The sequence below is a fragment of the Capra hircus genome, chromosome 10 (genome assembly GCF_001704415.2).
Source record: "Capra hircus breed San Clemente chromosome 10, ASM170441v1, whole genome shotgun sequence".
Classification (NCBI taxonomy): domain Eukaryota; kingdom Metazoa; phylum Chordata; class Mammalia; order Artiodactyla; family Bovidae; genus Capra; species Capra hircus.
The window spans coordinates 21,664,414-21,806,522 of record NC_030817.1 but is presented as its reverse complement, the minus strand read 5'-3'; the positions used below and the strand labels follow the sequence as shown (position 1 = coordinate 21,806,522).

General features: G+C 48.3%; 2 protein-coding genes across 4 annotated transcripts; one reads left to right on the top strand and one right to left on the bottom strand.

Moving 5' to 3' along the window:
- CCDC177 (coiled-coil domain containing 177) lies at positions 7,132–11,879 on the bottom strand. Its single transcript, XM_018054038.1, has one exon. It carries the CDS (start codon positions 11,863–11,865, stop codon positions 9,769–9,771), a length of 2,097 nt encoding a protein of 698 aa, XP_017909527.1. The 5' UTR covers positions 11,866–11,879; the 3' UTR covers positions 7,132–9,768.
- Positions 43,003–140,778, top strand: SUSD6 (sushi domain containing 6). 3 transcript variants are annotated; one of them, XM_018054037.1, is made up of 8 exons: positions 43,003–43,280; positions 82,039–82,130; positions 89,482–89,641; positions 89,919–90,123; positions 130,972–131,169; positions 132,156–132,294; positions 134,521–134,939; positions 136,951–140,778. In XM_018054037.1, the coding sequence occupies exons 4-8, from the start codon at positions 90,003–90,005 to the stop codon at positions 136,974–136,976; spliced, it is 903 nt and encodes a 300-aa protein (XP_017909526.1). In that variant the 5' UTR covers positions 43,003–43,280; positions 82,039–82,130; positions 89,482–89,641; positions 89,919–90,002; the 3' UTR covers positions 136,977–140,778. The 3 variants fall into 3 exon arrangements, with proteins under 3 accessions (XP_017909526.1, XP_017909525.1, XP_017909524.1); XM_018054036.1 differs by lacking the exon at positions 89,482–89,641; XM_018054035.1 differs by lacking the exons at positions 82,039–82,130; positions 89,482–89,641.

The following is a 142,109-nucleotide window of genomic DNA, read 5'->3' as shown; positions in this document are numbered from 1 at the left end:
GGGGTCCTGCCTCTGGTTTAGCCATAAAGAAGCTAGTTTGAAAGGCGGAGTTGGGGAGGAGAATCAGCGCCATCCACTTTGGTTCGTGTCTTCACCCTTCTTTCCAGCTCACAGATAAACCCCAGCTTGCTCTGCTGGCTTTCTCCCTTGTCTAATGCCCACATATTTTTGACGACAAGCTCCGCAAAGCTTCACTGTGGCTGCTGGGTCTGGAGCAGCCATCTCTGCCGTGCCTGGCATTCTGCCCCAAGGTTAATGTCGTTCAATATTAGGGAGGGGAGGTAGAGCTTTTGGTTCTGAGGCTCTGGCCACCGTGGGATCAGCTGGGGCGGGGGGTGATTTGGGTCAGTGAGGGGAGATGACATCTGTGAGACACACCATCTGGACAGCACTTGAGATGTATAAAGAATTTCTACAGTCACAAAACACTGGCAGCCCATTAAAAAACCCAGGTCCTTTCTTTGCTGGATTTCTCTCTTCTTGTTCAGCTGCAAAAGATCATTCAAGGATCTTTTGCAAAAGAAGTCCAAACTGCCCTAACATTAGGGTTTATGAATTATCATTGCTGGGCATCTGGAGGCATGGGCTCGCCCCTTCCTTGGAATCTGAGGAATGTTAACCCCCGACTGCAACACCGCTGAGGCAGATTTTAGCATCCCTGGCTGAGCAGTGCCAGCTCTCTGCCATCCTGCCCCCAGGGCAGTTCTCTGGCTGCTGCAAGCTGGCAGTCTCCTCGAGGCCCTGTGTTGTCATGGAGAAGGTTTTAGAAATATATCGCTGGATTGCAGACATTTTTCTGCCACCTGGAAATGAGTGGGCTTGTAGAAAAGCAACAATGGAGGGAGAGAAAGGGCTCTTGGAGGGCGGAGCTGGCACCAGGGGAGCCGGCTGCAGCAGAGAACCAGGAGTCTGTACTGCTGTTTGCTGTTTGGTATTCTGGGCAGGCAGCAGTGTGCTGATCAACTCGCTCCCTGCGGGACTCCTGGGAGCATACAGTCAGCCACGAGGCTAGAGCCTCTGCAGAAAAGTTTGCAGGTTTTAAGAAAGTGAACCACCCTGCAGCCCAGTCTAATGGAGGGGAGACCAAATGGACACTTACTTAGAAATGCTGATGTAAATGTATGCTTCCTACAGGCAGAAAAGCTGCCTTGGCCCATGCACGCCCGCAAGCTGCCCTTCACCTGTCTGTGCTGGCTCCTTAAGAGACATCTCTCTGCATGAGACCTGGATGTCCCAGCCATCTGGGTTTCCATCAGGAACTTCTACCCCCAGTTCCTGCAGGGGCTTCAGACAGCCCATTTAGGGCACAAGTCACCCCACTGTTTGCTGCTTTGTAGGTCAAAAAACAGTTGAATATAAGTAATTTCCTATTCAGCCAAATTGATAGCTTCAGGGCAAGCTAGCTCTTTCTTTGGAATTAGATGATAAGAACATCAAAGAAAATCGGTACTAGATTTTTCTCTTGCCTAATAAACATCATCAATTACCTTCTACATCGTTCTGAACTCTAGTGCTCTGTGTACACTTCAAGCCTTCACCTTCTAAATGCTGTTACCCACCATGCCCTCAAAGTTACACAGTGTACTGTCTCTTTTCCTTGATTTTTGTTTACTTTTCCTGCTACTTGAGGTAGAAACTAGATCTGTTCTGGAGAAGGTATAACTCAAAAGTACCTTCAAATGGATTCCAAGCATCTGTTAACTGACTTAATCACTAGCACAAGAAATTAGGTACATTCTTTTCTTAGAAGTTTTGGTGACTTTTGGAAAGCCCCTTAGTGACTTCTAGCCTACCCTTTCCTTTGTAAATCTGACAGGTCTAGACTATGAACAAGTTTGAATTGGGACTATGGCTACTATCAGTTCCTAAGGCACCCTAGGTACTTTCTCCTTTCTCCTCCCTGGACCTTCCTTTGCTGCCTTAAGATAGCTCCAGTGGTAGGCCTCTTACTCCTTGATTGAGGCGTTGACTTATTTAGCTATGTTCAGATTCACAAGACATAGATCCCACTTGAATTTTTCTTTTCTTTTTTAAAATGTTTATTTATTTGGCTGTGCTAGGTCTTCATTGGGGCATGCAGATTTAGTTCCCTGACCAGGAACTGAACCTGCCCCCCCACACATATTAGGAGTACAGAGTCTTAGCTGTCAGACCACCAGGGAAGTCCCCAACTTTGAATTTTGCTATCTCTGGCTTCTTCCTAGTATTCTCCAGCCTCTTCTTTTGATTTCCTTCCTTTTTTCTTCCACTCACACTGCATCTTATCTTTTCTCAGACATAATGATGCTCTTACTTATTTTAGTGACCCTTCATAAATCAGCCCTTTCCTTTTCCAAAGAATCCCACTTTCCTCCCTCCCCATCATTTATTTCCACTTCTTTTAGTGGCTGCAGAAAGTGGGAGCCCAGGTAGAATTCTCCACCCACCCATGGCAACAGAAGCAGACCATGAAAGGTAGGGCCAGAGCTTTTGACTGAGCTCAGATCAAACAATTAAACTCTTCCACTCCTATCATTCTTTTCCTGTAAATCTCAAGAGGCAGAAAAGGCTGGTCTAGTAAGGGACATGTGTATCAGTTGAAGTTAAGCCTATTTAAACTGAATTCTCTAAACCAGATTCTGTCCAACTAGCTGTGTGACCTTGGGAAAGTGACTTAAACTCGAGGCCTCAATTTTCTCATTTGTAAAATGGGAATAATAATGTACTTACCAGTTACAGCTTAAGTGAGGATTAAGTGATTAAAATAGTCAGCTGTCCAACAGAAGTGCTTAGCATGTTAGCAAATTGCTCCCGTCGGTTCTGCATTTTTCTTACCCTGAGGGTTCTCTTCAAACAAGCAGACATTCCTAGGAGGCAACTTCCGCCTACTCTAAGGTCCACTGCGGTCTCCCTATAGGATATCCAGGGGCAGAAGAAAGGTGACACTGCAGGGAAGCTCCCAGCAACTTGCCCCACTTGCGGTCCTCACTTCCTGATGCACAGTGTGAGCCAGCATGGGCCAGGTGGCCTGCTCAGCATCTCTGATGTACGTCCAGAGTGGGATGTGGACGTCTACAGATCCAGTCCTTCAGCTAACCTCCATGCAGCTGTGCGCAGGGCCAGGGAGCAGGGAAGGAGACAGGAGCATTTTCTGAGCCTTCTCAGACAATGTCATTTGTTGAGGATGAAGCGATGTTAAGGCACACCCACCTCTCTCCTTCCTGGTCCAGCATTTGTTCCCACAGTGAGTTCATCGGTGCTTTCCCAGGTTGGGCTTGTCCCAGACCCTCTTCTTCATGCCCATGGGGCCACAGCAGAGCTGGCTGCACATCTCAGAATTCCTGCCAGGTACCGCACCTTGCAGAACCAGAGCACCCCAGTCAGAATTCCTGCCAGGTACCGCACCTTGCAGAACCAGAGCACCCCAGAACAGTGGTTCTCCCACACCCTCTTCTACTTGGTTCTGCTAAAGATGCTATCAAAGCACTGGGTCCAACCAGGACAATACACCTTCCTTTATCCCCAGAAAGAGATGCAAATCTTAAAACAGTCTGTCATTTTAGTCATCAAGTCTTAAAGTGAAATATCAAAACTTATCATCATACATCAATTTTATTGCCAAACATTTGGTAAACATGGTAATCCCCCCAACCCTAGACTACAACACATTACTGGGGACCCATTTTTCCAAAGCCCTTTCCCCTGGAATGGTTGGGGGATTGCCACACAGCAAGGGGTCCATACTACTGCAAAGGGCTGCCATCCAAGCCTGGGGTCCACCAGTACCACCAGGCTGAAGTTCAGCCTACCCCATTCCTTCTTTCACTACCTTTCCAAGTTCAAAATAACAGAATCCACAAATTGAGTGCTATCTGCCAGGGACCGTGCCGCTTTCCAAGCATTTAACTCATTTAATAACTAACTCCCTACCAAGTAGGATTTTTTGTCCCCATTTTACAGATGACAGGAGGAGCCTGTGGAATAGTAGGCAATAGTTTGAATAAGTCAACAAAGCTTGTTCCTTTGCCAAACGCTTTGCTTCGAAGTTATGGTAGCCACAATGAACTGCATCTTTAGAAGATATCAGTCATTCTGTCATGCTGAGATGTTCTGGATGTCAGTATTTTGGCATCCAAATTTCATTTCCCAGTCAGCTTCTCACAATAAGTAGGGGGAAGAAGTGTAGTGGCAACATGAAAAGCCTTTGTCATCCACATGGCTCAGTGATGGAATTGGGAACATGGACACCATGCTCACCAGCCAGAGACCGAAGCAGCCTTGGAGCTGGAGGTAGGTGGAATCAGTGGACCCCCACCAAGGGGCATCTCACTGTTCCCAGAGCTTACCCTTCTCTGAAAGAATGAGATGGCTACAGAACCCCTCCCTCTGCAAGAATGCTGATGCTGGGATGGGGAGGAGGATGTGTGTGTGCATGCGCGTGTATACTCCAACACAGGAGTAGAAATGGACCATCTGACAGTCCTGTGAACTGCACAAGTATCTGACACAAGAGCACACCATCAATACTGTACTAGTGGAGAGGAGAGAGGTGTGAACACTTCAACATGGCAGCTAATTTAAAAACCACTTTGGGGGGAAAAATCATTTGGGGCACTTCCCTGGTAGTCTAGTGGGTAAGACACCACGCTCCCAGTGCAGGGGACCTGGGTTTGATCCCTGATCAGGGAACTAGATTCCATATGCCCCAGCAAAGACCTGGCAGAGCCAAATTAATAAGCAAAAATATTTTAAAAAATCACTTCAGACTAGTTTTTTGTGCTCATGTGGGACATGATGGTGTTTGATGGATCAGGAAGTTAACAATACTGTAAACAGTGATTACCAGTGTTCCTCAGAAAGAAACCACCTTCCACTTCTATATCCTAACACCTGCTACTAACCATACCCTCTGTCCTAACCCTGACCTATGTGAAGCCAAAGCAGCACCAGGGAGAATATAAGGGGCTAGGGGCACGTGGGGGTGCATAGGCCTGGGAGGAGGTGCGTGTGGAGAGCACCAGAGCTCCATGGAACAGAGCAAGGACGTGAACAGATGTAGTGCTCTTATGTGGAGTCATGCAGGCAAAGCACGTGACCAGGCATAACGCTGCAGGGCCGCGTAAGATACCCCAGCCGGTGTGTCGCACCTAAGGCCTAAATGACGTTTCCAGAACCGGGAGCTGTCTGCAGCATCTCTGAAAGCCTCTTCCCAGGCTATGTTGAGAAACACCAGATTTCCTTATGCTCCTCTGCCCAATGTTTCCCAGGGACCAGAAGGGTGGAGATGGGCAAGTCTCCATAGCAACCCGGGGGGAAATCTCAATCATCTAGAAGCTTTAAGAGGTGGGATATTCTGGTTCACTGAACGTTCTTAGCAATTGAGTACGAATCAAAAATCTCTTTTTGGGGGGACTTTAAAACTGGAAATGCCTCTGAAATGTTGAGTTTCCTATCTCAGCAAGAAGAGTGGAATGATGGAGCTGGTACCGTTTCGGTGATCTGGGACTCTGCAGGGCCTGAGGCTTGGTTCTCTGCGTCGACGATCATTATTTACACTGCCTCTGTTAAAGGCAACACCAATAATGTCCTTGAAGGTAATTAATCTTTTTTTTAACTGTAGTTTAAAGTTGATTAAGTACATGACCTTAAGAATTTGACCTGAATAATCAGGGCTCCTCTAAGGGAAAGAGAACAAGGGCCAGATGATGGTTGGCTGGAGGATGGCAAGTCCCCAGGAAACTCCAAAGACTTGAAGTTGTGCTTGAAGGACTACCGGGTCTGCCTGTGGTTGGATACCAGGATGGGAAGGCAGTTAAGCCCAACAAGGAGATAAAGGTGTCTGCTCATCTCACGATATTATGTTCTCCAGGGTCAATATCAGAGAGACCTTGTCTTCCCAGCACTAAGAGCAATGCCTGGCCTCCCGGTAGGTGCTTGATACTAATTTGACAGATGAAGGGAGGCCTCCATTCAGTCCATCCTGTACAGATGTCCTCTGGTTACCATTCTCTGACCACCACCCATCCATTGTCTATCCCTCCCTCCATCTAGTATTTATGTGCTTATTATACAAGAGGTGCTAAACCACGGGCAGACTCAATGGTAAATAAGATACAGCCCCTTATGTAGAGTCAAGCACCCCTCTGTTTCCGTGGACTTTTTAAAGGAAGGGGGATGCTAAGTGGTGGGCTTTGCAGAATGGCCTGAGCACAAAGGGCATTCTCATGTGCCTTCACTACCCCCACAGACTCTTTGCCTTTGGAAAATCCTAATTACTGCTCCCACTATAGACTCACAGTCTGTGCGCTTCTGAAAAGAAACTTCCATCTTCCTGTCCAGATGTGGTGTAGGCACTGGTCATTGCTTGAGCAGGACAATGGGCTAGCTCAACTGGTGATTCCATCTGAAATGGTTTGGTCCCTGCTTGTGTCCTGGGTAACGAACCAAACTAAAGTTTTTTCCAACCCTTCCCATTCTTCCTCATCCCATTTCATGCTCTTTCTGCTCTGAGCAAGGGGATATTCCAAGAGGGCAAGTGGGAAGGTCTGGGGTCACGTCTAGTCTGTATTTTCCTGGATGGTAGGAACTTGCAGCCTGGAAGCCAAATTCTGGGCACTTGGTGAGAATGTTCATATCACGAGAAGTAAGACTTTCTCTGTCTATCATCCCCACCATGTCCCACTCCTCCAATTTTCTCTCGCTGCATTTCAGAGTAAGAAACACTACTCCTCCCTACCATCAATTCAAAGAAAAGACTGTAAGTAAAGGGCATACACACACAAAAGGATCCTGGAAATTCTTCCTCCTCAAAGAGTAACATGACTACTTATCCTAGAATACACAGAAGCCCTATACTCTAGAGGATGACCAGGAGGTTGGAAACTTGGAAGAAGCATTCCTTACTATTACTAGGTTTCAGTTCCATTCAGTTCAGTCGCTCAGTCGTGTCCTTTTACTAGGTTTAGCCTCTGTTTTTGCTTGAATTTAGGTTAAAGCGTCTGCCTGGAATGCGGAATACCCGGGTTCAATCCCTGGGTTGGGAAGATCCCCTGGAGAAGGAAATGGCAACCCACTCCAGTATTCTTGCCTAGACAATCCCATGGAGGGAGGAGCCTGGTAGGTCGCAAAGAGTCAGACACGACTGAGTGACTTCACTTTCACTTGAATTTTGTATATATATTTAAAGGATCCCAAAGTCTTGTTTCCTTTACACTGTGCTTTTCGCTAAGCGTAGGTCTCTAATTTGGTGACATTCAGACCTGGACCTTCACATCATATGTGGCATTAGGATCCGCAGTGTGCTTTTCAAGAACATTTCTTTCTGCACTAGGTCACAATGGTACATTACACTCTAGGCATACTGCAGTCACATAATCCTTGATTGCAGTGATCGTACCTGCTGTTCCAAAGCCCTAGAACTGAGAGCACCACTGATTCATAATTCTGATTCATCCCCACAGTGTTTGTGTGAGGAGGGCAGAAGTCACGATCCCCACTTTACAGGTGGGGAAACCAAGGCACACAGAGGTGATCTACCCAAAGTCACTCAGGAAGTCAGAAAACAAACCGACTACAGGGTCAGGGAAGATCACCTTTCAGCGCCTTGTCAAAAAAAAAAAAAAAAAACCCAAACAGATTGTATCCTTCTCAAACAAACGAATATACCTTGGAAGGAAGTGGTTTTAGGTGGAACTTTCTAGTAAGGTCTCAGAGGCTCCTCTGTCAAATCAGGAACCGCCTGTTAAGAACCAGTATCACACTAACATTGTAGTTAAATACCCTTGACTCGCCGACAATGCTGATTATTATAGCTCACTGACAACCTGGTTACCGACATGAAAATGTGAGGAAAACGTCATCTATTCAAGAAATAAGCCTTGGCACAGCTCCTTTCCTGGTTTCACAGCATTTGATGTGTAACAGCTAAGCACTGCTTCCTTCTACACCATACTCCTGTACCTGTTGGCATTTCATGGGGCGGGGGGGGGAGTTGCTAACAGAATGTGTGCATGTGTGTACATGTGAATGTGACACCAGACACTTTAGGGACAATTCTGCCCAACAGAATATACATGAACTATGTCTAATACAATACTTCTCTACCCTGATTCTTCTTCTTTTTTGGTAACTTTTATTTCTTGATCCTGTTCATGTAAAAAGTAATATTTTACTTCCCACCTTTCTTGATGAAGGTAGAGTCCTTGGGTGGACATGCCTGGGGGCTGATTTCAGCTTCGTGGAAGAGAAGCACTTGAAGGGTGAAAGTTGCCGGAAGACAACTGAACGGGACTTTTTGGACCAGAAAGTGTTCTGGTCTTGCACGTATTTCCCCCCAGAGGCTAAATGACCACCTGTCCGTGACACACCGCCAGGAATCCATACTCCTGGAAACAAACTAGGCCAACAGCAGTCCTCCTGCCTCCCAACTCCAGGTCAAGAAAGGCACAAAGAAGACCAGCAAATAATACCGAGGCGGTGCTTTGGATCTGGGAGGCCTTGAGGCACCGAGAGAAAGAAGAGTACTGATGGCCCCATCTGGACGACAGGGAGGTGAGGCACGGAGAAACTGACTTAATACTTTCAGTCCTAGGGGAGAGGGAACCAGGAATGTCGGGTAGGGGTGGATCCTCTTTTTCCTCATTTGGGGAAGGAGAGGAGAGGAAGATACACTGTCAAACCATAGTGAGTACGACCCTCACTGCAAAGAGGCAAATTCCAGCTCTTCTGCCCACACAGTAAAGTAACTGCCTTCAGAGTAGCTGTGATGATCCCTTCACAGAGGGAACTGGACACCCCAGACTCTCTGGGGCCCACTCTTGGGACTGCATCCAGAGCTGGAGATTGAGGCAGAATCGGCCTGGGCAGGCACATAGGTAGCTCTGCTTCTTAAGGCATGGATGCTGTCTGCGAGGAGTGGGCCCCACACTGGGAGGTGTCCATCAGACACTGCCTCCCCTGAAAATACCCTGCAAGAAAGCTCAGTGGGGTGGAACACTGATGCCTAAGGAATCCACATCCCCGGGCTGGGGGCTTCCACTAAAGCTAAACAGCATCACCAAACCTGTGTCAATCGGGGAACATAAGAAAGACAAAAAACCCAAACTGATCATTACTGGCAGATGATTGTCTAACTAGAGAATCTAAGGGAAACAACAGAAAACCTAGCAGAAGTAAGACCACAGTTTGCACAAGTGGCAGGTTAAAAGTCTAGCATACAAAAGTCAATAGCTTTTCAGTCACTTGAGGGTGGCCTGATACCCTTGGAAGAGCTGTGCTTTTCTGCGAGGCCTCCGAGCTTTGTGCAACTTGCCACATTTTAAAAGATGGAGGGGAGCCAAGGAGATGCCTCCTCTCTGCAATCTGTGCAGACGCCTCAGATACCAAGTTTGTGAAGGTGCCTGGGGTGACTGCAGCAGGAGGAGGCAGTCACTTCTGCACTGTCTCCTTGGGGGCCCTCCCCGACTCTCGACCCAGCCCCTTTCTCCCACCTCTTTTCCTTTCCAACTCAACAGACACATTGGGAACCTTGGCAAGGGCCAGGGTGGGAGCCAAGAAGGTGGGATGTGGCGGAAGATTGTGCTATGTCATTTCCAAAGAAAGCCGATTTTTAAAAACAAAGGCGGCGGACTGACGGGTCTCATACATCAGTCCTCTCATCGCCTCATTGGTCAGAAGCCTGGCGACGCCAAGGCGCTGTGCCCCGACTGGCGATTCTCACGGTCCGGACAAAATGGCCAAAAGGGGCGGCGCGGGGCTGAGCGTGGCAGTCTGGCCTGCGCACTGCGGCGGTCATTTACGGTCCAGGCTGGCGTGCAGCTGGGCCTCGCGCACCATGCGGTCGAAGGAGCGCGTGTTGGTCTCCTGGCGCACCTTCTCGCGCACGTGGAAGGAGGCGCGGGCTGTGGAGCGAGCGCTCTCCAGCGCGCTGCGCCGCTCCCGAGACAGCTGCTCGCTGCGCTCCAGCTTGCGACCGATGGCTTGGAGCAGCTCCCGCCGGCGGCAGTCTTCGTCCCTCTCCACCTTCTCCTTGTTGGCGCGCTGGGCCCGCTCCTTCTCCATCCGGCTCTGGCCCACGCGCCGCGCCTTCTGCTGCACCGCCTCCTCGGCCGCCTGCGCCGCGTGCTGCAGCCGCCGCTCGCCTGCCCGGGCCAGCGCCTCCAGGTGCGCCTGATGCTCGCGCTCCTTGCGCTCAGCAGCCTCCTTGGCCCGCCGGCCCTGCAGCTCCTCCCGCCGGGCCCGCTCGCGCAGCTCCCGGGTGCGCTGCTCCACCAACTGCTCGTAGTTCTCCTGCGCGCGGCCCAAGCTGGCCTCCAGGGAGCTCCGCAGGCCCTCGCGCTCCTGGCGTTCCTGCCGGGCCCGACCTTTCAGCAACGCCTCGTGGCGCGCCCGCTCCGCCCGGCTAAGCTCCCGCTTCTCCCGCTGCAACTGGCCCTCCTGCTGCTGCTTGACCTGGGCCGCGCGCTTAGCGCGTTCCCTGCGGACCTGCTCGGCCCGCTCGCGCACCTCCTGCAGACCCTCCTCCCGCTGCTTCAGGTTCTGTTCCTGCTGCAGCTTGCGCTGCCGGTCCTCCCGGGCCGCGCGCTCCGCCCGCTCCCTTCGCAGCAGTCCCTGGCGCTCAGCCAGCTCCCGCCGCCGCTCCTCGCTGCGCTCGCACTGTCGCTGCCGGCGCCGAGCCTCCTCGCGTTCCTCGCGACCCCGGCGGCCGCGCCGCTCCTCCACCTGCGCGGCCCAGGCCCGGCGGCCCTGCTCCAGGGCACGCTGCTTCTCGCGCTCCTCGCGCTCCCGTCGCTGCTCGGCGCGGACGCGCTGCTGCTCCCACTGGCCATGGGCCGCGGCGCGCTGCTCCAGCAGCAGGCGCTCCTCCTGGTGCCGCGCCAACATCAGCGCCGCGATCTTCCGGTCGCGCTCGGGCACCCCGCGCAGACCCCGCTCGGCGCGCACTTGGCGCACGATGCGCTCCACGTGCTGAGCTGTCTGGGGCGAGTGGCTCAGGTCGCCGAGGCTGAAGCTGCGGCCGGTGAGCGGAACCAGGGCCAGGGCGGATGGGCGGCCCAGGGGGTTGGGAGCCGAGGCCGCAGACCCCGCGGCGCAGCTATTCCTGGCCGAGGCCCGCGGCGGCCAGTGCAGTTCCCGCAGGCTCTCTCCGCTGTAGGACGACGACGACGCTCCAGACTCGGAGCTGAGGGCGCCCTCCCGCCGGCGGGACAGGGAGTCCAGGGAGTGGCTCTTCCTACCTGCCCGCGACCCCGGGGGCGGGGGTTGGGGCCGGGCCGGGGACGGGCTGGAGGAGGCTTTGCGAGCGGCGCGCGGGGCGGGCGAGGCCGGGAGGCTGGCGCTGCTGCAGCTGCTGCTGCTGCCCGCGCTGGGGGCCGAGGCCGCGGCGGCCGCGGGGCCCAACGGCGTGAAGAGGCGCCGCTTCTCCTCGCGCACGATGCGCTCGCGCTCGGCCCGGCATTGCTGCAGCTTGGCGCGCCGCTCCGCCTCGTAAGCCTCATACAGGCCAGTGGCCACTCGCATCGAGCGGCCGGGGGCCTCGCGCACCAGGTCCGCCAGGGCCCGGGGCAGCAGCTCCACAGGCTTAACGGCACAGCGGGCGCAGGCCTCTAGCGAGCGGGGGCTGGTCAGCACGTACCGGCTGCCCTCGGCTTCTGGACAGTCGAAGTTGAAGAGATCGAGGTGCAGCAGCGGGGACTGCTCCCGCTGCCCGCCTTCTGCCGCGGGCGGGACTTCAGCCTTGCGGGGCGCCACGGCGGAGGCTGAGGCCGAAGACGCCGTGGGCTGCTGGGCGCCCTGGGAGTCAGGGGGCACCGACGCGGCGGCTTCGTCCCCTCCAGAGCCTCCGGGCTCAGCTCCCAGCTTCTCCTCTTCAGGCACGGGATCCACCATGGCTGAGCCCTGTCCCTTTGTGGAGTCACTGCGGATAACAAGGGAGGGACATCGAGGAATACATTTAAAAGCAGTCCACCCCCCTCCCCAATCCCCCATTCCTGTTCATCCCCTCACCCAACTTAATCCGCTCTGGGATTAGGCTCAAAGGCCCGGTGGAATGTAAGTCATAATACCGATGCCCTGAAAACCCAAGCGGGCGGGAGAGTGCACAGAGCCTCTGCCTCCCTCAGCGTCGGAGTGCCGGGCGGAGGCCCGTGGCCAAGCTCCCCCCGGGCGTCTGGCCCGCTAGATGCATCTCCTCCCTGTTGCAGGTTAAAATGAAAAGATCGAGGTGCGGGAGACAGCCGACCCGAGAGGCTCTGGAGGATTCCCGAGAGGATTAGCGTATTCATTTGTCGCTTAGGCGGGTGACCGGGGAGGCAGCTTTGCAGGAACAAAAAAGGAGGTCTGTGCATCGTCACAGCGCACTGCTGTGAAGACCCCATTTGCCCAGGGAAGAAGTTTATAGTTGATTTCCCTTTTGCCAAAGGAGACTCAGGCATAGGGCCCAGAGGTGACGGCAGAGAGGAGAGAAGTGCCTCTGCCCGAAAAAGACCTCCCCGGGAGGGCTGATCGATCCTTGCTCCTGCCTCTTGGGCAGGGCTTGCAAGGAGCTGTGCCCGCCTTCCCCGCGTCCCCACCACCGGGTGTTCGCCGGGGATGGTGAAGGAGCCTGGGTCTTCCCAGATGCACCCGATTCTCTCTTAAAGCCGTGCTAAAAGCGCCATCCACCCCAGTCTAGGCTCGGACACCTGTCCCCAGACTTGCTCCGAGTGGCCCCACCGTATTCCAGCGAGGTTGGGCTCCTGGAGCTCAGTTAGCCGGTCCGCTTCCCTGGTGCCCTGGCCGGTTCGCTTACCCCACGTCCCGGGCTCGGCCCAGCGCCGAGGCTTTTGTTCGCAGCTTGCCGCTTTCCCTTGTGCCTCTTCAGTCCTTTCGCCGGCGGGGTCGGATTACCGCCGGCTGCAGCCGCGATAGTAGCCCCAGCTGCCGCCGCCGCCACCGCCGCCAGCGTCTCTCCATGGGGCCGCGCACACCCCAGACGCTCCCTACCCGCAGGAGGGGGAGTGCGACAAGGTCTCCCTAAAATAACGCAGCTCTGCTCCCTTCCCTCACGCTGATTCTTAAAAAAGGAAGCAAGCCGGGTTCCATCGCTGCCGCATCCACCGCCGCCTCGCCAATCGTGAAGGGACCGCAGGTCTTTCGACGCCCCCCGGCGCCTCCTGGTGGACGCTCAAGGGTGTTGATTTGCTTGCTTAGAAAGCAAAGAGAAGCTGGGGGGAGGGAGGTGTGTGGAACGTATATAAATGATACATTATACATACATATATAATATATATATATTACATTTTTTATCAAGAAACCCTATTCTATCAGCCCCTTAACTAGGGAGAATGAAGGACTTGCTCAGATTGTTTCTCAGCCTGAGAAGCAAACAATCTTGATGGCAAATAATTTGGTAGCACTATGGCTCCTGATCCGAACCATGACTTTATTTTTTCAAAGAAAAATCAAGGACACTCAAATAGGTTTGAGGCAGGCAGAAGATGTGTCTAGGGTTTAGCGCAACATTTTAGGACTTCCTGGTTCCAGACAATACCGATTAAAACCAGTCAGTGGCAGTTATGAGTGCTCTTTAGGGACACCTCCTCACCACCTCTTTTCCAGTTTGAGCGGCAGTGGCTGCAGCAGACAGATGGAAGGTGTACTTAAGGGGAAGGGTTGGAGGGTCGGGGGGTGGACATAACATTTAGAGAGCATGGTGAACTCTGTCGTTAATAACCATGACCATTCGGACAGGCAGTGAGGAGCAAGTGAAAGGCTTAGTGCAGGGAGATGACATGATTCGGTTTATATTAATACTTTAGGAACATAGCTCTGGCAACGATGGGGTGAAGGCTTTGGGGGGCAAAAGGGAGGCAGGAAACCCAATCACCCAAGGCAGGACAGACTGGGGCCTGAGGAGAAGCAACAGTAGGAGGCCTGGGCCTGATGGGAGGTAGGGGTGTACAGATTCCTGAAATGGAGAGTAAGAGTAGCAGTACCCAAAGGGAGCTTGGCTGTGGGGTGTGAGGAGCAGCGAAGGGGTGAGGATGACTTCCTGGAGCGACAAGCTGGCTGGGTGTGCCACAAACCGGGAGCGTGGGTCCAAGGAGGAGGATTAGGTGGTGTGAAGGGCCAAGGAAGGATGGGTTCCTTTTAGGACCACTTGGGTTTGAGGTGGAGCCACTCAGCTGCGATGGTGAGTGGTAAGCTGGCTAGTAAGTTCTGTCACAGGTCTGGACTAAAGCTAGAGTTTATCGCATCAGTTTTTCCAGTAGTCCTGTATGGATGTGAGAGTTGGACCATAAAGAAAGCTGAGTGCCAAAGAATTGATGCTTTTGAATTGTGGTGTTGGAGAAGACTCTTGAGAGTTCCTTGGACAGCAAGGAGATCAAACCAGTCAATCCTAAAGGAAATCAGTCTTGAATATTCTTTGGAAGGACTGATGCTGAAGCTGAAGCTCCAATACTTGGGCCACCTGAATCGAAGAACCGACTCATGGGAAAAGCCCCTGATGCTGGGAAAGATTCAAGGCAGGAGGAGAAGGGGACAACAGAGGATGAGATGGTTGGATGGCATCATGACTCAGTGGACATGAGTTTGAGAAAGCTCCAGGAGATGGTGATGGACAGTGAAGCCTGGCGTGCTGCAGTCCATGGAGTCACAAAGAGTCGGACATGACTGAGCAGCTGAACTGGACTCAATTGAACCATATTTGAGGTTCTCAAACAGTGTGAGTGAGATCATCCAGGGAGGGCAGGTGAAGCAATCGGGAGGTGGGCAGGGCACTGACAGGGCTGCTGAGGGAAGAGGAGTCCATGAAAGGGACCAATAAGGACAGGCAGAAAAGTTCGGTCTCATGGAATCTAATGGCAGCACGCTTCGGAAGGAGGATGTGCCCCTATTGTTAAGGCTGCAAAGGTTCAGAAAGGTTTTCTCTGAATCAGATACCCACTGAAGCTGGGAGTAAGACAGTCTTTGGTGACATCAGCAGAAATAGCCTCAGTAGTGTCCTGGGGGTGAAGAGGGAGGTGAGAAAGTGAAAGTTACTATTTTTGACATTTGTGTTAAAGACTGTGAAGGGCATGAGATTTCATCCTACTTTCATGCTAATGAGTTATTATTAGCCTGCCACCATTCATAGATGTTCACGGAAGACATGATACTCTGGGTCAGAAACAAAGGGCTTTGTTATTCAGGTACAGCAGACGGCGTGAAGTTTGCGTTTTTGTTGCTCCCTCTTGCTCCCCAAGTCTCGTGGGGCGATAGAGATGTGGGTTCAGATAGAGATTATACATGGGTTTGTGTCACAGCTGAGAGAGACCCTAAGCTTACGAGTGGGCGTGCCTGCTAAGTCGCTTTAGTCCTGTCCGACTCTTTGCAACCCTAGGTGGGCACTGGTGGTAAAGAACCCGCTGCCGGTAAGGAGATGTAAGATGTGCAGGTTGGATCCCTGGGTCGGGAAGATCCCCTGGAGGAGGGCATGGCAACCCACTCCAGGATTCTTGCCTGGAGAATCCCGTGGTCAGAGGAGCCTGGAGGGCTACAGTCCATAGGGTCACAACGAGTCAGACATGACTGAAGCGGCTTAGCACACGTGCTGCAAAGTTTAGGGTCACTCAGCTGTGAGACCATACCCTTTTAAAGGGGGCTGCTAGTAAACCTGTTTAAACTTTGCCCCCGAAGGAGGCATTATTTTTGTTATCCTGGGAGAAAACAAATCTTCCCTCTCACGTTGAGGGAAAAACTACCTCTGTCTTCCAAGGAGGTTTGTTGTACAAACATCCTTGAAAAGTAGTCTATAATAAAAGCCTTTACAAGACATACGGAAATGCCACGAACTGCCCTCAGGAGAGAAAAGGAGTGATTGGTCAGATGGCTAGCAAGAGATAAGGCTGGGCTTTAGACCTGGCTCAGTCTCATGGAATGGGACTGTGCATTGTATTTCCATTCCAAATTAAACCTCTGGAGAGATGTGGACTCAGATGAAGATAAGTGGGGTGGTCAGGTCAACCTCCTCAAACCTCTTTAACTTCGATTTTCCCCTCCTTACATAAGATCCTACCAAATTGCTTACCTCAAGGATTAATAATGTCTGCTATGTAAATGTCATCTTTGTTCTTAAATGGAGACAGTTAACAGCCACCTTTCAGGGTTGTTGTCAGAACTGGAAATTAGGCAAAGTACCTAGACCAACACGTTTCAATGAACAGTAGTAAAATCATTGCTATTTTTTATGAAAAAAAGTTTTAATTTAATTTTGGTTGCTCTGGGTCTTTGTTGCTGCACGCAGGCTTTCTCTAATCGTGGGGATGGGCTTCTGCGTGCGGTGGCTTCTCTTGCTGCAGAGCGAGGGCTCTAGAGTGTAGATTCAGCAGTTGCGGTACACAGGCTTAGTTGCTCTGAGCCATGTGAGATCTTCCTGGACCAGGAATTGAACTGGTGTCCCCTGCATTGCAAGGCAGATTCTTAATCACTGGATCACCAGGGAAGCCCCCTTACTATTTGTTTTGAAAAATCTCATCTAATAGGCGTGATCAGAATAAGGACACGTGTAGTGTCAGCGATATATTAAGGGAAAGCCCAACAAATGTTCCACTCTTGATTAAGAAATGATTCTTTATCTGGGAGGGTTACTGGAGCAGAGGTCGCTAGGACAGTGACCTAGCCAGACAGTTCAGCATCGACTTGGTAATTGATGGGACGCCATTGAGAAGTCAGATAGCACTCACCTCTCATCTCTAAGTGCCTTGGACATTCCAGGAAATGGACTTATCACAGGTTAAGCTTTGATTTCCTCCAGGTTGGGAGTCCCAGCCTGTCAACTATCAGGAGCATTAAATCCAACTTCTTTAGGGTACCTAGCAAAGAAAGCAGCCCAGCTGGGAACACCCACCTGTCCCTTGTGAGAGGGGCAGTGGACATGGCAGCCTTAGGCATCAGTTTGATCACTCAAATTCTGGCTCAGCTGGCCTTTATGAGTTGAGGCAAGTGTCTTAGCCTCTCTCAGTCTCAGCTGCCTGAAAAGAAGGCACAACATGGACTTTGTCTTGCAGAGACCCTTAGAGGTAAAAATGTATTGAGTACCCCACTAGATCCTGTAATATAATAGCTCACTCTCTTAGTCAGTTTGGGTTTGCATAACAAATTACCATAGACTGAGTGGTTTAAAAACAAATTTATTTCTCACTGTTCTGGAGATGGAGAAGATTAAGATACTGGCAGAGCCCGTGCTTGGTAAGGACCCACTTCCTGGTTTCTAGACGGCTGTCTCTGTGTATCTTCACGTGGCGGAGGGTAAACCCTTTCCTGTCATTTCCTGTAAGGACATGAAGCCCATCGTGAGGGCTGTGTCCTCATGCCCTAATTCCATCCCAAAGGCTCCATCTCCCAACACCATTACAGTGAGCATTAGGGTTTCAACAGATGAATTTGGGGGGGGGGTAGCCACAAACATTCAGTACATAGCACTCATCTAATTTGGACAAAATAAAATACATTGTTGACATTATCTCCATTTAAATTCCTTTTTCTTAGCCTCCACCACCCACCTCAGCTCTATGCATTCATCCCCCTTCCTCTCTATGTAATCCCCTTAGCAGAACAGGTGATTCAATCTAAAGTTCTAAATCAAGAGTTGGTAAATGATCTGTGGATCAAAACCACTGGCTATTTTTGTAAATCAAGTTTCATTGGAACAGCCATGCTTATTTGTTGACTTGTCTCTGCTGGTTTTCATGCAACAGTGGCAGAATTCAATAGCTTTGACAGAAATTGTATGACTCAGAAAGCTTAAAATATTTACTATCAGGCTCTTTATAGAAAAAGCTTGGCAACCCCTATGCTAATGACTGATAACAGCTCATGCCAGTTATGAATTTATTGCCTTGTACCTCCTAATTTACCAGTCAGTACTTGCTCTGGATAATTCCCAGGTGACACTAGGGGTAAAGAACCTGCCTGCCAGTACAGGAGACATAAGGGATGCGGGTTCGATGCCTGGGTCAGGAAGATCCCTGGAGAAGGGCATGGTAACCCACTCCAGTATTCTCACCTGGAGAATCCCATGGACAGAGGAGCCTGGCGGGCTACAGTTCACAGGGTCACACACAGTTCGGCATGACTGAAGCGACTTAACACACACGCACGATGCTAAGGTTTCCAGTAGGGGGCGCTGCAGGGCCCTTGCGGGGGGAGACAGCGTCTCTCCCTGGTTTCTGTGTGTTGCGCCTTTTGCTTTTTCTTTCTTCTGCTCCGTAGTGAGCAGTTTAGGTGTGTGGGACTGTCCGGTGCGCCCCCCACCCCCAACTCCAGCTACATGCTCAGGACAGCCTCTTGGCAACCTTGCAGCCCCGGCTCGAGCCTGGGGACCACCGTCCATGCCTTCCCGAGGCGGACACCAGCGACAATTGTTTCCCATTCACCCAGCAACTGCAAAGCACCTCTGCCCCAAACTTCTTTGCCCCAAACCAGTGGGCTGCAGCCACACCCTGTCCAGGGCAGTCTGAGCCCCAACCTTGAGGAAGGGGCTCCCCTTCCAAGTTGTCTTTCCTTGAGGATTCCCCTCAGCCTTAGGGAACCTTCAAGCATTTGCTTTATATCTTCATACTTGCTCTCTTTTCATAGCTTAGTACCTCTTCATATTCAGCTTCCCCGTTAAATTACTGTGCGGGCTTCCCTGATAGCTCAGTTGGTCAAGAATCTACCTGCAATGCAGGAGACCCTGGTTCGATTCCTTGATCAGGCAGATCCGCTGGAGAAGGGATAGGCCACCCACTCCAGTATTCTTGGGCTTCCCTTGTGGCTCAGCTGGGAAAGAATCTGCCTGCAATGTGGGAGACCTGGGTTTGATCCCTGGGTTGGGAAGATCCCCTGGAGAAGGGAAAGGGTACCCACTCTAGTATTCTGGCCTGGAGAATTTCATGGACTGTATAGGACATGGAATCACAAAGAGTCGGACATGACTGAGTGACTTTCACTTTCACTTTAAATTACTGTGTAGTTTCTATCTCCTGATTAGACACAGAGCAATATGCAGTTTCAAAAGGAATCATCCCTAGTTCTTGAGACGAAAGCCTTAAGAAGAAATTTATCACACAAACTAGCAGGTAAAGGTTTATGTTTAACATATTGTTAAACATAAGCATGTTTTATTTCATACTCCATTGAAATAATATATGTTTATCAGAATGCGAAATTAGAAATACAGAAAATAGGAAAGAAAAAAAAAATTACCTGAAGATAAACTACCTGGAGCCCGCCAGCTCAGTTACACAGCCTGATGTGTAGGCAGCAGGGACTTAGAAGCTGTGGGAGGACCAGTCCAGGTCTATTTCTGCTCACAACTGCTTAGAGCATGGTGCATAGTAGACCCTCCTGATCAATGCATCAGCAAAAGGGAACAGGGTATAATTGGTGCTACTTTGCCCACCGTGTGTCCCATGAAACTGGCCTTGTCACAGTATTTTGAGCTATTAGGCCACTTGGATGAATCTTTAGATTTAAGTATCTTACTTAAGCAGATGATGCTCATGTTTGAGGACTGTCCTGTGGGACAGGAGAGCCCAAGCTGCCCTAAACCATGGAGGTGTATCAGCAAGGAGATCTAGAGGGAGCCTTACAATTAATCTAGTGGGGTTTTTCCCTTACTCCCAGAAGGGCCACACCTCATTCCATTTTGTATGATACTGGAGAAGTGGCCTCAGTACTCAGTACAGCCAGATCCTGGGGGTCCCCTGGGCATTTTGACTGTGAAACATTTAAGGGTCTGCTCAAAAGAGGGGCTCTTGGGACTTCCCTGGTGGTCCAGTGGCTAAGACTCCACACTTCCAATGCAGAGGGCCCTGGGGTCAGTCCCTGGTGGGGGAATTAGATCCCACATACCACAACTAAGAGTTCACATGCTGCAGCTAAGACCCAGAACAACCAGATAAATACGTAAAAATAATTTTTTTACGAAGAGGAGCTGTTGCTCAGGACCCAGACTTGTCTTCACTCCCTGCCTCTCTTGCTGGGTCATCTGTCTCAAGCCACCTGCCTGCTCAGTGCTTCAGGCCGCTTCTGTTTTCAGAGGGATTACTCTGTGTAGCTCCTGTTCCCACAGACCTTTCCTCCGGCTATCTGGCAACACACACACACTCACACGTACACACACTCCTTTTTTTAAAAAGGGGAAATTCTAACACTGAACATCGTGCATCGTTGTTGTTGTTTAGTCGCTCAGTCGTGTCCAACTCTTTGTAACCCCATGGACTGCAGGGAGCATGCTCTGCCAGGTTTCCCTGCCCTTCACCATCTCCCGGAGCTTGCTTAAACTCATGTCCATTGAGTCGGTGATGCCATCCAACCATTTCATCCTCTGTTATCCCCTTCTCCTCCTGCCTTCAATCTCTCCCAGCATTGGGGTCTTTTCCAATAAGTCATCTCTTCACATTAGGTAGCCAAAGTATTAGAGCTTCAGTTTTAGCATCAGTCCTTCCAATGAATATTCAGGACTGCTTTCCTTTAGAGTTAACTGGTTTGATCCCCTTGCTGTCCAAGGAACTCTCAAGAGTCTTCTCCAACACCACAATTCAAAAGCATCAGTTCTTCAGTGCTCAGCCTTATTTATGGTTCAACTCTCACATCTGTGCATGACTACTGGAAAAACCACAGCTTTGACTATATGGACCTTTGTCAGCAAAGTGATGTCTCTGCTTTCTAACATGCTGTCTAGGTTTGTCATAGCTTTTCTTCCAAGGAGCAAGCATCTTTTAATTTCATGACTGCAATCACCATCTGCAATGATTTTGGAACCCAAGAAAATAAAATCTGCCACTGTTTCCATTTTTTCCCCATATCTATTTGCCATGAAGTGATGGAACCAGATGCCATGATCTTAGTTTTTTGAATGTTGAGTTTTAAGCCAACTTTTTCACTCTCCTCTTTCACCTTCATCAAAAGGCTCTTTAGTTCTTCTTCGCTTTCTGCCATTAGGGTGGTGTCATCTGCATATCTGAAGTTGCTGATATTTCGCCTGGCAAACTTTCTTCCAACTTGAGCTTCATCCAGCCCAGCAGTTTGCATGATATACTCTGCATGTAAGTTAAATAAGCAGGGTGACAACATAGAGCTTTGACATACTCCTTTCCCAATTTTGAACCAGTCTGTTGTCCCATGTCCAGTTTCAACTGTTGCTTCTTGAGCTGCATCCAGGTTTCTCAGGAGGCAGGTCAGGTGGTCTGGTATTCCCATCTCTTTATAGCAGTGGAACCCTATTGTCATGGAGTGAATAATGGGGGAGATTACTGTAAATCAATCACACGCTTGCTGGTGGAAGGAGAGAGACTGCTGGAAGAGCATCCAGTCAGGCAGGAGATGGCCTTGGCCTTGACTAAGGCAGCTGTGAGGGCAGAGAGAATAGAAAAATGATAAAAATATTTATGAGAGAATCACAAATTGGTGAGTGATTAGGTGTGGGATCAAAACTCTTAGGAGGCTGGCTTAGGCAACTGGATGTGCCAGGGTAGTACCATCTGCTGGGATGGAAGTACCATCTGCAGGAGGAAGCGGAAGATTTGGGCACAGATGACGAGTTCCTCTTTGGACCTGTTTAGAGAGTTGGACTGTGAAGAAGGCTGAGCGCCGAAGAACTGATGCTTTTGAACTGTGGTGTTGGAGAAGACTCCTGAGAGTCCCTTGGACTGCTAGGAGATCCAACCAATCCATTCTGAAGGAGATCAGCCCTGGGATTTCTTTGGAGGGAATGATGCTAAAGCTGAAGCTCCAGTACTTTGGCCACCTCATGCAAAGAGTTGACTCATTGGAAAAGACTCTGATGCTGGGAGGGATTGGGGGCAGGAGGAGAAGGGGACGACAGAGGATGAGATGGCTGGATGGCATCACGGACTCGATGGACGTGAGTCTGAGTGAACTCCGGGAGATGGTGATGGACAGGGAGGCCTGGTGTGCTGCGGTTCATGGGGTCGCAAAGAGTCGGACATGACTGAGTGACTGAACTGAACTGAACTGAATGGCCATATCCATCGGGTGTCTAACTCATTGGTTGAGAGCTTGAGCTTCTGAGTCCACAAACCTGGGCTCAAATCCCAGCTTGTCCGTGTCCTGGCTGTGTGATCCTGGGAGAGCTAGACCACCTCTCTGAACTGCCCTTTGTTCACCATAAAGTAAGTATAGTAGTGTCTCTCTTATAAGGTTGTTGCTGAGAATTAAACAAGAGAGAATATGTTCAGCGCATAGCACAGTGTTCCCATGTGGCTGGCACATGGTAAACACTCCATAAATAGAATATCGTTATTATTATTGCTAAATTTGAATGAAATGATGAGCAAGTCCAAGCGTTTTTTGGTTAATGTCCTTTATGTCTGTAAGTCATGTCTTGAGCTTGAATTTCAGTTCCTCTCTCCATTTGGAAATGTTGCCCGCTACTCATTTCGCCTTTTGTTCCTGGAGATTAGGGGCTTTCCCTGATCCTCAGCTCCTTAATAGAGCTGAATGGCCGGCAGCATTATTTTGTTTACTGAAGGCAAATTTTGAGGAGGGAACTCAATGCTCGCTTCACACTGTGGCCTCCAGGTGGCGCCCTTCCTCCGCTCATCTGCTGGTGGTTCTCATGCTATCCTCAAAAGTGAGAAAATCAGGACGGAAAACAGCAAACCCAATCCCTAAAGCCCAGAGGAACGTTAAATTGAGGGACAATCCTACAGAAGAACTTGCAGGAAGCATCTTCCTCCTTTTGGCCGTAGGAATTGACAGTCCGTTCTGTCGCTCAGTAGTGTCCGACTCTTTGCGACCCCTTGGACTGCAGCAGGCCAGGCTTCCCTGTCCATCACCAGCGCCGGAAACTTGCTCAAACTCATGTCCATCCAGCAGTGATGCCATCCAACTATCTCATCCTCTGTCGTCCCCTTCTCTGCCTGCTTTCAGTCTTTCCCAGCATCAGAGTCTGTTCCAGTGAGTCAGTTCTTTGCATCAGGTGGCCAAAGTATTGGAGTTTTAGCTTCAGCATCAGTCCTTCCAATGAATATTCAGGGTTAGTTTCCTTTAGAATTGACTAGTTTGATCTCCTTGCAGTCCAAGGGACTCTCAGTCCAAAGAATTCCTTGCAGTCCAAGAAATTGACATGTACTTACAATTCTCTCAGCAGGCCATGCTGTTTCATACTTCGGCGTTTGCCTCTGCATGTAGCCTTTGCCAGAAATGCTTGTTTCATGCCCCTTTGCCCTACACATTCCTTCTTGTCTAGCAAAACGCAGCTCAGATGGCTCCTCCTCAGTGACACCTTGCATGGTTGGCCCTTCAGTCTGGGTTGGACACCCCTCCTCTGGGCTTTCTTCACACCCTGCGTGCTGTGTTTGAATGGAGCTACATTTTTTTTCTCCAAGGGGGTAAGAATGATTTTCTTTTCAATGGAATATTACTCAGCCATTAAAAAGAATGCATTTGAATCAGTTCTAATGAGGTGGATGAAACTGGAGCCTATTATACAGAGTGAAGTAAGTCAGAAAGAAAGACACCAATACAGTATACTAACGTATATATATGGAATTTAGAAAGATGGTAATGATGACCCTATACGTGAGACAGCAAAAGAGACACAGATGTAAAGAATAGTCTTTTGGACTCTGTGGGAGAAGGCGAGGGTGGGATGATTTGAGAGAATAGCATTGAAACATGTATATTATCATATGTGAAACAGATCTCCAGTCCAGGTTCGATGCATGAGACAGGGTGCTCAAGGGCTGGTGCACTGGGATTACCCTGAGGAATGGGATGGGGTGGGAGGTGGGAGAGGGATTCAGGATGGGGAACACATGTACACCCATGACTGATTCATGTCGATGAATGGCAAAAACCCCTACAATATTGTAAAGTAATTAGCCTCCAATTAAAATAAATAAATTCATTTGTAAAAAAGAAAAAAGTAAGCAAGGTGAAAGAAAAAATATAATTTCTTCTAGATTAAAAAAGAAAGAATGATTTTCTTTTTTCTTTATTTTTAAAATATTTATTTATTTATTGGCTGGGCTGGGCCTTCATTGTTGTGTGCAGGCTGTCTCTAGTTGCAGCAGTCAGGGCCGTTCTTCGTGGTTGTGCACAACCTTCTCATTGCAGTGGCTTCCCTTGTTGTGGTGCATGGGCTCAGTTGCCGGGTTGCTTGTGGGATCTTAGTTCCCAGACCAGGGATCGAACTCGTGCCCTCTGCATTGGCAGGAGGACTCCTAACCAATGGTCCCCCAGGGAAGTCCCTACAATACATATTTTTAAACATTTTATTGTAGAGATCTTCCAACATTTTTAAAAAGTTGAATGGATGAACTAACAGCATCAGTTTTGCTAAACTTAATGTCTGATTTTCTTATTCAGTTTACGCACAGATAAGGATGTCTATGAGGGAAGGACTTGTATTTTATGACATTTTGTCCCCAACCCCTGGGCCTGACACAGATATCCAGAAGGTGTGAGGAATAAATGGACACAAGACATTCTTGGTCTCACCTCTCTATTCATGCTCTCCCCCTTCTTTCCTCCTTTCTGGGGAGGGCCTTCCCATCATTGCCTCATTTTTGACAGTCAAGCGGAGAGGCAGCCACGGGCATTGCCAGCAGGGCTCAGGGCTAAGGCTCACCAGGACGCCGTCCTCCACTGAGACTTGGCTTCGGGACCACACGCACATCCCTGTCTAAACTTCGGATCTTATTTTATGAACACGGCAAATGACTGAACATCTCTGAGCCTCAGTTGCCTTATGGAGAAGGCAATGGCAACCCCACAGCAGTACTCTTGCCTGGAAAATCCCATGGACGGAGGAGGCTGGTGGGCTGCAGTCCATGGGGTCGCAAAGAATTGGACACGACTGAGCAACTTCACTTTGACTTTTCACTTTCATGCATTGGAGAAGGAAATGGCAACCCACTCCAGTGTTCTTGCCTGGAGAATCCCAGGGACGGAGGAGCCTGGTAGGCTGCCATCTATGGGGTCGCACAGAGTCAGACACAACTGAAGCAACTTAGCAGCAGCAGCAGCAGCAGCAGCAGCAGCAGTTGCCTTATCTGTGAAAACAGAAATTGTTTGCTTTGCAGAGCTCTTGTGAGAATTAAGTAAGATACCCAACTGCTTGGCATGTAGTAGGTGTGCAATAAATACTAATTTCCTTCCTATGGGGTTTTATGTTGAATCCAGGGAAATGACTTCATCCTTGGGGAAGAATGGCTGTTATTCATTATGCAGGTGGGGCAGTGACAACAAGGATCTTTGGGAAACACCGGCTTCCCCTGCCTGGCACAGGAAACAGGCCAGCCTGCCCTCTGTCTCCGCCGGGAGGCCAGATGGGCGGAGGCAGATGTGCAGGGCAGCGGGGCCTCTGCAGGCACCCCCCTGCTTTGATTGTCCTTTTTTCCATTCATTTGCTCCTTCAGCTGATACTCTCTGCTCTCGAGGGGCAAGGTGCTGGGGCTGGCGGTGAACAGGCAGACGTGGCCACTGCCCTCACGGAGAGTGTGGTGTTAGTGGCTGGGTGGAAGGAGAGACAGGTGCACGTTGCAAAGAGGGATAGAGTGAGTGTCAGTCGCTCAGTCGTGTCCGACTCATTGCGACTCCATGGACTGTAGCTTGCCAGGCTCCTCTGTCCATGGGATTCTCCAGGCAAGAATACTGGAGTGGGTTGCCGTTTCCTACTCCAGGGGATCTTCCCAACCCAAGGATCAAACCCAGGTCTCCTGCATTGAGGCAGATTCTTTACCATCTGAGCCACCAGGGAATAAGGGCTATGAGAGGGAACAAAGGAGGATCTAACCTAGTCTGAGGGAGGAGAGCTTCCCTGAGGAAGGGACTTGGAAACGGAGACAGAAAGGATGGCTGGGAGTGAGCCAGGCCAAGTGCGGCTCACTCACTCTTCCCCATCAACTTGTGGGGGACTCCAGATGGGTACCCCACCCAGAGCTCCCTGTCACAAAGCTCCACCCGAGCCAAGCCCCCCAGACCACCTAGCCCAGCCCCTGTGGCCATCTTCTCAAGTGGCTGCAGGAACCAGAGGTTCTTTTTCACCAAGGAAATCTCCCTAAGATGACAACTGGGAAATGTGTCCGTCCAGGGAGCACTTGCCTTCTATTCATGGATGCGTAGAGAGGACCTGTCTTTAAAGAACAGATTGCAAATACTGAGCATCTCAGGCACTTTCTGCCCAGTGTTGGGAAGTCATACATGGCTTCCCTCCCTCTTCTCTCCATCACTGTACCCTTAACTTCTCCCCACCAGAGCAACCCACCAGGCCCTGGAACCTTTCCTTGCTTTGGCACAGCAGATGCCAGGGCCCCGGGCAGCCCAGGGGGTTGGGCAGGGGCCTGCTGGTTTTCTGTTGCCAGGCTACATGACCCGGCCCAGCCCAGGGCAAAAAGCGAACGTGACGTCAGCCCAAGGTGGGGTCCGCCAGTGAATGGCCTGTGAGCCTCAAAAGGAAAATAAAGATCACCACGAACAGAGCCCAGCTGCTTTCGTTTCCTTTTCTTCACAAGGTTGGCAGATTAGGGCAATACTGGCAATCCAAGGCAAGATCCTGGACACTCTTTGTGGATGGGATGGTGAAGCGTGGTCCCAGTCAGACTCCTGCCAGTCATTCGGTCTACATTTCCAACTTGGATAGAGTCACAGTGGAATTACTGGGATAAATGATGCTGACTTTTTTTTTTTTCACTTCTTCTTGTATTAAAATTTTTATTTTTAGACAGGAAAATGTATGGTAAAAAAAAAAGTCCAGATGGTACAAGATATACACAGTGAGAAGGAGGTCTTTCTGACAGCGGTTTCCAATTTCCCACTCTGAACCAAAATTGCTTTCTTGTGTATGTTTCCCAGAGATAATTGGTGTAAATAACAGTTATATGTCTGTATAATCCACGTTTCTTTAGAAAACTAAAATTGGTATACTACAAGCACATCTTTCCCTTTTTATTGTTACATTAGTGGCTGAGCACGCAGGCAATATATCTTGGAGATACTTCCTATCCTTATCACCGCACAGTATTTCTTGTTAAGGATGGACAATAATTTAATAATTTAACTAGTGGGGCTTCCCTGGTGGCTCAGATAGTAAAGAATCTGCTTGCAATGCAGGAGACCCGGGTTCTGTCCCTGGGTTGCGAAGGTCCCCTGGAGAAGGGAATGGCTACCCACTCCAGTATTCTTGCCTGGAGAATTCAGTGAACAGAGGAGCCTAGTGGGCTAGAGTCTGTGGGATCGCAAAGAGTCAAACATAAATGAGCGACTAACATTTTCACTTTTCATGGGCATTTTAAAGATGTTTGATGCATATCAATGAATCAGCAGACGTGAGCTCTGGTTTACAACGAGAAGTCCTATAAACCCAGCTAATCAGTGAAACCAGGATTAAAATCCAGATCAGCTCAAAGCCATGCTATTTCTGCAAAGATGTTCAAAGACCAACAGCCCTGGAGAGGGAGTCAGTTGCTGGAGAATACCCTCCTTGTACCTCCCAGAGAAGGCCGGACTTAAAAATATGTATAAGGAATAAGGCCCATCATTTTTAAAAACAATTGTTAGTCTACCAGCCGGATAATTGTATCCTCTATAGCAAGTGCTTGCAATGTAGAGTGGAGGGTCCACCCATGGCAGCAGGAGAACGGGCCTGCTCCACCTAAAGATACTCAAATTCAAGCACATTATTAACCATGCTGAGCAACATCAGCTTGAGACCTTCACGGTGGCAACGAGATCAAACTGTGCAACACAGAGCAGAAAGAGCAAGCCCTGTGCGCACAGCACTTGTGGCTGGATTGCTGGTTAGGTGGACAGGACCTCCATCAGAGCCCTGAGGATCTTTTCTGAGACCTGGGTCTTCTTGCAGATCCTCTCTGACATGGAATGGAGAGGGAGCAACACTGCTGAAGGCCTTCCCAAAGTGGCAGGGAGAGTGGAACGTGGCCCGCAGAGGACCTTCTTGGGGAGACAGAGCTTATCTTTGTCCCGTGTCCCCTGAAGCAGAAGTGAAGAGTCCTAACCACTGGACCACCAAGGAATTCCCCAAACTGCTGTGACTTCTGATTTTTTTGAGTATCTATGTTATCCCTTGTCACAAAAGTTTTATCTTCTTCCAAGATATGTTAGAGAGGAGTACTTTAATCTGCGAAGCTGGGGAACCTGGAGAGCAGAACTGTAGACAGAGCGTCTTTGTTAATATGATTACAAAATATCAAGATGCCTATGACCGGATGAAAAGGCGCATTCAGAGACATCCTTCTTAACTCCAAATTCCCTGATATACTGCTAGAATCGACAGCTATTTCTGCCTGAGGGTTAGTATCAAAGTTGAACTGTGACTATGTAAGTCACATCTGTCAGCTCCTTGGGGTTGTGTGGAGCCTACAGGTGCTGGGCGGAAAGTCCTGAGCAAGTGTGTACAGGCCCTTCTGCCTTCTTGTCTCTGGCCTCCTTTTTCCATCCCCAATACTTCCAGCTCCACGGAGATCAAAGCCGATCCCTCAACCGTACAAAGCCATTGCTGGAAAAGCCGCAGTGATGCGGCAGCTCCATTCTGACTGGGGCTGGGAGTGGTGCCAGGCCAGAGATTTCGGAAGGGAAAGCTTCCAAAGGCTGGATTAAGCCTCTGGAGCAGACGTTGCCTGTGGCTCGCCAGCATTCCGAGAGCTAGACGGGTGGTTGGCATGGATGGGGATTCGGCTAGCTCACAAAACTGTTGAGCAAAGACCTGGAGAGGCCTGTTCTGAAAGGAGAGGCCAAGGAAGGGTCAGGTGTCAGGGGTCTCCCGGGGAGCCCCACTCAGTGCCTTCAGAGACTGGCATCACAGTGACTCACTTCAGGCAGAAAGGGCACAGAACAGACATTCCCATGAGTGCCTCCCCAACACCCCACCCACACGGCACTCCATGGATATCATTCTTTCCTGCAGCTTTATACTCAGCCTCTCCATTTGGAAGCGGGGAACAACTGAATGCCTGAAGTTTGCCAAGGAGTCAGACTTTGATAAACAGTAGGAATAATGTAGGGACATAGCCATAAACCATGGTATAGTTTTGTTTCTTTTTGGCCATGCTGTGCAGCAAGTGGGATCTTAGATACCCGACCAGTGATTGAACCCGTATGCCTATAGTGGAAGTATGGAGTCTTAACCACTAGACCACTGAAGAAGTCCCATAAATGATGGTTTTGTACACAGAACACAGCAGCTCAGACAGAGCTGATCTTGCACTTTGGAATAGGTAATGAGGGGCCAGAGAGGTGTGCCAACCAGAAGACGTCTCTCTCTACTGGCGTGTTCCCATGCCTGAATTTCCGCCACTCTCAGTTGGTAGCACTGGGTGGCCATATCAGGTCAAAGAAGACCCGAAAGGAGAGGCCAGGAGGCTGAAAAAGTTGTGGTGAAAGATATACTTTGCTGACTGCGCTGATCTGCTTAAGGGCAGCTTTGGGACAAAGACATTATCCCATGGTACACACGGCTGAGCGGCTGAACAAAAACAAAAACAACACAGAACAGATACCGGACTTGGAGTCAGGTACACGGCCATTTGAATCCTGCCTCTGACAATTACTGGCTAGATGACTTTGAGCCTGTTACTTGACTTTTCTGAGCCCCCGCTTTTCCATTGCTAAAGCAGGGAATTGACTCCTGCCTTGCAGGATTGCTGTGAACGTGAACATGCACTTTTACTGAGGCCCTGAGCACACATGTAGTTTATCAGTAGTGGCAGCCCAGAACATCAGTGGCACTGTTGTGGTCGGGATGTTCGATTTGCCTAGCAGATTCTCTCTCCTGTGATTGCTCTTCTCAGCCCAAGTCCCCTGCTTATTCTTGGGCAGTTCCTTCCGAAGCTGTGGTGACCTTCCGTGCAAGCTATTGAGAGGCTGGTGTTAAATTTTCACTCAAGTTTTCCAAAGGTATTTGCATTTTGAGGCCAATTTTCCTTTGCCATGTTTCCACCCGCGCCCCCCCCCACCCCGACTTCTGTTCGGCCTTGGGGAGAAGGTTTCCATCTTTCTGAAATTAATCTTTGTCTGGAAGAGTTTCTTACCACCAAGAAAGATCTAGGCCTGCCCTACCCCCAACCCCTGCATACACACATTTGCAAAGGAGGGCAGGATAGAGGAGGAAGAGGCAGAGAAAAGTTGGAGTGAAGTTAGGAAAAGAAATGATGCGAAAGTAGCAAATAGAGAAGGCGCAGGAAGCTAGAGGGCAGAGGAAGAGGGCCTTGAACCTGGAGGGTCTCTCCCTGAGTAACCGTGGGAGCCAGCAGTCCCTGTGAACGGGCTTTCTCCCAGCGCCTCCTGTCCCCACCAGAGTAGCCTGCCTCCACGGAACTGTGCAGGGTCTGCCTGCCTGTAGACTCTAAATTCAACTCCTTGTATGCCCTCAGAGTCTTCTAGCTCTCTCTCTCTCTCTCTCTGTCTTTTTTTTCCCAACTGTAGCACAGGGCATGCCAGACCTTCGTTCCCCGACCAGGGATTGAATCCATGCCCCTCTCAATGGAGGCGCAGAGTCTTAACCATTGGCCCACCAGGGAAGTCCCTGGCTCTCCTTTCCACGGCCTTCCTGCTGCCTCTGAGAGGCCTGTGGGTTCTCCTGGTAACCACTCTCCCACTAAGCCCCATTTCCTGCACTGCTTATCACCACCCAGTGTGGGGTTGGGTTCCTGGGTGTGCAGCTTGGGTGGTTATAACAGGTCTTATGCTCAGAAAGAGCATTAAATCTGCTTTGATTTAATGCTCTTTTTCTGTCTCCATCTTGAAACTTCTAATAATTTAATCTTTGAAATGGGTAAGTGTTTTGTAAGTGAAGTCCAATGACTTGATGGAGCATACATGAGACAAGACCCCAGGTGGGCAAGCTACAGGAACACAAGGCAATAGGCTTAGTGGCCTTGCAAGTATATGCATGCCTGGCAAAGTCTAGGAGACCGCTGGGCCTCAGTGTGGCCCAGTCAGACCTGGACCCATACTGGTGGCAGTGACGGGGCGGCGGCAGAAACCGCAGGAGCGGGGGGAGGGGCTCACAGGAAGGCAGCACCGGCTCCCCCCCCCCCCCCCCGGGAGGCCTGCTTCTGCCCCTGGAGCCCATCCTTGCAGCACCTGGACAACTCTTGGATCTGAGCTCCCAGAAAAGAATTGCTGGCCTTTAGGCAGTAAATTTTGTCAATAAATTATTACAAAATAAGAGCATATGTATAGATATTATAATAGAGCATATCAAGGAATTATTAGAATTCTTCAAGGAGTTTAGAATCTTCAAGAATTATTACAAAGTTGCAAAGCAAATATTAACAGGCTTACAAAGAGAAATTAGATTCAAATTGAATTTTTTCATTCAATGGAAAAGAACGCTATATTCATATGAAGCTTGAATTAAACCAGTTACTAACAAGCAAGGTAACTTCAAAATTAAGTTTTCTTATCATTTAAGATACAATGAAAGAGTGCATAAATAGGTGTTTTAAGTTACATGCCAAAAATAAGGCCACTTTCAGTTTCTTTTATGACCTCAAGGTACAGAAATAGTCAAAGGAAACATTAAAGAGGCGTGGTGTAAATTTACATTTAAAAACAAATTCAAACTTACATGAAACTGATTCGTATGAAGAATTAAATCTGCCTAGAAAGATTGTTCCATGGGAATCATCAGATCTAAATGTACCAAAATTTATATTTTGAAATAATTTATCAAAAATGTATTCACAGGCCATAAAATATTCTTAACAGCTTCAGTAACAGCTGCATCAGCAGAAAACTCCTTCTCAAAATAAAAAATTATTGAAAATATTTACTATCTTACATTTGCAAGAGCAACTAACATCACTCTCCATTATACTGACTGAAAATAAAGTTGAGAAAATTATAAATTTTGATGACCTAATAAATGAACTTGCAGATAAACAAGCCAGAAAATTCTTATGCTCAATCAATATCTAACATTAATGGATTATTATTATATATTGCATTATATCTAAATAGCATATTAAAAAGCAGAGACATTACTTGTCAACAAAGGTCCGTCTAGTCAAGGCTATGTATGTGGTGTTGAACTGTGGTATTGGAGGAGACTCTTGAGAGTCCCTTGGACTGCAAGGAGATCCAACCAGTCCATCCTAAAGAAAAGCAGTCTGGAATATTCATTGGAAGGACTGATGCTGAAGCTGAAACTCCAATACTTTGGCCATCTGATGCAAAGAACTGACTCATTGGAAAAGACCCTGATGCTGGGAGGGATTGGGGGCAGGAGGAGAAGGGGACGACAGAGGATGAGCTGGTTGGATGGCATCACCGACTCAATGGACATGAGTTTGGGTAAACTTTGGGAGTTGGTGATGGACAGGGAGGCCTGGCGTGCTGCAGTCCATAGGGTCGCAAAGAGTCGGACATGACTGAGCAACTGGACTGAATTGAACTGATTGCATTATATAAAATATGACACCAAAAATACTTTTTTTACAATGTGTTAGTTTATTTGTTACTTATGTGTCTTTATTATCCCTGATAGATTCCGTAAGTAATAAAAATATTTGTAAAGGCAAAACTTTTACATTCTAGTACCTTTAAGTTCAGTTCAGTTGCTCAGTCGTGTCCGACTCTTTTCGACCCCATGAATCGCAGCATGCCAGGCCTCCCTGTCCATCACCAACTCCCGGAGTTCACTCAAATTCACATCCATTGAGTCGGTGATGCCATCCAGCCATCTCATCCTCTGTCATCCCCTTCTCCTCCTGCCCCCAATCCCTCCCAGCATCAGAGTCTTTCCCAATGAGTCAACTCTTTGCATGAGATGGCCAAAGTACTGGAGTTTCAGCTTTAGTATCATTCCTTCCAAAGAACACTCAGGACTGAAATCCTTTAGAATGGACTAGCTGGATCTCCTTGCAGTCAAGGGACTCTCAAGAGTCTTCAACACCACAGTTCAAAAGCATCAATTCTTTGGCACTCAGCTTTCTTCACAGTCCAACTCTCACATCCATACATGACTACTGAAAAACCCATAGCCTTGACTAGTAGGACCTTTATTGGCAAAGTAATGTCTCTGCTTTTTGATATGCTGTCTAGGTTAGTCATAACTTTCCTTCCAAGGAGTGACCGTCTTTTAATTTCATGGCTGCAGTCACCATCTGCAGTGATTTTGGAGCCCCCCAAAAAACAAAGTCTGAAACTGTTTCCCCATCCATTTGCCATGAAGTGATGGGACCAGATGCCATGATCTTTGTTTTCTGAATGTTGAGTTTTAAGCCAACTTTTTCACTCTCCTCTTTCACTTTCATCAAGAGGCTTTTGAGTTCCTCTTCACTTTCTGCCATAAGGGTGGTATCATCTGCATATCTGAGGTTATTGATATTTCTCCCGGCAATCTTGATTCCAGCTTGTGCTTCTTCCAGCCCAGCATTTCTCATGGTGTATTCTGCACATAAGTTAAATAAGCAGGGTGACAGTATACAGCCTTGATGTACTTCTTTTCCTACTTGGAACCAGTCTGTTGTTTCATGTCCAGTTCTAACTGTCGCTTCCTGACCTGCATATAGCTTTCTCAAGAGGCAGGTCAGGTGGTCTGGTATTCCCATCTCTTTCAGAATTTTCCACAGTTGATTGTGATCCACACAGTCAAAGGCTTTGGGATAGTCAATAAAGCAGAAATAGATGTTTTTCTGGAACTCTCTTGCTTTTTCGGTGATCCAGTAGATGTTGGCAATTTGATCTCTGGTTCCTCTGTCTTTTCTAAAACCAGCTTGAACATCTGGAAGTTCATGGTTCACGTAATACTGAAGCCTGGCTTGGAGGATTTTGAGCATTACTTTACTAGCATGTGAGATGAGTGCAATTGTGTGGTAGTTTGAGCATTCTTTGGCATTGCCTTTCTTTGGGATTGGAATGAAAACTGACCTTTTCCAGTCCTGTGGCCACTGCTGAGTTTTCCAAATTTGCTTGCATATTGAGTGCAGCACTTTCACAGCATCATCTTTCAGGATTTGAAGTAGCTCAACTGGAATTCCATCACCTCCACTAGCTTTGTTCGTAGTGATGCTTTCTAAGGCCCACTTGACTTCACATTCCAGGATGTCTGGCTCTAGATTAGTGATCACACCATCGTGATTATTACTGGCATGTTTTTCTTGCTTTTTGAACAGGGGCTCCCACATTTTCATTTTGTACTGGGCCCTACAAATTATGCAGTCTTCCCTGTTCAGTACCTTGAAGGCTCTCTGAATTTCAGTAAAGCCCATAGACAACCAAGATCTATTTTGTCCCTCCTTCAAGGGACATGTGGCAGTATCTGAAGACATTTCTTTTATCATCACAACTGGGGGCCTGTGGGCTTCCTAGGTGGTGCTAGTGATAAAGAATCCACCTGCCAGTGCAGGAGACGTGGGTTCAATCCCTGGGTTGGGAAGATCCCCTGGAGAAGGGCATGGCAACCCACACCAGTATTCTTGCCTGGAGAAACCCATGGACAGAGGGGCCTAGCAGGCTACAATCCATAAGGTCACAAAGAGTTGGACACACTGAAGCAACTTAGCACAGAACACTAGGGGACTGCTATCAGCATCTAGTGAGTCTAGGTCAAGGTTGCTGCAATACCCTACAATGTTCAGGACAGCTCCCCACAGCAAAGAATTATCTGGTCCACGATACCAATAGTGGGGCAGTTGAGAAACTCCTATCTGGGATCTCCAAGTGTGATTCTGGACCAGCAGAACAGCATTCCTGGTGGGTTTGAAATGTAAACTCTCAGGCTCCACCCCAGACCTGCTAAGTCAGGATCTACACTTTTAACAAGATGGCCAGGTGATTCGTGTGCACAGAAAAGTTTAAGAAGCACTGAGCTAGAGGATGTGAATGGTGTATTTTAGACATGTGAGAGGAGCTGAGAAGCTGTCTCTGACCCCTTCAGTCATGCCAGGTTAGACCAGCCCTGCAAGGACTCCAAGGACTATGCTGTTCCTGCCACTTTATTCTCTCTTCTTGTTCATCTCCTGAGCCCCAATCCCCAGACATGTGATAGATAATCCCAGGTGCAAGGACATTGTGGTCAGTGTCTGACAGCACCTCAGCCCTGGCACTCACACTGGTTTTGAACTATCTCAAGTCAAGCAAGAATGCAGAGAAAGACAGTAGGCTGATCTCAGACCTGGGAACTTCCAAGTTCTGGCCTGGCTTCCAGCTGGTCCCAGGTCACCCTCTGTTGCAGTGGCCCAAGGACTCTGCCACAGGCCTCTATGTCCTAGCGACTGGTCCTCAGGCACCCCCCTGCTTCAGACCACAGCCGCTAAACACACCGTTTCCTTCTCCAGTGAAATGTCCTTTCTCTCTCTCTTTTTTTTCTAACTTTTATAGTTAGTTATTTATTTTTGGCTGTGCTGGGTCTTCATTGCTGCATGTGGGCTTCCTCTAGCTGCAGCAATTAGGGGCCACTCCACGTTGCAGTGTGCAAGCTTCTCATTGTGGTGGCTTCTCTACTTTGTGGAGCACAGGCTTTATGCTCAAGGGCTTCAGTAATTGTGGTGCATGGGCTTAGCTGCTTCGTGGCATGTGGGATCTTCCCAGACCAGGAATAGAACCTGGGTCCTCCTGCATTGGCAGGCAGATTCTTAGCCACTGGACCACCAGGGAAATCCCTGTCCTTTTCCTCTTAATTTGCCTCCCAACAAGCCTTCAAGCTGGCTTCCCAGGTGGCTCAATGGTAAAGAATCTGCCTGCCAATGCAGGAGATGCAGGACACGTGGGTTCGATCCCTGAGTCTGAAAGATCCCCTGGAGAAGGAAATGGCAACCCACTCTAGTATTCTTGCCTGGAAAATTCCATGGACAAAGGAGCCTGGCAGGCTATAGTCCATGGGGTCACAAAGAGTCAGACATGACTAAGTATGCCTGCAACGAGCATTCAAGCCTCACTCACCTGCTTATCCTGGAGAGTTTTCATTTTCCTTGGGGTTCCCATAGCTACCAGCAGACAGATCTATGACAGTGGCCCCAAGCTCCAGGGTCCTCGAGACAGGGACAGTAAATGCAGGCCAGGTGGAGACTGTGGCACAAGCAGAGCTCTCAACCAGACACACAAACGCAGGCCCAGTGTGCACAACGCTTTGGATTTTAAAAGAGAAGCAGAAAGTCTTGCTTTTTATGTGAAATCTCCTTTTCAAATATTAGTAACTAAATTAAAAAATTAAAACAAACCAAAGGCTGACCACACTCCTGTACAGGAGGCTAGCATCGCCAATAGGCAATTTGCTCGTCTATGCAAACACTTGCTATCTTGTGTTGCCACTACCTGTGGACATCTTTGTCTTCCCGCTCGGCCTGGTAGCACCCTGAGGGTGAGGCCTGAAACAAGTTGTCCTTAACATATGGTTGGTGAGTAAACGAATGAATGAATGCTGCTGCTACTTCTTGTAAGCCGTGGTCATCTGGTGGGTTTAAAACCATGGTTCATTATGGGCAGTGTCATCTCCTAGGAGATGTTTGGACAACTGTGAGAGTATTTTTGGTTGTTATAAGTATTAACAGTACCACTGGCATTTAATGGGTGAGGGTAGTCAGAATGATGTGGATGGATGTATGGATGAGATAACTGAACCATAAAGAAAGCTGAGAGCCAAAGAATTGATGCTTTTGAACTGTGGTGTTGGAGAAGACTCTTGAGAGTCCCTTGGACTGCAAGGAGATCAAACCAGTTCATCCTAAAGGAAATCAGTCCTGAATATTCATTGGAAGGACTGATGCTGAAGCTGAAACTCCAATATTTTGGCCTCCTGATGCGAAGAACTGACTCATTGGAAAACACCCTGATGCTGGGAAAGATAGAAGGCAGGAGGAGAAGGGGGCAACAGAGGATGAGATGGTTGGATGATCACCAACTCAATAGACATGAGTTTAAGCAAGTTCCGGGAGATGGTGGAGGACAGGGAAGCCTGGTGTGCTTCAGTCCATGGGGTCGCAAAGAGTCAGACATGACTGAGGGATTGAATAGCGAGTCAGAATGATAAAAGTAATATTAAGCACTTATTTTGTGCTCACTGTGTGCCAGACTCTCTTCTAGGCATTTTATTGAAAGGAACTTATTTAATCTTTACAACAGTCTTACAAGGTAGATACTGTCCTCATACCCATTTCACAGTTGGTAGGGTGGGTGAGGGGATGCTAGTAGGTCGGCAACGGACAGAGCAGCCTTGCATCGTAAGAAACTGCAGTTTCTTGTATGCTCCGTTGGATGCTTATGCAGAAAAAAAAAAGCCTCTGTTTATAACCATCAGAAATACAACGATCACATAAATGAAGGAAGAGTTTTATTTTTACTAACTGGTGAAAAGAGCTCACCATTTCATAAAAATCAACAGGCAGCAACATTGCTCAAGGCATTTGGGTCTCTAAACCCATATACCTACATCCATCTGTGTTTATAGTTACCAAAGTTATGATGATTCTAGATGCAAGCATTGGATTGATTGATTTTTTTCTATTAGTAAACTTTGTTTTGAATAACTATGAACTTCAAAGAAGTGAATGAAGCATAAGTATACACCTTATGAGCTTTTGCAAAATGAACGCTTGTGTAACCAGGACTCAGATCAAGAAACAGAATGTTCTTAGCACCCCGTAAGTCCCTTCTAGTCACAATGCACCCTAAAGGTAACCAGCTCCCATCCTGACTTCTAACACCTTACATTCATTTTGCCTATATATCTTTGAACTTTATATAAATGAAATCATGTAGTATATGCTTCTTTAGTGTCCGGCTTCTTTTAAAATTGTGAGATTCAGCCACATGGTTGTGTGAACTGAAAGCCTGTTCACTCTTGTCATTGCGTAGTATTCCACTGATGGACATACCACACGGATCTATCCCTTCTGCTGTAGGTGGACTTTTGTGTTGTTTCCAATTTTGAGCTATTGCAAATAATGATGCTGTGAATATTCTTTTGATAGCTGTTTTTGGGTAACATATGTATGCATTTAATTTCTGCAAGTATGTGTGTAGGCAGTTTATGGTATCTGTGATTTTCATCCCATAGTAGGAAGTTGCTGTTGTTCAGTCATTAAGTCTTGTCCGACTCTTTGCGAAACCATGGACTGCAGCACGACAGGCTTCCCTGCCCTTCGCTGTCTCCCGGAGTTTGCTCAAACTCATGTCTATTGTGTTGGTGATGCCATCCAGCCAGCTCATCCTCTGCCACCCCTTTTTCCTGCCTTCAGTCTTTCCCAGCATCAGGGTCTTTTCCAGTGAGTTGGCTCTTTGGATCAGGTGGCCAAAGTATTAGCACTAAGAGGGGGTTACAAAATCCTATCCAAAGGAAGTATAGGTTTGAGGGAACAGTTGAGACTCTGGTTTGAAGCAGAGGCTCTGTCCATGGTCCATTTTCTGCCCCACAGAGACTGTCCCTGCTGTCATGTACTTCCTGCTAGGGAGTGCTGTGGCTGAGCTCTGAGGAGGGAGTTTTGAGAATCTTGCCTTAAGACTAAAGGGCCGGGACTTCCCCGGCAGTCTGGTGGTTAGGACTTTGTGCTCCCAATGCAGGGGGCATGGGTTTGATCCCTTCTGGGGAAATAAGATGCTGTATGCTACTGCTGCTGCTGCTGCTAAGTCGCTTCAGTCGTGTCCGACTCTGATAGACGGCAGCCCACCAGGCTCCCCCGTCCCTGGGATTCTCCAGGCAAGAACACTGGAGTGGGCTGCCATTTCCTTCTCCAATGCATGAAAGTGAAAAGTGAAAGGGAAGTCGCTCAATCGTGTCCGACTCTTCGCGACCCCACGCACTGCAGCCTACCGGGCTCCTCCGTTCATGGGATTTTCCAGGCAAGAGCACTCCCCACCAAAATTAAATCAATAATAAATAAATAAATAAATAAATAAATAAAAGACTGAAGGGTAGAGACCTGCATTCTCACTTCCACCACTAGAGGTCAGGCATTCACAAGGGACAGGGACTGGCCACCCCTCTTCCATTCAACCTTCCTTTTCAGGTTCCTGTCCCTTCTTCCTTGGTAACTGGAGATCCAACTCTGCCAGGGGAATTTAAACAAAATCTTCTTAGTGCACCTCAGAGGAGGCAATGGAACCAACACACTTTTGGGGCATCAAATCTTCTTCACTCAACCTTCCCTGTAAAATGGAGACTCTCTTAGGGTCTGGCTGTCTCTTAGGGGTAACCCATGTTCTCTGTCCTCATTCACTCACTGGCTTTAATGGGGAGTGTATCCAACCCTGGGCCATCTCTGCTGGATTCACTGTTCCTACATGGTGACTTCTATAGACACACACATGCTGGTAAATGTTTACCAACTTGTTCTGGGAGATGGGGGGGGGGTGGATAATTTGTAGTGTTTACTAATTTCTGTGATGTATATACTTTCACTCTGTCTGATTTCAGTTACTAATGAGATGTCACTGAACCTGGAATTGGGAAGAGATGCTAAATAGCACAGTTGTCATTGTGCATATGTGCTCAGTAGTGTCTGACTCTTCGCGACCCCATGGATTGTAGCCTGCCAGGCGTCTCTGTCCATGGGATTCTCCAGGCAAGAATACTGGAGTAGGTTGCCATTTCCTCCTCCAGGGGATCTTACTGACCCAGAGGTCGAACCCCTGACTCCTGCAGCTCCTGCATTGCAGATTCTTTACCTGCAGAGCCATTGGGGAAGCTCAAATAGCATAATATGATATAGGATTTCCAACATACATGCATAATAGATGTAAATAAATGTGAAAGCACAGATAAGAGTACAATGTAGTAAAATTAGGAAGTGTTATGTTTTGAGTGTGTGTTAGTTTAAAACATTTGTTTTCATGTAGTGTAAATGCCATTATTCAGAGAAGGCAATGGCACCCCACTCCAGTACTCTTGCCTGGAGAATCCCATGGACGGAGGAGCCTAGTGGGCTGCAGCCCATGGGGTGGCTAAGAGTTGGATACGACTGAAGCAGTAGCAGCAGCTTTCTTTATAGTCCAACTCTCACATCCATACCCAACTACTGGAAAAATCATAGCTTTGACTAGGCGGATCTTTGTTGGCAAAGAAATGTCTCTGCTTTTTAATATGCTGTCTAGGTTGGTCATAAATTTTCTTCCAAGGAGCAAGAAGCTTTTATTTCACGGCTGCAGCCACCATCTGCAGTGATTTTGGAGCCCCCCAAAATAAAGTCTGTCACTGTTTCCACTGTTTCCCCATTTATTTGCCATGAAGTGATGGGACCGGATGCCATGATCTTAGTTTTCTGAATGTTGAGTTTTAAGCCACCTTTTTCACTCTCCTCTTTCACTTTCATCAAGAGGGTCTTTAGTTCTTCTTTGCTTGGTGATGTCATCTGCATATCTGAGGTTATTGATATTTCTCCTGGCGATCTTGATTCCAGCTTGTGCTTCCTCCAGCCCAGCGTTTCTCATGATGTACTCTGCATAGAAGTTAAATAAGCAGGGTGACAATATACAGCCTTGATGTACTCCTTTCCTTGTTTGGAACCAGTCTGTTGTTCCATGCCCAGTTCTAACTGTTGCTTCCTGACCTGCATACAGATTTCTCAAGAGGCAGGTCAGGTGGTCTGGTACTTTCATCTCCTTAAGAATTTTCCAGTTTGTTTGGTCGACACAGTCAAAGGCTTTGGCAGAGTCAATGAAGCAGATGCTTTTCTAGAACTCTCTTGCTTTTTCCATGATTCCACATATGTTGGCAATTTGATCTCTGGTTTCTCTGCCTTTTCTAACAGGTTTCTCAGGAGGCAGGTAAGGTGGTCCAGTATTCCCATCTCTTTAAGAATTTTCCAGTTTGTTAGAGGAGGAAATTGAGCAGGGAGGGAGGGTGTCCACCTTCTGCAGTGAGTCTGGATCTCGGAAATGTTAAAAAACAAAATTCAACCCAATAACTTTGAAGATTTAGTTGACTTTATTCAATGGTTCAGGAATCAGGGAGAATCCCATCTAGCTATAAGGGCACCTAATCCCAACTATAAGGGCACTCAGAGGGGCTGTACAAATTGGAAGGTTTTTTACAGGAAAAAGGGTGGGGCAAGGGACCTATTGTTAAAGAAAAGAAAGTGGTGGGGAGGGAAGAAGTGCCAAGGGTTTTATTACGCAGATCGTTTCTTTTTCTCTTGGGGAATAGAGAAGGTCCCTGTGACAGGTTATTATGTGACAGCTCCTCATTGGTGCTGACCAGAAAATTCCAAACTCGTTAAGATTACATTTATGGTAAAGATTGAAACTGCAATTGGGCTTGGTATTAAGTCTAGCTTTGGAATCATGGGCTTTAGCACAAATGACGCCATTTTGGGCCTGTGGGTTTTCTCTTTAACAGAACTCAGGGAGGAAAGAAGGCAGAACAAGGACAGGCTTATGGAAAAGGAAGCAGCAGCGGTAATGCAGGGCCCAGAATGGGAGGGTTTCCTTGCTACTGCTGCTAAATCACTTCAGTCGTGTCAGACTCTGTGCGACCCCATAGACGGCAGCCCACCAGGTTCCCCCATCCCTGGGATTGTCCAGGCAAAAACACTAGAGTGGGTTGCCATTTCCTTCTCCAATGCATGAAAGTGAAAAGTGAAAGGGAAGTCGCTCAGTCGTGTCCGACTCTTCACGACCCCATGGACTGCAGCCTACCATTCTCCTCCATCCATGGGATTTTCCAGGCAAGAGTGCTGGAGTGGGGTGCCATTGCCTTCTCCAGGGTTTCCTTGTGATAGGTGTGTATGCTCGGTGGTGGACATTCTGCTTGCTTTATTTGAAGTACCTCAAACATTTGACTTGTTAATCATAGCACTTTTCTAGAGAAGCTAGTAGAATTGGGCTGGGTGAGAGGCCCTGAGAGAGTCTGCCTGACCCAAGCTGCAGCAGAGGCTCTGGGTCCAAGCCCAGACTTTGGCACTGCCTATCAAGTAGGAACGCCTCAACGTTAATTGAGCACCTCTGAGACAAGTATTGTTCAAGACCCTGGGGCGCAAAGATATAAAATCAAAACTTTTTGTCATTAAGGGGTTATTCTCTGGTGGCGCAGTGCTAAAGAATCTGCCTGCGGATAGAGGAGACGCGATTCCATTCCAGGGTTGGGAAGATCTCCTGGAGAAGGAAATGGCAACCCACTTCAGTATTCTTGCCTGGGAAATCCCATGGACAGAGCAGCCTGGTGGGCTCCAGTGCATGGGGTTGCAAGAGTGGGACACGACTTAGCTACTAAAACAGCAATAAAGCCCTGTAAACACAAGCAGAGGACTTTATCTCCTATGGCCGCAGGGGGACCACCTACATATAGAGAGAGATGCTGTAACTATAAAGTGTTCAAACTGCTTGCATACTGTATGTTGGAAAATAGCCCTGGGAGACAAAGCTCAGGCTGGGAAATAAAACCAGGAATGCGGCGAGGTACTAGGGCCGACACTGACAGCCCTCGCGCTGAACTTCAGTTTTCTCAACTTTGAGATCCGTTGCGTGTTTTTAGAGTGCCAAGGAATCCCTTTTAGGAAAGCCTGTTAAAATAGATTTTTAACCGGCTTAAAGACTACAGTCGTAGCCTTTTTGAATCAGAATGGCTGAACGAGGGACCCTTTTACACCCCTACCCCCGGGACAATCTGACGCTGGTAGGCTTCGCAACAACAAAAACAACAGCTTAGCGACGGGCCTGAAGAGGGATTCCTAAGTCCTAAGCTAAGGCAGCAGGAACGAAAGCGCCTAGTCGACCGGAGAGCAAACCGATCCTTTGCAAATAACAGTACTCCAAAAAACCAAACCATAGCCGAATAATACAAATAATAATACAAACAATAAGAGCAGAAGAACTGGAAAGGCTAAGCGCAAAGCCGTCGCAGTCAGTCCGCAACTCCTCCTCCCAGTCTACTCTAGCGGAGTCGGCGTGACGGTCCCTTTAAGAACTCCCTTTCTTCCTCGGTCTCGCCTGCCGAGGGGCTTGCGGGCCGGCCGGCAGCGCGTGCGCGCTGGCAGCAGTCTACCGGCCGGGCCTTTTCCCCAACGGGACGATCGCGGCGGCGCGACGCCGGCGCTCGTTACGTGCGCGCGCGTGGCCCCGCCCCTCTCCCGCGCCTTCCCCTCCCCCCTCCGCCGCCTCCCCCGCCCGCGCCGTACAGCTGGCCCAGTGACGCGAGCACTGCCACTGCTGCCGCCGCCGCCGCCGCCGCCGCGGTGTTCCATTCTCCTCAGCCGGCGACAGTCTCGTCCCCCTGCCACCGGCCTCCTCCTCACGCAGCGCCGGCCAGACGACGGCACGCGCGCGGGGGCTCGCCTAGAGCCGAGAGGGCTGCGGGCGCGCGCGGGCGACGGAGCGGATCCCAGCGCCGCGGAAGCTGCGAGCGCCCCCCTCCCGGAGGTCGCCGCGCCGTCCCCCCGGTGAGTTGTCACCGCGGCCGGGGGAGCGGCGGCGGGGCCGGGCATTGTGTCACAGGAGCGCCCGAGCGGGCCGGCTGTCAGGGGCGCGGGGCCGGCGCGCACCGCCCAGGAGGGGGACGGCTTGGGGAGCCCGGGCGGCCGTCCCGAGTCGGCTGCTGTCCGCGCTTCCTGCCCCGGCGCCCCGGGCTGTCACCCCGACTCCCCGGGCGGCGAGCCCCGGTGCTTGGCGTGGGCCGGGAGGGCTGGCGGGGTGGGCTGTGAGCCGAGGCCGGGAGGAGCACCGACCGGCAGGCTTACGGCCGGGAGCTTTCTGGCCGGGACCGGGGCGCGCTGCCCAGGGGCCTCGCCGACCGTGCGGGGTCGCGTTCCGGGCCGGAGTTCAGGGTGGAGACCGCACTTTGCAGGTCGCAGGAGAGGAGGTAGGCAGAGGCTTGCTTTTCTTTATTACTTGTTAACCGTTTTCGCGTCAGGGCCAACGAAAGCGGCGGGTCCCGAGCTGGGGCAGGGTCAGCTTAGCGATGGTGGACTTCGCAGGACAACCTTGGAGCCCAGTTGTGCAAGCCCCGGAGCTTTCTGGAGCTCCCGCGTCTCGTCTGGTCTTTAATCTCCAAAACTTCATTATTATCCGGGCTGAGACGCACCGAAACCACTTCCTGTTTGTGTATGTAGACTTTTTTTTTTTAATTTCTGGTTTTTAGAAACTCCAAATATTGGTGTCGGTCTGACCCTCCCACAGGGTTGTGACTGTGGGGGCAGCTGAAGTGAGAAAAGTTACCCCGTAAGGGAGGTCAGGAGAAGGAGGTGGTTTGGGGCACCGTGAGACCTAAGAGAAAAGAATCGTGGAAACAAATCTTTATAGCTGGTTCAAGGGAAGTTCAGCAAGGAGGCCTGATGCTGCTGTTCCCATAGAATCTCCTCTGGTGGCAGGTACTTCCTGTGGCTATTTCTCAGATCACTTGCATCCTTATCTCTTTCTCTGGGGTCCACATTGATGGTATGTTTGCACAACATTGGCTTGTTCATACATTCTTTCTTTTCTTTAGTTTCACGAAGTATTGGTGATATAGAATATATGCCAGGCACTGTGTGCTAGGTATTCGGGTTACTGCAGTGAATAAGACAGAACCCAGCCATTCCTTACAGAGTTCACAGTTTTTAAATCAGCTCATTTTGGATTATGTTGGTAATTTTCACTGGTGGCCATTGCTGCTTAAGGAAGTTCTGCTCAGTGTGTTCATAGGGGACAGTACTGGTAACAAGGCCTGATAAACAGAAATCCGTGTCCACAGAGTGGCTTTTTGGATACTGTAGTAGAAGTGTTCTGTGAAACCAAACCTCACCTACAGCTAGATGAGGCAGGTCCCTGATCACAGTAAGACATCCCAGGGCTCCCCCTTCGCCACCACCACCACCCTGCAGTGCTTAAACCCTCTGAGCAAACCCGTTGTCAGATGGCAGAGTTCAGCTTATTTGCTGGAGGCTTGCCTGCTCAAAGGTCAGAATTTGGGCAGATAGAAACAAAAGGGAGAAACGTAGAATGAGCTGTTACAGATGCAGGCTGGCAGACGATGAGCCCTCAGCACTTTGGTCTCCTGGCTGGTCTCCATCATGTGGTGGTTGAACTTGTGCTGTCATGTAATGGTCTCTTCGTAGGGGATTTCCTCCCTTGCGATGGCCAGGGCAGCAATCTCTATAGCTCCCCCCCTCCACCCCCCATAACACACGTATGCCCCCTCCAAAGGGAATTATTCACCTGACTTCTTAAAAGTAAGAACGTATTTCAAGTTTATTGCTACTCAGCATTATGCGTTTCCATCCTCCAGGAAAAAAATTTGCCTTATGTTTTAAATCTTGTTCTCTTTTTCCACATTCCTAGCTCTTTGATAACCAGATAACTACTGGTATCTGTCTGTGGCCCGGAGAATTATAGTACTGTGTCTTTGAAAAAATTCGTGAGTCATGTAATCTTCCTCATTTCTGTACCAGAACAGTTGAACTGGGGAGAATGTCTTTAGCAGAGCCTCTTACAGGCCGAGAAGAAAGGCCAGAGAGCACACGTCCTCATCTTCCTCTGTAGTTCTCCGTTGACCAAGGGGCGATTTGCGGAGAGGGACATGATGCCTGTGTCCAGGCTTGACGTGCCCACTTGGAGGCCTGAATGTCTGCAGACCCACCAGGCCCAGTTGTGTAATTGCCATGCAGGAAGCACTTTACTGAGCTCCTGAACTGACATGTGATCTCCTAGTGAAAGCTGACAAGCAGGATTCCTTTTCCCTCTTCCATCCGCCTGGACAGTAAGGAAGTCTTGTCAAGGGGGTATTCCCTCAGGCAGTAGGAGAAACAGGAGAAGGGACAAGGAGACGGAGAAGCCCAGTGCCTTTTTTGTTTTTAACTTTGAAGGCAGATATTACTGTGGTGTAGACTTGGGTGCAGATTTGCTTCTTGGGCTAAGAGTAAGCATTGGGATAAATGCTTGTATGTCGATAGAGATTCTTTCTCCTGGTCGAGATGGCTTCAGGCTAGGGTCCACCCACATATCCGACTAGGGTGAGGCTTAACTTAATGGAGTGAGTTTTTAAAAACTTAATATTCTTAAGTTACATTGCCACATTGCAGGAAACTTGAAACTAGAGCAGTGAGAAATAAGGCCCGTAATATGCCGATGTTGTTTCCTTATTGGTTGGAATGAAGGATGCAACTGGAGGCTGGGGCTGGGGGTATGTGATGAGTGTTGGAAGCTGCTAACAGCTATGGATCTGAGACCAGTGAAGCAGTCTCAGGACAACATGGGGATGACCATCCTTGAGCATCAAGACACGTTTGCTCCTGCCCTGACTAGGATTCACGGCAGCAGCCGTTGTACCCTTAGATGGCTATGAGTTCCTGTGTCTCTTTGTAAAATCTTTATCTGAAAGAGTAGAGGTTCTGGGGAAAGAGGCACCTCAGACAAGGGCTAGGTTTTAGCAGCAGAGCCTGTGGGCACCTACGGATGTTTCCCTTTTCTTGTGCTCACCTGTGTCTGTGATGCTGGCCTTTTTCTTTCCCTCTTAGTTCCTGGGCCTAGAAACCAGTAGGATTCCTCTGTTTGCTCTCTCATCTTCTGGTTCATGCCTGAGTGCGGAAGTCTCCACTCCTTTGGTAGGCCCTGCAGTGGTGCTGAGCTGGGTCGCTGCAGCCGTGGACGGCCACCTGTGCTGCCGTCAGGGCTGGGGGACGGTCGAGTCTCTGTGAAGGTGCTGGAACAGCAGGAGCGGGAAATGCAGCGGCCATGGTGAAAACTAAGTGGGTTTCACAGACTCCGTTGGTGCCTGTGATGTATTCTGCCTCCCTGACTCTTTCCATCTCAAAAGAGGAAAATAGCCACCCTTGAAACATCAGAAGCTGCATGCCAAGAATTCATGCAGTCCTCCAGAAACAGGATATTATTGAAGCATTTTTCTCAAGCAGAAACAGATGTAGTTCCCTGTTAGTGTCGCCAGTGTTAGTGGATCCTTATAAAATTACCTGATAGCAGTGTGCCCATAAGTGTACTCCCCCCCGACGCATATACAAGTATTATTATTATTAATATTTTTGGCAGAGCCTCATTGCTTAATCTGGGGAAAGTTAGCCTGGGATTCCTGATGAAAGTTAGCCTGGGTTTGTAGACGCAGAGGTGGTGACTGACAGTTCCTTATTACCCAAGAGGATCTTCTGTGGTGAAAAATTTGATGACTCAGGATTCATTCCTCCTATAGTTGGTGATTGAACACAGAACCTCAGCGAAGAGACACAGATAGGGGTTTTTCCCCCAGTTTCCTGTTTCTTTCTTTCTTTTTTTTTAAATGAAACACTTCACGAATTTGCGTGTCATCCTTGCGCAGGGGCCATGCTAATCTTCTCTGTGTCATTTCAGTTTTAGTATATGTGCTGCTAAAGCATTCTTTCTGTCCGTTTTTAAGAAGGGGAAAGTCTAATCTTTCCAAATCCAGCCTCCCGCCAGCAGTGACTTGCCGTCATTCACAGTTGAAGAAGAGAGTGTAAATTGCCCTAGGTGTAGACTCTCCTTGCTGAAATTTTGGCTAGACTAGGCTAATGATGCGAAGAACTGACTCATTGGAAAAGATCCTGATGCTGGAAAAGATTGGCAAGAGGAGAAAGGGACGAGAGAGGATGAGATGGTTGGATGGCATCACTGACTCAGTGGACATGAGTTTGAATAAGCTCTGGGAGTTGGTGATCGACAGGGAAGCCTGGCATGCTGCGATTCATGGGGTCACAAAGAGTCAGACACAGCTGAGCGACTGAGCTGAACTGAGGCCCATGAAACTTGCTTCTGGGAATGGGAAAGAAGGAGTGTTCATCCCTTTCTTCCTTCTTTGGGTTATTCTTAGTTGATCTCAGTAAACTAAGTTGATGGGAGTTTAAAAAAGAGAACTTGAAAAAGAGAACAAGTTGGTTTTGCTTATTTTGCATTTTAAGTTGTAGTCAAGACAAACTGAGGGAAGAAGGGAGACTGAGGTTTGTTTTTTTTTTTTTTTTAATTGTTAATATGCTGGGACAAGATGAAAATAGAGGAGGGGAACCACTGTGATTCTACCATCTTAACACAAACATCATGTCCATGTATTTATTCTGTGGTAGTCCTGTACATTCAATTTTCTATTTCTTTTTATTATCTAACATTACAGCATAAACATTTTCTTGTAATGACACATAACTTTTATAGTTAGTTTTAGTGGCTTTATAAAATTCCGTTAACTAGATCAGCTGTGATTTAAATACCCTTTCTTATACATCTGCTTCCCTGGTGGCTCAGATGGTTAAGCGTCTGCCTACAGTGCGAGAGACCTGGGTTTGATCCCTGGGTCAGGAAAATCCCCTGGAGAAGGAAATGGCAACCCACTCCAGTACTCTTGCCTGGAAAATTCCATGGACAGAGGAGCCTGGTAGGCTACAGTCTATGGGGTTGCAAAGAGTCGGACACGACTGAATGGCTTCACAACAATCACAACCAAGTGATCACTATAATCTAATCTAATCTTAGAACATTTTCATCACCTCCCAAAGCAACTCCGTTAGTAATCACTCCCTGTTTCTCTACAATTCCTCTAGTTCAGGGGTACCAGTAGTCTATGCTCTGTCTATAGTTTACGTATTAGGACATTTCATTTGAATAGAATCATATATTATGCAGTCTTTAATGATTGCTTTCTTTAATTTAGCATAATGTTGCTGACGCTTAACCATGTTGTAACATATGTCACTACTTCATTTTGCTTTATTGCTGAATAATCTGCTGTATAGATATACCATATTTTGTTTATCCATTCATCAGTGGACAGACATTTGGGTTGGTTCTGTGTTTCGGTGATTATGAATAGTGCTGCTGTGAACTCATGGTTTTTGTGTAGGCATAGATTTTTTCATTCCTCAGGGAATTGTTTTTAAAGCTGCATCTGTATTTTTATTTTGGATTTGATGTTCTACTTGGTTATGTTGTTTGTTTGGGTAAGAACAGTATAGTGATATCTCCTGTCGAAAGATGTTGAAAGTATTGCCCTGAATTTAAGAAGAGGTGCCCTATCTCTCTGTCTATATCATATATGTAAGAAGTTTGAACTCTCCAGTAGCATTGTTTCCAGATCTTTGGTGCAGAACTTTATAAACAGTAGTGAGAGCTAATAGATGCAGTAGTGCTTAAATTCAATGCACATGTACTTCTACTTTAAAAAAAGGGGGGGGGAGTGGGAGGGGATGGTTTAGCATGAAGCCTCCCAGATCTAAATTGCATCATCATGTCTTTTGGAGAGAGAGTTACCATGAACCCCACAGAGCCTTCCTTATCAATGTAATTTATAGTTCTCAAAAGTTTTTCCTCTCTGTATGAAAAATTGCATGCAAGGGTTCTATGCACCTGCTTGAGGCTGCTGCTGGGCTGGGGAGTGGCGTGCCTACTGAAGAGAAAGCCAGTCAGTGATGGGGGAGGGTAAGAGTCTATGTAAACACAAGTCTAGAAAAAATATTTTTTAGAACAGCTTTACAGGCAGACCTTAGTTGCACCCAAGGTTTAAAATATAGATCATGCCAGACACAAAGAGGAACAGATGGTGCTGCTGGGAGTGTCATTTCCTCTACAGAATCTGCCCCTGGGTGGCTTTGCATCATAGCAGCCTCAGTACTGAAATATGCCATGCCTACTCTCGCCCTTGTCCTGATTGGAACTCCTCGCGTTTGTGATCAGTAGCTGGTCTTGCTTCTCCTGCTCCTAGATTCCTACCAGAATCTCCTGAAAGTGTGCATGTTTAGGCCACCTGAGGATCCGAGAGTCCAGATAGTTCTGCCTCAGAAATGTGTGGGCCACAGGGCACATGCCCTTTGTCCACAAGCCAGACAAAAACTAGGAAGTTGAGTTATTTTCCCTTGTACCTGTTTCAGGTTCCTGTACCTATAGCTAAGTCCCAGGACCAGTTCTTCCAGAAAGTTCGTGTATGTGTGTGTGTGTGTGTGTGTAAATGTGTATGAGTGCAGCCATAACTTCACAGCCACTGTTCACTGCCGAAAGTTTTAGATTTGGAGTAGGCTTTACCTGTTAATGGCTTCCCTTGTGGCTCAGATGGTAAAGAATCTGCCTGCAATGCGGGGGACCTGGGTTAGATCCCTGGTTTGGGAAGATCCCCTGGAGAAGGGAATGGCAACCTACTCCAGTATTCTTGCCTGAGAAATCCCATGGACAGAGGAGCCTGATGGGCTACAATCCATGGAGTCATTGAGCAACTTACACTTTCACTTTCACTACCTGTTAATTTGAATTCTGTTCCTAAGTACTAGGAGTCTCAAAAGAGTGAGGAGACAGTATCCAGATGTTACTTGCACAGCACGCCAGGCATGTGACCAGAGAGAGCTCGTGAAATGCCGAAGTTGGAAGGATGGGACTTGAGGATGGTCTCATTTCACCACCTCACTTTATAGAGAAAAATGGGATATGGTTGCTCAGAGCTCATTTCCTAGAGTGGTGACGGGGCCAGGGCAGAAGCCAGGGCTTCAGATTCCTAGTCTGGTGCATTTTCTGTCCCAGTGTGATCAGCTTCTTTTCCCTGGGCCTCTTCCAGGAAAGAAGGCTGGAACCCAAAAGGGTGTGTGGTTCATATCGTTAGGAACAAACTCATATCCCTCTGTGATTGTGGCTTCTGAGTCTTTAATAGTGAAATTACAAAAGAGAATGAGCCTCTAAATTCAGTTCTTCGGAAGAAGAACTGTTCTTAAAAGGGGAGTTGTTGTGTTTAGCCTGGCCTGCTTAACTCTTCTATCTCTATAGTGTGCTTCCTTACAATTTAAAAAACACTCTGACTCCAGGCCGACGGGATGTGTTCTCTGAGTCATTTTCCCCTTGCGGTCTGTCTCACCCAGGTGAGACGGTGGCAGGTACTGGTGGCATCCTGGATGTAGGCGGACTGCCGAGTATTTGAGAACATGCTGTCTGGGCGAGCTGACTGCCTCTCCTTCCCACCCTGTTAGCAGACCGAAACCCCTTGCAGCCTGGCTCTGGTTTCCTCAGGTTTATTTATGTGGGTCAGCCACCCGTCCACATGCAGTGCGAACAAGGTCTCTAACTGTGTCTTTAGGCAGCGAGGAAGGGAACAGACTTCTTGGGCTGAGTTGCCACATATACTCTCTTTCTCCAGATAGCCAGTGAGCAGTTTTGTGTTCAGTAGGTGCTGTTCTTTCAGTTGGCATGCTCAAGGCATTTCTAGAGGGTTAACACATGGTGTGTTGGCTGGTCCACACCTTTATCAATCCTTGATTCTCATCCACCCCCAGGTAGAAACTGTGCCATGGGAAGGCCGTCTACCTCCTCGTTTCGGTCCTGTGGGGGATTTTGCTTGTTACACAGCAGGATGGCAAGAAAAACAGGCTCTGGGTTTCATAAGATTTCATTGGTCCGTCTTAGTTTCCCCTTTACGTGCGCCCTCAAGTCCTGATCATTTGTGAGCTGAAAATCTGGTTGGGCTGTGATGTCAGACTGGTGGGAGGTGGGCAGAGGGTTGCTACAGAAACCAAGAGGAAGGAAGGAAGTCAGGTCATTTGTGTGGCAGGTACTTAGTGAATGCCTGTGGTTGTTCAGGCATTGTGAACAGAGAACAAAATGGACACAGCACTTGCCCTCATGAGGTTAACAGTCCGGGGGAATACCCATGGGTTATTTAATATGACAGCAGTGCTGGAGGAATCTGTTGTGTAAAGCAGGCGTTCAGCTTGGCTACTCAAAAGGAGCGGCTCTGGCTTTTTCAGGGACATTTGTGCTCCAAACCCACAATCACCTTGGAAAGGAGGAGGGCTTGAAACATTCTCTTTGAGAATTCTACCTGGCCTCCCTAGCAAGAGAGCAAATTGCCTTTCTCTGTAGAGCAAACTCGATCTAGGAGTTTGGAGTCTGTATGCCCATTTTCTGGCTTTACTTGAGTGCTGCACAGTCTGTGGGATCTTAGTTCCCTGACCAGGTATCGAACCTGTGCCTCTTGAAATGGAAGTATGAAATCTTAACCACTGGGCTGCCAGGAAGTCCCAATCAGTTTTTAATGTGTGAATGTTTTTTGACCTTGAAGTATCTTCCCTCCACCCTGCCCCCTTTCTTTTAGTTTAGAGAGAAAAGCCTGTGTGAGTTTAACAGTGAGAAATTGGGAGGGGAGTAGGATCAGTGGTGTGAATTCCTTAGGGAATCTTTTATTCTCCATTTCCTTTGTCTCAATTTTAAATAATGTTAATTTGCAGTATCTCTTCCTGTTATGGGGCTTTCCTGGTTGCTTAGCTGGTAAAGAATCCACCTGCAGTGCAGGAGACCCTGATTCGATTCCTGGGTCAGGAAGATCTGCTGGAGAAGGGATAGGCTACCCACTCCAGTATTCTTGGGTTTGCCTGGTGGCTCACCTGGTAAAGAATCTGCCTGCAATGTGGGAGACCTGGGTTTGATCCCTGGGTTGGGAAGATCCCTTGGAGAAGGGAAAGTCTACCCACTCTAGTATTCTGGCCTGGAGAATTACATGGACTACAGTCTATGGGGTTGAAAAGAGTTGGACACGACTGAGTGACTTTCACTTTCACTTCCTGTTATATCTGGCTTTATAACCTGCCAGGGGTGGTAAAGGCCCTAGCACACTACTGGCACAGATAAAGGTCCCAATAAGCACACTTCTCGTGTAGGCTCAGGTTCTTGGCTAAGATTGTAAGTTCCCCAAGGTCAGTGCTTGTCTTGTCCACTTCTTTATACTCAGCTCCTGGATTAACTGGTTAAGAATTGACCAGATGTAGAGGAGTAAAGTCAAAAGGGTGAGAGGGCAAGGTGACTTTGAGGCTGTGAGCCTTGATGACAAGGAATGTAAGAGTGGCATTATTGATGAAATTCTAAAAAGAAACATTTTGAGGGAGGCCTGGCTTGAGTGGAAAACAAATATAAACAGGGTGATAAGAAGCTGTTAATGTTCATCAAGTTCATTCCGACTGGTGGCTGGAAAAGAAGAGAGCTCAGGAGCCACGGAGGTGGAGGTCGGGAGGGAAGGAAAGAGAGAGGATATTGGTTGTTGTCCAGAATGTTTCAGTGAGGCCAGTCATAAACAAGTTACAGGACTCCTTATGAATTCTGATCCTAGACCAGAGAGTCACCCCTTCTAATTTTCAGGTGCAGGTCTTTGTTTCTAGAAAACTGTCATTCTTTTAAAAGCCTCAAGAGGTATCAGTCACACCCTTAATCCAGTTTACACGTGTGCCATCTACTTGTTTGGCCTTTTTTTACAGATACATGACATCCGCTGTAAATCTGGCTGCAGGCAAGGAAGTAGTTAACATAAGATGGCTTGTTTTCTGTTTGTTCTCCCGAACTGAGCTCTTCTGGGTGCATGCTCAGTTATGTCCACCTCTTTGTGACCTTGTGGATTGTAGTCCCCCAGACTCCTCTGTCCTGGGATTCTCCAGGCAAGAATACTGGAGTGGGTTATCATTTTCTCCCCCAGGGGATCTTCCCAACCCAGGGATCGAACCTGCGTCTCCTGCATTGCAGGAGGATTCTTTACCACTGAGCCACCAGGGAAACCTGAGCTCTTCTGGGTTGGTGCTTTTGCTCCTGGAATTGTAAAATAGAATTGTGTGGGTCATCTGCTTTGAAGATCTGTGTGTGGTTTGAAAAATCATGTCTTTGAAAGAATGGCTGCTCTCTGCAAATGCTGACTGCTTTTCTTGGGATGTATGTGAAACAGTGTATGAACAGATTTCACAGCCTTTGGTATTGGTAAAACTTCCTGTGGATGGTAACAAGTAGACATTTTTCAAGCAGTGCATCAGAACTCGTTTATTAATTGAACAAGTATTGAATGCTCTTTCCCACATAATCATCTCCCCACAGGGATTCCTTGCAGCACAGTATAACAGAGGTTTTGAATCGTTCGTCAGTATTTTGGTTAGTCTTTTCCTCTCATAGATTTCAAACCCCTAGAGGAGAGAAGGGCTGGTTTAAGTTTCTTCCTCATTTACTTAGGCAGGTTGAATGTTCATATTAATAGCAATAAAGATCTGTTTATTTTACAAAGTACTTTACATAAGGAATCAGATAATTACTGTGAGGAAGATTTCAGTCCCATTTTACAAATGGGACAGCCAAGGCCTTTGGTGACCAGTGGGCATTTAGAATTCACTGTGCTGGTAAATAGGGCCGCTGAGTCAGCTGGGGCTGAGGCTGAATCAAACATTGGTATCCTGCTGGGAAACAAGAAAACTCCTAGAATTGCAGACTTGGTAAATTTTAACTTGTGCATGAAAAGCAATGTAGCAAACCCTTTCCTCGTCCCTACCCCTGTGTTGGTGTGGGTGCTCTGAGATCGGTATGTCAGTATGTTTTTGTGTATCAGTGGGACAGAGATGTGAAAGTATGTGTAATTCAAAAAAGGGCACATTGCATCTCCTAACTAAGGAAAAAGCATTGCTGTATAGTCTGAGAAGATCTCACTTTTATGTTTTCAGAGGAGCAGGGAGACCACAGGGGCAACACCCTGGTATTTAGAAACCTTTGCAGTTTTGGGGTTAATAGAAGGTCCATTTGAGGGTGAGCCAGAGCAGAAATTCCAAGTTCCTAGGACTCTGTGTAGGGATCTTGAGGGCTCTGCAGTTCTATCCTGTATCAGCATTGTTGGAGTCCTATTCTGTCTTTCTGCAGGTGTGTTCTGACTGGGACATCAACTGGGACATCCAACTGTGGGTCCTGAGCCCCCCTGAGATGCCTCCCACTCCTTAGGGGCTCCTGAAGAGTGTCCTTTCTTGCTGACATGGGGATCCAGGGTCTTCTGCAGGCCTGGCCTGACCTCCTCTTCTCTTCCCCGTTGTCCTGCCTCTCTCCCTTTCAGAGGCAGAAGAGGAGCCTGTGTGGACAGTGAGCGGGCTGGGGGGAAGGTCCTGCCTCGCCCAGGACAGCTTGGATTTGAAAAACACGAAGCAGCACTAACGTTGTTGGGGCGGGGTGTGCTCAGACTGCTCTGGCTGTTTTTCCATTTGGTCAGGAAAGTGGAGGAGTGAGACTGGCTGCGGGCCAGGCAGAGTTTCCCCCTTTCCTATGGCGAATGAAAATGGATGATTGTTCGGGGGAGTGGGTATGAGTGGGAGGCGTCGGAGCAGGCCCTGCTCAGCCACTTCCCAGCTTCATGACCTTGAGTGGGTTTAACCTCTCAGACGCGGAGTTCTATCACTTGTGAAGTGAAGGTGAGAATGTTACCACTACCTGTCTCTCGAGGGGTAGCCACCAGAATATTAATAATTACCTGGGATGGGGAGTTCTGGGGTGATAAAGGGTAACAGGAAACTAGAACTTTTTGTTTTATTTTTAAAAAATTGGAGGATAATTGCTTTACAGTGGTTAACTATAACTTCTTAAACTTGCTTTTTGTTTCATTTGAATTTTCACTATTGGCATGCATGACTTAAATTATTTAAATTATGTTGAAAAGTAACCCCTCCTAGGATTGTCACGAAAATCAAATAAAATGGGATAGTTAAAACACTCGGTATGGTGTCTGACAATTAAAAGCTAACTCATGGCAGTTTATTTGGGGAAAGAAGTGATGTTTAGTAGTTAACCCTTGCTTTTTGTAGCGTTAGGTTTTCTGTCTGGCTTATGTATTTTGGGTGAGTCTCTTTGTTAAGCCCCAGTTTGTCAACTGAAAATGGAATTAAAGTCAATATCTACTACATACAGGGGTTTGGAGGAGACACGCAAAGCAGCTAGCCTGGTGCCTGGCTCCTAGTCAGTGCTCAGTAATTATTGCCTGTTAGCCTGTTATCCTCTCAGTCACCCTGGAAGTGAGGAGAGAGTGATGCCCACTTGAAAGCTTCAGAATGTGAGGCGCAGAGTGTAGTTTAGGACAGGTGTCCTGTCTTAAGGCCAGGTGCTGAGTTAGCAGCAGAAATGGTGATACCAATGCTCTTGTGGCCTATTGGCCCCTGTTGCAAACCAGAGAGGTCTCATGAGTGGGCAGATGGGAAGCACCGGCCAGGCCCGTGGATGTGAAGCACGCCGCTGGCCTGACAGCGTGGGTTACTGAAGGTCAGTCTGTCCGAGAAGGGAAGAGGCTGGTTTAGGACCACTTCCTTTCTCACTCTCCGAGGCAGATGGATGGCGACCAGATTGACAGAAGGGAGGGGCGCGTTTCCTCCCGCTTGTCTTTCGCATCCTCCTGGCTTGTCCTGGGGGGGACTCCTGAGCACTGCCCTTGTAGTGGGCTGTTTTCTCAGCTCCTTCAGTCTAGCCTTCTCTGCCAGCCTGCCCTGCTGCTGAGTCCACGCCAGCAGCCTCCCAGGCCTCCTCCCCGTGTCCTGGGAGGCCAGCACAAGGCCTCTCAGCTCCTTCCTCCACACCCCTTTGGGGCTGCCGGTGACTTTGCATCTGCTCCTCAGCCAGCTGCCTGTCTGTGCGGCTGACTGGGTGAGCTGAAACCAGACTTGGTGGGAAATCAGTCTTGAGCTTCCTTTTCTGTGTATTCACATTTTGAGAAGAGAGAAAAACAAACAAACAAACAAAAGACCCTGAGTGATTTCTGCCCAGTCTTGTTTTCAGAGAGTGAGAGAGGTCCTAGTCACCAAACCCACTTGTGGGGCCAGAGCTGATTTTGCCCTGGCTTCTCACCTTGGGTTTGTACAGTACGCTTCTCACCCTCCCCTTTTCAGTTCTCTTTTTACGTAACAGGTGTTACCGCATTTGCTGGCTCCCTTCTTCATAGGGTCACGAAGTCCTTACCCAGCATTGGTGAACAGTGGAGGTGCTGCAGTGTCTGCAGTTCAGCAGCCTAGGTTGGCCCGGTGTACTGGAAGAAAGCATGTGTGTACTTGTGCAGAGTCTCGCGCTTGACAGTTTTTATCCTGTTACCCTGTGTTTCGAACACACCCTTTTCCATTTGCATTTGATGGTGGCTGGTGAGCCTTGTAGTCCATTTTTCCTTGGAGTGTATCCTTGCTATGGGTGTTGAGTTCACATTTTATGCTTAATTTCCCATCAGGATCTGAACAGTGGGCCTGCTGTGGTGCTGCCACCAGCCAAGTCATTGCACCTCGAGACAAGTCTTCTCTGACTCCCAGGCTGCTTTCTTTTCCTTATTTATGGCAGCCTGAAGGCCTCATGAAGTGCATCAAAGTGTTTCCTGTTGGCTTGGTGAAACGAAGACACTTGGAGGACCTTAAAGGCCTCGTGGAGGGGACCCTCTTACTGTTAGCTAATCACAAATTAAGACTCTTGAGTGAAGAAGGAGCCCTCCCACCCACTCTGTAAAAGCCCCTCTGAAGCTCAAGTGGTTCAGGCCGTTTGTCATGTTGCTGTAGTATTTATCTGGTTTTTGAAGACAGACTTGATTAAATTAATCCTGGTTGTAAGGGTAGTGCCTAGAGGTCTTGGAGGAGAAACTTAGGGAAGAATCAAACTCTGGGTTTATTTCAGGCCTAATCGGGAGCTGGCAGCAGCGGCTTTGGGGCTCCAGGGAGGGGGGAATGGCACCCTGCCTTGGAGCTGTCATCTAGGATGCCACCTTTTGGGAACCAGACTGTAGACAGTTCCTGGCCCGTGTGAAGTTGTGCCTGGGCCTTATCAAAAGTGAACCAGATGGTGTTTCTAGCAAAACTGGCAGATGTTCTTGCTGTCAGAATTAATTTGAAAGTTTTACATGTAAATGTGGAATTATGGGAATTTTTCTTTTGGGGTTTTAGTTGTGTGTGGAAGTGCTACCCTTACCTTAACAAGGCCTTTATTTATCTCCTGCCTCAGGCCAGAAGTGACTCCCTACTCTGTGTCCTCCCATCCCCTCTGGTTGCTTTCCTCCCCAGATGGGTCCTTTGTGGTGGGGAGATAGAGGGTGATCAGGCCTGTCTTGAGCGTAATTTGAAGGTTGGTGATGGGACCGGCTGCCCAGATGTGTCTGCTCCACAGATAACATCAGTGACTAAAACGTTCGTCATTTGAGTCACTCCTTTGAGTTGAGACCTTTGGATGTAGCAGGTATGATACCTAGAAAGAGTGACTGTATCAGAGTCACAGAGCCCAGGAAAGAGGCAAGAAGAAAAATCCTGTGGGGTCTGGGACAAGGCAGGAAGTCCTGAGTGCATGCTTTGTGCCAGGCCCTGTGTTTGTGCTGTTGCTAGGTGGGCCTGTATCCACTTTATACATCAGAAAATCAAGCTCTAAAAAAGTTAAGTACTGGGGTTTCCCTGGTGGCTCAGTGGTGAAGAATCCACCTGCCAATGCAGGAGACACGGGTTTGATCCCTGACCTGGGAAGACCCCACCACGTGCCGTGGAGCAGCTAAGCCTGTGTGCAGCAACTGTTGAGCCTGTGCCCTAGAACCTGGAAGTCACAACTGCTGAGCCCACGAGCCCTTAGAGCCCATGCTCTGCAACAAGAGAAGCCACCGCAGTGAGAAGCCCACACACCTCAATTAGAGAATAGCTCCTGCTCGCAGCAACTAGAGGAAGCCCACGGAGCAATAAGACCCGGCACAGTCCCCCCCCCCCGCCCCCCCGCCCGCCAAAAAAGAGTAGTGTAAGTAACTGTGTGTACCTCGAACCAAGGTTAAAATGATTCCAAAGTCTTTGTTGTTTTCATGGCAGGTAAAAATATATACTGATGAGGAAGTTGGGGTGGAGGATGAGGTGGGGAGGGAGACGGGGCAACCTGGAGAGACCAGAGTGCGTGGGGGAGCTGCTGTGGAGGGGTTCTGGGGAGTGGGTGATCCTGGGTGAAGGATGTGGAAAGGAGAGGCTGGCCGAGCTGGAAAAGAAGGAAAAAGAGTTTTGGGTATCACTTTGGAGGGGCTGACCATTGGCCAGTGGCAGCTCTAACCTGAAGGATTCATCTTGGAGTCTCTTTGGGGTCTGGAGAACCAGAGAGCCTTTGTCTTCAGGCTGGTGGCAGTTGGGCCCGGCAGGAAGCCTTTTAATCCCTGGTATTTATAGACTGGCCTGTACTCTACTCTGAAGCAACTCCATTTCGGCTACTGAAGGCGGCATTGCCTTGCCTTTGAAGTGCCACATTTATGGGTCCCCTGTTTGGCCCAGCGGGAGGGGCTGGGTAATGCTGCATCATATTGTGCTGATTCCCGGCTGCCTCAGAGGTTGTGCAGGGACAGTTCTGCCATTTCCGTCAGAGTGACCTCTGGCTGCCCCCGCTCCTGCAGCTGCTGCTTTTCCTCTTGAGGGTGAGGTGGGAGTCAGGACTGGGGAAGTCAGCTCTCTTGTCTCTGTGTTCAGGGTAGCCGGGAATTCCCTACAAGAGTGATTCTGATTTGTTCCCCAGCTCCATGCCATAAGCCTGGGGTTGCTTGGTTTATAGCACAGGCAGCCCTTGCAGTAAATCCTCAGTCCCGCCCAGCCTTGATTTATTGACACCTGCTGGCTGAGTGTGGGGGGTGGTAACCAAAGATGATGGAGACGGGCCTCTGACCCAGTACCTGGAACTGATGAACACGCAGCTCACGAGTAAAGAGCAGGTCAGTTCCTTTTCCTTATAGCAGGACGTGTCCGTACACCTTCAGTCCTGTCTATCGTAAACGATTATTGTGAGGGCTGATAGTAGCAATAATGAATTGAGACTGCTTCAGAAGTATAAAACTCTAGATTCACACAAAACCTTGTTAAAACCTTAATAAAAGATGACATGTCTTGAGTGCCTTCTGGGTACCAGGCACTGATGATCTAAGTGACTTACATAGTTTATATAATCTTCACAGCAGCTTCAAAATAGGTTGCTTATATTATACCCATTTTACAGTTATGAGAATTGATGCCAAAAGAGGATAGAAAACATCTTTCTAGATGAACAACTGGTAAGTAGCAGCAGAAGCAGACACCTCTGAAGTCTTGACTGCACCGTGTGACCTTTTTGAAAACCCCGAGGAATCATAATGGGGGTGGGTGTCGTTCCTCAAAGGGAGGCAGCAGCCAGGACTTACCCTCAGAGACCAGAAAGGATCAGGGAAAGGTCAGCCCAGTGCCCAGAAAAGCATTAGCATTTCTGTACAGCCTAATCACATTACCGAAAGCAGTCCTGAACTTGGAGCCATCTTTCTTGGATAGTAATGCAATTGACATAGATAATTTAAGCCAAAAAGGAAGGGCAGACTTGGTGAGCTCACATATGTGGATGGATACCTATTAACTGTAAAACACTGAGAGGCAAAACCTTACAGCAAGTGCATCTGTCTTCAGTTTACAAATGAGTGCCAAGACCCAGGCAACATGCCCTGTGTTGGGACTTTAAAAAAAACACACATTAAAAATTTTTTTTCTCCTGTCAGCCTTTTTGTGTTGAAGTTTCTATGAAGGATATCTGAATTTGGTCATTAATACTCAGTGTATCCATCTTTGGCAGTTACTTTTCAGAGGAATCAGGCTCATTTTAGGGGGCAGCTTCTAGCCAGGTTATTTCAGTTGTGGAAGGTGTGGGGCAGATGGCTTCCTCAGATGCAGATCTGTAAAGAAAAGAGAGCTTTGGGACTTAAAGTCTCTGAATTCCTGCTTCCCTTCACTCCATTCTGCCAACAGCATTCTTCACATGCAGCGCCTATGACTGAGGTGATGTGTCTCATTCGCAGTTGGGGGGAATTAGCCATCAACATCTAATGACCTAGTTCTCAATCTCTTCAGTGGCTTCAGAAAGTTTCCTAGAATACCTCCAAAGCAGTGTTTCTCAAAGTGTGCTAAGTCACCTGATCCACCTCTAACTGAGGAATTCTTACCTAGAATCAGTCTGCAAGTTAAAACACTTCGCTCTGCTGAGGTTCTGAAGTAGAGCTGGGAATCCAAGTCCAGGTCCACTCAAGAGGGTGTAGAGCTGCAAGCTGCAGTGTGAACAGTTTTCAAAATTTCCTGTTTTTTTTTTTTTCCCCAAAGTGAATGGGAATTTTTCCTCTTATTCCATAATACATCTAGGATAGTTTTAATATTTGAAATGAATTACATAATAAAGGACAGAAATGGTATGGACCTAACAGAAGCAGAAGATATTAAGAAGAGGTGGCAAGAATACACAGAAGAACTGTACAAAAAAGATCTTCACGACCCAGATAATCACAATGGTGAGATCATTCATCAAGAGCCAGACATCCTGGAATGTGAAATCAAGTGGGCCTTAGAAAGCATCACTACGAACAAAGCTAGTGGAGGTGATGGAATTCCAGTTGAGCTATTTCAAATCCTGAAAGATGATGCTGTGAAAATGCTACAGTCAATATGCCAGCAAATTTGGAAAACTCAGCAGTGGCCACAAGACTGGAAAAGGTCAGTTTTCATTCCAATCCCAAAGAAAGGCAATGCCAAAGAATGCTCAGACTATCGCACAATTGCACTCATCTCACATGCTAGTAAAGTAATGCTCAAAATTCTCCAAGCCAGGCTTCAGCAATACATGAGCTGTTGAACTTCCAGATGTTCAGGCTGGTTTTAGAAAAGGCAGAGGAACCAGAGATCAAATTGCCAACATCTGCTGGATCATGGAGAAAGCAAGAGAGTTCCAGAAAAACATCTATTTCTGCTTGATTGACTATGCCAAAGCCTTTGACTGTGTGGATCACAAGAAACTGTGGAAAATTCTGAAAGAGATGGGAATACCAGACCACCTGACCTGCCTCTTGAGAAATCTGTATGCAGGTCAGGAAGCAACAGTTAGAACTGGACATGGAACAACAGACTGGTTCCAAATAGGAAAAGGAGTATGTCAAGGCTATATATTGTCACCCTGCTTATTTAACTTCTATGCAGAGTACATCATGAGAAATGCTGGGCTGGAAGAAGCACAAGCTGGAATCAAGATTGCCGGGAGAAATATCAATAACCTCAGATATGCAGATGACTCCACCCTTATGGCAGAAAATGAAGAGGAACTCAAAAGTCTCTTGATGAAAGTGAAAGAGGAGAGTGGAAAAGTTGGCTTGAAGTTCAACATTCAGAAAACGAACATCATGGCATCCTGTCCCATCACTTCATGGGAAATAGATGGGGAAACAGTGGAAACAGTGTCAGACTTTATTTTTGGGCGCTCCCAAATCACTGCAGATGGTGACTGCAGCCATGAAATTAAAAGACGCTTACTCCTTGGAAGAAAAGTTATGAGCAACCTAGATAGCATATTCAAAAGCAGAGACATTACTTTGCCAATAAAGGTCGGTCTAGTCAAGGCTATGTTTTTTCCAGTAGTCATGTATGGATGTGAGAGTTGGACTGTGAAGAAGGCTGAGCGCCGAAGAATTGATGCTTTTGAACTGTGGTGTTGGAGAAGACTCTTAAGAGTCCCTTGGACTGCAAGGAGATCCAACCAGTCCATTCTGAAGGAGATCAGCCCTGGGATTTCTTTGGAAGGAATGACGCTAAAGCTGAAACTCCAGTACTTTGGCCACCTCATGAGAAGAGTTGACTCATTGGAAAAGACTCTGATGCTGGGAGGGATTGGGGGCAGGAGGAGAAGGGGACGACAGGATGAGATGGCTGGATGGCATCACTGACTCGATGGACGTGAGTCTGAGTGAACTCAAGGAGTTGGTGATGGACAGGGAGGCCTGGCGAGCTGTGATTCATGGGGTCGCGAAGAGTCAGACACGACTGAGCAACTGAACTGAACTGAACATGGAATTGATTTGAACCTCTACCAAGATTATATGCTTTGGTGTCAGGCTGATTCATTTGTAATCTTGCTGTCATGAATTGCTATCTCTGTGGCCTTGGGCAAATTACTTAACTTCTCTATACCTTGTCTGGATAGAGAGTTGCTCTCCAAAGAAAAAGTCACTCGGTCGACTCTGCAATCCCATGGACTGAGAATTCTTCTCCAGGGGATCGGATCTTCCTAACCCAGGGATTAAAGCTGTGTCTCCTATGTTGCAGGCAGATTCTTTATCATCCGAGTAATTGGGGAAGTCTGAAGATAGGAGTAGTACCTTTTAAGGTTCTTATGAGGATTAAGTCAGATATTAGATGGAAAATGCCTAGAGTCAAGTGCAGTGATTAGACAGTTAGATTCTAGGTAATAATAATAATGTGTTATTTTTCTTATCCTGAGGTTCCACGTTACTGGGAGTATGACCACCCCGGTTACAGAGTCGAGTCCTGCAGGGTAACAAAACATCTGTCTTCCACTGGTACAGCCAAGTCACAGATTTCTAAAAGGCCTTTTGCCATCCATAGGAAGCCTAAACCAAGCACTGGGAAAATGTTTTGTGCTAACATATTCTCAGCACCCCAGTTTTAGTTCTCTGAGGCCCTGTGTGGAGGGTGTGGGTGGCTGTTCTCAAACAGTCAGGATATGTCACAGGTCGGAGGGATGCACTTGTTTGGAAAATGTCAGGATCCACCAAGTTGTTTTAACCCGCAGCTGTTTGTTCTTCATTCAGTCGACACAGTCTTTTTCCTCTTATTCTTGTTTAATGGTTAGGAAAGAGGGCTAAACTGCACTTTCACTTTAATGATGTGTGTGTATTTGTGTGTGTGTGTGTGTTAGTCGCTCAGTTGTGTCTGACTCTGTGATCTATGGACTATGCTTTAATGGTACACATGTCAAATTCATTTCCCCCACCAACTTCTTGTTTTTAAAAAATTTAAGAAATCACAAGTTCTACTTCTTTTTTTAAAATGAACTTACTAGTTTTTTTAAAAAATATTTTTATTTATTTATTTGGCTGTGCCGGGTCTTAGTTGTAGCACATGAAATCTTTGATCTTTGTTGCGACACGCGGAGCAAGTGGGATCTAGTTCCTGGACCAGGGATTAAACCCAGGCCCCCTGCATTGGGAGCTTGCAGTCTTAGCCACTGGATCGCCAGGAAAGTCCCTCTACTTATTTCTTAAAGAAAGATTAGGAAATACAGATTACTTGATTCATGGAAGAAGGAAATCACCTGTGATTTCCCTTCCAGAAGTCACCACTGTTCACCTGTTAACTGTCCTACTTCTGTCTAGGATGGCCGGGGACAGCAGTGGCCGCAGGGTGTCAGGGTTCAGAGGAGGGACCGCCCTTCTGAGAGCTGGGATGGCCCTCCTGTGGCTCAGAGCCTCACATTGGGCAGCTCTGCTTTAGGACAAGCACTTGGCAAGTCCTCAGGTGTCCTCCTGCCTTGAGAGCAGTTGCTGTGCAAGGCCAGCTGCTAGTTTCCATTGATGCCTGTACTCAAGCGTTTTTGGCCTTGTTCATGTTGATTCTGCCCTCCTGATTGTGTGTTCAGTTTTCACATAGCCAGGTGGGGTGGGATCTTGGGCCTCTTTGCTCTGTAGGAACTGGTACTGGCTCTTAGGGTTGGTGGTGCTCCATCCCTTGCCTCTGCCTTGCTAAATGTCTCTGGGAAGGCTCTGCCCAGGAGGAGAGCTCAATGGGTAGGGAGAACACTGCCTCACGGCTTTTAAAATGTAATGCCTCCTCCCCCTGTTCTCCTCTTCCCAAATAAGAGCTGCCGGTAGCAGTTTAGTGCTGGACGATTGAGATGTGTTATTACTGCGTGATGGACTGAGGAATTGTTAACTCATCCATCTCCTTCACCCCCTTGCAAATGGGAATTACAGGAAATCACAACTAGCATGAAAAACTGGGCTAGTGGGAAGGATGGAATGTGTAACCCTTATTCCCAAAAATGGGCAGAATGTTGGAGCTGACTGACCTTAGCCTTAGGCTGTCAGTGGGCCAAAGCATGGTCTGAAGCTCCTACCATCTGGGAATTGACACTGAGTCTTGCTGCTTTCTGACTTTGTGTCATCATGACTCCCTTCTTCTGAGCCCCTCCTGTCTGATCAGTAACCAGCTCCTGCCAGTTCTTTCTGCTGGAGGTTTCTGTCACCACCACCCTGGCCCAGACCTTATCATCCTGTCTGGCCTCCCAGGCTGCTTTCGTCTCCCTTGCCAGGTTCCTGTCCCCTGAACGTTGTTCTTATCTCAAGTAAGACTAGGGAAGAGAATGCAGCTCTGTTTGTGCCGGAGGTCATATTACTGTCTCTTCCCCCATGCTCCTTGAGGGCGATGACTGAGTAGCCTGGTGCCTCTTACAAAGTAGGCCTTTAGTAAATACTTGTTGGGTTGGATGAAGTCATGTTTCCTGCTCAAGAACATTCACTGGTTCCCTACTACCTATGGATTCAAAGCTGAATCTCTCTGCTGGTTTTTCATAGATGTACAGTCTGGCCTTATAGTAAGTATTCAGTGGAATACTTAATTTACTTTGTGGAATAACCAGAGTCTGTTAAGTGATAGATACCAGGGAAACCGTTAGAATTGTGCCTTGCCCTGAAGGATCTCAAATGGATTTTTTTTTTTTTTTTCTGTTCTCCCCTGATTCTTGGCTTCTTTCCCCACCCCTGCCTTCCCAATTTATCATGCTTATTTATGCCTTCCAGCCCCAGAAATTCCCTCTTTCTGTCTACATACTAATTCAGCTCTCAAGGCTTTCAGGTCAGATCTCCCTTCGTTCCTTTTTAAGGTCCTCTCTCTCTTTTTAAATGTTTATTTGGCTGTGCTCAGTCTTTGTTGTGGCATACAGGATCTTTAGCATCAGCATGCAGAAACTTTTTAGTTGAGTGTGTGGGATCTGTCTGGGCTTCCAAGGCAGCTCCATGGGAAAGAATCCACCTGTGATGTAGGAGATGCAGGTTCTATCCCTGGGTCGGGAAGATCTTCTGCAGGAGAATATGGCAACCCACTCCAGTATTCTTGCCAGGAAAATCCCGTGGAGAGAGGAGCCTGATTGGCTGCAGTCCATGGGGTTGCAAACAGCTTTACACAACTGAGCATGCATGCATGTGGGATCTAGTTCCTTGACCAGGGATTGAATCTGGACCCTTTGCATTGGGAGCTCAGAGTCTTAGCCACTGGGTTCCCAGGAAAGTCCCTAAGGCCTTCTTTAATTGTCTTGGTTCAGGTCCATTTCTGTCTCTCTCTCTTTTTTTTTTTTTTCATTATCCTGTCCATAACACAAGTAGTGGCTGCTGTTCTTCCTTATTTTCTGAAACGCGTGCCCCACGATTTAGTGTTGTATTGCACCCACATAGACTACTGAAATAGCCACTCTTGCCTTACTGTGTGCCTTGATTGCTTGCCGTCAGGGCAGGCAGCTTCTCCACCTCCACTGAAAGTGGACTGGGGCCTGTGGTCTCTGTGCCTTTTGCAGGCTTCACATAGGACATGATACTGCACAGAGCAGACAGAGGCGGAAGGTCATGTGACCATGCTTGAGAGTGTGGTTCCTGGCAGGATTTTGGGTGGCCTGAGGCTGGAAGACCATCAAGGAGTTTTTTTAGGGCTCTGGAAACCAAGACCTGAGAGAAGATGGAAAGATCAGGGAAGGTCCAGCTTGTCTCCCAAGAGTTTGTCCCACTCAGAGATTCTCTTGAAACCCCAGTTCACATGGAACTGTGTTCATTCTAGAAGTTGGCCAGTGTTCTTGGGAATTGTGGGGAGGCCAGGTGCACGTGTGATGAATCCTCTCTAAAGGAGGATGTGAAAGGTACCTGGCTATAGGGAAACTGGTAGCTTAAGGGAACAGACCGATAGGGGCAGTGGTGAGCAGATGCAGTTTGATTTGTTTGTATTAGTGACAAATTAATTCCTCTGGGAAGTTTAGGGATTTAAATATATTCTATAAATACATGTTTTTCTTTGCTTTGTCACTGATGAGGTTTATGGCTTATGTTACATGTTTCCTTCTAATAATAGAATCTTATGTGAAATTAAAAGCAGTATCTTCCTCTTCTGACTCAGACAGAATTATAAGTGTACTGCTGACTTCCTTCCCAGCTTTTATTTCTTATATTCAACCAGGACTGTGCAAACAGGTTAGTACATCTGTGGGCTGAGACCGGTTTCAGCCAGCTAAATTCCCTGTAATCCAGTCTTCATCTGAGAGGCACATCTAAACTTAACTGGAGTTCTAGGTAGGAAGTGTGGTTACGGAGGCAAAGCCATTTAATTGCAGCTTGTTTGAAAATAAAACCAGCTTGAGTTTTCTTCTCACAAACTTTCTCTGAAACACTTCTTTAGATCTTTTATTTTTGGCAGATGGGTTTTGGGGTGGCAGCCTCATTACTCGTGATGGAGAGGTAAAATAAGCCAGTGGGTGATTTCCCAGAATCCTGAGCCTTTGAACATTGCAGTTCCTTTTGGAAGTGCAGAAGCCAGGCTGCCCGTCTCAGATTTATACCCTCTTCCCATTCCCATCTCAACTAGTAAATACTGTGGCATCAGTCTGCCTAAAATTGTAACGGCTTAAATTTGTTTAAATGTCTGTAGCAGTTTGGTGATGAAGTTTAGGTAGTGATGATAGTAATAGACAAGCAGGCTGACTGAGTTGTGAATTAGTTCTTTTAAGGTTCCCAGGAAGAAAATCACTAACTCACTTTTCATGTCAAGGTCTTAGTGTTGAGTAGAGCAGGGAGCAGCCTAGAGAAACCATCTGCCCAAAGGTTACCTTTCAGACAAGTCCTTTACAGGAAATTGTGTGTTTTCTGTTTGGAATGGGGTGTGTTCATTCTTTTGAGAAGCCTTTTTACAATAGTATAATGGTTCCTCTGGAACTCCTAGCAGTGTTCTTTTTCTGCCCTCTCCTGTATTTACAGCTGCTTTTTCCCTAGGGGAGCATTCATCTGTTTTTAAAAGCTGAGAGAGAAAACAAGAAGTTCTCTCAAACAGAGAGGTTTGGAAATCAAAACCGCATTTGCCCTTCAGGAGGGCAAGTTCTTGCGGGGCTCTTGTTGGGGTTGAAGACACAGAAGTGCGGCTGTAGTGTCCCGATTCCCTGCCCTCACCACACCCCCGCGCCCCTCCACCCGCAGCATGCTTGTGGCAGATGTGAAGGGGTTTGAGCACAGGGCCCATTATGACCCCTTGGTTGTACTAGATCAAACATTGCTTTTCAACCCCTGAGTAAGGCAGTTTTTCTGGCAGGCCACTGTCTGGCCCCACATATCCATGGCCAGGGTCCTGGGCTGATGTTAGCCCTGAGGGGCAGGAGGAGCCTGTGGTGATTGCCCTGGAGTGTGGAGGCAGCAGCAAAGCCACAGGCGTTTAGGAAAGACCTCTTATCATTAGGATGCTTTCATTACCGATGCTTCAAGGCCTTGGAGCTGGGGTTTGCCAGGTCTCTAGATGCAGTTAGTCAATGGACTTCACCCCAGTACTCCTTGGCCTCTTTCCGCCCAGTTTTAACCGCATAGCTGGTTGTGGACGTGCAGCTTTGTTTGATGAGGACGAGAGGATTTCTGCTTTGCAGCTGAGTAACTGTGCCTTCTATTTAGGTTCTGTAGAGGGTTACATTTGAAAAGCTAATGAGTGTTTTCTTCCACTCTGCGCACACAGTGATCCAGAGTGGGCTGCAGCGCAGGTGCTGTTGAAGGCAGATGTTGAGGTGATAGTAAGGGCAGCTGGGCCCTGAAGCTCCAGGCCTGGCCCCCTGGCTGACAGCCTATCCCCCAGGGCCAGGTCACCAGAGAGGGCTTCAGCTTCCCTGAAATGACTGCTTCTTATGGCTAGTGTGACCAGCCAGAGGAGGGGGTGGGTTTCCTGGGGAAGAGGGTGGGAGAGTCTTAATTAAGCCAGTCTGGTTTGGCAGTTAGCTCCGACTCGCCTCCAAGTCTGTGTTGGCTGATAATTCCCTTCAGCGCTCAGAACAAGCCTTTTTCGTTTCCAAACACACACCGCCCCCTACGCCCCCAAAACTACAGCCTTCCTTGAGTGTTAACTGTGTGTACCTTCTGCTTCCTTTCTGGAAGAGGCAGGTAGCTACTCATGAATTCTTTCCCCTGAACTGTTCTGGCTGCATTGGAGTTCCTGGAGACTCAGCGCTACCGGACATTCTCATCTAGCAGAGGCCTGGCCAGGAGCCATTCCTGGAGGGCTCAGGGGACAGAGCAGTGGGAACAGTGCTGGGGCTGGCACTCAGTCTGGGGGGGCTCTGTGGGAGGTGTTTGGGGAACCTTGCTGCGTGAAGAGTTGGGAGAGCTGAGTTTTGGTTCAGCCACTGACAAGCCCTGTGTTCCCGGGGCAAGCCGTGGTCCCCCTCTAGGCCTCAGTTTCCCTCTCTTAACATGGATAGGTTGAACTTTAGGCTGTAATGTGTTAGGATCCCAAGACATACCCCATGAGTCTGCTCCTAATAAAAGAAGGGGACCAGAGGCAGCAAAGGTGGGTGCAGAAGAACCTTGGATGATACTAGAGTTGTTTTCCAGGTTCATCTCATGGTGGCAGAGCACTGGGTGACTTTGCCATCCCACCCCCAGCGTGATCTTTGGAGGTGATGCTTGGGTTGGGCCCTGCTCCTTTCATTTCCAGCCCGCGGAAGGGGTGGGCAGGCACGTGCAGTTGGCTGTCTCTGCCAGCTGCCTGGGGCTGAGCCATCTGCTGCTTAGGCCCGCGGGTAGGGTGGGGGCTGAGCCCCAACCTAATCTTCTCTCCCGCACTAGCCGCTCAGCAGAGTCTACCCCACTTCTCCCCACATTCTGTCCTGTGTTTCAGTGCTCTGTTAGGCTACCCTTCACCATGGTCTTGCTTTGTTCCAGCTGCCCCCACCCCTAGGAGAACCCTTGCTGTGTTTTTGTTTACTCTGTGTGTGTGCTTTGCCCTTTAGCCTGTGCCCCAAGAATTTTTCTGTAATGTAAGGCAGCAGCAGCAGGAAAACAGTGAAACTTTGGACTCTGTTCCGTGTCTGTTCAGATGCAAATGACGAGTCTCTTCCCATCAGAGTTTGTACCCATCCCACCTCCTGAGGAGTTTTTGAACAGCAGGGGTGGGCTGAATCAGTCGCTCAGAAAGGCTCTGATTTAGCCTGTGCTTCAAGGCTTGTGATTAGATTGACTAGTTTTCTGTGAGTATGGTTTCAGTGTGTCTGCCCTCTGATGCCCTCTTGCAACACCTACCATCTTACTTGGGTTTCTCTTATCTTGGATGTGGGGTATCTCTTCACGGCTGCTCCAGCAAAGCGCAGCCACTGCTCCTTACCTTGGACGAGGGGTATCTCCTCACCGCCGCCCTTCCTGACATTCAACGTGGGATAGTTCCTCTAGGCCCTCCTGCGCCCGTGCAGCCACCGCTCCTTGGACGTCGGGTTGCTCCTCCCGGCTGCCGCCCCTGGCCTCGGGCGCGGGGTGGCTGCTCTCGGCTGTTCCTGCGCCGTGGCAGCCTGGCACTCTCGGCCGCTGCCCCTGAAAGTGCTGCACTTGATATGCCAGCAAATTTGGAAAACTCAGCAGTGGCCGCAGGACTTGAAAAGGTCAGTTTTCATTCCAGTCCCAAAGAAAGGCAATGCCAAAGAATGCTCAAACTACCGCACAGTTGCCCTCATCTCACATGCTAGTAAAGTAATGCTCAAAATTCTCCAAGCCAGGCTTCAGCAATACGTGAGCTGTGAACTCCCTGATGTTCAACCGGGTTTTAGAAAAGGCAGAGGAACCAGAGATCAAATTGCCAACATCCGCTGGATCATGGAAAAAAGCAAGAGATTTCCAGAAAAACATCCATTTCTGCTTTATTGACTATGCCAAAGCCTTTGACCGTGTGGATCATAAGAAACTGGAAAATTCTGAAAGAGATGGGAATACCAGACCACCTGACCTGCCTCTTGAGAAATCTGTATGCAGGTCAGGAAGCAACAGTTAGAACTGGACATGGAACAACAGACTGGTTCCAAATAGGAAAAGGAGTATGTCAAGGCTGTATATTGTCACCCTGCTTATTTAACTTCTATGCAGAATACATCATGAGAAACGCTGGACTGGAAGAAACACAAGCTGGAATCAAGATTGCCGGGAGAAATATCAATAACCTCAGATATGCAGATGACACCACCCTTATGGCAGAAAGTGAAGAGGAACTTAAAAGCCTCTTGATGAAAGTGAAAGAGGAGAGTGGAAAAGTTGGCTTGAAGTTCAACATTCAGAAAACGAACATCATGGCATCCTGTCCCATCGCTTCATGGGAAGTAGATGGGGAAACAGTGGAAACAGTGTCAGACTTTATTTTTGGGCGCTCCCAAATCACTGCAGATGGTGACTGCAGCCATGAAATTAAAAGACGCTTACTCCTTGGAAGAAAAGTTATGAGCAACCTAGATAGCATATTCAAAAGCAGAGACATTACTTTGCCGACTAAGGTCCATCTAGTCAAGGCTATGGTTTTTCCTGTGGTCATGTATGGATGTGAGAGTTGGACTGTGAAGAAGGCTGAGCACCGAAGAATTGATGCTTTTGAACTGTGGTGTTGGAGAAGACTTTTGAGAGTCCCTTGGACTGCAAGGAGATCCAACCAGTCCATTCTGAAGGAGATCAGCCCTGGGATTTCTTTGGAAGGAATGATGCTAAAGCTGAAACTCCAGTACTTTGGCCACCTCATGCGAAGAGCTGACTCATTGGAAAAGACTCTGATGCTGGGAGGGATTGGGGGCAGGAGAAGAAGGGGACGACAGAGGGTGAGATGGCTGGATGGCATCACTGACTCGATGGACGTGAGTCTGAGTGAACTCCGGGAGTTGGTGGTGGACAGGGAGGCCTGGCGTGCTGCGATTCATGGGGTTGCAAAGAGTCGGACACGACTGAGCGACTGAACTGAACTGAACTCAAGGCTTGTAGGCAAGAGGCAAAGAGAAAGGAACTTGTCTTCATCTGTAGGTGACTCTAGGTTTGGAAGTTCTGAACTGGTGTGTGTGTGTGTGTGTGTGTGTGTGTGTGTACATGTGCACAAACTGTGCAAGGAGGTGGAGTTAGAATAGAATGTGGACAGTCTTGAAAGTCAATCTTTACAAGTGAGGAAATGACAGAGCAGGGAATACAAGGGCAGTATGCGCTAAACCAGGGCTTCTCAAACTTTTCAAACTTCTCAGACCGGGGGAATCTTATTAAAATGCAGATTTTCATTCTGTGGATCAGGGATGAGGGCGAAAGAAGTGGCAGCCCACTCCAATATTCTTGCCTGGAGAATCCTGTGGATGGAGGAGCTTGGTGGACTGCTGTCCATAGGGTCGCACAGAGTCAGACATGACCGAAGCAACTTAGCATGCATGCATGCATTGGAGAAGGAAATGGCAACCCACTCCAGTGTTCTTGCCTGGAGAATCCCAGGGACAGAGGAGCCTGGTGGGCTGCCATCTGTGGAGTTGCACAGAGTCGGGACACCACTGAAGTGACTTAGGAGCAGACCCTGAGACTCAGTGTCTCTGTTAAGCTCCCAAGTGATTCCAGGGCTGCTCCTCAGTGGCCTGAGCCTCCCCCTCCTCCTCTTAACACTGATGAATAAGATTGACCTGAAAAGGCAGAAGGGAGACTTTCCTATGTATTTTAAACCTGAGAGCCTGGGCTGGGCTTTAAGCCAGTGTTTGCAGAGCCCTTTCTAGATCACTTGTATCTGAGCTCCTGTCTTCTCCAGAGCTCCCCCTTGGCTGGATTCTGTCTCTACAATAGCAGAACCTCTGTCCTTCAGGGGTGGATGTGCATACTAAGCTGGATCCTTTCTCTTTGGCTCATGATAAGGACAGATAGCATTTCAAATAGAATTTGAGAGCTGGAAGAACTCCTCAGTCACCTTTTCCAAGCCTTCTGTTTTACAGAGGAGGAAATGGGCCCAGAAAAGTTTTGTGATATGTAACAGCCAGAATCAACAGCTAGTGGCCGAGATGGGGTGAACACCCAGACATCTAAACTCTTGTTAAATTCCTCTGAGGGACTGTAAGCCTGAGTTAGGGACAACAGCAGGATCAAGAGCAGGATAGGAAGAGGCTTGCCGGTGGCAGCAGGGAGTTTACAATGTGCACAGCTTCTGCTGGTACCTGCTCAGCTCCATGCTGATCCACTCAGGCCAGGGCTGTCAGCTGCAGCCTTTTTGACGTTTGGGGCCAAATTCTTTGTTCTGGGGGGCTGTCCTGTGCATCATGGGATTTTTGCTGGCACCCTGGACCTCTGCCTCTTGGATGCCAGTAGCATCCCCCAGGTTAACACCGTCAAAAAGTCCTCCAAATGTTGCTAGAAACCCTGGCTTGTAAAATTGCCCCCGTTGAAAACCACTTGTTCAGGCAGTAAGGTATTTTGGGAAGGAGAGTCTCTCTTGGGCACCTGTACTAGGGTTTTTTGAGAGAGTGATGGTCTCAAGAGCTTTCCAAAAAAGCACAAAAAAACAGATAGAGCTCCAGCCTTCCCGGGACCTTATAGTTTATTAACTACAGTTTAGTGGAGAGACCAGACCAGCCAATGTCAAAAACAGATAAATTGCCATTTCATTGGTCCCTCCAGGGTAGAGCCCCAGGCTGGACTCTGAAGAATGGGGTGCCTGCCCAGGGTACTTAATGAGAAGAAGATTATGTTACCCTGGGCTGGGTTGCATAGCTAAGGATTGAGTAACTCTGTGTCACTTCTTGAGTTACTTTTACCTGCTTCTTAAGGAATATTTCTTTCGTTCTGAAAAAAACATTTTATCTGAATCTGTAAAGGCCCGTCAGACACATTAACCAACAGATGTGTACACTTGAGGGAGGGGGGCCTCTTGAGGCCTAATGCTGGTGAGGCTGACTCTTTCCATGATGGGGTTTGCTTTTTCTTTCTTCCTTGATTTTCTTCAGCTAAGGGATGGATCCTCTGATAGACCTTGCTTGTCTCTTTTCCAGTGTCTTAAGGAATATGACTGTATAAGAGCTTGAGTTTGTAATGTTGAGTCAAGAGTATAAAATGTATCTCTACGAAAGTAAGAAAGGGTCTTTACCCCTTTTTACTCCTCATAGAATCCTGTACTTCCAAAGAGCTTCCCTGGTGGCTCAGTGTTAAAAGAATCTGCCTGCCAATGTTGGAGGTGCTGGTTCAATCCCTGGGTCAGGAAGATCCCTTGGAGAAGGGAATGGCCACCCACTCCAGTATTCTTTCTGGGAAATCCCATGGACGGGGGAGCCTAGTGGGCTACAGTCCATGGGGGTCACAAAAAGTTGGCCATGACTTAGTGACTAAAGAACAAGTACTTGTAGATGTTTATAAGACCACTGCGTTTACATCTTGTGCTCAGCACAGGCCTCCCTGAAAAATATTACTGCAGATCACAAAAAACCCAGTGATGGGAACTCATAGTTCCTGTCAACTTTCCTTAGGAAATCAGTGTCAAATTGACTTTTTTCCCCAATACTTTGAACATGATGCTCCGTTGCCTCCTGGGTTGCATTGTTTATAACAGGAGACTTGCTGCAATTCTTTTTTTCTCTGGGTGCATTGTCTCTCCTCCTACCCTCTCATGACTGCTTTTAATATTTTCTCTTTAATGATCATCTTCATCATTTTGATTACAGTGTGCCGTGCGGCGTTTTCTTGTTGAAGTACTTCTTCTTGTAGTTTGATGAGTTTCTTGAATCTGTGAGTTCATAGTTTACATCAAAAAATTTTTTTGTGCATAGCTATGTGTTCTTCCCATGCCTCAATTATGCACGTGTTAGGCTGCTTGATACAGTCATACTTCTGACTTATGTTCTGTGTATATCTCTTTGGATAGTTTCTGTTGCTGTGTTTTCAAGTTTATTGAATTTTTTCTTCTGCAGTGTCTAATCTGTTAATCTCATCCTGTATTTTTTCAGGTATTTGTATTTTTCCCTCTAGAAGTTTAAACGTTTGAGTCTTTGTGGTCTCCTGCCTGTGCCTTCCTCTTTTCTCATGAACACACCGAGTATATTTGTAACAGAGATTTGACCATCCTTGTCCACCAGTTCTATCATCTGTGTCATTTCTAGGTCTGTTTCTATTTGTTTATTCTCCTCCTGTGACCACAGGTCATGGTCATAATTTTCTGCCTCTTTGCATGTCTGCTCAGTTTTGATTTGAAACTAGACATAGTGAGTTGTATGTTGTTAGGTGCTGAAACTTTCCGTATTCCTTTAAAAACTTTTTGGCTTTGTTCTCAGAAGCAGTTCAGTTAGTACTTAGAATTGGTTTGATCCTTTCAAGGCTTGGTTCTCAGCCTTTGTTTATTTATTTATTTTTGTCCTTTTTCTTTGTTTTTTTTTTTTTTTGTGTGTGTTTGTTTTTTTTTGCAGACAGCCTTTAGTCTAGGGCTAGGATGGTCTCACTACTGAGGCCAAACACTTGCGAAGATTCCTTCCAGTGCCCTGTGAACCAGGAGACTTTTATTTTTTTCCACTTTGGCCCATGGGAACGTGTAAACTTCTGGCTCTGTGTGAGCGCCAGGGGTTAGTTCTTTCCTTAGCCTTGCTAGTTTCCTCTAACACATGCACGGATCAACACTCAGCCTCTGCAGATGGTTAGTTTTTTCTCTTCGAGCTCCCTCCTCTCAGTTACTTTGCCCTGCACATTCTAGCCTCCTTGACATCCCCCAGTTCCCAGCTGTCTCTTTAACTCAGTGAAATCATTGAACTCTTTCAGGTTTTTATTTGCCTACTCTATGGTCTGAAGACTCCTTTATGGGGTTAGCTGGGGCACCCGCAGGACTCTGCATTTCTTTCCCTTTTTTCAAGGATCACTGCCCTGTGCTACCTATTTTTGAATGTCTGAAAACGATTATTTCATAAATTGTCTCTGATTTTCTAGTTGTTTAAGGAAAAAGTAAATCTAGTCTCTGTTATTCCATTATGACTTCTGTGTCCCTCAGGCTAATTTTTAGGTGTCTTTTCCTCCTGTGTTCACTTGTTGAAAAATTAATCCAGTGAGACAGATTTCATTGGGAATTCAACCAGGTTCAGGTCATGTCACTGCACCAAACATTTACCAAACAGCTGCCATGTCCACAGGAACAGCATGCTGTAGTGTCGTGTAGTATGTGGTGTGTAATCTGGAACCTAGCCTGTATTGTGATGCCCTGCTTCCAGGCAGAACACTGAGTGTGTACTTCAGGTTTATCCTGGCGTGCGCATACACATGCATGCGCTCTGAGCCTCGTTCCTGTGCCTCCTCACCACAGGCCCATTCAGCCTGGGTGGGTGACTGATCTAATAGGCACAATTGATGAGCAAATAGTGGGTGCTCAGCTGTCTGTCGACAAGTGAGGCTCCCGACTGCTCTGTACAGACACAGGAGCTCTAAATTCCTATGTGTAGTGGCCCTTCCATCTTCCCTAGTCTCACTGTGCCAAATATTGTATTAAACTCTTCGGAAATGTGTGAAGCACGGACTCTTCACAATTCTATGAACTAGGTATTGCTACCCCAACTCCGTATATGACGAAACAGAGTCACAGCAGGTAATGCAGGACACCTAAGTACCTCTAAAAGCAAGAGGCAGAATCAGGATTGGACGCCTTATGACTAAAAATCCATGTTGTGATTAATTCTTTAATTGACTGTTTCATTTCCTTCTCCTGGCTCCACCTTACTTCCCTGTTTTCTCTTTGGCACTTTGGCTATATATCTCCCACGGGTTTTCACATTTTACCTCATCGTAGTTATCTGTGTATGTGTCTCACCTCCCCTGTAGACTGTAAACTCTTTAAAGGTATGAGCTTTCCCTCACTTTGGTACCTTTTGTGGAATCCAGTATAAGTAAGTGCTCTTTATATGTGTTGAATGAAGTCAGTAAGATATGTGTTAAGATTGGGGGAGCTATCAGATTCCCTCATCAAATTACGATGCTTCTTTTTCATCTGCTGAGTTTTATTACAGTCTCTCTTAACATCATCTTGGTTGATACATGGACTTTATGAGGTTCTTCATTTGATACCTCTGCCTGAATTTTGACTAATTTGAAATAAACTTTGAGCCTGTATTTAGAGATTTAGGGGACTATTCCTTCCTATGCATTAATCAGATCCTTTCTTCTCAGGTCCTGACTTTGAACACATTGAGAGAACTAGAGGTATGGTTGGAGCTAGACCTAGAGCATGCAGGCCTTGGTGGATGGCTCTGTACTGTGAGAGGGTCGTGTCAGGGCAGAAGTGGTGCTGGGGCGTGGGACTAATCAAAGGGGAAGGAACAGTAGGCAAGTTCCTGCTTCTCCTCCTTGCTTGGGGCCTCACAGTCCAACTTTGACAACTTACAGGAAGTTTGGGTAATTTGTGAGGAGGAGGACGGGAAGAGTCATGGTTTGCTTATGAATTAGGAGGCTTCTTGAAACTTAACAGAAGATGAAGAACATTTGGACTAGAAGACAGTGTCTTGATTGGTCTAAATGTTTACCTCACCAGGTATACATTTAACAGTAAGCTGCTGTCGGTGGAGGTGAAGAGCATGTTCTTGGAATCCTGAACCTGAATCTCAGGGGCAAGTCCTCAGCTGGCATTTGAATGGAAAGGAGGAGAATGGCAGAAACTGAGACCACATTTACAGAGAATCTTAAGGCCTGAGAGACACCAGGAGAGGCCACTTTTCTAGCCCTGCCACTAGATTAACGGTTCCTTCTCACTCATGAATCCTACAGAAGAGGTAGTTTTGGAAGAGGGCTGATGGGCTGGAGAGGCCTCTGTTGTTGAACAGAAGGAAGCAGGCCCGTCTTAAACATTCATCCCCAGCATCTCCCTAGCTTTGGCAGTCACAGTGTGTGGGTGTCATTTCAGAGGGACTCTCGATTGGGGTGGGGGTGGGGGGAGTGTCTCAGAGCTGCAGTTCCAGAAGCTTTAACTGAAAACCTTAGGTTAACTGAGAAGGTACAAGTCGTAGTACACAAATTCTGTCTAGCTGTCATCCCATCTTTCTTCTTCCTTCTTTTCCGGTTCCACCATCCTTCCCCCCAGGAGTTTTGCCCTTATTGTCTGTGCTTTCTCACTTTGAATTCACGATCTTCCCTCACGACTCTAATAAATCCACTCTTGAGGAGATCACTAGTGATAACCTTGTGATCAGATCCAGTGGATGTCTTTTAGGCTTCATTTATGGGACCTTTGTTGGGTCTGCCATTCACCCTCGCATTCTCCTTGAATCACTGTGTCCCTCCGGTGACAGCTCTGATGCATAGGCTCCTGGTTTGTACTTTTGGGAGGGTCTTTCATGATCTCTCTTTCCTTTACATGCTGCTTTAGAAAGTTAGTGTTCCCCCGAGGATCCTGTCTTGACTCTCTTCTCACTCAGCTCTCTCACCAAGATGAGCTCTCATTTTGCATGCTTTCAACCATCACTTTCAGGCCGATCACTCCAGGGCTACATCCTGAGTTCAGAGTACTTTGCAGAGTTTCATAATCATTTCTAATTTGCCTGCTAGACCTTTCTACCTGGATATTCTCTCAGTACCTATAGTTCAGTCCTTCCAGACACGACCTGAGCTGCATTCATCACGTGCTTCACCAGTGCCTGCTTGTCCACATGTATTCTTTCCTCTCGTGGTAGCATCTACCATTCACCCAGTCACAGGCCGGAAACCTCGGTGCCATCTTTTATGGTTCTCATTCATCGCATCCTATGAGTTTTTGGCATCCTCTGTAGTCTTTAGCATGTTATGAATGCTGAGTGAATAAAAGAAAGTGCCTATTAATTTCATCTGAATTTAATTTCAGTCTAGCACTTCGATCTTGTTACTATACTCTGATTACACTCTTAACTTTTGGGGAGGGGCATTAAATTTTTGACCACATTCAAATTATATTAAGGAGAAGGCACTTTTTTGTTTAAATAGACTGCTTTGCAGGGGGGATTAGTCATTACTAGAAGTGGGTTGATTGGCCATGTGCTCTCTTTTAGGGCTCTCCGAGGAGCTGCACACAGGTAGAGATGAGGTGGATGAAGTCGCATTGTGCTGGCCCTGGAGGGCGTTGTGCTTCATGAACAAGGGCGTAAAGGCAGCAGTTGTGCCCTTGTTGTGGCTTCAGTGTGAGTCACAGCTAAGACTCTTCCCCAGGGAGCGGAGCATGCCCCTTTCAGCTCATTGATGAATTTCCTTAATTGTGTTGTAGTGTTTCTAACATAAACGTTGAGGATATATTGGTAACTGTCATGCTTCTCCAAGTTGATCTCCCTTCCTTTCCATCTAACCGCCTGAAAAGAAAAAAAAGAAGGGACTTATCTGGCAGTCCAGTGGTTAAGACTGTGCATTTCAGCGCAGGGGGTGCGGGTTCAATCCCTGGCCCTGGTCGGGGAGCTAGGATCCCACGTGCCTTGAGGCCCAAAGACCAAAACATAAAACAGAAGCAATACTGTGACAAATTCAGTGAAGACTTTAAAAATGGTCCACATCAAAAAAAGAAAAGAAAAAAGGAGAAGGTGACTTAAAGAACCAGAGGATTTTGGAGCCAGAGAAGCTCTTCAGGTGGTGATCATCTAGCTCAGCCTTTTACATTTTCAGATTATGATGACAATAATAGATGGTGAAAACTAGAACACCTATTTTTGACGACTTACTGAATACAGGCAATGTGCTGAGTGCTTTACATGTAATTCCCATGTGATACTTAGACCATATGATATACTTACACCATACTCATACCATATGATAACATGTGTGACATGACATGATGCCTACAAGGTAGCTATTGTTAGTGCTAGTTTAAAGAGAAGGATAATGGAGGTCCAAAAGATTGGATAACTATATTGGGGTTCATGCTGAAGTGGCTGTTGTGCAGAGAGGTGAAACATCATGCTTTTTCAAGGTCAGGTTTTCCAGTTAGAGGCAGAACATGAGTAGAATCCAAATCTCCTGACCTTGAACTCAGTAAGCCTGTATTTTCGTTTTCACCTGAGAATCCATTCTCTATGGTCATTTTAGCCTCATTTCTCTCTCAACCCCTTTTAATTTCAGTGAAATCAAATGAAACAAAGTAAGGAGTGGTTTAGAGTTGGGGGTTTTGGGTGAGTTTTTACAGTTTATTTTTAAATAGGCAGCATTCCCAGACTGACTGGGAATGTAGCAGAAGGCCTGAGAACCAGGCAGTGACACAGACCTGTTTATGCCCTCCCACGTGAGAGCCTTTGGAAAGCGATCCACAGGGATGGTAAAAAGCAAACACGACTGCTTCAGCCAGTTCTCTTGGGTTTGCTATTTTTGACCTGGAGGAGGTGTTTTCCTGCACAGCCGTATGTACTTAGAAGACCAGAATCTAGCACCTAAACATCCCCTGAGTAAAGATATATAGCTACATTTATTTCCTGTTGCCAGACAGCAGCAGTCAGCAGCTCTTGGCAGAAAGAATTGTCACTGTTTATTTTTCCTCTTTCCCTCTGCCATCTTTTCGGTGAATTGTTCTTCCGTTTTTTTTTTTTTTTTCTTTCTTTATAATTAGATCTGTGGATGCAGAACGGGTCAGAGAGCTCACTAAATGTGTGCATGATCGTCAAGGTCCAGCTCAAAGCTTCCTCTTTCACCTCCCCCTGCTCCCAACCAGAATCCTTTGTTCTTATGGCCTCTGTGTTCTCATAGCACTTTTTTTTAATTAAAAAAAAAACAACCCTAGTAACAGTTTCACAGTGCTATATGGATAAACATATAATTCCTCTCATGGAGACTGTGAATTCCTTGAGAGTAAGAACTATGCCCCACGTCATCTCTGTGACCACCCAGGCCTTGCACCGAAGACAGCCAGTAAATATTTGCTGAATTGCAGTATAGTTACTGCAAACATAGAGCCCTAAGAAATCGGATTTAGCAAATCAGCATCCCAGCCTTTATTTGCCAAGTGAGTATTGAAACCTGCTCTGCTCAGCTCTGATGGAAACCAAGCAGAGGGCTGTGATGACGCGTAGATGCATCTTCGGGTCCAGGAACCAATTACAGCCATGTCTGTCAAGCATCTGTTTTCCTGACTGGCAAAACTTCAGGATTTATCTATCCGTCTCCCTTCCTGTTTTATATCTGCTGCTACCTGTGCCATCTTGTGTTTGCTACACACATTATGAGGTTTGGGGTTTATCTTTATTTTCCCCTTCTGTGAACAAATAAATGTTGAACACTCTGGGGCACAGAAAGAGGCAGTTGGTGAGCTCTGCAGAAATTTACCGCCTGCAGTAAATGTAGTATACAACAGTTAAGTAACTGTGAGTGGTCCACAGGAAAGGTTATGATCAGTTCTCCCAGTCTTCATGCAGTGATGCTGTGGCTTCAGAAGAGCTGTCCCATGTTGTGGGCTCAGTTGATGAGTTTTCCCAGAGGAGATGCAAATAAGCTTGACCTTGTATTGGGAAAAAAAGAGCAGGGAGCCCTCTGCAGTATGAAAGCAGGAGGAGGAAAGATTTCTAGGCCCCTTTGATTGCATTTATCTGTAAAATAATGGCACTATGGCACCTATACAATGAGGTAATGAGAGAGAGTGTATGCGGGTGTGTGTATCTCAGTCCTGTAAACTCTGCCCTTATCGTGTCCTACAGCATATTTACGCTGTAGGACATATTTAGGGAAACCTCCTTGGTCCCTCTAGACACATATCACTTCAGGATGCTCACGTACAAGGTTATATAATTTGGAGGGAGGCATGTTCAGTTCCTTAAAAATATATATTTTTAGAACTTCATGGGAGAGACCTCTGGAGGTTTACTTGTTTAACCTCGTGGCTCTTCTTTCTTCTAAACTAACTGTGTTTTGGGCCTTTTCTCAGGACAACAGTGTCCTTTGGGAGTTTCGTGTGGGCTCAGTCACAGCCTGTTAGAGCAGGAAGGGGCCTCCAGTAGTGCTCATGTGAGGGCCCAGTATTCCAGATGCTGTTCTGATCCTTCACGTTGATTCCGTTTCCACCTCCCAACAGCCCAATAAGGTGGGTATTATTTACCCATTTTGTGGATGGGAACTGGAAATAGCTTGCCCTGGACCACCTAATTAGCAATGTCCACGCAGACCAGAGGTTCTTACCCAGTCTGCTGGCATCTTTCCATGGATCCAGCCTCTCTGAGTGAGACGAACATGAAACTGTTTCGGTTTTTCTGATGAGGAAACAGAGGCATCGGGAGGCAAAGTCTCTGTCCTGGTTCAGGCCGTCAGTCCAGAGAAGAGATACTTTCCTGCCTTCAGGGTTGGAAATGGATGGCCTGAGCCAAGGCACTCTGCCATGTCTCTCATTTTCCCTGTGCTGAGTCTGTCTGTGTTTTTTTTCCATCCTTCTCTCTTGCATTTTTCTATTTCTCTCTGGGCCCCTACAGCTCTGTGGTGATCCTTGCCTGTGCGTGTGTGGAGGCTGGGTTTTTTCTTGTTGTTGTTAGTTGTTTGTTATTTTTGGAAAGGGCTTTAGGAACACTGGGTATGGATGGCCTATACAAATGTGGTGATGGATTGATTAAGCCCTAAATGGAAAAGCGGCATCTCCTGAGTTTGTTGCAGTGCAGAGGGAGGTAGGTGCTAGGATATGTCTGCTCTGGGGAATAAAGAAGAAGGATTTAACATTTCTTCCTTCTAGTCAGAACTTTTGTTGACTTCTGTTTCAGAGGAAATACTTCGGGGCTCCTCCTTTTCCTTAGAAGACATTCCAGATTGCTTAAAACTGAAAGGACATTGGGGGATCATCCAGGCCCATGCGGTGAGTGCCAGGAAGAATGAATGACTCATCTGAGGCCCAGCCACTGCTGGTTGGTGGTGCTAGGACTTGAGGGCTGTCTCCTGCCTGTAGGACCAGGCTGCAGTCATCCTGCAGGGTTCTAGAAAAGAGTCATTAGAGATGATTACAGGGAAGAGTCCATGTATCTGCTGATGTTCCTGCTGTCTGAAGCCTGAGGAACAGGGTAGGGAGAACAAAACAGCAAGAGGCTGTAGTGAGCAGTTTGGGCAAGAAAGACAAGAATACGGGGATATCCGAGCAATTCAGAAAAGCCTCCAGTACATGCCTTACCCTGGCTTCAGTGGTTTCTGAGAAAGTGAAAGGGTTAGTTTCTCAGTCTGACTCTTTGCGACCCCATGGACTGTAGCCCGCCAGGCTCCTCTGTCCATGGAATCCTCCAGGCAAGAATACTGGAGTGGGTTGCCATGCCCTCCACCAGGGGATCTTTCCGACCCAGGAGTTGAGCCTGCATTGCAGGTGGACTCTACCATCTGAGCCACCAGGGAAGCACCAGGAAGTTTTTCTGAGAAAAAACTGAGGGTTATTTTTGTGATTTGTAGGAGGTAAATTTTAACAAGACTCTGATGTTTGTGTCCTTTGGACTTTGACCTTGTTTGTGTCCTTGACTGGAGATGAAAAGGAACTGGATAAAGTAACATTATGACTCTCAAGGATCTCAGAGTCCAAAAGACAACTTCGTGCCGATTGAAGTACTCAGCTGTTGGTGGCATAAAATAAAGGGGAAGATACAGAGGTTAGCAAGATAGGAAGGAGCCATTTATCCCCAGGGAGGAAAAAAGTAAACTGAAGACATCTAGAAGTAATGTAATTTTGTCATTTTATGGGGGAGGAATGGGAGGCATTTAGGTATCTTTTGCTGCTTCGGCCCAGCCGAATCAGGATGAGTGAGAGTGAAGCCGGGAGAGAGGGAGAGGCAAGGAGGGCCCCACGGCACACTCGCTGCTCTTAGCACACCCTTTGAGGAGCTCTGAGCTCCACAGAGAGCTAACACTTATTTCCTGTACAATCTGAAATGCAAGGGTTGAATTCTGTTCTGACTTCATGAACTGTTGTCTTCCCCCCATCACACGGTAGTATGGGGGTTGGTGAAGATGGTTAATCAAAGGAACAAACTTATTCTAGATTCTCCATCACCACCATCCCCTTTCCAGACTAGGCGGAAGCAAGGAAAGGATTTCTGTTGGTCTTACCTATTCACTTACCCCTTATAACTAATGGAGAGATGGCCATGACTTAGGAAATATTCTGTCCTGAGTGACTCATGTAAACTGAGTCTGAGCCGTAGAGAAACCCAGGTAGCCTCTGGGAGGCAGGTGGAGCTGAGTCAGGACCCTTAGCCTCCACAGAGGAGGGCTCAGTAGAGTGTGACCTGACCGCGCCTCCAGCAGGACTGTGACATCCTCCACCTGAGGAGCAGGGAGAATGGGGCCGTGCGTGCAGGAATGGGCCCCAGGCACAGGGGCTACTAGGAGCTGGGCCCTGGGTGCCCTGGCTGTTCCAAGGTTCCCCCTTGCTGCTGCTGCTGCCTGTCTAGGCTGTGAGCCATTTTTCAGGGTGACTTAGGATACCTTTAATCTTAGCAGGCTCTTTGGTTCATCTGGAAGCATCTATGGCAACAACAAGTAAGCAAACAATGTGAATTCGGAGCTCGTGTTACAGGCTGTCCTCAGCCCCAGAGGCGTGGCATGCTTATTGTCATCGTTCTCATGAGCAGTCTTCTCAGGTCACCTTCTGCTGTCTTGGCTTAGAGGCTGAGACTGTGAATAGAAGGCCTGAGTCTTACCAGTTCACAGAGCAAGCAGTCCCTTCCATTTTGTCTCTTTTGAGCCTTAACTAGAAACTAGTGAGATAACTCTGGAGAAGGCAGTGGCACCCCACTCCAGTACTCTTGCCTGGAAAATCCCATGGATGGAGGAGCCTGGTGGGCTGCAGTCCATGGGGTTGCAAAGAGTCGGACACGACTGAGCGACTTCACTTTGGCTTTTCACTTTCATGCATGGAGAAGGAAATGGCAACCCACTCCAGTGTTCTTGCCTGGAGAATCCCAGGGACAGGGGAGCCTGGTGGGCTGCCGTCTATGGGGTCACACAGAGTCGGACACGACTGAAGTGACTTAGCAGCAGCAGCAGTGAGATAACTCAAGCTTGGTTCTCACAGCTTCCATTTTACAGATGAGGAAGCAGAGGCAGAGGTGAGGGCAGTGTCCTTCCTCTTGGCTCTGGACAGGAAATGAATGTTTACGACCGTCACATTCAGCAGGGCACAGTCACTGAAGCTTTTGATGTTCTGTGTTCACAGAGATGGGAGGGGCCCGATGGCAGTCCAGATCATGGTGGTCTCCTTTTACCACAGGCTGTTGAGGTGGCAGCAAGAATCCCAAGAAGGAGACTCAGAAGGGTGAATGTAGGTTTTTCCGTAACTCTTCCTCACCTCACGTTTTGGAAGGAAATGCTGGCTGTTGGAGAAAGAAGTGAGTTGTACAAAGAGAAGCGTGGATGTGCTCTGGAGGATTCTGTGGCTGAGAGAGGCTTTAGAGCCGTTTTTAGGTGTGAAAACAGAAGCCAGAGAGCGTTCCTGACCAGCAGGCTGGTTGGTGGCAGTTGGTCCCCCTTGGTCCTTTCCTCTCTCCTCACGTCTGGTTTAGATGCTTGTAAGGATGGGTGTGAGCGCAGGCTTTGGAAGTAAGCATGATTAGTTCCCAGTTCCTCTTAATCATAATTTTTTCCCAGTTATTTTTTTGTTCGTTTTTACTGTGGTAAAACACACATATAATAAAATTGACTATCTAAACCATTTTGAAGAGTGGTATTAAGTATATTCATAATGTCGAACAACCATCACCACTGTCTTGTCTCCATTACTGTCTTCATCTGACAAAACCTTAAATAGTATCTCCCAATTCCTTACTCCCCCCAGCCCATGACAACCACCATTCTACTTTCTTTCTCTAAATCATAATTTTTTAAATCAGGGGAAGTGGTCACTAAAACACCCCCCCCCCAAAAAATACTGAAGTGAAATGAATTTTTTTTCCCCAATTTTTCGCCTATAGGTTTTTTGTAGGGATAGTAATGAATACTCAGTCTTAATTTCTTTTCAGTGTTTTTCTTTTCACTTGGTCTAAAGCCACAATTCAAGGACAGTTTTTTAAAATTCTGCATTCAAAGCGGATCCTTTCTTAAAATGATTAGATGTAGTGTGATCCTTTCTCTGTAATAGCTGAGTTTTCCCATTTTGGGATACTCTGGGGCCGTGGGGACTCACTTTTCTCCAAGTTATTTCTAAAGCACTCCCTTGGCTCAGCCTTGCTTGTGAACGTTTCTTGACTCTCCTCTTTTCATGTTTTCTCTTTGCAGAGCCCGAATTTCCATCACCCAATTTGTTCTGCACTTGATCATGTCTTTGACTCATGGTGGAATTAGTCCCTTGGCCCAGGTGCCTGCTTAACAGTAAGGGAGGAACCAGCTGTTTCTTCAGAACAAAACATGAGCTTATATGTATGCATCTTTTCCCCAGTTCCATACTCACTTCTCCCCGTAGTATTCATGAGTTTGGCAGACATTTGCTGCCTTCCTGTCTGGTGCCAGGCCCTGTGACGGCTTTTGAAAATTCCATGTTGAGTAATTCACGGTCCCTGCCTTCAGGAACTTTGAGCCGGGTGAGGTAAGACAGATAAACAGATGTAGTCACCTGATAGAGGTACCGTCAGAGTAGGGTGCTCAGGGCACTTCGGGAGTAAGAAGAGGGTTATTTCTACTGGAGGTGGGTGTGACATGTCAGAAAAGAACTCCCCTAGGAGATGACCCTTGTGCTGAACCCTGCAACTGACTGTATTCCTGGCAGGGAAAATCAGATTTACTGGCGTGTCCATTCATTTGTTGAGGAAGCAGATGGGTGGCCTATGGGAAGACCTTGCTGCATTAATTTTATTTTGTATTTTATCTATTTGATTAGGTAATACACAAGATACAGCACTCAAGGAGATGAAAAGGGAATACATTCGGTGAACAGTGAGCCTTCTCCCCTCTTCACCCCTAGTTCCCCTCCCTGATAGCACTTGGTAGCTACCAGTTTCTTGTACATCAGTTCCAGAGAGAGACTTTCAGTGCATACAAGAGTGTGTGTATGTATGTGTGTATGCACACACGTGTGTGTGTACACGCATATGCACACATGTTTATCCTTTAAAAACACATGCACACACACACATATAGTTTTCTTTACATACTAACTTTGGAAGGCATTCCATATTAGTACAGAACTGCCCAGTTCTTTTTAAACCACTGCGTGTATTGTGTTACGTAACTTGTTTAACTAGTCCCCTTCAGTTTTGTGCAAATAGAAATAATGCACTGAATATCCTGCATATGTATCATTGCACACAAGTGGTTTCTGAGGACAGAATATAGAAGTAAAATGGATAAGTCAGAGAATATGTGCATTTAGGGGCTAGATATTGTCACATGGTTCTCCAGAGAGCTCTACTTTAATTGTTGTTTAGTTGCTAAGTCGTGTCCAATTCTTTTGCGACCCTATGGACTATAGCCCACCAGGCTCCTCTGTCCATGGGATTTCTTAGGCAAGAGTCCTAGAGTGGATTGCCATTTTCTCCTCAAGGGGATCTTCTTGACCCAGGGATCGAACCCAGGTCTCCCTAGGTCTCCCTCTTGGCAGGCAGATTCTTTACCACTGAGCCAATGGGGAATCCCCTACATTAATCAAAAACGCTAAATGTAGGATTCTTTACCACTTGGTAACCCTCCCTTGTACCAAGTTACCCTCCTACTTGGTAACCAGTCTTCTAAAATCCGTGCCACAGTGATCTTCCTGAAAGAATTTGGAGTTAGAACTTCCTGTGTATAATCCTTGTAAGCTCCACATGGTCTTCAATGATAAAGTTTTTATTCTTTACTTTTTAATTTTTCTTTAATTTATTTGACTGCACCGGGTCTTAGTTGTGGCGTGTGGGATCTAGTTCCCTGGCCAGGGATGGACCCAGGCCCCTGCATGGAAGCACAGAGTCATAGCCGCTGGACCACCAGGGAAGTCCTGGTCTTCAGGCTCGATTTTAAATTTAGCCTAGCCCCTGCCTCTGGCGTCTCCTGGGAGTGTAGGGGTCCGTCGCTCCCAGCCGCTTGTACTCGATGTGCTCCTTCTTCACTGGACACACCGTTCAGTAGTCTGTCTAGCATCCCCTCTCCTGGGTAGTCTTTCCTGACCCCCTCCACTCATGCACAGAACGCTGAGCACAACCCTGATCTGGCCTCGGAAGTACTTGTGCACGTGCTGTCCTGTGGCTCGAGCAGGTGTCATCCTCCATGACCCACTTGTTCTTCCCCTGGGGCGGTGAGTGCCTGCCCAGGCCTTCAGCTGTGGCTGCATGCACAGTGGCAGCACCAGGGATCCATTGCTAACTGGCTGGCGGCCTGGGCATAACCTTTAACTCTCTGAACTTTAGTTCTGGCTTCTTTCAGAAGAGGAGATGAAGCCTGGTGACCTCTAAGGTCTCCTCTGATGCTCAGATCTTATTAATAATTATGACAGCAACAGGTGCCATTGTTTACTGAGGACTAACAAAGTGCCAGGCACTGTTTTGAGCAGTTTGTCTGATCCTAAGGGGTTCATTGGTAGGACTGTTGTTGAAGTTGAAACTCTAATACTTTGGCCACCTGATGCAAAGAGCTGACTCATTTGAAAAGACTCTGATGCTGGGAAAGATTGAGGGCAAGAGGAGAAGGGGACGACAGAGGATGAGATGTTTGGATGGCATCACCGACACAATGGACGTGGGTTTGGGTGGAGTCCAGGAGTTGGTGATGGACAGGGAGGCCTGGCGTGCTGCGATTCATGGGGTTGCAAAGAGTCTGACATGACTGAGGGACTGAACTGAACTGAACTGAATCCTTACATCAGCCCTATGAAGATGATGGTATGGTTACTGTCTCCATTTTACAGATGAAAAAACTGAGGCTCAGAGAGTAAACTGGCCACAAGTGATAGCACAGGAAAGAGATTTGAATTCTGGCATTCTGACTCTACCATTCTTAGCTGCATAACTGTTTTTACACATTGACATGCATGTGGTTTTGTGTACCCTTTTGGGTCATTAGCAGACTCCATCCCTAGACCTCTCCACGAACCATCCCTGTTCTACAGCTGTGAAGGCCCAGGTTGGAGTGTGGGTAAAAGCTGAGGACAGAGGACTCTACAGTCCCAACCATTTAGGGGTGGTGAATGAAGACCCAGGGCTAGCTCTCTCCGTGAGCCCCTTGGTCATGCTCATTGAAGACCCTCATAGCTGCTTTTCCTTTAGACTAAGACAGTTCATATTGCTGTCTGCAGTACCTCTCTTTAGAAGGGCTGTGTAGGCCTGAGCCAAAGGCTTCATACATGGGTTAAAGTCAGGGCTGGGTGATATCCCTCAGGGACATCCTTTGTTGGGATTGAAGATGGCAGGCTTGCTTATCCGGAAAAGGCAATGACGACCCACTCCACGCTTGCCTGGAAAATCCCTTGGGTGGAGGAGCCTGATAGGCTGCAGTCCATGGGGTCGCTAAGAGTCGGACACGACTGAGCGACTTCACTTTCACTCTTCACTTTCATGCATTGGAGGAAGGAAATGGCAACCCTCTCCAGTGTTCTTGCCTGGAGAATCCCAGGGACGGAGGAGCCTGGTGGGCTACCGTCTGTGGGGTCGCACAGAGTCGGACACGACTGAGCGACTTAGCAGCAGCAGCAGCAGCAGCAGGCTTGCTTATCTGTTTACATAAAGCCTTACTGGAGAAAGAGGTGTGTATGGCGTTTAAGGAGGAAGTGTAATCTTATATTTGGAATATCTTTTATAAACTAGGGATCAGTGATATCAAATGAGTTAAGTAGAATATAATAGATTTATATCAAAATGTATGATCAACCCTTCTGCTTTCCTGAAAGCAAGTGGGAAAAAACCCTTAGAAGTCTTGATCCCTGATTTTTTTTGCTTTTTTAAAGATACTGGTGGGAGTCTTTGAGCCAGAGTGGATGGCCGGGCTAGTCAACAGTTATGCCTCATTCTCCCCTCAGTGTTTGTCACGTAAAGCCAACAGGTGCAGCCTCTGGGGTCGCAGGTGTGTTGGGTGAGCCTTGAGTAGTTAGTCCATTTTTGAGACTGGTGGGGAGAGCCAGATCCCCAGGGGCTCCTGCAGCCCCTGGTGGTTGAGCAGGCCGAGCCAGGGGCTCTTGGCACCGGCTGCGGCGTTCCTTCTCTAGGCGGTGCATTTCTCCCTCTTACACACATGTTCTCTTTTTTTCTTTTTCTTTTTTTTCTGGTTAGTTGAACTTGCTCTGAGTCCAGTGGCAAAGGCAGAGGCAAACTCTGGTGCAACACTCTGCACGTGAACAGCCATCTCTTTCCTCCTCTCTGCTGGAGTCCCCAGGGCAGGCAGGCAGCAGGGCAGTTTCTGAAAGCTTTACCCAGCTTGGCGGATCCCCAGGTGAGCCAGCTCTGGTCTCCTTGTCCCGTCACAAGGATCTGGCTCCCAGGTGGTAACCACGCCTGTGGCAGCTTACTATGGGCCTTGGCATTTCCCCAGGGAGGAGTTGAAAAGCCACTTACATGTTTGTCTCTTCTCCTGGCAGTAGAGATTCAGCTGCTAGAATTCTTCCAACTTTGTACGTGACCGTGGCTTCCCTTATCATAAAGGAAGGCCTATTATAACTAACATACGGCTAAAGCTTTCACTTATGTCCTTGTTTTTTTTTTTTTACTAGGTGAATTTACCTGAGGCTGACTTCAGAGTTCTTCCTTGTGGCTTTTACATTTTTCCTTTTAAAAATAACTTGGACGGATAAAAGATGTGCCATGGCAGGATAGCACCAAAGAGCACCTCAGCGTTTGCCGTGGCCTCCGCGGGACATGGAGTATTCCTTCCCCTGGTGATTCTTAGCACCCTCCTTGGAGACGGACTTGCCTCAGGTAAGCCCCTGCCTGCTGCCTGAGTGTGTGAAGGAAGTCTCAGTACCATTGTTTTCCCAAAGGCTGGGAGAGGGGATTCTCCGCTTGTGGAGCAGTTAATGGGAGAGCAGAAGGTGGCGGCTTCGGTGCTGGTGCTGATACAGCCGGGAGTCAGTCCTGGGGGGGGGGGGGTGGGCAGGGGGGCTCCAAGGGACCTAGGGAGCCAGCCGGAAGTGGGGGGTGTAGGATCCTGCCAGGGGTGACTTGACCACCTGCCTCCCCTAGCTGTAGTCACGTTGGGGACCAAGGTGTAGGATTCAGAGTGTGATGTGCAGGTAAGGATGCACGCTTTGGAATCCTCTGTCTGTGTTCAGGGCCCAGTCCTGCTCTCACTAGTTCTGTGACCCAGAGCAAGTCTCTGCTTCTGTAAGCCTCAGGTCCCTCACCTGTGCTGTAATGACAGAGTTGGGTAATAGTGACATAGACCAGGTAGTCCCCAAAGCCTAAAATATTTACCCTTTAAGATATTTGGCCCTTTATGGAGGAGGTTTGCCAGCTTATCCCAGCCCAGAACAAGCGATGCTGACTAAGAATGTGTATGAATGGAGTGGCTGTCAGAGTAAGAAGTAAGAAGGGACTGGGCAGAGCTGGGACGGACCTCAGAGGCTGAGCACTGGCCCAGGGTCGGGCTCACGGCAGCCCTGGGGCCAGAGCCCTGCCCAGTGCCTGGCGCCCCGGCACGCGTGCTCCTGCCGGCTCCGCTGGGGAGGCATCCCAGCGTTCCCTGGCCGTGTGAGTGCAGAGCTTCTGCCTTCGGCCTCTTTAGCTTCATCGGGCCATCTCTTGTACCCCCCCACTTTCTTCTATGGGCTTCCCCCCACCCTCCCATTCCCCACCCCATTTTCCAGCTACCCACACCTTCCCAGCTTTCCATTCAGGGTCTGAAATCAATTATCAGGGACTGATGGTTCCAGACTGGCTGGATAAAGGGATTATTATTCTCCAGTATGGAAAAATATAAGTCTATAGCGTGGGCTCAGACCGGGATGGGAAAATTGGCTCTGTTGTTTTCTTTCCCTCCCCCATCTGCAAAGAATCCTTCCTCCCCTGCCATCCCACCGCCTCCACCCAGTCTTTTTATTCCCCATAAAACCTATGTACTGGCACTGAGCAGGGTGCGGACAGGGGAAGGGGTTTCACCATTGCTTTGTTTGAGTGCATGAAGTTGTGATATTTTTTCCTCTCTGGAGTGGTTTCTGGTGGAAGGAGGTACCCACAGCTTGGCCTGAAACCCAGAGCACACCTGTGTGGCCGAGCCTGCCATGAGCGGTGTGTCGGGCAAGCTTGCCAAGAAACCAAGACTCTCAGATAATCTGAAGTTGTGGAAAGGCATTCAGGGCAGGAAAGGTCAGGAAAGGTCTCTTCCTGCATTTCTTACCTGTTCCTATAGCTGCTCTTAAACACCCGTTCCAGAGGCATTCTAAATGAGATGCTTGTTACCCAGAGAGCTCCAGTAGACATGTTCGTGTGTCCTGGCACAGACATGACTGCGAGACTCTCACTGGGCAGAGGCCAGCAGGCGTCCTCTGGAGGTGGTTGTCTGCATAGTCTCTGGTGGTAAATACCACGAGCATGCCTAGAGTTGGTCGTGACTGCCCAGGTTTAGAAGAAGAGCATCATGAAGAGGCACTTGAGAGTTCTGGGGTAAAGCTCTAGGTAAAGTGACATCTGTCATGTCCCTAGTTCAGTCTTCTGTCCTGGTCTCTCTTATCTGCAGCCATCGATTTGGAGTTAGAATGGAGACAGGGTTACAGAGGATTGGGTTCAGCTTGCCCCTTGCTCATATCTTTAGCAGAGACAGAGTTACTGAAAGTTCCCTTTTTCAGAGTAGCAAAAGGAAGCATGTCTTACTCTTCATACCTGGGCACAATCTGCAGGGGAAGACCAGGTCTAAAAATAAGGCCTGTGCTCATGCTGTCCAACTTGCCTTTTGGGCTGGAGAGGAATTAGGATCCCTGCTGTGTAGCAGCCTCTCCCAGGTCTCTTTGCTTGTGACTTTAAGAAACTTGCTGTATGTATGACTGCAGGTAAATCACTTGACCTCTTGGTGTCACCTATAAAACAGAAATACAACACTTGAGGATGTTAGGTGGGTGTTGTATGGACTAATAAAAATGATTGGAAGGTGCTTGACATATAAAGTGCTCTGTGTAATTTTAAATAATAACAGCAGATTTGGTATGTGACCTCCTGTTGAGTCACTCTGGGCAGGAGACTTAATGTAGATGACGTTCTCTTCTGTCTTTAAAAAACAAAACTGGAGAGACTTCCCAGGTGGTCTAATGGTCATGCTCCCAATGCAGGGGGCCTGGGTTTGACCCTTGGTCAGGGAACTAGATCCCGCATGCCACAGCTAAAGATTCCTCATGCTGCAACGAAGACCTGGAGCAGCCAAATAAAGTAAATAAATATTTAAAAAGCAAAACAAAACTGGAGATGTAGAGTCACTTCTTGGATTGAGGATAAGGGGTTGGGAGGAAATGTCAAACCTGACCAGTTAAGGAAGGATTGATTAAGTCCAGAATTCCTTTCACCTTCCCTGTTTGCATAGTTGGATGGTCCCAAGCCAGCTGCCTTGCTGACTCATATAAAAAGCTTTTAATTTCCATTCGCTCCCTGTTCTGAGCAATTTTATTGAAAAAACTTAGTATTTTTTTTTCCCCTTTAAGATGTTGTTGTGACACTTAAAGGCTGTGTTCAAAATCGCACAAGCACCTAAAGCAAGGAAGGCAGAGTGAGAAAGCTGGGTGCTTAGCGTTCACTGAAGATGGAAAATGTTGAGAGCTCGGCTCTCGGGGGGATGGTGTGGCTTTGGCCCTTAGCATCACTGTGGCAGAGATGTTGGCAGGTGGCCCTGGCTCACCTCGTTGTCTCTGAAGGGACTTGGAGTCAGAGGTAACATACACTGAGCTGGGAAGAGAGGACAGGTAGGGAAGTGATGTGTATGGAGCATCATTTGTGTATCAGGCTCTGTGTTATCACATGAAAGTTCTCAGAATGTCCGTGATCTGTGTGGTCCTGTAACGATTTTACAAATGAGAAACCGAGGCCGAGGGAGTTTAGGTAACTTGCACAGAGGCAGACAGTTGTAGGTGGGGAAGCTGGCTGGGATTTGTACCCAGTCTGTCTGACTCTGTTGCCCATGCTCTTGCTGAGAACCACACTACCTCTGCTGAGTGGCCGGCTTCTCTGAGACCTGTTTCTTGTACTGTTCTCTGTTGGCGCACTCAGATCAGCATCCTTCAGAGGATAACTTTGACAGAGGAAGAGAGACCCCGCCTGTTTTCCTTTCTGGGTGAAAGATGCAGGGGTCATCTCTGGGTTACCCTGTCTGCCTCTGTGGTTGTTTCTGCTCTTCTCTGCAATGACCCTTGGTTGTTTGGGTCCCAGTTCAGGCACAGGTTTTGCCAGGGCAGTTCTATTTTTGGAAAGGAACAATAGGGACCACAGCAAATTGTTTGCTAAATGAAGTTCCCAAAACATCCGCAGAGCATCTTCCTGTCAGCTGCCAACCATGCTGAGGCCATGATGTAATCTCTCCATGGTGTAATTACCTGTGACTATAAAAAGACTTGGGGATTGTGGTAGGAGGCTGAGTGGGTCATTATAGAGCTGGCTGAACCCTGGCGTCACGAAAAGACATTGAGAAATTGTCCTCTGCGTGCTGATTGTTGTGCCGTGATTAGAACACCGCCAGCGCATGGTATGAGCTTTGCACTGTAACTTCCGAACAAAACAAGCCAGAAGTCTACCAGACTGAACACCTCAGTGGCTCTCCTCTGGGTTAAAGCCTCATTAAACACAAATTCCACCTACCAAAACAAAGGTGGCCCACTACCCTGGTCCTTAATTACAAGCTTACAGGTTATCCTTACCCACCTCTTTCTGTAAAAGAGGGTCACAGGTGCTAAAAAAAAAAAAAAAAAACAAGGTGAGTGCTCAGAGTCTTTAATTGTTCTAGGTAGGTTTGTAGATGAATTCTTTCACCACCTCTCACCGACTGGGAGATTCCTTTCTTCCTCGTCACCCCAGCAGCACCTATGAGGGTGTGAGCAGTCCTCCCATTCCAGGTGGCTGATACTGGTGTAGCCAGCTGCCTGGACTGTGGCCAGATCAGGAGTGACCTTGGCTGCCTATGTTCAGCTTTGGGGCCTAGAGGAACGGCAGTGTTTAGTGATGACTCTTCCATGGTGCGGTGTGACTGAGACGGATGCCTGCTGCTGGATCTCCCTGCCCTGTTTACCCACCTCACCTTAAGCCAACCTACAGTTTGAACTCTCCACGAAGAGAATGAATACTGCCTCGGTGCCTCACTGCCTGTATTACCTTGGATAATCTTGCTGACCTCATTGTCTGTATTTCGCTAGAATAGGGAAAACAGTAGATAATCTTACTTCATACGATTGTTGTGAGGATTAAATTAGATAGTTCATATGAAGCACTTAAGGACATTGACTGGCATACAGAGAAATAATTGCCAGGTGTGAGTACCAGACTCTAGCACCAGTTGATTCTACACTTTTGACACCATAGCTGATTAGCTCTGTTGGAAGGTGCTCCTTGTTTCTTCCATCTCTCTTGGATTCTTTCGGATTTAATTCAGTGCAGCATCCTGAGTATATTTAGACACATGCGGACGAGGTCTTCCCAGTTCGCATGCCCCTAATTCTCAAATGCCACATGTTGGCATCTCGCACAGGAAGCCAAGCAGAAAAAAGCAGCAGCGGCCCTTTGCAGTGCTGGGGCTGAGGGTCAGCTGGGCCATCTCAGCCAGTCCTTCCCTTCAGTGAGGCTGTCTTGTTGGCATCTCAGAGCTGGGGTTCCTTCAAAGCTGCTGGTTGTTAGGAATGTCCAGAGGGTTTTTGAAACCTTAACAAAATGAGAATGCCAAAGGTCTGTTCTGCTACCTTTTGGGCTGTGCTGGGTCGCCGTCGTGGTGCGGGGGCTTTCTCTAGCTGTGGCCCACCCTGCTGCTTCTCTTGCTGCAGGGCGCAGGCTCTGCAGAGCACATGGGCTCTCAGCTGTGGCACTCAGGTCCAGTTGTGGCTCATGGGCTTTAGTTGCCCCACAGCATGTGGGAATCTTAGTTCCCTGACGAGGGATCGAACCCATGTCCCTTGCATTGCAAGGTGGATTCTCAGCCACTGGACCGCCAGGGAAGTCCCCCAAGGGTCTGCTCTTTAAAGAGGTATTTCATCAGCACAGTGATGTGAATGAAGGGTTACATTCTACAGAATTTCTAAACACATCTAGGAGAATACAAGAGGGAATGAAAAATGAAGAACTCTCTTCTCGTCTCTCTGTTTTGGTGGTGCTTTTGCCTCCTCCTCCTTTCCTTAGCTGTGTTTGACAGCATTCCTTTTTGTAAGAGCCTTTTTCCTACCTAGGTTCACTTGTTTCCCTAGAGACAAGGTTTTCCCCCTGTTTTAACTGCTTTAACTTGTTAGCTTTGCCAGTAGCCAAATCTTTTAAAAGTACAACTGTTTAATCATTCAGAATTCTGGGAAGTAGTGCAGAGAAGATAAACAGATTCTCTTCAAGGTTTATTCTTTGCATAGCGTTTTTTCTTTTCAAATTCACAAAAAGTATTTTCGCTGTTTAAGCCAAAGAGGGGAAATGTGTTTCAGGAAGTTATCGCTAAGAACTCCTGCAGGATTATAAAATAATTCTGCTCCGGCCTTTGTTACTCTGAGTAGCCAGCGAGTGACACTTTATATAATACAAATGTCCTGACTATCAGTTCTTCACATTCAGTAGATACAGGTCTCCCTGGGAGAAGGCGGGACCTATGTATTTATTATCACTGGCTTGAGTTCCAACAGCTCAGCCTTGTTGACTCTGGCAGTGGGAGGCTTAAGAGAATGTCGTTGGGATTGTCATGCGCCAGACAAGGACAAACGGGGCATGGGGAGCCGCCTGTCAATATTTGCCGAGCACCTATCTCGACACTTTGAGGTGCGGGGCCAACAGGAGAGGAGCCTTGGATGTTTCTGCTTCCCAGTTGGTCTCATTACTTTGGAGGCCAGATTACAGAGGACCCAGTGCAGCCACACTCAGGCTCCTGATGACGATGCATGCTTGCTCCAGATTGCTGACTAATAGCCTGTGAAGTTAGCTGGTGACATCAGTGGATTGTGTGGCCCTCTGATTTGTCCCCATCATGCAGTGGAACTTGATCTTAGTTCATGTTCTTTCTTCTTGGTTTTATAGAAGTTTGCACATAAGCTCCTTGAAGGCAGGGACAGTGCCCTTTGTACTTTGTTATATCCAGGCCAGGAGTCGTCCTGGGGAGGTGGGGGTGGGAGGGGTCACCCCCGGTAGGCCTGTGCAGGATCATGGTCCGTGCTGTGTGTGAGGGCAGGCAGGATGGGTCCCTGGCCCCGTGAGGAGCAGCAGCCTGGTCAGTGGTTCCCTGGAAGACTCTGTGCCCGTCCTTCTTGGGAGTGGAGGAGGATGTCAAGTGTCTTCATGCTTTAATGGGTGAGTGTAGTGGTGGTGGGGGGCATCTTCTGAGAGGAAGGGAGTGGGGCTGGGCAGGCCGCCCAGACGAGTTCATCACCCAGTGTGGTAAATTTCAGCCTGAGCGAGAGTCTGTGAACCCAGTGAGGGTTTCCTTGGGCGATGAGGAGGGAGAAGAGGTAGGCTTTCATTACATGTGGGGAGTGAAGTCCTGTGGAATAATGCATATGCGAACCGTGCTGGCTCTAAACTTAGCCTGACATTGGAGAGGGAGACGGCAGCTGGTCGGGTTTGGCTTCCCTTCCCCATCCACAGCTCCCTCTACCTCTGTCCTTAAAGTCAAGGCTGAAGGGACTCCTTATTCTCCTTTCCCTGAGCACTAGAACCTTCAAGCCTGTCTTTACCCTGTTCTTTCAGTGGCTAGATTTCCTGTAGCTAGAAGCCCGCTGTCTCCCCTCCTTCCCCTTCTCCCTTCACTTCATCCTTTAAGATTTGGTTCAAAGTCAGCTCCTCTGAGACAGCACCCATCCCCTTACCACTAGAATGAATAAGGTCTGAGGGAAGGAGAGTTAGGCTACGTGTGTATTTGCTGAGTGGTATAAGCAGGAGCTCTTGGTCTCAGCCCTTTGTCTTGGGAGGATGTCAGAGAGTTTTCCCTATGAACAGGATTCCGATTCCGAGAGTCTTGACCGTCTTTGATTATTGAAGGGACTGGACAGCTCATTAAGGCTTCTTGGGAATTCTTGCCTTGGGGAACCTGAACCCTTTGTCTGCAGATCACGATACACAAACCCTGTGGACTTGTTCCAGACCCAACACCCAAGGTTGCCGTGGAACAGATTGGGTTTCGTGTTTTCATAAGTGACATCAACTCATTTAGCAAGTGTGTGTTGATGATATAAGGTGGGCCGGGGGTGGGGTGGGGCAGCTGCAGATAGGTAATGTGATGGAGGACTTTCAGGAACTGGGTACTGGACTGGCTCTTGTTGGAAGTTGTCACATGTAGTCGGTCCTCAGGGTCAGCCTGTGAGAGGCGGGTGTCTGCAGCCAGCAACAGGACTCTACACCAGGAGGAATGCAGACGGGGCGGTTTAGACTCTGATATGTCCACTGTTTCTTGTTGAGCTCCTGCCGAGGGTTGCGATGGTGCCAGCTCCAATTCTGTAAGATGCTCCCCGTGGTCGCTATTGCTGCCCTGGAATACCCACCGGCAGGGCTCTGGGCTCAGGTGCAGATGGCTGCGACAGCCCTCTCTGAGGGAGAGGCGTCTACCCGAAGACCTGAGGCAAGCAGGGGAGACAGAATGGCATAGTCAGGTCAAGGATGCTGTCTCTGGGGCCAGGTGGGCCGGTTGGAACCCTAGTTCTGCCGCTCGCGTGTTGTGTGATTTTCCAGGCGTTTCTCAGTGTCCCTCAGTCTCGCTACACGTGAAAGGGCACACATGCCATGTGGGGTTAGGGTGTGGCCGTGATCACTGTTGTTACTGATGCCTCGGCCAGCCCGTCGGGGCCAGTCTGGAGGGAGGAGAGGCAGAGAGAGAGAGAGTTTCGTGTCTGCTGGGCTCACCAGGCTGTTCCTTCCTTTGGAACTTGCAGCATCACTTCTATTGAAACTTTGGAAGTCCAGTATACTCTGTCCTCTAAACTGGTTTGCTGCTTTACCATACTGGTTGAGTGAGTGGTCTCTTCTATTTTGGTGGAGTATGTGTGGAAGCCAGGGTTTCAACAAAGAAAAGAAGCGTAGCCTTAGCCTAAGAGTTCAGAGGTTGGGCTGCATATCACCAGAAGTACAGTTTGGGGGAAGCACCGAGAGGGGTAAGATGCTGCTGGTGGAGGCAGGTAGGTGCTCTTCCTGACTTCCCTGGTGGCTCAGACGGTAAAGCGTCTGTCTGCAATGCGGAGACCTGGGTTCGATCCCTGGGTTGGGAAGATCCCCTGGAGAAGGAAATGGCAATCCACTCGAGGACTGTTGCCTGGAAAATCCCATGGACAGAGGAACCTGGTAGGCTACAGTCCATGAGTTGTCAGAGCAGTGGAGGAGGGAGAGGGAGGAGGAATAAGTTTGGTGTTAAAGGTCAAAAGGTTAGAGAAAAAAACAAACACCAGTTAGTTAATGGATTAAGGGTTGAATGAGTCTAAACAAGGAAATGAGGAGGACTGGAAGAGGGTGTTGGTTGCTTTTGGTACAAGTCTATGGAGAAGATAGGGAGGAGAATGGACTCTTTGCCTGTGGGGACTGGAAGGGACTGGCTGAGTGAGGCCGCCCCTCCAGGCCGGCCCCTCATCCTCTGCGTCTGCCCAGCCAGCCCGTGGGAGCTTTTCAGCCGGTCTGGTGCACTGCACGGGGTCTCACGTCAGGAATTCCATGGGGAAGGTTCCTCATGCTTGAGAAGGGAAGGGAGAAGAGGGGAGGAGCAGCTGGCCATGGGCATGCAAGTGTATCCAGGACTGGTCAGCTGGGGTCAGGCCAGTGCCTGGAGCTGTTGGGGTGAGGACTCTACTGTGATTTGATGTGTGCAGGTACAGAGAACCATTGTGCCTTCTAGTAGAGATGTGTTTCTGGTTCGGCCACCTGGCACTCAGTTCCTTGACCCCGGATTGAACCCCTGCCGTCTGCAGTGGAGGAGCAGAGTCTTAACCCCTGGATCACCAGGGACGTCCCAGTGTCTCAAATTTCTTACGAGGGACCTTTCGTAGAGGGACCCGTTCTCTACGCTGTTGCTCTCAGCACCTCCTTGTCAGGCACTTCAGAAGCTTTGCAGTCCCTCTTGTTCAGAAATTCTGTTACTGGTAACAGAAAGCCCTGGCCCTGCAGGAATAATTAAGATTGTGAATGATAGGATTAGGTGAGTTAGTACATGTAAAAGTTCTGGGTAAGCCATAAAAGTCTATTCCAGTGGAAAGGATTATTGTAATGCTTCTTTTTTCCTTAGAGAGCATCTCTTCTCTGAATTGCTCGAAGCACTTGGTTAACACTAACTGGTTAATCCTTCATCCATCCCTGGGCAGAAGACTGGCTTTTAAATAGCCCACTTTGTATAGATCAAACTAAAGTTTCCAACAGAGCCCCAAATCTTGAATCTAAAGCCCAAATCTGTTTAGTCTAAAGCTTGGATCTCCCAAGTGTGAGACTGCCTCACTCCTGGGAATAAAGAAGGTGAGAGAAGAAATGGAGGGATCCTTTAAAAAAATTTTTTTTTAAATTTCCACTGACATGGTCATGTCAGACAAGGTGGCTGTAGTCAGGATTTTGAGAAGCCTAGAAATCTTCCTCTTGGAAAGACCCATGTTCCTCTTGGAAAGCCCCAGAGTCCTGTTGGGAATGAGGGCCTGGTGTCAGCTATGGAAGCAGAAGGCTAACTCTGGCACAGCTAACGCTGGACACAGAGTTCTCTTTAGGCTGTGGTTGGCGGTACCTGAGGCGCCAGATTCTGCACCATAGTGCCAGCCCCCGTGGAAACCCGCTTGCCACCCCGACGTGCCCCAGGATGTGTCAGGGCACCCGCTGCCTGTGCCTGTTGCCTTCTGCAGGCCCCGTGGCAAGGCCCCAGGGAGGCAGGGTCAGGTACCTCCCTGAGTGTCTGGCCCAGGGCAGTTTTCCTGCAGAACAAATACTGCAGCCTCCACTGGGCAGGATGGCATCTGGGCAGATCAGAGTCATGACAGCTCTCTAGTCAGGAGGAGGCCTGGGCCCTTTGACCCACCGTTGTCCCTTCTGACGTCTGGTCTCAGCAGCGTAGAGCTGGCGAAGGGAGGTTTTGTTTTGTTCTCATTGCTAGGTAAGGCCCTCCAGGACCATCCAGATGTTTCTCCCCAAGTTCGTGCTTTCCAGCCTCTGGTCACAGCTTCAAGGGCAGTTTATGTACTTTCTTGTACAAGGTCTTGAACCTAGAAGTAGGGGAAGACAGGCTGAGTTGGAAAGCTCCTTCCTCCAGTGGCAGCTCCGTGGGCTCCTAGCTTAAAGTTCAGGTCGTTCAGCTGTGCCAGCTAAGAGTCACCTGCTTGTGAGAGAAGCATGCGGCTGACCCTTGTAGATTATATGCACTATTGGGTCTCAAATTTGAGTGTGTGTTCGAATCCTCTGGGGGGCCTGGATTGCTAGGCCTCAGCTCCAGAGTTTCTGATTCGTCAGGTCTAGGGTGAGGCCTGAGAGTCTGTGTTTCTACCAAGTTCTTACGGACTGCTGCTGATGGTCTAGGGACCACACTCTGAGAACCACTGGTTTGCACTTGGGCTGAAAAAGCCCACTTGACCTTTCCAGAGCAAATTTGATAAGATGTGAACAGAGGGTTGGAGAGGTCACGAACTGTTGGGGATAGAGGAAGGTCAGAAATAGGATGCTGCAGGTGGACCAGCCTAACTTGAAAACTGAGAAAAGGTTAAATGATTAAGAAAGGTGCTGGCTGGTCTTTTTACTTCACCAGTCCAGTTCTGGTCCTTTCCAGCTATCCGACAGAGGGAGGGGCTGGGCCTGAGGAGCCCCAGCGGCATCACTTTGGGCATCTCCTTCTTCCACTTCCTATTCTGCCCTCTTAGGCAGTGGTGAGCTCTGAAAGTTTGTGTTTTAAGTCTTTCCACAGCTTGAGGTCCCTGGTACGGAGAGCAGGGTGCTGAGCTGGGTACATTAGCTGGTGTACATTAGCCTGTACACCACTTCTCACAAGCAGTAACTGAAGGCCCCTTACTTTGCTCAGGGGCAAGCGCTCTCCAGGGTCCTTTGCGCTTGGTTACCCAGCATTCTTTTTTCTTTTTCGGTTGCGCTGGGTCTTCGTTGCTTACGAGTGGGCTCTCTCTGTCTGCACTGAGCCGAGGCTGCTCTCCAGCCGCAGTGCGCGGGCTTCTCACTGTGCGGGCTTCTCTGGCCGCAGAGCACAGGCTCCAGGCTTCAGCAGTGGCAGCGCGTGGACTAGCTGCTCTGCTGCATGTGGGTCTTCACGGACCAGGGGTTGAGCCCGTGTTCCCTGCTTTGGCAGGCGGATTCTTACCCACTGTACCACCAGGGAAATCCTACCTGGCATTCTTTAATGCCTTCTCTGATGGCTTCCTCAGCAGGGTCAGGAACTTCCACTTGCTTGTTAACCTTTTTTTTTTATTCTTTAATTTGTGTGAAACCTTCTGTTGATATTGAACCAGAATCCCATTGAGGGACTGACTGTCTGAAAGTGAAACCAGAGAAGTTTGGAAATTAAAGTAACTTTACTTTTTAGAGTCTCTGGCCTCTACAGTTACGCTGTTCCATAAACTGTCCACAGAGGGGTTACTTCACATCATTGTCAGGTGCTGGTCCCGGGACCCCAGATCATCACTGTCATTGCCAGCAGTGTTTCCCGAATGTCTGAGTGAGTTCTCATTTGCAGGTGCCCGGAGATGTTGGCCTCCCTTCTCCACTGCCCGGCACAGGGCTCATGCAGGCCTGTGGAAGTATTGGCTGGTGCGTGGAATAGAGGGATGCGTCCATGCGCCTCCTCCCCTTGGATTTCTCCCTTCTCACTTTGTGTTCATTGCCCTCCTTTGCCCTCCTCTCTCTCCTCCCTCTCTGCTCACTTTACCCACTCTGCGTTCTGGTGCAGCTGGCTGTCAGTGTCTGTACCATGCGTGGAGCGGTTGGGGTATGCCTGGGGAGTTCCCAGGGGTCCTACCCTAGCATCTCATGAGGAGCACATCCAGGCTCCCTAGTCTTTCCCCTGTTCCCTTCTCTCTTATGCCCACTTTGGGGTAGCTGTGAGTTACAGAATGTTTTCACCATCCTAGGGGAGGTTGCCACTCTTCAGATTGAATTGGACCTCCTTTCCTGCCCTCTGTATTGGCAAGCTGAAGGACTCCTGGCCTGGAGAAAATTAGCATGTTCTGCCTCAGAACCATTGTCTGGCCTGTCTCCCCAGCCTCTGTCTGAGCGGGCAAACCAAAGATCTCCCAGCCTTGGCTGACTGTCACTTAGCCACTCTGATCCTGCCTGGGTGGCTTTCAGGCAACTCAAGCAGTGACTAGCCTGAGGTCTCCCTGGAAGCAGGGGAAGATTGAGGCTGATTTAACTCATTTTAAGTGAAATCACCAGCCTTTTGATGATTGCATTAATTTCTTCCCTTCTGAACACACTCATGCTAGCAATAATTGGAAATCCTGACTCTGTTTCTCATTTCCCCCTACTCCTCTGCTTTAATCTGAGGCAGCTGGATACTGCACTCTGCTTTTTCATTTATTGAAAGAGCAGTTTGAGGATGATTTTAATGACCAGCTTTGACAGTACTTCCAGAAGCGGAGACTGTTGCTGTTCTTCAGTTCACACCCGCTTGGGGTCCTCTGGCTCACTCACCTTGCTCCTATAAAACTCTGCTTTGTTCTTGGTGTGCAGGTGGGAAGGGGGCCCTGTGAGAATGCAGTCTTGTCCCAGGTAGTGTGTGCAAGCTTTTCATCACTCAACATTTGCAGACCTACGAGGTGTGCCAGGCACGGTCTAGTTACTGAGCATTTCCCTGCCTCCTCTTCCCTGCCCTGGTAGAAGCAGAGGCCTGAGCCCGTGAGGTTCCAGCAGAGCTTGTGACTAACCACAGACCTTTGGAATTGTCTCTAAGGCTTTCTCTGTGTGTTTGTATGATAGGGATGCCTGTTTCAGTTTTTCCTTTCTCGGCTCTAAAGAGAAATAAATAATATGAATCACCTCCCAAGATCAGAGAAATAATGATTGCTTCCTGCTGTTGGCAGCTGACAAAATGTAAAGCGCTTTCTTGTGTATCATGTCATTCTGGTGTCCTCGCAATGACTTATCACAGCCAGTAGAGGATAAAGCTGGTTTTGAACCCAGGTCCTCCCATTGCAAGTGAAATACGTTTTGTACTACTTGATGTGTGTGTGTTTAACACTGACTTTCCAATGTCATTGTCTTTAGCATATCAACCACTTGAGTGTTAAACTATTATGTATGCACTGGGCCTTCTGCCAGAAGCTGAAGTCCTCACAGTCTAATTGGGGGAAAAGATAAGATAGAATGCATCTTCATTCCCTTGAGTGGTTCAGGTACTGAGTGCTATTAGAAGGAAGAGAATTAAGCCTGACATCATCCAGGAAGGCTTCTGGAGAGCTGAGATTTCACGCTGGGCCTGGTGGGAAGGCAGGATCCAAACCAAGGAGAGCTGGAAAGGGGAGTTTGGCATTTGGCCGCCTGAGATTCTGGGATGCAGAAATGGTGATGGGTTTTAGTCCTTCATCAGACTGAGAAAACTAGCATCTTCTGGGTGATGCTTCCCCAGCTTTCCTGTGCTTTTAAAATCAGGTTCACACACCCCAGCCCGCAAAGAACCATTCAGTTTGTCTGGAGTGCAGCCCAGCAATCTGCATTCTTTAAAAGTTTTAAAAAAATAATATCAAACTGTCTCCCCTCCCTTCAGTTCTCTTTCCTGAACAGAAGAAAACAAGGGTGCAGGTTTCATTTGTTGCAGAGGCGGTGAGGGTAGCCGCACTTTGAGAAACACTGTACCCTAAGCAAGTGCCCTCTCTGCTGCAGGAAGCGTTAGGGGTTAAGAATCTGGGTTTTGACACCATAGAAGCCCCACTCCTGAGGACTAAGTGTTCAGGATAACTAAGGAGGAAAGGGAGGCATAGTATTAACTAATGTAAGTTTAAGGTGGCTCTGATAGCCACTGGGTCAGTTGGGGTGCTTTCTTGAAGGCAGGTAGGTGGTGGGAGCATTGAGGCTGAGGACTTTTAAACAGTTCATGCTCAGGAGTTAACTGCCTGTGCCTCTGACTCTTAAGAAAAGCATTTTTATAGATGCTGTGTGGTAGCTTAGCTTTCAGGTGGATGTCGGGGATAGAAGCAGTCAGGGATCAGTCAGTGGGTGGGTGGAAGCTCGTCTGGGATTCAGGGTCGTTTACATTGAGAGCCTTGGAAAAGGTAACGCTGTGTCTTCCATAGGAGCTGGCAGTCTTGGTGAATCTTAAGATTTTTTCTGTCAGTATTTTGACACCAAATGGGACCTAGGGTGGCTGTGAAGATTAGAAAACTTACCAAGTTACTGAACACCCTGTTAGGAATTAACATGTCTTGGGATTTCCCTGATGGTCCAGTGGTTAAGACTCTGCGCTTCCATTGCAGGGGGCCTGGGTTCCATCTTTGACTGGGGAGCTAAGATCCCACATGCCTAGGGGTATGGCCCAAAAGAATGATATGTCTTAGTTTGGGGGTGTTGTAAAATACCTATAGTAAATGTGTGATATGTTTCAACTAATAGCCACTTTAAATCTGTTATCCCATTCTTAGTCAATGACAAATTTCAAATACTAAAAAAATAGAGATTAATATCCCTGGATACTTGCCCGCCAATTTCATATTTTGCCTCATTTGCTTCACATGTTTTTCTGCAGAGATATAGCCAGTATCCTGAATCAATATGTATCCTTCTAACCATGCCTCTTGTATTTTTACATACTTACCTGTGCATTTACATCTAGTATTTTAAAGGGCCCTCAATCTTTGGATTGAGGATTTCATTTATTTATTTGCGCTTTGTATATTACAAGTTTTACATACTTACTCATGCATTCCTAAGTGATACAGAATATTATTCTGTGTTTTAAAGTGTATGTAATCTTCTGTAGCTTTTTTTTTCACTCAACATTGTTTTTGAGGTTTAGCCATGTTGATAAATTTGTTTTACCTACGGTATAGCATTCCATTTTTAGTTGGAATTCTGGTGTACTGTTAATACACCAGAATATTTGTAACCATTCTCTCATTAATGGACATATAAGTTTTTCATTGTTAAAAACAATACTGCAAGTAACATCCTTGTACATGTGTCCTAGACATGTATATAAGGTTTCTCTGACGTACACACCTAGCGATAGAGTTGCTGGATTGTTAGAAGTGTTCAACTTTCTGTGTATTACCAAGTAGCTTTCCAAAGTAGTTGTTTGAGTTTTCACCACGAGTGATGCATATGAAAATTTATAGTTCTGCCCTGGTGGCTCAGATGATAAAGAATCCACCCACAATGCAGGAGACCTGGGTTCAGTCCCTGGGTTGGCAAGAGCCCCTGGAGGAGGGCATGGCAACCCACTTCAGTATTCTTGTCTGAAGAATCCCATGGACAGAGGAGCCTGGCAGGTTGCAAAGAGTCAGACACAACTGAGTGACTAAGCACAGCACCATATGCTTTGCAACAGCTAGTATTGTTAGATATTAATTTTTGCCAATCTGATGGACATAAAACTCTCTTGAGTTTTGTATTTCTTTGACTATCTTCTAGTTTGCAGATTATTTTAACTTTTATCTATGGCAGTGGTTCTGAAGGGTCACTGGGATCTTTTCAGGCAATTGACAAGGTTAAAACAGTTTTCATATCACTACTAAGATACTGTCTGCCTTTTTTGCACTCATTCTTTCACAGATGTGTAGTGGAGTTTCAGAGACTACGTGACATGTGTTGACACAATCACTGTGATTTTATTATTTTTAAATGAATTTATAAACTAGTAATAAAAATTACTTTTATTTTCAACAATGGTATGTGTTGATAGTGTAACACAGAGACAACTTTGAGGATTCTCAATAATTTTTGATAGTGTAAGGGAGAACAAAGAGTTGAGAACCACTGCTCCTTTACTCATACTTTTTTTTTTTTCCTGAAATGTGTTTTCTTTGACTTTCTTAAGAAACCCTCTTCAAATTTCATAAAAGATGGGCTCATATTTCCTTCTAGAAGTTTTTTTTAAAAATTTCTTTCTTTCTTTACGGCTGCTCTAGGTCTTCCTTGCTGAGCGCAGGCCTTCTCTAGTTGCGGTGCACGGCTTCTCTTGCTGTGGAGCAGGGGCTCTAGGGTGGGGCCTCGGTAGTTGTGGCGCATGGGCTTAGTTGCCCCGCAGCTTGTGAACTGTTCTGAGACCCCAGGGATTAAGCTGGCGTCTGCTTCTTCGGCAGGTGGACTCGCCACTGGACCACCACGGAAGTCTCTCTTGCAGAAGTTTACTAGTGTGCTTTTGTGGATGCTGTCTGCCGTTTCCCAGGCTCTTCAGCCACTTAATTTTATACCTTCTCAGAACATTTGTAGAGCCTTAGTAGAACATTTTCCATGCCTTTTTTTAATAGCAGAATTTTTTGGAGCTTTTTGGGGTGAGGGGAGCAGGGTGATGGAAGGATAGGCAGGGATTTAGTCACCTTTCCCAGATCCTTTGTTTAAGAGAGGGTCCTAGCATTCTGCCGGTTATTGCCGTGTCTCCTTGAGATGCTGGTGCACTCTGATTTTGGATCCTTGTGTTCATTAGTTCATCACAACTTGGCTGTCCAGGGACCAGAACTCACCAGTGACAGGGATTCTGGAAGTGCCTCCACTCTCTAAAGCCCCCATTTTCCACTGGATGCCCATTTTCCACTGGACATTTAAGTTCCTTTTAGAGAAGGAACCAGGAAGATCTCTTCTTCCTGGTTGTGTCCAGGCGGGCTGGCTGGGCAGGGGTGTGGGGCCAGTGTGCAGGCAGGCAGCTGCCAGGTTAACTACAGTTGGGGCATAAATGGTAGCCCCCTTTAAGGGTGGGGGGGAAGTACTGCTAACATCCAAGGCCTCACCTTTCACTAGACTCTTAACTGGTTTCTCTGTTTACAGTATATTCCTTACCCCCTTCCCCTTAAATCTGTCTTCTACCCAGCAGGCAGCATAACTCAAAATCTCAGACTTAGCATGATTCTTCTCCCCTTAAAACAAAAACAAACTCAAAGCTTGCTGTGAGGCCGCTAGTAAGGTCTGTACCCTCACCTGTGCAGTCTCCCCAGCCACTTCCTTAGCCTGCGCTCCGTCGGGGAAACGCCACTGGGCGTTTATTCCCATGACACACCATCAGATGTGCCCCCAGTGCCTCGCAGATACTGTTCCCTCCACCTCAGATGCTGCTTTTGACTGCTGACCTTTCCAGTAAAGCAACACCCTAAATTATATTATTTACCCCTTAGTTATGTTCTAGAAGTGTTTGTATGCTCTCCATGTGTCAGGGGAGAGCTTGTTTGACTCTCAGGCAGGCTCCACAAAACTCAAATACAAATTCTAAGAAGATGGTCCCTTTCATCTTTCATCCCCACGAACTCAGCCTTTCCAATTAAAATGAAGACTTGGAGTTGACCTCTTCTTAGTCTTTGTTTCACTTGTGGCTTTTCTGGGGGACAGCTGCTCCATCTCCTTCCCTTCCCGCAGGTTCCTTCCCCATAAATTGTTTATTGCGTTGAGTCCTGTCACTTTGCACCCCAGTTCTTTAGTAACCACAAGCGAAGGGGATTTCTTTTTTGTGGTTAAGGAGCTGATGTAGACATCCTAATAAATTGTCTTCCAGTATGTCTTACTTGCAAGGGCGGGAATGTGCTGAACAGACAAACGAAAGCACCTAGTCCCCCACAGTTATTACTCGTTTTGAAAAAAATAATAAACTGACATTTATTTCAAATTGACTAGCCTATTTTGAAAGTGCTGCGTGAGTTGTATGTATGTGATAACGCTGCCAGCGGAAAGGCGCTGTGCAGGAAAGGGATTCTGGATGACGTTGTGTTTCCCATTTAGCCACACTCAGACTCCTGCTTCCCCTTCAGCAGCTGAAAAAAAGAAAATTTCATGAAATATGGAAATCTGTTAGAGATGCAGATTAGGTAGATTAACTTCTTTTCTGAAAGAGCTTTGTAGCAGGAATCCACATGGTTCTAGAGAAAGGGGGCTTCCACACGAACACCTGCAGGCCTGTGTGCTTGCTGTAGGAGGTTGGGGTGGGGACCTCAGAAGGGGCTGCAAGTCAGAGACTCAGCTTGCAGGAGCCTTCTTCACATCATTATTGTGTCTGAAAGACTTGACTTTCTTTGACAGCTTGTTTATGGCCTTTTCATTGGTTCTTGAGAATGGTCACTAGGTGGATTGGGAAAGTAAGAAGCAGAAGGAGACAAGTTATTCTTTGCTCTGTTGCTGATAAGGACAAAGCTAGGATTGATCTGTTGCACGCTGCCTCCTGGTTCATGCAAACAGGCCATATGGGCATGAATTCTCAAGTTCAGGGAGAAAGGGCTTATCCCAAAGTGAGGTCTGAACACACAGATGCTGGTTGCTGGGTATGAAAACATTAGGCCTTTATATGGACATGGACCTGAGTGGTTTCCTTTGCGGGTGATGCTTTTCTTTCTTCTTATTTGAAGAGTACTACTAATGTTGCTGTACTGTTTGATTAGCGGTAGTTATAAAGATGAAAGATGAGGAGTAGTTAGGTAAGCCTTGCAGATCAAGCAAAATGATATGAATTTTCTCCTCCTAACCCAGTTTGCTCGTGCACCCTCCCCTGAAATGCAGACAGTGTGGAATATGTGAGAAAATGATCCTTACGATCAAACCTAATGTATAAAATACAAAACATACCACCCTCCCCTGAAATGCAGACACTCTGGAATATGTGAGAAAATAATCCTTACGATCAAACCTAATGTATAAAATACAAAACATACCGACCACCCCATTAAAAAAAAAGAAGAATGTGATTATTGCAAAAGGATTTTACCATTCTCCAAAGGAAATGGCAACCTATTCCAGTATTCTTGCTGGGAAAATTCCATGGACAAAGGAGCCCAGCAGGCTGTATTCCATGGGGTTGCAAGGAGTCAGACACGACTTAGTGACTAAGCAACTCCTCCAAAGGAGTTACCATAGTTGTTTTGTGTGGTGCAGCTTGTGGGATCTCAGTTCCCTGACTGGGGATCAAACCTGAGCCCTGTCAGTGAAAGCATCCAGTCCTAACCACTGGACCGCCAGAGAATTCCCTGTGCAGTTGCTTTTAAGTGGAAGTATCTCTGGTGGGTGTGAAATACTGCATTAGCACCCAGCTTGACAGGGTCACATCTGCTGTTGAAGGAGTCCAGGAAGAGAAGGAGGAGATGGGGAGCTTCCATGGCACCTTGGCAGAATGAAATGAGGCATTAAGTAGGGCCACCAACTCTGAGAACTGCTGCGCTCTACATCTGGCCGTGAGGATTTGCCTCCTTCCCCCTCCCACCCACCACCCCCCGTGGCTTGTCTCTCCTGCTCCTGCACAGCAGGCTTCTTTGCCAGGGATGAAGAGCTTGGATGTCAAATTCTTTCTCTCTGCTCTTGGCAAGGCAGGCTGTTATATTTGTTTTTTAAAGAAGCCTTTTTGCACTTGGGGAATTTTTTTCTTTTCTCTTATGGGAAGTTGCTTCATCATTTCCCAAAAATATACCGCACCTCTTGTTTAAACAGGGTGCCCTTGAAGAGCTTTGGAGCCTGAAGCGGGATAGGGGTGTTGTGAAATCTTTTGTTTGACGCTTTGATGAGAGCTGGAATGCTGGCTGTCTGCAGGCAGAAGTGTCAGGATTTGCCAGGACTGGGTCCAGGAGTGGGGTGTTGAGGGGGAGAGACTCCCTGAGATGCAAGAACTGGGGTCTTTTAAGCATTTAAACAGTCCATGTTGTAAGCGGTTATCATCCCTTCTGGGCACAGACTCTATCACGTTTTTGTCCAGTGCCTTCAGTGTGCCCAGGCTGGTGAACGTGGATTCGCTGTTCTTTTGAGATGCTCATGGTACCCTGGAGAGGCAAGACCAACTCACACATAGCAATGGTGAACAAAACGGTAGTAACTGTGGGCTAAATTGTGAAGTCGTGGGCACTTCATTTCAGGGAAAGAGAATTCCTACAGAAGAGAGCATTCCTATAGGCCTTGCACTGTGTGGGGTGTTAAGCTGATGGTGGGTAAGAAAGGACATTGAGAGGGGAAGAAAAGCCAGCAGGCTGACCTGAGGCCATGAATGTGGGTGAGTAAGCCCAATGGTGGGGGCAGCCTAGCGGGACTTGACGTCGGAGAAACAGGACATACCAAACTGTGGAGAGCCTGTCACATCCAGGAGAAACATGTATACTACAGAAAGAAATGGGCAGCCTTTCCCAGATTCTGAGAAGAGAGCAGCAGCATTAGGAAAAACGTGGCTTTGGGGAATATTAGCTGACCAGAGTAAGCTAGAATATGCCTTCAGGTGGGCAGGAGGAGAACCTCAGCTCCATCCACAGCTCTTGGGAGGAAGTCGTACTTGGTCCTTGGAGAGAGGGATGGCCCGGTACACAGCTTCTGTCTTGGGTGAGCATGGTCACGCGGTGCCCGTGGCCTGTGGCCCCTGCAGCTCCCCCTGGCAGGGCACAGCATCTCAGGCCACGAGGTTGGTGCTGGCTGGGTAGGAGCAGGTGTTAGGTGCCAGCTTGAGCTAGGCTTTGATCAGGGCCCCTGTGGAGGTGCTGTACCCAGGTGGGCCCAGTGGAGCCCGGCATGCAGTGTGGTGGGCCCCATGCTGCTCGTTTTAGGCTGGGATTGGCCAGGGATGATCCCTCAGATCCAGACAACACGGGTCACCTCGTGCCTCATCAGGAGTCGGGGTGCACCCGTGCCTTCCACCCCTTCACAATTGTAAATAAGGAATTTGGGTAGCTTTGGACTACAGACAATACCAAAGAGGATCAGTCAGAAAGTACTCTTCTTAATAGACTACTAGTAGCTACTGTTTATAGAAACTGAAAATTGAGAAAATAAATTATTGTTGAGGGAGATTGCGTCAGTGGGGACAAACACATCATCACAAGATCTATTAAGTTCCAGTAGAAAGAGGGAAGAGTAAATGATTGCCAAGGGAAGTACTGCCCAGTTTGCCTAAGTCAGGAACGTAGTGACAGTTTCCATACCAGCCGCTGGGCCTGGGCAGGGCCTGCCCCTCCCAGCTGACCCACCCCAAGCTCCCTGGCACGGACCCAGAGCATGTCCAGGGCAGGTATCAGGTTTGCAACCTGGGAAGTGAGTGGCTCCTCTTTGGGGATTATCCCAGCCTGTCTCCAGGGCAGGGTGTAGGCCAGCAGAGGCTCGGCTGCCACTGGGGTATGGGCCCTGGTGCAGGAGAGAGACGAGGGCTTAGCCTGAAGCCTCGAGACTTTAGCTTTGACCTCATGTTGCTGCTTTTAAAGACCAGTGCTTTTTTCCCTTTTGTGTGTGTGTGTGTGTGTGTGTGTGTGTGTGTGTGTGAAAACTAAGGCCCCAGACACTCTGTTCAGATTGCTGGTAGATAAACGCTAAAACCATTCTGAGTAACCTTCCTTTTTTTTAAACAGTTGAGTAACAGAGTAGTCCATAAAACAAGATTTGACTTTAATGGGCCAGCCCACATTTGCAAAAGGCCCAGCTGTCTTTGGGCTTCCCAGGTGGCGCTAGTGGTAAAGAACCCGAGACGTGGGTTTGATCCCTGGGTTGGTAAGATCCCCTGGAGGGGGGCATGGCAACCCATTCCAGTGTTCTTTCCTGGAGAATTCCATGGACCGAGGAGCCTGGCGGGCTGCAGTCCATAGGGTCACAAAGAGGTCAGACACGACTGAAGCAACTTAACACACACACAGCTCTCTTTTTTTGTTGTTGTTTTTTAATGCTTCATTTTATTTATTTATTTTTTAAAATTAATTATTTTACTTTACAATATTATATTGGTTTTGCCATACATTGACATGAATCCACCACGGGTGTACACCTGTTCCCCATCCTGAACCCCCCTCCTGCCTCCCTCCCCATCCCATCCCTCTGAGTCATCCCAGTGCACCAGCCCCAAGCACCCTGTATCCTACATCAAACCTGGACTGGCGATTCGTTTCACATATGATATTATACATGTTTCAGTGCCATTCTCCCAAGTCATCCCACCCTTACCCTCTCACCCAGAGTCCAAAAGACTTCTATACATCTGTGTCTCTTTTGCTGCCTCACATACAGAGTTATTGTTAACCATCTTTCTAAATTCCGTATATATGCGTTAGTATACTGTATTGATGTTTTTCTTTCTGGCTTACTTCACTCTGTAAAATAGGCTCCAGTTTCATCCACCGCATTAGAACTGATTCAAATGTATTCTTTTTAATGGCCGAGTAATACTCCATTGGGTATATGTACCACAGCTTTCTTATCCATTTGTCTGCTGATAGACATCTAGGTTGCTTCCATGTCCTGGCTATTATAAACAGTGCTGCTATGAACATTGGGGTACATGTGTCTCTTTCCATTCTGGTTTCCTTGGTGTGTGTGCCCAGCAGTGGGATTGCTGGGTCATATGGCAGTTCTAGTTCCAGTTTATTAAGGAATCTCCACACTGTTCTCCATAGTGGCTGTACTAGTTTGCATTCCCACCAACCGTGTAAGAGGTTTCCCTTTTCTCCACACCCTCTCCAGCATTTATTGCTTGTAGACTTTTGGAGAGCAGCCATTCTGACTGGTGTGAAATGGTACCTCATTGTGGTTTTGATTTGCATTTCTCTGATAATGAGTGATGTTGAGCATCTTTTCATACGTTTGTTAGCCATCTGTATGTCTTCTTTGGAGAAATGTCTGTTTAGTTCTTTGGCCCACTCTTTGATTGGGTCATTTATTTTTCTGAAATTGAGCTGCAGGAGTTGCTTGTATATTTTTGAGATTAATTCTTTGTCCATTACTTCGTTTGCTATCATTTTCTCCCATTCTGAAGGCTGTCTTTTCATCTTGCTTGTAATTTCCTTTGTTGTGCAGAAGCTTTTAATTTTAATTAGATCCCATTTGTTTATTTTTGCTTTTATTTCCAGTATTCTGGGAGGTGGGTCATAGAGCATCTTGCTTTGGTTTATGTCGGAGAGTGCTTTGCCTATGTTTTCCTCTAGGAGTTTTATAGTTTCTGGTCTTGCGTTTAGATCTGTAATCCATTTTGAGTTTATTTTTGTGTGTGGTGTTAGAAAGTGTTCTAGTTTCATTCTTTCACAAGTGGTTGACCAGTTTTCCCAGCACCACTTGTTAAAGAGACTGTCTTTTCTCCATTGCATATTCTTGCCTCCTTTGTCAAAGATAAGGTGTCCATAAGTGCATGGGTTTATCTCTGGGCTTTCTATTTTGTTCCATTGATCTATATTTCTGTCTTTGTGCCAGTACCATACTGTCTTGATGACTGTGGCTTTGTAGTAAAGCCCGAAGTCAGGCAGGTTGATGCCTCCAGTTCCATTCTTCTTTCTCAAGATTGCTTTGGCTATTCGAGGTTTTTTGTATTTCCATACAAATTGTGAAATCATTTGTTCTAGTTCTCTGAAAAATACCGTTGGTAGCTTGATAGGGATTGCATTGAATCTATAGATTGCTTTGAGTAGGATGCTCATTTTCACTATGTTGAGTCCTCCAATCCATGAACACGGTGTATCTCTCCATCTATTAGTGTCCTCTTTGATTTCTTTCACCAGTGTTTTATAGTTTTCTATATATAGGTCTTTTGTTTCTTTAGGTAGATATATTCCTAAGTATTTTATTCTTTTCATTGCAGTGGTGAATGGAATTGTTTCCTTAATCTATCTCTGTTTTCTCATTGTTAGTGTATAGGAATGCAAGGGATTTCTGTGACACACACAGCTCTCTCTGTTCTTTATTATCTCTGTCCCTCAGAGAGGTGAGGCTGGCTGGGAAAACTGAGAGGATTGTGTGAGAGAAGGCAGCAGGCCCAGGGTTCAGAATCAGTTGCTTCTGCAGCTTCTCTGCCATCGTGGAGTGTATGGTTCCATTTGGTTTTGCACATGGGCTGCAAGTCCAAACAGACTAGCCCAGAGGATTGCCCACCCACTCCTGTGGAGTCTGTGAAGCACATGGATTCTCTTCCTGTAGCCCTGGTTACTCCCAGCAGCTGGGGGTGGGGTGGGGAGGGAGAGACTATTGTTCTGCTCACATTATTCCACTGCGAGAAGTACCTGCAAAGACTCAGGATTGCCACTTGCACATGTAACAAGCCTTTTCCATCCACAAGGCAGAGAGAATCGGAAACCCAGGATGAGTAACAGGCCTGTGGCGTGTGCTTGGCTTTCCTTGGTGCCGTGCAAACCTCTGCACCCTGGCTGCAGTCCTGGCTTCTTTGTGAAGTGCAGGTGTGTGTGTATTGCTCAGTGCCAGTGATCCCTAGACACATTCCTCATTCATATTTGGGCCTTTGGGGCTGGGTTGTGAGGGGCAAAGGAGTGCAAATCGGATACCTCTTGAGGTGGTTCTGAAGCAGTGTTGAGCAGTCAGCTTTTAAAAGTTTGTCTTAGAAACGACCTGTACTTTGGTACATTGTAAATTGACACCCCAGTTGCCTTTTGGGAAATGAGTTTGGACTTTGGTGCAGCAGCTGAGAAGGAAACCTCAGGGGCGGTGGGTCTGGGGTTGCCAGCCTGCAGCACGCTCTGAGCAGCCTTGCGGACTCCATCTGTGCAGTTGTGTATGTTGCAGCAGTAACTTGGATTTGGGGCCCTTTATTCTCTACGGATGAGTTGAAAATGGGAAAATGACATTGCTGATGGTAGTTATAAGAAGGAAAGGTCTTCTAAAGCTGATAATAATTGAGAAGATTTTGAAACAGCATGCCAAGAGCCGGAAATCATTAGTGTCAGTTGAACATTTGCTGACTCTTAAGTCAGTGGCCCTCCTCAGTGATGAAGAGGAAGAACATAGTTAAAGAATAGTGTTAAAAAATAACAATGCCTGAGGTATGCTGTCCAGAGAATAAAAGCCAGAGCGTAATTAGGCATTTTACCATCTTGTTTGGCTTCCTGAGAGCCCATCTTCCTTATAATATATAAACCTATCATTTGACTTCAGGGGGGCCTCTCTCTGGAGAAATGGAAAGACTATAACCAGGTTCCCCTGTGATCAAGAATTGTGCAAAAACAAAACCCTGTTTGTAAGGGTGCAAGGCCCTTCTGGGGCTGAATCTGTCCCTTGGAACACAGTCCATATTGACCTACTGTCAAGGCCTTTCCTCTGGCAGTGTACTCATTTATATGCTGATTTCTGTCATCTTTTTTATATTTAGATACTTTTAACCTATGATTGTAAGCTGTCAGATGGGCCGCATTTATTTAAAAGACTAGGTTGCTCAAACACTGCTGGCTTTCTCTAACTGGAAAAGTCCCAGGATTGGGGAGGTAAGAGAAAATCAAGCACTAAAAGTAAGCTAGAAACTCGTGCCTGGACTGTGAACTCTTTTGTATACTACAGTCTCAGTCCTTGACTTTGTGAGTATATAGTTTTATTATATGTGTGCTTTAAACAACTAAGTTTTTAAGCAAAAACCACTGACATCCCACACCAAGGTACCATTATAATGGAAAGAGAAAAATCTCCTTAATTAGAGCAGTGTTGCGGCCTTCTCCCATGCCTGGCTAGCCAAGGCATGGAGTTGATAAGCATACAGTGTCTTTCATACTTGCCATTACAACATGTTAATTAAGAGAATTCAGCTGTGGCACCAGCTGGGGATGTCTGGCTTTGTGGAAGATTGCAATTAGATGCTTTATTTTCTATTTTCTTTTTCCCCTTTCAACTTTGGTGGAATGCCTTTGAGTGGGGGCTTTTAGTCTCAGCAGTATAAATACTTTAATGTGCCTAATTATGTAATCATACACTTACACTCCTCTGTGTACACACACATCGTTTTATGGATTTTTATCCCCTTTTCCAGTACGTGGGGCATCTCGCCTGCTTTTTGATTTGGTTGGTATTCTGTGCCGTGGGCAGGAAGACGAGGAGGGCCAGAGACAGTTTGGGGTTTCCCTCTGGTTATGATCTGTCCCTCTGCTCCCTGCCCCCCGCCACTCTCCTTTATCTCTCAAATAATTAGCATCTCAATAGTTTCCTAGCAAAGTCAAGGTAATTTAAATGAAATTGGACTTTATAATACTATATCTTTCCATGAATTTGCAAGTGTAGTCTTTCAAAGTGTATAGTTTTATTTTTCTCAGTCCTCAATTCCAGGCAGGCCTAGGGCATAAGCCTGGACATGAGAGCTCAGGCACAATGGAACCCATTGATTTCTGGCATTCAGCTTGCGCCGAGAGGTCCCGTGACCCCAGCTGTTAGACTGGGATCTGGGAGCAGCTGTTTTCCGAGATTCAGTCCTCCAGGGACGGGCCATCTGCTGCCGTGTGAGAGAACCCTGGGAACGAAGTCGACCGCGGGATATCTCTGGACTGCTTTTCTCTGCTCTAGTCCCTGCAGTTTTTCCCGGTCCCCCTCACCTCGGCACACCTAAGACTCAGGATGCCTCTGCGCCAGAGAACTCACAGGGTTTCCTTTCAGTTCTTCTGCCGCCCTGGCTCCACCATACTTGCACCCCCAGCTCCACTGAAAACTAGTTGCCAGAGTTGGCAGGGAGATTCAGATGGCTTCTTCAGCTGGATTAGAAACATAGAGCAGGCTTTTCGTTTTGTTAGTAGTAACATGACTTTGCATTTTAGGAACTGGAAAGATCCTGAAAATCTCGTTATAGGGAAGAAGAACCCAAGAGTTTTTCATTATTCAGATTTGTATTTGGGGCCCTCCCTGATTTTCTGAGCTTCCAGCTATCTCCTGCTACACACACACCCTCTTCTTGCTCCTCTGTTTATGCCCTTGTCTCCCCCTTGCATGGTCTTCCCCCTCCTTTATGCAAGTCACAGTCCCCTAGTCACAGTCCTTCATCCCATGTCACAGTCCTGTTTACCTCTAGATTTGGAGTTCTGGTATCATTTCTTTGTTCCTTTCTGATCTCTTCCCCCATTGAATTAACCCTTCTTCAGAACCTCCTAGTATAGCCCAGATTGATTTCTAACATGTGTCTCCTGTGGTTAAGAATCCCAGGGACGGGGGAGCCTGGTGGGCTGCCGTCTATGGGTCGTGTAGAGTCGGACACGACTGAAGTGACTTAGCAGCAGCAAGCTCCCAGAAGGTAGGGTCTGTATCTTTGCTGCCTTCCCAACCCTCCTTCCTCATTGCCTGCCACAGTGCTGTAGTGCTTAGTAAAAACCTGTTGAAAGAACGAATGGATACATGCAATCATTAGGTGAACTCTGGGGGATAAACAGAGTAAATGTTACTATTATTATACCCTACTTGGGGCGCCTCATCTGTACCCCCAAAGAGTGTGAAGTCTCCTCAGGGACCGTGAAAGTCGCTCAGTTGTGTCTGCCTCTTTGTGACCCCGTGGACTGTAGCCTGCCAGGCTCCTCTGTCCGTGGAATTCTCCAGGCCAGAATACTGGAGTGGGCAGCCATTCCCTTCTCCAGGGGATCTTCCCAACCCAGGGGTTGAACCCAGGTCTCCCACATTGCAGGTGGACTCTTAACCGTCTGAGTCACCAGGGATGTATTATTTACTCTCGAAGTTCTATCACCAACCTGGCACACTGGTCGGGGCTCATAGGTATGAATTTGTTATATTGAGAAAGCATTCCTATTAGAGTGAAATCCAGAGGGAAGAAGAATCAAGGTTTGCAAGTGTTTTTTAGCTCTCTTCTGGGTGAAAGTCATTGAACCATTATTTGGAAGACAAAAGATTAAAGGATGTTTTCTGTTCACCTGTGTGATGTTTGGACACAGGTATCTACTGATGCACAAATGATTGAGGCTACAACAGGCAGTGTCTTCTGACCAGGAATCTTGACTGGTCAGTCACAGGTGGCTTACCAGGCGCAGGGGTCCAAAGACCTGAGAGAGGCAAGGAGGCAACAGGAAGGTGGGCCTCAGATGGACAAATAAAAATCACGGTTGCGACTCTGTCCCTGAAGCTCAGTAGTCTGTTTTGCGTTTGCTTTGTTTAATGATCAAGGGATCTTGACAGCCTGTCACAGCCAGGCTAATAAATACTCAGGCTAAAATCAAAGGGGAAGCAGGTCCCAGACATGTGAGAAAGCGCTTGAGGGCCCCAGACATGCGAGAAAGCGCTTGAGGGCAGGGGCCCTGCCATGGACCTCACAGCGGGTCTGATGTGAGTGAATTCACAGGAGGTGAGAGAGACTCCGGCCTTCCCTGCTGCCTGGGAGGAGGAAAGGGATCTGCCAGGAGTCCTCTGGCTCCGTCTGGCTCAGAACTTTAGAAAGACCCACAAGCTGAAAGTTCAGTTCAGTCTAGTCGCTCAGTCATGTCTGACTCTTTGTGACCCCATGGACTGCAGCACCCTGGCTTCCCTGTCCATCACCAACTCCCGGAGCTTGCTCAAACTTATGTCAATCGAGTTGGTGATGCCATCCAACCATCTTATCCTCTGTTGTCCTCTTCTTTTCCTGCCTTCAATCTTTCTAAGCATCAGGGTCTTTTCTAATGAGTCAGTTCTTTGCATCAGGTGGCCAAAATATTGGAGTTTCAGCTTCAGCATCGATCAGTCCTTCCAATGAATATTCAAGACTGATTGCCTTTAGGATTGACTGGTAGTAGAGAAGAATAAAACTCCTCTGGGGAGACTTCTCACCACCCTTGATCAGCTGATGATAGCAGAGGGTGGGCAGTTCCCCTTCTAGGAAGTGCAGAGGAAACCAAGAAGGCCGGACAAGCTCCTTTTCCTGTGGTGCCTGTACAACAGTGTGGTTAAGCTGATGAGGCGTTTAAAGAAGACTCTCTCCTTCCTCACGAGATGGAGGAAGACTCTCCAGAAGAGTGGATTTTGTAACTTGACTCCCATCTTCCCATGGCTCATTGGTCACAGTGTTCCTCATACTTGTTGGCTCACAGGTGATTAAGGTACTGACCCTTGGCCCTTCCCGCTTCATTCCCCATGCCACGCACCCTCCGAAGAACCAAAAGAGCCTTGTCCTTTCCCTTTTATATCTCCTAGTCTGGTGGTAGGGTCAGGCCTGACACAAGTCCCCGGGCTGTGCAGGGCTCACTTTATGGCTGGCCTTTGACCTGTAGTCTGTTATTTGCACCTTGTCTGTCACAACAAGATCCAGTCACATCTCTTTCTTCAGAAAAGATTATTCAGACCTTTACCCCTCAATTACCAGGTGAGTGTTTTTCCAAGAAGTGTGGTGCCTGCCAGTTATAGGTGACCCCCATCGCTGATTTCTGCCGCCCTCTGTGGCTAGAGTTTAACAGTTACTCCCCATTCATTCTCTGCAGGTGTGTGGGCCTGGGTACGCAGCAGTGGCTTGTTGAGCGCCTGGCATAAGCAAGGCGCTGCCTAACTCCCTGTTTGGAGGCATGCGGCAGATGCTGTTTATTCTGGGCCTTGGCAGAGCTGCCGTGGTGATCCTCTGTATTCTAGGCGGCGGGCAGCAGGGCAGCCCTTTATCTAAATGTAGCTCACACCCCCGTTCTGCTCTTAGTGGCGGGCTTCCTGTCATGTATCCCTCTTGGAAGGTGGGTGTTCCCAAGCTGAAAATGCCCCCATGCCCCCTCCCACTTGCAGCTTTGGGATCCATGCTCCGTAAATAGCTCCATTGTTTGTAATGCTCAGAGATTACTAAAGGAAACCAGCTTGCCCCCCCCCCCGCCCCCGACCTCTTTGGAAAAATGTGGCCCTACTTGAGATATGAGCTGAGTTCTCTGGGCACAAGTAAACTCACCAGTCCACATTCTTCTCCAAACAGGAATTACTGCAACTTTTCATCAGATGGACCCCACCCCCATGCTGCACTTTTGTAGGTCTTGGGGTAACTATTTTGGTGGCATCTGTAACCAAGGAGCTGGAGAAAGGCATGCTGGAGTTTGAATCCAGACTCTATTGCCAGGTAGACTTGTAATCTCAGGCCAGTACTGAATGACTCTACTACCAGGTAGACTTGTAATCTCAGGCCGCTACTGAATTGCTCAGAGCATCACTTTCTTCATCTGAACAAACTGAGTATGACACCACTTTCCTCATAGGATGGAAGAGTTAAAAATAGGATGGTAACTTTAAAGTGCCTCTCATAGCGCCTGGTGATAAATGTTAGTTCTCTTTATCACTTCTACCCTGTTGGACAGCAGAGATCTTTAAATTTGTTTTAAATTTAAATTTGTGTTTCTCAAAGGCCTGCTGTGTGTGCCTGACAGCAGACTTGGCATAAGGTATTTCCATCAGATGGTAGACAGGGAGTGAAACCACAGCTGTGAGTCCAGCCCTGTCGTAAGCTCCCAGCCAGACTCTGAAGTCAGTTATCACTCGCTCACCAGTTCTCCTTCTGAGGTTGGTCAGTGCCTTAAGCAGCTGACTGGGGCCTTCCTGCAGAGGACCAGCCTGCATCCTCTTAGAGGTGGGGAATTCTGAGGGCAAGAGCAGACGCGTGGGCAGCTTTTTCAATGATAGGATAAAGGAGATGAGACCAGGAAGTAGCAATCGCTGATGAGAAAAGATACACATGTTTTCTCTTAACCCTTTACTGCTCTCAGGGGAACATAGTATCATTTGTTAATGCACAGCCCTGCTGGCATCCCACCATCCTGGGGTGGAGGCGGTGGAAAATTGTGGGTGCTGCTCTCTTAAGTCACTGCAGTGAGTGGGAGGGCTTTGATACTGTGAGGCCCAGGCCTGGAGCAGCAGCAGCAAAAGGGTCCTCCTGCCTGCCTGTCTTCTCAGTGGTACAGTGTAGGGGTGGGCTGAGGATGTAGCCCCGGGTGGCCGCATGTCTCTCAAGCCCCTGAGCTGTGAGAAAAGGGGTGAAAGGGTAACAGGCCATATGGAGGCCATTAATCTTCCCTGGTGGCTCAGAGGGTAAAGTGTCTGCCTTCAGTGCTGGAGACCTGGGTTCGATTCCAGGTCGGGAAGATGCCCCGGAGAAGGAACTGGCAATCCACTCCAGTACTCTTGCCTGGAAAATTCCACGGACGGAGGAGCCTGGTAGGCTACAGTCTGTGGGATCACAAAGAGTCGCACATGACTGAGCCTCTTCACTTCTCTGTCAGCCAAGAACAGCTCAGGCTCTGCTGAGAACATAGTGGGGCAGGGGGCTGGCATATTACTGAGCTGGAGGAGGGGACAGCAGGCAAGCCAGAGTGCTCATCCTACTCCTCTCACTGCCTGTCCCTCTCCAGACATCCAGAAATTTCTGAAGCAATCCTTTTTCTTTACTGGAGTCTTTGCCCTACCCTGTTCCAAAAACTGGGCTTCCCTGGTGGCTCAGAGGTTAAAGCATCTGCCTGCAATGCAGGAGACCTGGGTTCGATCCCTGGGTTGGGAAGATCCCCTGGAGAAGGAAATGGCAGCCCATTCCAGTATTCTTGTCTGGAGAATCCCATGGACAGCGGAGCCTGGTGGGCTACAGTCCACGGGGTCGCAAAGAAAAACTAGAGGTAAGAAATTAGTTTACATTTATACAAATCAGTTTACATTTACAAATCACATTTATAATGTGAATAATAAATGTAAAGAATTTAAAGAAAGTGCCTACTATGTGCCAGGCATGATGCAAGACACTTTCAGGTACACAGTTTCATCCATCCTCTTAAGCACTTCACGAAGGTGAGTATTGGCTGTTAGGGAGTAAGGCTCAGGAGACGGTAGGCCCTCAGGTCAAACCCTGATTCACCCTCAGACCACGCTGTAACCCTGCATGGCCCTGATTCTGGTGGCTGGGAGTGTATTTTCACGGGGAGAGGGCAGTTCAGAGAACATGAGATGTACCATGCTGAGGGAATCTCTCTGCTAGAAATCATGCAGCTCAGATTAGGATGGAGCCCAAGGTCTTTTAACTGAGATCACACAGCTGGTCTCAGGGCTTAATGAAGCACAGGTTCTTGACGTCTGATTGCAGAAAGAATTCAGTGAGTGATAGGTAAGAAGTAGATTTATTTACAGAGAAACACAGTCCGCAGACAAGAAGAGTGTGGGCCATCTCTGAAATGTGGTGTGGTTATACTTTGTATGGATTGGGTAGTTTCATAGCCTAATGAGTGGGAGGGTTACTCCAACTGTTTTGGGGAAGAAGGCGGGGATTTCCAGGAACTGGGTCACCACCCACTTTTCAACTTTTTATGGTTGGCCTCGGAACTGTCCTGGCCCTGGTAGGTGTGTCATGTAGCTAATGCATTACAGTGAGTGTATAAAGAGGCTCAAAGTCTCCTGGAAGTTTCATCTTCCACCATCTTGGGCCTTGTTAGTTCTAACCAGTTTTTTGTTGTGTCCTATGACTGCTGCTGCTGCTGCTAAGTCGCTTCAGTTGTGTCCAACTCTGTGCAACCCCATAGACAGCAGCCCACCAGGCTCTCCTGTCCCCAGGATTCTCCAGGCAAGAACACTGGAGTGGGTTGCTGTTTCCTTCTCCATAGTCCTATGACTATGTCATAATTGTGCCCTGCCTGCCCACTTCCCTCCTGTTTCAGCTGTTATCTGCTCCTGATTCATCTCAAGTCAGAAACCATATGACCCTTTGCGTTTAAAAAGACAGTGCCTTGAAATGTGGGCAAAATTTTGTAGGTGAAGTCAGTTTCTGCCAGTTTCTGTACCAAGACCTGGAACTACAAGAAGCAGAACAAATGCTTGCCCCACAGCCTGGGTATGTGGGTGGTTAGTGGAGAGGTGGGGATGGACCGACCTGTGAGAAAGTAACTGCAGAAATAGCAGTACAGCCAGTGCTTTATGGGGAGGCAGGAGGATGTTTGGAGAAGAGAGGAGGGTTGACAGAGCTGCTGTTTATTGACTGCTTGGTGTGTGAGAGGCGTGATTGTGATGAATCTGCACAGCACCCGTGAGGTACACACCTCGACTGTCCCCCTCTTACAGCTGAGGGAACTGGGGAATAAGAAGACCTGCCCAAGCCCACGCAGTGGGGAACTGTCCCAGCTCACTCGGCTGCTCTCACTGTAGGCCTGGGGATAGGCTCTGCCCCATGCCGCTTAGTTCTCTTTGGGACGGTGTCCTGGGGCAGGCGACCTGGGAACTGAGTCGTGAAAGTTGGGTGGGGCTCCAGCTGACCCTGTGTACTTTCAGGTCAGGGTTTCCAGGCCAAGGAACAGCACCACTTCTTTCAGAATGACACTGATGGCCGCTCTCAGATGACAGGAGCTTTCATGTTTGGGGCAAGGTGCCATAAAGAAAATGTTCTTCTTCTTGTTGGCTCTGACCTGCCGGCTGGCATGTCCCTTCTCCTGTGAGGTGAGGGGAGTGAAAGATGCAGGCCTGAAACAGGAGGGACAGCCTCTGAAGGTGGACCTGCTTGTGAGCCTGTCAGTCCCCTGGAGCGGGGCTTGGGCCGGGCCCCTGTGAGAGGGCAGCCTGAGCCACGGTGGCTTCTGCTGCTGCTCAGCCCCCCTTGCTCTGGGACCACACCCTGGGAAAGGCTGGAGCGCCCGCAGCTGGCCGTCCCCCGCGTGTGGGAAGTTCTCATGAGAAAAGGGATCCTGGCTGGACAATGGGCTTCCTGTCTGACCGCTGGGAAGGTTTGTCTCAGAGGAGAGGAAGGTTGCAAATGGCATGAGAAATCGTCTCTTCCCTCTCTCCGCATGCTGCCTGTTTTAGACTGGTGATTGTCTGACTAGGGGTCAGGAAAGCAGAGCGCAGGGGAAAGCAATGGGCAGAAGCAGCCCCTGGTTCTCTCTGGAGCAGACAGCCTCCTCTGGCCTGGTTCTCCACTCCCGCCGTGCACCCGAGGTGGGACTCTGCCCTGACATGGCTGCAGGCGCTTCTGCACAGATAGGACGCTTCTCCTCGAGCCTCCCACACGGTGCTCAGTTCAGAACTGGAGTGGCTGCAGGACTAACTGGAGAGGAATCTCAGGGTGTGGTGAGGCTGGCCATCCACCCAACTTGATGCAGGTTTGCAAATGGCAGATAAGTCCTCAGAGGCCTTCTGGTTCAGCGCCTTCATGTATGGAAATTGAGGCCAGGAGAGACCAGTGTCCACAGGCAGCACCCAGATCGCCTTTGTCACTGGGCTCCCCTCCTTGGGGCTCACTTTTTCAGGTGGGCTGTGAGGGAGAAGCTGGGCACAGAACCCTTGTTACTGCCCAGTGCCATGGAGCGGAAGCCAGCCTTCCTGGGTTCAGGTCTTTACTTGCCAGGTGACGTGACCAAGTTTTTTAACCTCTCTCACTCCGTTTGCTCATCTGTACAATGTTATAACAATATGTTTCTTATAGGGTTTTTGTGAAATTTGAATGTGTTAAGACATGTAAAGTGCTTAGACTGATACTTGGCATACAGTAGGTGGTCAGTGGATAGGAGGAAAAGTCAATGGCACCCCACTCCAGCACTTTTGCTTGGGAAATCCCATGGACGGAGGAGCCTGGTAGGCTGCAGTCCATGGGGTTGCTAAGAGTCGGACACGACTGAGCGACTTCACTTTGACTTTTCACTTTCATGCATTGGAGAAGGAAATGGCAACCCACTCCAGTGTTCTTGCCTGGAGAATCCCAAGGACGGGGGAGCCTGGGGGGCTATTGTCTATGGGGTTGCACAGAGTCGGACACGACTGACGTGACTTAGTAGCAGCAGCCGTGAATAGGAGCTGTTATTACTGAGATTTCTAAGGGAGGCCTTAGAAGAAACCTTTATACCACAGTGAGATGTGGTAACCTACCCACTACCCCCACCCCCACCCCAGCCCCTTGCATTTGTCTGTAATACCCAGTTCCAACTTCCTTGAGAGGCTTTCTTGAGGAGAATCACCTCCCTGTTGAACTAGTGAGCTCACACCTTTCCCAGAGCAGCGAGATGCTCCGGAGGCCCAGGCCTGGCCCATCGGGGGATGGACTGGTACCCTTGCCTCCTCTGCACGTCTGCCTGGACTTCTTGGTCAAGCCTGTAGCTCAGGAGCCAAGCACCTGTTGAGTCATTTAGAGATGAGCGGCTTGGAGGAAATTACTCAACTCAGCTAAGGCTCTTGTTTTTAATCTGTAAAATGGAAAAAAATATTAAGCCTCATTGTTTTTAATCTGTAAAATGGAAAAAAATATAGTACCTGCTTCGTGTAAAGAGAGAGCTCAGAAGAGTGCCTGGCACAGGTAATAAGGCTTTTTGCAGTAATTATTATTTTCCTAGTCTTACATCCGAAAAGAAATTTGCACATTTGAATCCCTTTCCCCACCCCCACCCCCTATTTTTGCCTTGCTTTTTCTCTGGCTCTCTCTATTCCTAACAAAGCCTTGAGGGCTAGAAATAGAAATTAAACCTTCGTGTATTGAGAAAGGGTTTTGAAAGCAAGCACGTAAACAGTGCTTTAAAGAACAGCCTGAAGGGACCCTGTGTGCTCCATGGCGTCTTCATCTGCTGTTTACCCTCCTGTCTCACACCTAGTGGTGTGGTCTGAACCCTTCCTTCTGTTCTCAGACCCCCATCATCTGTGCCATCAGTACAGTGGCCACTAGCCTTGAGTGACTGTTGAGAACTTGAAATGCAATTTGTCTGACCTGAAATGTGCCAGAAGTGTAGAAAAGAATATTATCAAATATCTCATTAATAAATTTTTATATTATGTGTTGAGATATCAGATGTGTATTTTGCATATATTGGTTAAATAAAATATATCATTAAGATTAATGGGACTAAGAAAAATCTAAAAGCACCTCTGTGGCAGCATCATTTCTGGGGGACAGTATTGTGCTCGGTGTTTGCTTCCCATCCATTCCTTCCTCCCCTTTCTGTTTTTTTGCACCTGCTTCTCTTTGCCTGGGCCCTCACCTTCCTCTGGTTGCCAGCAGTTCTCAGATGAACAGAAAAGATGTCCCTGCTCAGAAGGACACCCAGGGCCAATAGAAGAGCTCAGCTTTGAGTACTTTGCTTTTTTCATTTACATGAGAGTTAGCCCTGCGTGTCTGTGTCCTGTCGATTGTAATCTTTCTGAGGCTTTGGTCCTGTCACGCTTAGCTCTGTGGCCCTGCTAGAGCATCTTAGGAGGAGGGGTGCTCTGATTGTTTCACGGAGTTACAGCCACACAGGGACACGTGTGAAACCGCCTCAGCTGTGTCCCCTGGTGACCACAGCTGCTGTGTTGATGTGCTGGGTTTGGGGGAACCACTTTCTTCTCCTCTGAATTCCCAGGAAAGTTTTCTCTGACCACCCTTTCTTGCAGCACCTTCACTAAGCACCTGTTTCTCTGTGCCCAATCATGTTCTAAATGCCACTACACTGGTTTTAGTGTAAAACAACATTATTTCAAACCTGCAAGTGAACACTAACACAGTTTCTTAAGCACAGGCACTTAAAAGTCGCAAAAGAATCAGACACGACTGAAGCAACTTGGCATGCATGCACCCCGTGAAGGAGTTGGTGGGGGGTATTGTTTTGTGTTTTGTTGGGGTATAGTTGCTTTACAATGTTGGGTTTCTGCTGTACAGTGAAGCGAATCAACTATATGTATACACATATCCCCTCTTTTTTGAATTTCCTTCCCATTTAGGTCATACAGAGCATTGAATAGAGTTCCCTGTGCTATGCAGCGGGTTCTCATTATCTATTTCACACATATTAGTGTGTGGGAGTTTAGGGTTTCCTTGATGACTGACATCAGACAGAAGCCTCTTCTGTTGAGTCTTTTTACCTGCACTCGGTATTTGCATTCTGCTTCCCTTCCTCAAGCTGATCACCGTCCCTGCCCTCCACACCTCATTTTAAAAGGCGCTCAGTGTGTTAAACTGGACACTTTGACTCCAAGGCCATTCCTGGAGCTTGTGTTAATTCGTTTGTTATGGAATCTTAGAATTTGTTTGTCTCTGATTGGTCTCTTCCTCTTAAAAGTCTGGTCCCCAGAACAGCAGAAGAAAATCACATTATCTGAGGGCTGATTGGGGGTTCTTACTGATTTCTGCTCTTAGTTTAGGCTCAGGGGTAGGAGTACCAGCCAGATCATTCTGCCTCCCCTCCGTCTGCTCCCTCCCCATCTGGTCTTATGTCTCCTGCTTCGTGACAGCTGTGCCCTGGGCACTCCACAGGCCCCCTGAAGAATTACCTCGCTGATTCCTGCGCTCATGGGAGGCCAAAAAAAGTGGCTGTAAGAGATAATGGGAAGCAGAGAAGGAAGCTAAAGAGAGCTAATTGATTTTTTTTTTCCTGTAAAATTTCCATCTTCTGGCTTTCTCCCTCTTCTTTTTAAAATTATGCAGCTTTGCCAAATCAGATGAGTTCATTGTCTTCTTGGAGCTAAGAACAGATCTTGAAACTCCCTCTGCGGACCTGGGGCTGTCAGAGAGAGCAAGCCTGATGCACAGATTAAGTCAGCCTCTTGCCCAGAACAGTGGCTCCCGGAAGCCACCGAGTGATTTATTTGCTCCTCCTCATGTTCTTCCCGGTCCTTTGACGCCCAGGCGTCGCTAAGGGTCCTCCTGCCAAGGCGCTCCCACTCTGCTTTCTGATTGGGCGGGAGGGCCGTATTTTTTCCTTATGTTCTTGGCATCTTAAAACAATCCTGCCTTTTTCTGGTTTTTCCTTCTGAGACCTCCCTATTTCTTCCTTTGACGTGGGGCAGTCCCTTCGTGATGCTGAGTCTGCTGTACCCTAGTTTGTTTCTTTCGTATGATCCTCATGGAACGTTTTAATCCAGTTTATTTCCCTATGCAAGGGTGGCTCGACTGCTGGCCTTCTCCAGAGGTTTTCTCCTCCTCCGTTTGTCTTACATCAAAGTCCACTCCTCTTGTGATTTCACCCATTGAATGTGGTATGAACACCTCCTGTTGCAGCCAGGGCCCCTCTGCAAGATGGTTTCTTGACAATATTATTACTTCTACTACTACTATTATCATTATTTTATCTATTTATTTATTTGGACAAATTTTTTTATGCAGTCAAGCTAACCTAGGCTACCTGATGTTCTCTGGGCTTAATCTACACTTTGCTACTTTGGAGCATTCGATTCAAACCACCACCTCCTTTCCTGCTGAAATCAAGCCCCATTGAAAACGCCGCTTCTTCCAGTAGCCATTCCTGGCCTTCCCCACACAAGGTTGATCTCTCCTGCTCTGAACTCCCCCTCTTGCAGCACTAATCCTGTTATTTGACATGTATAGGGTGAAATCTGTGTGGAGGATCTCTGGGGAGAAGCACTGAGTGACTGGGAAAGAAGGCTTGCTTTTCTGTGTTCACCCTCTTACTTTTTGAATTTTTTTCCAGGTATATATTTCCTATGATTATTTTTTCCCCTTCTGAAGGTATTATTTACATAACAAAGACCCAGTGTGTAAAACTTGAGAAGAAAATATTGGAGAGTATGTTTAGAAAAGTGTCCTAAACATATTCTCCAAAATGTGTCACGACATAAAACTCAGAAGCCATGAAGAAAGAAGCTTTTGAAATACACGTGTGGACTTATTTGTCATACCCGTTTGGCTACAAGTACCCGAAGTGCTTGGGCTTCCCTGATGGCTCAGTGGTAAAGAATCTGCCTGCAATGCAGGAGACGCAGGCTTGATCCCTGGGTTGGGAAGGAGGAGGGCATGGCAACCCATGCCAGTTATTCTTACCTGGAGAATCCCATGGACAGAGGAGCCAGGTGGGCTACAGTCCATGGGGTCGCCAGAAGTCAGATACAACTGAGCAGCTGAGCACACATGTGCCTGAAGTGCTTATCTTTTTATCCTTTTTCAGAGCATAGCACAGTGATCCCTGCCCAGTCATCAGTAAATATTAGTGAATCAAAATGAATTGTAAGTAGCGTCTTTGTAGACCTCACTTTTTGTACTGATATAATGAGTGCTGGGTGATGTCCAGGGCCCTCTCAGGGATTCCATGACGATGTGGGCTTTTTGGGCAGCAGTGCCCAGCAGAGCTGGAATGACTTGAGAATCAGCAGCCCTTCCCCTGGGACTGTCCTCCCCCACACACTGGACCTGTGTGAGTCCTGCCTGCTTTTGGGAGCTGCTGTCAGATGCTCAGCATTAATTACACTGAGGAAATGAACCAATTAGACACAATCTGGAGAGAGCCAGGTGATCTCTGGCAGGCTTGTTGCCCTGAACAAAAGAGGGAGCGTGTACAAGGTAAAGCGGTTTGCTGAGCTTCCTTTGGCAATCCAGCTGGCCAGCTCTTTGAGCAACTTGGCCAGAGTTTAGAGAGGCACCAGGAGAAGTGAGATGCCTGTGTCTCCCTCCTGTTCTAGCCTTTGGGCTAGGTGGGTGGCGTGGGAAGAGTCTAGAGACGATGGTGTGTCCTCAGAGGGCGCTGAGTGGGTTTATTTGGGCTCATCTACTAGTTTCATAGAGGACGTTCAGACTTCTTTGATACCTGTGGACCTGCCTCATTATTTTAATAGGTTAAGTAATGGAGTCTTTTCTCTGAATCTCAGTGATAAGTAGCCTGAGAGGAGGGAACCATCATCTCTTTTTTTTACTTCATATCCCTCCTCTCTTGGTTGGCAGTCATCTTACATAAGAGCAGGTTGCAGGTGAAGGGAAGTGGTGTTTGGTGAGGGTGGTGGGCAGGCCTGTGAAGGGAGAGCACCTTACCTCAGACAGTCAGCAACTCGGTCTATTGGAGGAAGTGAAAGACAGGAACCCAGCGGTTCTTACTTTCATATTGATGTCCTTGTGATATCTTGATGGGGACAGGGTATTTGTCAGTAAAACCTTGGGCTAAGCTGAAGTTTGTGGGTGCCTGGCCACCTGCCAGCATATCTTCTTCCCAGCAATGATCCCTGAGTGCCCCTGTTGTCCCCTTCCTATTTTTGTGAGGCACACCCCTTGATCTATTGCCTGGCGACTTAGGTTCTGCAGTGTCCCGCACTTAGGTACCGTTTACCATCTCCCCTGTTCAGAGGGTCGGTAATCCTGACATACACAGTCCTTAAAGGGCCGCTCACTCCTGGGGTGGAAGCAGTGTCTGCTGGTGGGAAGGGCACAGGTTTTGAATCAGGAGACCCAGCTCTGTTCCCCGGTCTGCCCTTGGCTCTCTCTGCCTTACACTTGGCTCAAAGTCATTTAACTTTTGTGGAGCAGTGTCCTCATCGTCAAGGGGAGGCATGATAACTACCCCACAGAGTTGTCAGGACAAATAAATAAGATAGGAGATGAATGAAGGTGCCTTTAAAACTGAGCAGACCTACCTCAATGAAAAATACAGGCTTTACTGTAGGGTGGAGTTGAGTGATGCCAGTGACCACGCAGGTCAGGGAATGCGTGGTGCCAGGGGCTTGGGAAGCCTCCCAGGAAACGCATCAGAAATCCCCTCTGGAGCCGAGAAGGCACATTTTATCACACAAAGGAGTCCTTTCTGATCCTGATCTGGAAACAAGGCTAGCTTTGCCCCGTGCAGGTTACTGGTGTTTTACCACCTGTCACTTGGTTTCATTGTGTTCCAGTAGGTTTTATTAAAACCATATTACAAAAAAAAAAAAAAAAAACCATATTACACACTAGGTCTCTGTGAATCTGGCTTGGTCAGAGTCTACTGTTGAGTGAAGGATGCGGTTCTCTGCAGGCAGTAGGGAGGGGGAGGGCAGGGGGACGTGGTGTTGGCAGCCCGGCTTCCCCTGTTGCCAGGGCGCCTCCTTCTGTCTTTGGCAACCTGAGCTTCCAGCGTTCGGCAGCAGCCTTTCCAAGGGGCTGGCGCTCTGCTCCTGAGGTGTTTCCTGCCGAGACCTTCAGCACTGCCCCTCTCCGTGTTGCCAAGGGCACTCCCGCTGGAAAACCTCACCAAGGTACCTCCTCTCTCTCCATCTCTGCAGTGTGTTCCCTGCCGCCAGAGCCAGAGAATGGCGGCTACATCTGCCACCCCCGGCCCTGCAGAGACCCCCTGAACTCCGGCAGCGTCATCGAGTACCTGTGTGCCGAAGGCTACATGCTGAAGGGCGACTACAAATACCTGACGTGTAAGAACGGCGAGTGGAAACCAGCCATGGAGATCAGCTGCCGTCTCAACGAGGGTCAGTTTGGCAGGCGAGAGTTGGGTACTTGGTGCCGGGCTCCTGCTTCCCTTCCAGCTCCCGGGAAGTGACGTGCACTCACTCCAGAGGGCCCTGTGCTGTGGGGGGCAGTGTGGCCCCTCTGACGCCCTGCAGCCTCCCCTCCTCTGGGGTTTCATGTCTCGGTTATACATTTGGATCGCTGATGCGTGTCCCGCGTCGTTTCAGCCGAGCCACTGAGGCGGCTGCTGTGCTATGCAAAGTCCCTTTGATGCTCTAGCCCAGGGCCAGTGACCTCTGACCTGTTCTGCTGACACACGGCACAATGCGGGCACCTTCTGTAGTGTCTGTGGTATATTTTTTTTCCCTGAATGGAAGGGCGCTGTTTAGTTATAGAGCCGCAGTCCAGCTGGGCAGAAGCGCGCTCCCCCTCAGCCTCCTCCTTTCGTACATGACATGAGGTCCAGCGTCCTGAGGAAAGTGTGTGTCATGCAGCCATCCCTGGGCTTTTTACCCCAGTTTCAGGACCGTGACACCCCGGAGAACGGTGGGGACCGGCTTTAGATATACAGCTAAAGATGCAGGACCTTAGAACAGAGGGTTATTACAGCCCTGTTTTTATAAAGTTTCCTGCCACATGGGTGGGACTTTAGATGGTGGAAAGATGTGTGCATTTGAATGGCTCATGTCTTCAACCTGCTGTTGAGGACAGGATCAGCTTGGGTTTATAAAGGTAAGATCTCTAGGGGTAAGTGAATTTAGGTGTTAGATGGTCCTCAGCAGTCCAAGGTGAAGGGAGTTTTAGTTTCAGGAACAGAATAGGGAAATGTCCATTTTCCTTGATGTAGAAGCCGTTTGGCTCCGCACCGTTGCCCCCAGAGCGACACTGGCCATACCTGGCATGTCTCACCGGGGCACCATGCGGGCGGCCTTTGAAGGTCAGCAGTGGGGCTCACGTTCCATGTGTCTGGGTACAAAACACCGCTGATGATGGCTTGTTTCCATAGACAAAGACACCCACACGTCGCTCGGGGTCCCCACGCTGTCCATTGTGGCCTCCACTGCCAGCTCCGTGGCCCTCATTCTCCTCCTCGTGGTGCTGTTTGTGCTGCTGCAGCCAAAGCTGAAGTCTTTCCATCACAGCCGGTGAGCCCAGTGGCGGTGGCAGCAGGCGTCACTGTCGGGGGCTGGCCCTGGACTGGCAGAGGGGTGCTGGTGGGCTTGCTGGCCTCTGCTGGTCCGTGTGTGCCCAGGGAAAGGGGAGAGCCCTGTGTGTGTTAAACTTCCAGGTGTGCCAGGTAGTGTGCTTTTGCTTCACATCCATCGTAATCCTCACAGGATCGTTGCAGATTAGGAAACTAAGGCTCAGAGAGCTAAAGTGAGAGAGGGTCATCCCTCTAGGTCAGGGGAACCGCCCCGCCCCGGCCCGGCCCCCGCCTCTGGGCCGCAGACCAGTACCTCCTGTCAGGTCAGTGGCAGTGTTAGATTAGAGATAAGGTGCGCAGTAAAAGTAATGCACTTGCATCTTCCCCAAACCACCCCCTGACACACCCCTGTCTGTGGAAAATTATCTTCCACAACATCAGTTTCTGGTGCCAAAAAGGTTGGGTGCCGCTGCCCTAGGTGACGACAGAGCTGAGATTTAAACCCCAGTCTGTCTCACTCCAGTGCCGTGTTATTTCCACTATGTCAGTGGTTCTCACATGTGGTCCCGGCAGCAGCAGCATCACCTGGGAACCTGTTAGGAATGTAGATTTCCAGGCCCCACCCAGACTGACAGAATGAGAGACTCTGCCTTTCATCAGCACTCCAGGCGATTCTGGGGCAGGCTCATGTTTGCAAGCCGCTGCCCTCTCTCCCTGGTCCCCACTCCTGGATGCACAGAGAGGCTCCAGTGGGGAACTAAACACGGGCGCCAGCACCTGGGCCTCCATCTGGATTTATTTGGTTTGGGGCTGGAGCCTGCGTATAAAAGTGATCCAGAAAAAAAGGTATTTGCATAGCTAGATCTCCCAAACATACCACACACACCTATTAACACACAAACACACACATTTATTATCTATCTCATTCATAAAAGGTCACAAAATCTCAAAACTAAATGACGTTGAAGAATTCATGCTTAGGCATTAAAGTTACTAAAATAAAAGTCAAAGGAATGATTTTAGGTGACAGGAATGGTCATGGGTCGCTGGGGCTTGGGTGCTGGCAGGGCTCAATTTCTTGACCCAGATAGAGGTTATACATTAGCATTATTGCTGTTTAGTTGCTCAATCATGACGGACTCTTCACGACCTCCTGGACCACCAGGCTCCTCTGTCTGTGGGATTTTCCAGGCAAGATTACTGGAGTAATTTACCATTTCCTTCTCCAGGGGATCTTCCTGACCTAGGGATTGAATCCGCTTCTCTGCATCTCCTACATTGCAAGCAGATTCTTTACTGCTGAGCCGCTAGGGAAGCCTATACACTAGTATTACCTTTGAAATAAATACATTTTTCTGTGTTTGTCTGACATTTGTGTTGTAATCCACAGGTTTTTTTTTTTTCAAGTTTACAAAATTAAAAAAATAAAAGGCAAGTAAAGTGACTTGAGTCAAAAGAACAGAATTCTTCCTTCAGTTTTCAAGTCCAGTGTCCCATTTCAAGATCACGGTGTTTCTTTACCTTCTCCTCTTTTAAAAAGGAGCTTTATGGAGATGTAATTTGCTTCCCTGGTGGCTCAGCAGTGAAGACTCCACCTGCCAATGCAGGAGACGCAGATTCAATCCCTGGGTTGAGAAGATCCTAGAGGGGAAGTGGCAACCCAGTCCAGTGTTCTTGCCTGGGAAATCCCATGGACAGAGGAGACTAGTGGACTACAGTCCATTGGGTCACAAAAGGGTCAGGCACGACATAGCAACTAAACAGCAAATGAACGTGCCATACCGTCTGCCCGCTGGAAGTGTACAGGCAGGGTATGTCCACGGGTACGTGCAGCCCCTGTTCTTCCACTTTCCTGGCTTAGCTGTGCTGAGCCAGTGGCTTTATTTCTGAGTCTCGAGCTTCCTAGGTTTTGCACAGGACCAGAGGGCCAGGTGCCTGTATACCCAGAGGTTAGTAACATAGTCTCTGGAAGCAGGTAGAATGGATGCACATCCTAGTTTCTCCCTTACCAACTGTGTGCCTGGGCAGGTTACTTAACTCCCCTGAGCTTCATCCGCATTCTTGGTGAAGGACTCAGGTGAGGATGTGGTAGGATGAAGTGTATAAAGCCCTTAGTGCCGTACCTGGTACATAGTAAGCCCTCAGAAATGGTTGGTGTCGTTGGTATTGTGATACCCACTCTTGCATATTCTGATTCTTCCTTTGTCCTTTTCTTCTCCGGATGCAGGCGTGACCAGGGGGTGTCCGGGGACCAGGTCTCCATCATGGTGGATGGAGTCCAGGTTGCGCTCCCGTCGTACGAGGAGGCTGTATATGGCAGTTCTGGTCACTGCGTGCCGCCAGCGGACCCCAGAGTGCAGATTGTGCTGTCAGAAGGATCTGGGCCCAGCGGGAGGAGTGGACCAAGGGAACCGCACCTGCAGGACCAGGGGGCCTGTTCTTCTGCAGGCAGTGAGGAAGAGGCCCCAGGCCAGTCTGGACTCTGTGAAGCCTGGGGCTCTCGGGGCTCAGAGACTGTGATGGTGCACCAGGCGACCACCTCTTCCTGGGTGGCCGGCTCAGGGAACAGCCGAGTGGCACACAAAGAAGCCCCAGATTCAGAGAACAGTGACATACAAAGCCTCACGTCAGAGGACTACAGAGATGGTAGGTGGTTTGTGCTGGTGCCCAGGGCCCTTGCTGGGAGTGAGGAAGGATAGTGAGCCTTTCTAATCATTGGTGTGCCTGGGGGCAAAGAAGGATAATACCTAGGGGATTATCGTACAAAATAGGATTTTACCCTAGGTGGGCCTTTGGGCTCTGTATTGGGAGACTTTTTGCTATTGTCTGTGAGTCTTAATAGGTTTGGAGTCTCCCGAAACTATTCATGGCCTCAGGGAAATGCTAAATCACAGGGTAGACAGCCAATTGGAGGTAGAAGTGGGGCCTGTCCTCTTGTTCTAATTTTTATGTTCATGAAAGGACAGGAATGACAAGGAGATGTGGGGTCTTAGAAAAACCGGAGCCTGTCTCTCTCCCAGAGCATTCTGCTGCTCCCTTTTAAATAAGAGCCTGTCACCTCCTGTGCTCTTTGGTTTTCTTGTACTACCTCAGGTCAGACCTCACGGTGATCCTGAGAAATAGGTATTTTTACCAATGCCTTTTTACAGATAGGGAAGCTGAGGCTCCAAGAGGGTAAGTCTTGGTAAATGGCTGAGTTGGGATTTGAAGCCAGATGGATCTGTTCCCATGCCTGTATCATAATCCGTGGTGCCATACTGCCTCCCAGGTAACTCTGGGGCCTTTGTGGTAAAGCCGTCAGAGGATGAAATTGCTGCCTCCAATACCTCTGCCTTTACTGGAGCCTGGAGCGTCAAACACTGGGATTGACTCTTGTCACTTTAAAAACCATCTTTACATGAAATCCCACTGTGGTTCAGGATGCAGAATAAACCTAGATGTGTCCCTTTAGAAAGTCAGGACTTCCATGCTCACCAATCCCGCTCCCCCCGCCCCCACCAACCCCTCTGCCAAAAGTGTTTTAGAGCTCTCTCCTTCCTGCGAGACCTGGGCACAGTTAGTGTCTAAGGTTTAGAATATCTGAGAGCCAAGAAGTTGGAAATTTTTAAGTGCAGATCAGGTTTAGGGTTTCCTGAGTATCAGCAGTATGCCTCCTCTATTTTCTTGGTGGGATGTAGAGCTAGGAAGGGGCCATTAAATACTTGGGCCAGATTTGAAGTTGAAAGCCAGTGGCCCCCAGGGCAGCTGGCTGTGTCTGCACATACTGAGGTAGACCTCATCCCTTGTCCTTCCTAAAGAGCCCTGGGGCGCCAGCTCTTCTCCCTTCTCCTCCTTATCCCCTGGCTTTGTTCCGCATGTTGAACTAGCATTATTCAGACAGAGCCCATCTTGTGCCTGGTGTTGGATTAGGTTTCAGGTGCGATGGAAAGAACCACGAAACATGCTGTCTGCATGAATGGACTGTCAGTCAGCTGGGAAGATGGGGCATACACCTGAGAAAAAAAATGGAACCTAAATGGTAGGGTCCATGTCAGAATGTTGTTGTTCGGTGGCTGTCGTGTCCGACTCTTTGCCACCCCATGGACTACAGCACGCCAGGGTCCTCTGTCTTCCATATCTCCCAGAGTTTGCTCAAATTCATGTCAGTTGAATAGGTATGTCAGAATGAGGGGTGCACAAAACCAGACACATAGGTTATTGAGTTGGTTGCAGGCTAAGCCCAAGTTATCCAGGGCAGATAGTTCTGAAGGAAGCCAGGCCCTTCAGATGTCAGTCTAACCTAGGTGACGTGTGAGGTGACTTGAGACCCAGAGAAGGGGATTGATTTACTCAGAATCACACAGCTGGAGGATGGCTTTAAGAAGAAGGTGAGACTTAACCAGGGCTCAGTAGCCTCATAAGATGAGAATAAGGGTAGAAAGAGAAGCGACTAAACCATCAGCATCAAAGCAGAGAAGAGGGTGCAGGGTGGCAGGACCAGAAAGGGTCTGAATACCGGACTGACTGTTCAGGTTCTCTCACACAGACAGACGGAGAGATGAGCAGGGAAGGCCTGGAGAAGGGGTGAGGGGTTTAGAGGGCCCCCGCAGCAGGGTGAGCTGCGCTGCCGTCGCCCACACGGGTAACCACTCTGCTTTCCGTCTTCCTCTGCCCACAGATATCCCACTGTTGAAAGAAGCATGAGGGCTGCCACAGGCTCCTCTCCTCTCTGCCCTTCCTCTTCTTCCTGTGTGTTTGAGCACCATGTCCTCCAGCTACCCTGCCCAGAGACCCGAGCTGCCCATCTGTGTGTCTGTATCTCCGCACCTCTGAGGGCCCGCAGGCCCACTTCACTGGAAAGTCTGGGAAGAGTCTCGCCGACTGCCTGCTGGATGGCTGGAGGAGCCGGCTCCCTGCCCAGCCCAGCCTTCCCACCTGTGTCAGGGGCGTGAACTGAGCTTGCTGGGTTGAACCCGCCCCTCCCCGGAGCCCTGTGGTCCCCCCGACCAGCTCTTGGGTGGTAGCCCCGGCTCATGTGGCCCGGGTACGCCGTGCTTGCTTGTGCCTTCCTCCTGCCCCATCCGGTTCCCCCGTCACGCAGGCTTCATGGCTACGCTGCTGCCCCCCATGGGGGCCAGGCCTGGGTCTGGCCCGTTTGCTTTGGAGGCTGGCACCACTGCCCTTAGCAGGAGCAGATCCAAAAGTGGCTTCAGCTGGGGCCAGAGTGTGGGGCTCTGGACCTGCCGTTGGCTGACAGCGGTGGCGTGCTGCCTCGACTGAGGATGGAGGCTGTGAAAAGTCACCCTGCAGCCATCTTCACGCCCAGCTGTCTAGCTCAGAGGTGGTGGCTCCTGGCCCTGGTGAGTTTCTGAGAAGCGTCCAGAAGATCCCAAGGGAGGGGAGGAAGGTGGCTGTTAATGATTTGTCTTCCTAATATGCAAGTCCTCGCTTCCTACTTCCAGCATCTGGCCTTCCTGGCCTCCTTTTTTTTTCTCTTTCCCTGGAGCCTAAGGGGAAGGTGCCTGCTGCCTCCTGGGTGTGACGCCACGCGGCCCTGGCTTCCTTGCCGGCCAAGGCCGGCGGCGTCCCCCATGGGACGTGAGAGTTCTGAGATGCCATGGGATGCCCCACTGGTCACTGGCAGTTGGGGGCCAGTGGCCTCGTCCTGGGTTCGTGGTGATGGGAGGGGGCCTGCGGGATACCGACCAAACCCCAGACGGCAGCAGGCAGCTCTGGCCCGGTCCTGAGTGTCCTCATCACCGCAGTCACGTGCCTTAGTAACTGTGCCCGGGAAGCATGCTGCCGCTTGCTCGCTGCTGCTTCTCCTCCTCCTCCTGCCCTCCCCTGCTGCCTTCCACTCGTCACAGCTGACAGACGACCCCCCTGGAGGCATCAGCACACACCCCCAGTCGGTGCGCTTGCTGGTAGGGACGGTTTGGGAGCAGCCTGGCTCCAGGGCCCTGGTGTGGAAGGAGTGGCCGGGGCCCTTGCTGGGGCTGCTCCCTCGGCCGGGCTGCTGCCTCTTCACGAGATGTGCTGTTGCTTTTGTTCCTGAAGCGCTGCCCCTCTGCTCCCCCCCGAGCCTGAAAATACTCGAGCTCAGGGCGTTTTCAGTTCCTGACCTAACAGGGTAGCTCCGGTGGCCTTGGAGAGGAGGGGAACGAAGGGCCTTCTCTCAACCTCCCGCCCCCTCGCTCAACACTCGCACTTTATTCCCGCTCATCCTGGCCTCTCACTCCTGTAGTCTTCCTTCCTCTCAGGTAAGGGCAGCGCCTGCCGAGTGTCTCTCTTTCCTCCCTACCTGGCACCCACAGCCCTGGCCCGTAAGGAGGAGGTGCCCAAGGGAAAGTGCAGAACAGAGCAGGCCTGCCCTTGGCCTCCAAAGAGGCCGTGTCCAGAGATGCGCCTGCCAGCTGTGGCTGGCCCGGGGTCCATCTGGAGGGCAGGGTCCCCACGACCCCAGTCACTTCAGCCCACACAGGTTCTGCTCCACCCGCAGTACCCTTGTCTTCCTCCAGAAGGGAGCAAGGCCCAGTGCCGGGGGGGTTCTTGGGGGTGCCTCCAGAGTCTCACTGCTGAGCCCACAGCTTTCGTTTCCCCATCTTCCAGCACCTGAACTCGAGTCTAGAATATTTTTTTAAACAGGGCTCTTACCCTTTTTTATAGAAGTACTCTGGGGGTTTTCCCCATGAGATTGCACTTTTTGTTTGCGGTTTATCCAGCCACAGAGATGATCCGCCTGCCGCTTGAAAAAAATGAAAAAGCCTGCCTTCTGAACCCTTCTTTCACCTTGCCCGCCCACCCTGAGGGGATCGCAAGCCCAGACTTGCCACCTGGAAGGGAAGAGAGAAAAGTTGGGAGGCTCCCCTCCCCTGCTCCCCTGTCCTTGGCTTTGATGAGGCCTGCCTCCTGGAGGCCCCTGGCATGTGGGTACCGGGCCAGCCTCACCTCCCTGCTTACCCCCGTGACGGCTTCCCGCAGGCAGTTAGTTCTCGTCTCCCACATCAGCCATAAACTGCTGTTTCTAGAGCTTCTGGCCCTTGTTTCTTGTGAAGGATCAGGGCCTCCACGGCAGCCTTGGGGGGTGGGGTCTGGCTGAGAGACAAGGTGGTGTTGGGGGCCACCAGAGGGTCCTGGAGCAGTGGGGAAAGCTGCTGGGTTGGCTTCCCCGGGCTCACCTCTAGGGGAGCCCAGCAGAGAACTTGTACAGGAGGAACAGTCGGCACCAAAGGACTTCTAAGAAGCATTTTTTTCTTTTTATTTGCATGCACAGTCTGACTCAGTGCAGGTTTTATATCTTGGTAACTTGCAGTCACATTCCAGTGACTTTCAAGGGCCAGTATATGGTGAAAAATCACTTAAAATTTCTAACCTTTTCAATGCCTTAGTTCAGCAGGTAGGCTCTGTCTTTTGCCATTTTTGAGTTTTGTGTGCTGTGTTCCCATTTCACTGGGTGTGAACTGTGAAATGGGCCAAGTCCTGGCCGTGAGTTCTTTTGGTTTTATAAGGCATTTCAACGTACATTCTCCCAACACTCCATTTGCAAACAGAACTTAACTCCTGTCTCATCCCTATTCTTCCTGCCCGCCGCCTCCTCCCCTCCCCCAGCCGTGAAGCTTCATGGAGAAGCTGATGGCCAGACAAAGGTATACTTTTCCTGCTAAGTCAGTGGTGGCACAGGAACCCTAGCACTCGACCTTTCCCTTCCCCACCCCTATGGAGCTCAAACCACTTGCTTCCCACATAACTGTCACTTCCATTTCCAGGGAGCATCCCTACATAGAGAATGGAAAATGCTGCAGACATTTCTAGATCCTTGCCTGTTTGTTTGGTTCCCCGCCCCGCCCCAGCTCCTTGAAAATACAGGGCCCAGAAGGGAAAGGACGCAGGCTTGACAGCTTCATTGCAGATGTGCTTGCTGAGGACAGAGTCCAGGAGCTTTGCTGAAGCCTGCCAGGGCTCCTGGCCTTCAGCACAAGGCCTGTTGTTACTGGAGTCTGGTGAGGGGCTCGGAGAGGATTTTGTGTGGCAGGTTTGTAGACCGAGTGGTAGAGTAGCCAGTTCCCTGGAGAGGGAAGGGCAGGCTCAGCTTTCCTGGGAAGCAACCCCTCTTAACCGCCAGTTGAAAATCTAGTAGAATTTTGAACGAGAACCCCAAGGTTGAGCCCTGTGCTAGGAGCTGGGGGGATGCGCCTGGGCAAAGCACTTGGATCACCAGGCGGGGAGAAGAGAGGGTTGAGGGTGGCCTGGCGGCTCATCACGCCACTGTGGAGTCTCAGCAGTGGTTTCACATGACGCACGCATTGTTGACTGTGCAGGATGTCACTCAGTCAGTTTGGGTTTGCTTTATTTTATTTTATATATATATTTTTTGGTATCCTGTACATTGCAGTGGGTGTGAAGATAGTATTTTAATATTTGTACAAAGTTTAATTTAATTTTAATTGTTCTCTGTATATAACTGCATTTCTAAATAATAATAATAAAAAAAGTTCTTTTGAAGGCAGTTGTGAGAGATGTGATCCTTCCAGAAAGTTTTGCCCTCCCAGGGGCAGAAACTCATGAAGGGGATGCAAACACCAGCTCTGAGGGGGAGAGGTGCCTGATAAGAGGAGACGGGACAGGGAGGTGGTCTGTGGAACAAGGAGGGGAGACCACAAGCACAAGTGAAAACACGCCAGTCCTCTTTTTAGAACTCTCAGCGTGCCAACCACTGTGCCCAGGCCAGGATTCAGCAGTGAGCAAGATGGTGAGTTGGGGGCCTTCATGGAATTTCTGACACGTCAGGAAGGAAGACAGAGCGGCATCCAGTGATGGCTGTGGTGATGGAAGTTATGTTGAGGGGACAGTCAGGAAAACTTTATGGATGAAATGCCATGTAACTGAGGAGAGAAGCCAGAACCGTGAGACTGAGGGGCAGGACCCAGCGTCTGCGTGGGCAACAGAGAAGCACTTGCAGTTTGAGAAACCAAAAGGAGTCTAGGGCCGCTGCAGGGGGCTGAGGGCAGAGGGCTCAGGGACTGCTGGAGGAGGCAGACAGAGGCTAATGGTAGGAAACCCTTGCCAGCCACGCTGGGACGTTTCACTTCTTCCTAAGGGCAACAGGAAGTGCCCTCATGGTTTTCATTAATAGAATGACTTAGCTCCACTTTGTTTTCGGAAGCTCTCTCTGTCTCTTAAGAAGAATGAATTTACAGGTATAAAAACATAGATAAGAGAGAGACCATGTAAGAAGTTGTTGGTCCTGTGGGGAATAAGGTAGTTTGAGCAGCTAGGTGAACAGCAACACCGTTCTCTGAGGGGGAGAGAAAGTGCTGGAGCCTAGAGCTGAAAGAGCAGAGGTGTAGAGGTGAAAAGAGGTCATTGCCAGGTAGGAGAGGCCAACAGTACCCAACAGGTAGTAAGGGTATGAGTAGAAAGATGTACCAGGTACTTTGGGATAAAAATTCAGGCCACCCTTAGGTTTGTCCCCTGGGAAATGGTCAGGATGTGTTTACACACAGTCATGTGGAAAACCATTCTAGGGGTATCTGTGCCAACACCCAGTCTCAAGCTCAGAACACCCATCTTCAGTAGGCTCTGCCCAAGCAACACTGCCATAACTGCAAGGGGGTGGAGAGAGGAGTGTTCCAGCTTTGACGAGTGATGGTGATAGTGGAAGTGAAGTGAAAGGCACTCAGTTGTGTCCAACTCTTTGCGACCCCGTGGACTGTAGCCCGCTAGGCTCCTCTGTCCGTGGAATTCTCCCAGCAAGAAGACTGGAGTGGGTTGCTATTCCCTTCTCCAGGGGACCTTCCCAACCCAGAGATGGAACTCAGGTCTCCTGCATTGCAGGAA

Bases quoted from the DNA above. Each gene is read 5' to 3' on its own strand.
- SUSD6 (XM_018054035.1), top strand. From the start codon at position 90,003: ATGTGCCATGGCAGGATAGCACCAAAGAGCACCTCAGCGTTTGCCGTG. The intron at 90,124-130,971 runs GTAAGCCCCTGC...CCATCTCTGCAG, and splicing joins TGGAGACGGACTTGCCTCAG to TGTGTTCCCTGCCGCCAGAG. The intron at 131,170-132,155 runs GTCAGTTTGGCA...TTGTTTCCATAG, and splicing joins CAGCTGCCGTCTCAACGAGG to ACAAAGACACCCACACGTCG.
- CCDC177 (XM_018054038.1), bottom strand. From the start codon at position 11,865: ATGGTGGATCCCGTGCCTGAAGAGGAGAAGCTGGGAGCTGAGCCCGGA.